The sequence below is a fragment of the Garra rufa genome, chromosome 25 (assembly GCF_049309525.1).
Source record: "Garra rufa chromosome 25, GarRuf1.0, whole genome shotgun sequence".
Taxonomy (NCBI): domain Eukaryota; kingdom Metazoa; phylum Chordata; class Actinopteri; order Cypriniformes; family Cyprinidae; genus Garra; species Garra rufa.
Window position 1 is genome coordinate 144,372 of NC_133385.1, and position 144,179 is coordinate 288,550.

At 40.0% G+C, this 144,179-nt stretch overlaps 5 protein-coding genes, 1 long non-coding RNA gene and 3 other non-coding genes across 12 annotated transcripts in view; 3 read left to right on the top strand and 6 right to left on the bottom strand.

The window, feature by feature from the left end:
• Positions 1 to 17,944: 17,944 nt before the first annotated feature.
• On the bottom strand, positions 17,945 to 43,100 carry pus7 (pseudouridine synthase 7). 2 transcript variants are annotated; one of them, XM_073832106.1, is made up of 18 exons: positions 42,957 to 43,100; positions 42,756 to 42,873; positions 42,320 to 42,629; positions 42,102 to 42,186; positions 41,793 to 41,906; positions 32,790 to 32,934; positions 31,448 to 31,465; positions 28,752 to 28,863; positions 28,603 to 28,680; positions 28,391 to 28,519; positions 24,888 to 25,013; positions 24,673 to 24,734; positions 22,179 to 22,339; positions 21,977 to 22,103; positions 21,804 to 21,905; positions 20,861 to 20,990; positions 20,698 to 20,789; positions 17,945 to 18,461 (listed from the first exon to the last, which is right to left on the bottom strand). In XM_073832106.1, exons 1-18 carry the CDS (start codon positions 42,999 to 43,001, stop codon positions 18,325 to 18,327), a joined length of 2,091 nt encoding a protein of 696 aa, XP_073688207.1. In that variant the 5' UTR covers positions 43,002 to 43,100; the 3' UTR covers positions 17,945 to 18,324. The 2 variants fall into 2 exon arrangements, with proteins under 2 accessions (XP_073688207.1, XP_073688208.1); XM_073832107.1 differs by lacking the exon at positions 31,448 to 31,465.
• A 483-nt stretch (positions 43,101 to 43,583) lies between these two features.
• Positions 43,584 to 87,925, top strand: srpk2 (SRSF protein kinase 2). 3 transcript variants are annotated; one of them, XM_073831458.1, is made up of 16 exons: positions 43,584 to 43,662; positions 43,835 to 43,901; positions 70,208 to 70,362; positions 71,590 to 71,698; positions 71,771 to 71,858; positions 74,742 to 74,829; positions 74,903 to 75,009; positions 77,458 to 77,623; positions 77,716 to 77,741; positions 78,096 to 78,357; positions 78,478 to 79,269; positions 82,786 to 82,886; positions 82,978 to 83,085; positions 83,165 to 83,234; positions 84,061 to 84,153; positions 85,966 to 87,925. In XM_073831458.1, exons 1-16 carry the CDS (start codon positions 43,647 to 43,649, stop codon positions 86,148 to 86,150), a joined length of 2,433 nt encoding a protein of 810 aa, XP_073687559.1. In that variant the 5' UTR covers positions 43,584 to 43,646; the 3' UTR covers positions 86,151 to 87,925. The 3 variants fall into 3 exon arrangements, with proteins under 3 accessions (XP_073687559.1, XP_073687560.1, XP_073687561.1); XM_073831459.1 differs by lacking the exon at positions 84,061 to 84,153 and adding an exon at positions 84,749 to 84,841; XM_073831460.1 differs by lacking the exons at positions 43,584 to 43,662; positions 43,835 to 43,901 and adding an exon at positions 56,744 to 57,202.
• Positions 87,926 to 102,493: 14,568 nt separating this feature from the next.
• On the bottom strand, positions 102,494 to 109,737 carry LOC141301927 (uncharacterized). Its single transcript, XR_012342260.1, has 5 exons — positions 109,686 to 109,737; positions 109,320 to 109,433; positions 106,326 to 106,521; positions 104,513 to 104,578; positions 102,494 to 102,605 (listed from the first exon to the last, which is right to left on the bottom strand). It is a non-coding gene; the product is annotated as an uncharacterized lncRNA (long non-coding RNA).
• LOC141302212 (small nucleolar RNA SNORA71) lies at positions 104,357 to 104,483 on the bottom strand. Its single transcript, XR_012342321.1, has one exon. It is a non-coding gene; the product is annotated as a small nucleolar RNA SNORA71 (small nucleolar RNA).
• LOC141302213 (small nucleolar RNA SNORA71) lies at positions 106,166 to 106,292 on the bottom strand. Its single transcript, XR_012342322.1, has one exon. It is a non-coding gene; the product is annotated as a small nucleolar RNA SNORA71 (small nucleolar RNA).
• Positions 107,847 to 107,973, bottom strand: LOC141302214 (small nucleolar RNA SNORA71). The gene has a single exon (XR_012342323.1). It is a non-coding gene; the product is annotated as a small nucleolar RNA SNORA71 (small nucleolar RNA).
• A 3,003-nt stretch (positions 109,738 to 112,740) lies between the features above and the next one.
• pclaf (PCNA clamp associated factor) lies at positions 112,741 to 114,477 on the bottom strand. Its single transcript, XM_073832276.1, has 4 exons — positions 114,361 to 114,477; positions 113,599 to 113,685; positions 113,022 to 113,196; positions 112,741 to 112,900 (listed from the first exon to the last, which is right to left on the bottom strand). Exons 1-4 carry the CDS (start codon positions 114,404 to 114,406, stop codon positions 112,858 to 112,860), a joined length of 351 nt encoding a protein of 116 aa, XP_073688377.1. The 5' UTR covers positions 114,407 to 114,477; the 3' UTR covers positions 112,741 to 112,857.
• Positions 114,478 to 122,056: 7,579 nt separating this feature from the next.
• Positions 122,057 to 143,771, top strand: LOC141302197 (cingulin-like protein 1). Its single transcript, XM_073832381.1, has 18 exons — positions 122,057 to 122,767; positions 123,482 to 123,576; positions 124,120 to 124,207; positions 124,483 to 124,590; positions 124,660 to 124,799; positions 125,728 to 125,863; positions 125,936 to 126,148; positions 126,242 to 126,448; positions 126,530 to 126,634; positions 129,614 to 129,766; positions 129,849 to 130,019; positions 134,385 to 134,528; positions 134,606 to 134,695; positions 136,848 to 136,931; positions 138,556 to 138,680; positions 138,765 to 138,873; positions 141,290 to 141,453; positions 141,525 to 143,771. Exons 1-18 carry the CDS (start codon positions 122,057 to 122,059, stop codon positions 141,616 to 141,618), a joined length of 2,937 nt encoding a protein of 978 aa, XP_073688482.1. The 3' UTR covers positions 141,619 to 143,771.
• A 195-nt stretch (positions 143,772 to 143,966) lies between these two features.
• aqp9a (aquaporin 9a) overlaps positions 143,967 to 144,179 on the top strand; it is a 35,402-nt gene continuing 35,189 nt past the window's right edge. Inside the window, exon 1 of the mRNA XM_073831435.1 lies at positions 143,967 to 144,059. Within this exon, the coding sequence (XP_073687536.1) occupies positions 143,982 to 144,059 (78 nt within the window). The 5' untranslated portion in view covers positions 143,967 to 143,981. The remainder of the gene's footprint in view (positions 144,060 to 144,179) is intronic.

A 144,179-nucleotide genomic window follows, 5' to 3' on the forward strand; every position in this document is an offset into this window, starting at 1 on the left:
TCCAGCAGCACCTCTGTTTTTTCAAATGCATTGCAGTAAATTGGTATATTTTGATTATATTGTGCTGTTTTCTCTTAACTAGAAATGGGCAGATAAAGCCTTATGAAGGTTTTGGGGCATTTACTAGTGATGGGAAACGAATTTATGTTGTACTTTTTGTACAAAATGAACACATTTTAACTTGCAACATACTAAAGAAACATCACATTAAGATATGTATATTTGAAAGGTAACTCTTTTTCTAACCATATACCTATATAAAATACCTTTGGGTAGGCTACAATCTAATAATAAGAATATGATTTAATACGCTTTTGAACTACAGAAAAAAAAAACGGTGCTTTAAAGTGAACAACATCACAAACACAGACGCTGCCTATTGACTAATTCTGTCATGTGAACCCACCTTTTTTTGCGTTAAAGTCCCTTTTCTCACAAAGTTTTTCCACACAAATTTTTGCGCCATTAAAACTATCGATATAGAATTTATGCACTAAAGTTAAACGGAAAAAGATTTTGTTGACACTGTTCGGGAGGCAGACACACTCTGTCAGTTTAAATCTAGATTAAAGACACATCTCTTTAACCTGGCTTACACATAAAATCATTAACACATTTCTATAATTCAAATCCGTTAAAGGATTGTTAGGCTGCATTAATTAGGTCAACCGGAACCGAAAACACCTCCCATAACACCTGATGCACTCGTTGCATCGTAAAAAGAATGGCATCTACGCTAATATTAGTCTGTTTCATTCTTATTCCGAGGTCACCGTAGCCACCAGACCCAGCCTGTATCCGGATCAGATGGTCACTCCAGTCCCCCGGATCCAGTCCGTACCCAGCTTTGATCATGGATCACCACCTGGAGATGACTTCAATAGCCGTGGATGTCAACCAGATGAGCTCCGAGGCGGATCATCAATGAAGACCTCGCCAACCTTGACGGCCATCGGTGCTACATCACAGGAACCTGATGAGTTCTCTACAATCAGACATTGGTACAAACTGTTGTTTGGTCTGGCCAGAGGAGAACTGGTCCCCCGACTGAGCCTGGTTTCTCCCAAGGTTTTTTTCTCCATCTCTGTCACCTGTGGAGTTTTGGTTCCTTGCCGCTGTCGCCTCTGGCTTGCTTAGTTGGGGACACTTTCCAGCGATATTGTATACTATTTGAACTGAACTGACGATATCACTGAATTCATTGATGAACTGCCTTTAACTGAAAATTGATTGTTACAATAATGCGTTACTTACACACTATTGTGCTGTTTAAATACTGTGCAGTTGCTTTGACACAATCTGTATTGTAAAAGGCGCTATATAAATAAAGGTGACTTGACTTGACACTTGAGAAATTTGATCGTTAAATGGCATTTCCATCAACTAAATTTTGAAGTGCTAAATATTTTTTCACAAAAAAAAAAAAAACACAAAAAAAACACAACACCCTTGGATCGAAAACCGGCTAGTGTTACATATACTCGCCAACGCAGATTTTTCTCACATTTGGCGCTTGGCGAGTGTTCATTTTAGGCCCAAGGTTTCATTTTTACGTGTTGTCAAAACCTCAGTATTGTACTTTTAAATGCTAAAAATAGCTAAGTAGGCACATTTCTACATTTAGATGCTAAAAATACGCCAGTATTGTACAATTTAGTGCCTGGAAAAACGTAAATGTAAATTTTGTATAACCACATTTTACGTACGAATTATCATGAGATTATGCTGCAAACAGAAGAATTTTGGACCACCCACATCATGACAGACATCAGTGTTTTAATCAGTGTTTTAAACTTTGTCTCCCCTCTTGGCTCCTGGTCACCAAAGTCAACATGATGTCTGTGATGAAGACGAGCTCACCAGCCTGCCTTCGGGGAAAAATGTGAATCCGTGAAGGATGTAAAAAACTAAATTCGCTGAAGCACTTTCGTGCAAGGTGAAATTTACTTACAGTGCCAGAAAGTTCGTCCACAGTGAAGAATATATACAAATGCTGAAAAAAATCCAAAGTACCAACGAAACAACAAAAAGAAGACAGAAGACAATCCAACAATGATATAGACAGGTAATAAACAGGAATCTACAATATACTAAGGGGTTTGGGGTTTGCTCGAGGTACAGCAGTAGCACTCTTGCAACGACTTGGTACACAAGTGATGACTTTGGGTTTGGCCTGGCTTATATAGGCCAAACCCCGCCCCTTTCTAGACCATACCCTTCAAAGGGAAGTATAACTTTTAACATACACACAAGTACCACATTTACTTAACATCTGTTATAATTATTTAAAAACAATCTATTTTCGTTTTTTTTATATAAAAAAACACACACAATCCATTAACACATTATACTTTTAACACATAATGACAGAAGCACCTATTCAAAATACACAATGGTTTCGCCAGCTTCAGGTTCCGGTTATGCTGCGCCGGCGACCAAGCCCGTGATGTCATAATCGGCCGCCGCTTGTTCGTTCGTTTTGGGGTGCGCGGTTTCTGCTGGAAGACTGACTACGCCCCACACAGACAAACATCACAGAGACAAAACGACCAGACAAGTGCAGTGTATGTCGAGTCAAGTCAAGTCACCTTTATTTATATAGCACTTTTAACAATACAGATTGTGTCAAAGCAACTGCACAGTATTTAAACAGCACAATAGTGTGTAAGTAACGCATTATTGTAACAATCAATTTTCAGTTAAAGGCAGTTCATCAATGAATTCAGTGATATCATCGTCAGTTCAGTTCAAATAGTATACGATATCGCTGGAAAGTGTCCCCAACTAAGCAAGCCAGAGGCGACAGCGGCAAGGAACCAAAACTCCACAGGTGACAGAGATGGAGAAAAAACCTTGGGAGAAACCAGGCTCAGTCGGGGGACCAGTTCTCCTCTGGCCAGACCAAACAACAGTTTGTACCAATGTCTGATTGTAGAGAACTCATCAGGATCCTGTGGTGTAGCGCCGATGGCCGTCTAGGTTGGCGAGGTCTTTATTGATGGTCCGCCTTGGAGCTCATCTGGTTGACATCCACGGCTATTGAAGTCATCTCCAGGTGGTGATCCATGATCTAAGCTGGGTACGGACTGGATCCGGGGGACTGGAGTGACCATCTGATCTGGATACAGGCTGGGTCTGGTGGCTACGGTGACCTCGGAATAAGAATGAAACAGACTAATATTAGCGTAGATGCCATTCTTTTTACGATGCAACGAGTGCATCAGATGTTATGGGAGGTGTTTTCGGTTCCGGTTGACCTAATTAATGCAGCCTAAAGGACACATACTGTTAGTCATACTTTTTGGCATGGTCATGATTGCATGTCATGATTTGTAAAACGTATTATTATTGCAAAGATAACACTAAAGTTTTCAGTGAGGAAACACCCGTATCACTCTTGTGATTATTTCTCCCCTTTTTCAGGGGTGTAACATTTACAGCCACATTTATGATGGCATGGTAAAGTAAGTTTTAGTTTCGATATTTGCTGGATTACTTTCGCTTGCCACTGTTCAAAGATATCACTATCAGGATTAGTTTTAATAATATGAAACCAATTTATATAAACATGAAAAAATTATTTCAAAACTGCCCATGTGTATTGTAGTAAATTTAAACCGGAGACAGCTTTGACGCGCTTTCGCAGGGCTTGATGTGTAAGGGACCGTCTGACAATTCCTTCACCTGGGTTAAAACTTATTTTAAAAATGACTTTTAACATTGAAAAAGCACATTTTTAAACTGTAAAGCTTGTAAGAAAGAAGTACAAACAGCAAACAGTTTTTATGTTCCAATGGTTGTAGGATGTTCCAAGTGGCCAGAAGATTTTGCCAATAGCTCATTTACTGTGTGAACGGTACACAAATAATTTTTAGAAAGCAAATGTAGTTTACCAAAGAGTTTTTTTTTTCATGCTCCAAGGTAGTATATTCCTTCTTACATGACTGACCTACTACAGGTGAGATTTTGTCAATATCTCTCTTATACTGTATGTACAGAAGACAATTTATGAAAAACTTACAGTAAATTACCAGTGGGTTGTTTTATGTTCCAAATGTTGTAGTATGTTTATAGTGACTAGACAGACTTAGTATAGGTGGTATTTTGCCAATAGCTCCCTTACTGTATGTACAGTGTTCAAACATTGTCATAAAAACCGACTATACACTCCCAAAATATTTTTTTCAAGTTCTAGGTTGTAGTATGTTCCTAGTGACAAGATTAACTTACTACATGTGAGATTTTGCCAATATCTTCCTTCATATATACAGTTTTCTTTCATGTTGCAAAGGTTGTAATATTTTGCAGTTACAAGACTGACTTATGAAAGGTGAAATTTTGCTGAAACCTCCATTACTGTAGGTACAGCGAATAAAAATACATTTAGAAAAAAATAGTTGTAGTATATATGTTCCAAGATACACGACATACAACAGGTGAGATTTTATACCTCCCTTCAAATGTGTGAAGTACACAATTACCTTAAATTACAGTAATTATTTCTTGAAAATATTTGTATACTGTAAGGGAGATATTGACAAAGTCTCACCTGTAGCCCAAACGTGCTTTTTCAGCATTGTGATCCTCTTTTATCACAGTACATTAATACAATAATTAATATACATATTCATGTTTAAACTCAATAAATATAAACAATGTTTTATTCAATGCACTTGACTAGATTTGTATATTAAGTTGCTCAAGCAAGTTGCAACACATTTAAACACAGCATAGGTATAGTCAAGTCAAGTCAAGTCACCTTTATTTATATAGCGCCTTTTACAATACAGATTGTGTCAAAGCAACTGCACAGTATTTAAACAGCACAATAGTGTGTAAGTAACGCATTATTGTAACAATCAATTTTCAGTTAAAGGCAGTTCATCAATGAATTCAGTGATATCGTCAGTTCAGTTCAAATAGTATACGATATCGCTGGAAAGTGTCCCCAACTAAGCAAGCCAGAGGCGACAGCGGCAAGGAACCAAAACTCCACAGGTGACAGAGATGGAGAAAAAAACCTTGGGAGAAACCAGGCTCAGTCGGGGGACCAGTTCTCCTCTGGCCAGACCAAACAACAGTTTGTACCAATGTCTGATTATAGCTTCATGTTCTTAATGAAATTGGGCTATCACAAATGTTTTAAATTAAAACTTACCACAGACAGAAACAGTCGGCTCTTGTGCCTTTCTTTCACACTAAATCTTTATTAAAAACAATCCTTTGAAGAACTTTTGTACCCAGGCAAGTGCATCTATTATGTTGCCTTGTTTATTTAAAACTGTACTTTTCCTTGTTTTAAACCTAACCAAAAAGCAACACGTTGACTGTGAAACACAGTAGACTTTATTTATATGCATTTATGGTGTTATCTACGGTGGCCGAGAGAGGCCAACGCGCTGCAAACAAGAAAACACATGCAAACAGAAAAAACGACAACAAATTAAGAAAACATCTTTATCAGTTTGACAACACAGGCGCTGCAAATCCTCGCAACGCAACCAAACTCAGAAACGCGCTGCGAACACACGAACGCGCTGCATATAACACGGTCCACAACGGAAATGTTTCAGGGGGACCTCAAAAAGTGACGAACCCATCTGGGACCTGATTATTTTTTCAGTGGCTGTTGGTCAGAGCAGAGGTGCTATCGGTGAACTATCGCCTTTTAGTGATAGTATAGTATCACTTAAAGGTGATAGTGATATAAATAATCAGGTAATATAGTGATATAAATAATCAGGTCCCAGATGAGTTCGTCACTTTTTGAGGTCCCCCTGAAACATTTCCGTTGTGGACCGTGCTATAAGCAGCGCGTTTGTTAGTTTGCAGCGCCCTCGTGTGTTCGCAGCACGTTTCTGAGTTTGGTTGTGTTGTGAGAATTTGCAGCGCGTTTCCGTATTTGTGTTTGCGTTGCGAGGATTTGCAGCGCCTGTGTTGTCAAACTGATGAAGATGTTTTCTTAATTTGTTGTCGTTTTTTTCTGTTTGCATGTGTTTTCTTGTTTGCAGCGCGTTGGCCTCTGTCGGCCACCGTAGTTATCACTACATTTCCGTCACGGAAATTCCGTGTCAATTCATGTTCATTTTTACAGCGAACAATGCGCTGTCACTTTAATTCAGCGCATGCAGCACAGCAAAAAATAGACTCTGTGCGGAAATGATCGCTACACTGCTGCAAACGCTCCACTTCTGGAACGCACTGCCGGACAGCAAACGCGTGCAGTGTGAACGCTCCGATCCGTTAACATGGGTGCAGAAAAAAATACGCAGCACATACGCACTGAATACGGAGTATGTGTGAAACAGGCGTTACGCTGTGGACGAGTGCGTGGTAAAATGATTGAGCCTCTGGCGCCATCTTCTGGTGAGACGTGGGAATTTAATCGGCGCGCAATTCTCACAGTGCTTTATATGTTATCTCTAGATGTTGAGTCTACATCGGTTGTACACATTTTTGCGGTGCATTGTGGGGTTGAATTAGTTCACTCGAGAATGTCCACTATGGTTTCGAACGTCACTCAAAAGTGCCCTATTTGAGGGTAGGGGGCGATTTATTTTATCAATATATAAAATTTTATTGCGAAATGACAGCGTTCCCATTAACGCTTATGCGATTAAAACATCTTTCCCCCTTTTTGTTATGGCAATGGTTTAAAAAAGCACAAAAAAGCCTACTGAAATATAATGCAACATGAGCAGATATACATTTGATGCTGCAATTTACTTTATTTTATTTGTCACTTTATTCACAACAGCTGAAATAGATTTGGGCTAGTTTATTTGCCCAGGGGCATTTGTCCAATTTAGTAGCATTTTTGCTCTAAACTTCTGGCCCGTGGACAAAGGCAATAAACTGTTTTCTGGTATACAAAACAAATATGATTCTTTAGGGTCGCAACGAAAAGTCTATAACAGTGTTTCTCAACTCCAGTCCTCGGGACCCACTGCTCTGCACATTTTGTATGTTTCTGAGTCTGACACACTCAGTTCAGTTCATGAATCTTTCTACTAATGAGCTGATGATCAAAATCAGGTGCCTTAAATGAGGAAGACATACAAAATGTGCAGAGCAGTGGGTCCCGAGGACTGGAGTTGAGAAACACTGGTCTATAATATACTTTGGTAAAAAAAAAATTCTCAATAGTAGTGTAAAAAAACACATTTACCTTGTCAAAATCAGCTCTGCAAAAACTCAACTCATTTTAAGACATGGCCCCTTTAAATGCTAATGAGCTCTGCTGGCCCCGCCCCTCTCTGGGATTATGAGACTTTTGCTGCGTCCCAATTCGCATACTATCCATCCTAAATAGTATTCGAAAATAGAATTAGTATGTCCCAAATCGTAGTATGTTTAAAAAAGTATTCCAAAGATTCCCGGATGGTGTACTACTTAACTTCGGAATTCGAAGTGCGGATCAGTGCACACTCTAACGGCTAATATTCCCCACAACACATTGCGCGGTGAATGAGGATTCGATTAGAACTACAAACACGCATAAAAAGTGTTAAAAAACTACAAACATGGAGGATATGCGCGACCAACGGACAGGTAACGAAATGGGTTTGAGTGATAAATAATCAGTGTGTAACCTGATAAATTTTTTTATTAATGTTATCCGTGTTATTTTTCATGTGCAGCAACATTATGAACTTTTATTATGATAGGTTTGGTCATTAACGTTTAAAGGCATAATTATGCAAACACAAGAGCAGAGTTCTCGGCATGAAAGACTCGTGAAAGAAAGTGCCTCTTCATTTCTCTCTAATGCAGGAGGAAATCAAATTAAACGAAATGTAGATAATGTTAACTGTGATGATTGACAGGGCAGTTTAAACAGTGACAGCATTCAGGTAACTAAGCAACAGAGCATCCTTTAAACAGAGCCATATAAAAAGAGAGTTGCGACACTCCCATAGGCTTCCATAGGAACTGAGGAATGCGGAAGTAAAGCGTGTCATGGAGCAGCCAATAGTTCCAAACAACCAATAGGCCTATTTCACAACGTGACGTCAACAAGCCGGAAGTAGGGAAAACTATTTTCCGGTAAAAGCGCGTCAAGAACAATGGCGGAGACTAAAAGTAGTCAATCTTGTTGCGTACCGTTGTGTTTCAATTCGAAAAAGAAACAACCGTACTTATCGTTTCATAGCTTTCCAACTGAGGAAAATATGAAAAAACGTTGGATCTGGGCCATACGAAGGGATGAAGGGGTGGCATTTACAGTGAAGAAGGGCAGCACTTTTGTGTGTGCTATGCACTTTACGGAGGATGAAGTCCGCGTCCATACACAGTCCGGTCGAAAATATCTTACACCGCAGGCTGTGCCTTCCAGGTTTTCGTGGAACAACTGGGGAGACGTTAAATCACGCCAGACACGGACGGCAAAACGAGGTATCTGTGGTGAGCAGGAGGAAGCAAATGTTGAAATGGAGAGCGTTGATACGGCGCTGCCGGTGCAGGAACACGATTATAACAGCCGGCCTCCTCCAGGTGAGTGTAGCATGTTAGCTAATACAATAACTAACGTACAAATTGTCCAGAGTCAACAAAGATAAATACTTGAACACTAGGTAATTATTAATGAAATAGAGATTACATAATTTTCTAAATATATACAATGCTATAAATATAAAATTATGCTCACAGTTATGCTAACAATGGAATATGTTAGTGAGGTGAGAGTGCGAACCAATAACACGATTTAAACCCAGTTATAACTTAATTTTTACTAATGTCATCAGCAATTATACTGCTCTCTGTGGATTACTCAGTGGTTTTTAATCATGTGGCTGAAGCATTAATGTCCAATGATATAGACATTGCAAAAAACAAATGAAATAAAGCAAATTCAGATTTGTTATAATAATGGTATGTGAGACTATTGGGGTGAATAAAGAATTTACAGTGATGTTAAAAATATTGTATAATTGCACAAATCTGTAATAGTTATTTTAAAAAATTGAGTTTTTTTTTTCCGTCAGAAATGTACTCTAATAATGAATTGCCATGTTTAACATTATACTTTTAAAAAAGTTTTATTTTGTTTATGTTTATTTAGGTGCTCTGGATGAGGCATTAGAGAAAATAAAGGAGCTGGAGGAACTGGTTTCAAGCCTAACCATCTCACGATCTTTGCTGGATAGATGGTGTGTGTCTGATGAAGACTTCAGATATTTCACGAGGTTCTCAAACAAAAACATCTTTTTCGTTTTCTGGAGATCTATTGAGCCCTCTGCTTCCAAAATTGTGTACTGGTCCAAAGCCAAGAGGATTGGAATTTCAGCTGTAGAGAAGGAGGTTGTGAAGCCAAGCCCCCAGCGCAAAATGCAGCTTATTGATGAGTTTTTCATGTTTTGTTTGCGAGTCGCTGTTGGTCTTAGAGAGAGAGTTTTGGCCGAGGTATTCCAAGTAAGCACTTCTACAGTGAGCCGAGTTATAATAACGTGGGCAAACTACTTATATCTTGTGTTGGGATCAGTTCAAATCTGGATGTCCCGGGAACAGGTGAGACGGACGATGCCTGTGAAATTTCAGCAGTACTGCCCAAATGTGAGGGTCATCATTGATTGCACAGAGTTCAGATGTGAGTGTCCAGAGGCAATTACCCTCCACTCTGAAACATTCTCAGCCTACAAGAGCCATACCACCTTTAAAGCTTTGATTGGAGTGGCACCTTGTGGTGCAATCACATTTGCGTCAAAGTTATTCACTGGTTCTATCTCTGACAAGGAGTTGACAAGGCAGTCTGGAATCTTGGACTTACTAGAGCCAGGTGATGAGGTCATGGCAGATAAGGGCTTCCTCATTGGAAAGATGCTGGAGGATGTTAGGGCAAAATTAATCATCCCCCCTTTCAAGCACAGAGACCAGTTTAGCAGAGAGGAAACTGAGAGAACCCAGGCCATTGCCAGACTCCGCATACTTGTTGAACGTGCAATAAGACGAGTAAAAGAGTACCACATTTGGGATTCCCCTGTTCCCCTCACTTTAGCAGGCACAGTCAATCAGATGTGGTCATGCTGTTGCATGATGGCAAATTACCAGGGTCCTTTAGATCTTGAAGGTGAGATAAAATATTGGATGGAGTGAACATTCTGTGAGGCAGTAACATCGGCCTCCACCTCCTCCTGCTCACCGGCCAGTAACATCGGCCAGGCCAGTAACATCGGCCTCCTCCTGCTCACCGGCCAGTAACATCGGCCAGGCCAGTAACATCGGCCTCCACTTCCTCCTGCTCACCGGCCAGTAACATCGGCCTCCACTTCCTCCTGCTCACCGGCCAGTAACATCGGCCTCCACCTCCTCCTGCTCACCGGCCAGTAACATCGGCCAGGCCAGTAACATCGGCCTCCTCCTGCTCACCGGCCAGTAACATCGGCCAGGCCAGTAACATCGGCCTCCACTTCCTCCTGCTCACCGGCCAGTAACATCGGCCAGGCCAGTAACATCGGCCTCCTCCTGCTCACCGGCCAGTAACATCGGCCTCCACTTCCTCCTGCTCACCAGCCAGTAACATCGGCCAGGACAGTAACATCGGCCTCCTCCTGCTCACCGGCCAGTAACATCGGCCTCCACTTCCTCCTGCTCACCAGCCAGTAACATCGGCCAGGCCAGTAACATCGGCCTCCTCCTGCTCACCGGCCAGTAACATCGGCCAGGCCAGTAACATCGGCCTCCACTTCCTCCTGCTCACCGGCCAGTAACATCGGCCAGGCCAGTAACATCGGCCTCCACCTCCTCCTGCTCACCGGCCAGTAACATCGGCCAGGCCAGTAACATCGGCCTCCTCCTGCTCACCGGCCAGTAACATCGGCCAGGCCAGTAACATCGGCCTCCACTTCCTCCTGCTCACCGGCCAGTAACATCGGCCAGGCCAGTAACATCGGCCTCCACCTCCTCCTGCTCACCGGCCAGTAACATCGGCCAGGCCAGTAACATCGGCCTCCACTTCCTCCTGCTCACCGGCCAGTAACATCGGCCAGGCCAGTAACATCGGCCTCCACCTCCTCCTGCTCACCAGCCAGTAACATCGGCCAGGCCAGTAACATCGGCCTCCACCTCCTCCTGCTCACCAGCCAGTAACATCGGCCAGGCCAGTAACATCGGCCTCCACTTCCTCCTGCTCACCGGCCAGTAACATCGGCCAGGCCAGTAACATCGGCCTCCTCCTGCTCACCGGCCAGTAACATCGGCCAGGCCAGTAACATCGGCCTCCACCTCCTCCTGCTCACCAGCCAGTAACATCGGCCAGGCCAGTAACATCGGCCTCCTCCTGCTCACCGGCCAGTAACATCGGCCAGGCCAGTAACATCGGCCTCCTCCTGCTCACCGGCCAGTAACATCGGCCAGGCCAGTAACATCGGCCTCCTCCTGCTCACCGGCCAGTAACATCGGCCAGGCCAGTAACATCGGCCTCCTCCTGCTCACCGGCCAGTAACATCGGCCAGGCCAGTAACATCGGCCTCCTCCTGCTCACCGGCCAGTAACATCGGCCAGGCCAGTAACATCGGCCTCCACTTCCTCCTGCTCACCGGCCAGTAACATCGGCCAGGCCAGTAACATCGGCCTCCACCTCCTCCTGCTCACCGGCCAGTAACATCGGCCAGGCCAGTAACATCGGCCACTTCTTAGCCTTGCCACTGAACAAGAGCAGGTACAGCATCTTAAAGTTTAATTACCCTGTTTAATAAGCGAAGCCCACTACATAAATTTTATCAATTAAGTACCTTAAATTATTTGTGTACTAAAATCTCTGTCTGTCTCTCTCTCTGTCAAGATCCAGGGGGCAAGCATGGATCCAGATCCAACTCCTCCCACCTTACGTATACCTAAACCTTCCTGTCTCCACCCGATCCCTAATCCCACCCATCTTCACCCCTAAACCTACCATAATCTCCACCTCCTAGATGTGGAACCAACCCAGCCCATGGATCTTGTGCTCTGCAGTAAAGGGCTACTCAAGTAATTTCTCTAATTTTCATTTTCTATTTTACATACCTGCAAACTTGTCACTTTAATATGGAATGACCCATATAACCAATAGATGGCAGCAGAGGATTATTTATTATGCAGCTGCCTTTTAAACTCCCTATATTTTTCAAGACAGTTTTCTTTTTGATTTATTATACAATATCTAGTATAATAAATTGTAGTACTTTTACCGCCCTTAAGTGTGTGTGTGTGTGTGTGTGTATATATATATATATATATATATATATATAGTTTGTGAATGTTTTTCAGTTTCCCTCCATGGCGTTTGCGTGCGTGTGTTTGTGAAACCCTTGTCCAAGCTAAGAAGGAAAAAATAATGTTTTTCAGTATAATATAATTTATACTAAACCCCCCCCCCCCAAGTTTTTGTTACCCTTTTCAGACAGGATTTTAAGTTCCATTATTTTGTATGTCATTTTCTGGATCAAATGTTAGAAGTGAAGATTGTTTTATTTTGATTTGGGAAAGAAAATCATCAAACTTTTATTTAATAAATTTTAAACACAAACTAACTCTCTTTTCTTTTCTTTTACCTGCAACAGCATCTGTTAGATTTTGAACACACTGACTTGACGGTCATTGACTCATCTTTCCATCTTGGGAAAAGTAAGTTTAAACAATCTCATAAATCTTCTAACCATAAAATTATTAATCTTGGTTGAATAAGTTATAGAAGATCCTAAAGTCTATTGCAGTAAACTAATCCTCAGATTTTTTTTCTTGCAAACTAAATAACTATAAAACATAGAAATATAATATAACAACATACAATAGAAAAATCATTTGTTTGGCAACAATTTTGTCTATTTTCTCCCTAGCAAAACGTGAATGTATGTGCCAAAGTAGAATTCATCAGCTTTGGCCTTGATTTCTTGGATCAGCTCATCATCTCTCCATACTCTCTCCACAGTGAAGTCACCCCTAGTATGTGTCACCAGATCACACCAAGCTAAGCCAGTGACCATCAGCTGACCCTGGACTTGCCAGTGGTAGGTGTGTGATTTTCTAAGTTTTGCTTGGCCCCCAACAAATTCAGTGTGTGATGCCTCTCCTATGTCTTTTACATCAGGGCACTTAACTTCTACAAGGCCATAGGGAGGGTCTTCATTTGGGTCTTCCACCTTGCCATCTGGACTAGCACCAAGGTGTGGCGCTTCAGGGTGGATGATGAGACCGCATGGACGAACATTCACACTGAAGGTCTCAGCATAGCGGCGAAGAACCACTGGCTCAAGTTCCACTCCTCGACGCATTGCTTTTGTCTGGGGGGCACCTTTGATGATCCGGCCAGCAAGTGTTTTTGCCGTGGATTCTGACCTCACATGAGCCGCTTCATAGAACTTGCTTGCTGTAAGCCGGAAACGACGCATGCTGAACCAGAGTGGGCTTTTGGATTGATCCCGTGTTCCCTCCTCAATAATTACTGACATTTCAGGTGTCACCTCCAGGCTCTGCATATGCATGAGTTCAGCCCAGCTGCCAGGGACAAAATGATACTGTGGAAGTGTGTATTGTGGGACAGGTAATGAGGGGAATTCTGGTACATTTGGATGGGTAGACACATGCGTTGGCTGCACAGCAGGGCACTGGTACGAAAGCAGTGAACCTTTTGGGACCTCTCCAAATTTTGATGACACCATGGTTACTGCAGACATCCCATCAACAATCTTTGCAATAAGTGGTTGAGGTCGAAGGGGAATGAGGGAAGCTGCTCCAGCAACCACATCATTATCAGGCAAAGGTCCTAAAGAAAATGTTTATGTCTCACTGCACTGTTAATTGTTAATTATTTTGAAAATGTATTTTATTAGTATCTGGAGATTACCTCCATATGCTTTGTACAGAGTTGACTGCACACTGCTCCTACCAGAAGCTTTTGGCTTACGCACCACAAGCTCATCCACTGGTTCTGGAGTAATGCCCTGGATGAAACAATTATTTATTTTATTTATTTATTTATTTATTTATTCATTCATGTATGTATTTATAATATTGTACGGGATTGTGATCTGATTTGCACATTATGCACTTTAATGTATTTATTTATGCTAACTTTTTAATATTTAATACTGCCTTATTGTTATCTGTTGTCAAATTAAAACAGTTTGAAGGATCAGCAGTTCTCTTCTTCATTTTACCTGGGTGCGGGGCCTATGCCAGGCTTGCTGCTTGCTTGTGCATGCAAGGGCAGTAGGAACGTTCTTGGTGCCTAGTGTACTAAAATGTGCTGTCTGGTAAAGTAATGCAACCAGATGGTTGCATAAACTTCTTCCAGCAGCACACGAGCATGTATGTGCGGTCAGTTGAGGTGGGGTACTGGTTTCAAGTGTGATCTAAAGAAAGTGATACAAAGACTATGTATTTCACATATTTAACACTTTAGGGTGTACACTGAGCTGTTTACCCCATATATATATACTCATACGTGTGTATATATATATATTTTATATATATATTATATTACATAATTACATACACATAATATATACACACGTATGTATATCTACTATATGGTATGTAGTATCAAATGCTGTGTTATCTTAATCCTAACTGCAGATGGTGCTGTTATCGCTAAGTTTGATATTAAGACAAGTACTGCATTATAAACAATCATTAGCTAAATACTGAACGTATTTACCTCAAGCTGATGTGGTTCCTCACGCTTTCGTAATGACCTATAGCACCTGGCCCTAATTACCACTTTCCCTGAAATAATGTTTGAGACTGAAGTGTCCAAACAAACACACACACACACACAAAAGTTGTTAACAGGACGTTTTTATTATTAATAGACCACTTTTAAATTAATCCATAAAAACAACATTGCGCAAATTATCTATTATGACAGCTGTCTAATAAATTACACATACCTTGATAATCAAAAATGAATTGCTCAAAAAAGAATTTGTAACCCTTGTCTAATTTTGATCGCCTCACATCTCCCTGAAAACTATCAACAAAACGGACAACATCTGCTATTCTAGTTGTTGGTACATTTATTAATGACTGGGAGAAAACGAGTTCGCGCTCCATTTTTGTGAATGAATCACGATCGTAACGGGCGGCAGCGCGACCGGAAGTATCGCTTCCCTACTTCCGTTCTTGGACGCCATATTGTGAGATAGGCCTATAGCTCCTCCATTGAAGCCCATTCATTTCGGCGCTTCTCAAGCACAGTCGCAAGTATATTGAAGAAATTACTGCATTTCTTTACATTTTAACGCATCAGTTGACCTCTCGAAAAATTGGCCAATAGTGGTGTTTTATGAAGCGTGTTATAGTTAATGTTTATCGTTAAAAAATAAACAGTTAAACTGTAAATGCAGCTGGATAACGTGAGAAACACCGTAATAGCGACCATAACCAGATACTAGTAGTCATATTTTTATGTTTTTAGCATTTCTGCAATCTTTCTCTCACTGTAGGAGGTTGAATAAGTTTCAGTAAAGACTGCATTCAAGAAACACGATAAAAATGTATGCTGAATGCAATTCGTTGCCTTGTGTTTTTTTTAAACATTATTTTCATCTTTTCTGTTATGTTAAATGCCATTTTTGCTTGCCTTTTATAATATTCACTTATGTTGTTTATTTGAATATCATAAAACAAGAGTAAATTACTTTTTTTTTAATTTAACATTAAATCGTTAAATCGAAACATACTGTATAAAAAAAGAGTGTTTGATCATGTCCAAATACACATGCAGATGTATTTAACCTTAAATATGACACTAACTGTAATATAAATACTATATTAGAAAATGTTATCTTTTAAATGGTCAGGATCATTATTGCACATATTAAGTACAAAAAAACCTCCTCAAAATATTTACTAAATAGAACTTAACTATATATATTACAGTTATTTAATTGAATAAAAGTTACACTTAAGGTGTTTGGTCACATTTGACTGCCAAAGAGTATGAGAACATATTATGTCTCTTTATCACTGCCCAGAATAAAATGCGATTGTAAAGCGTATTCAGAGAAGTTATCAATACACAATCAATGCACATTATGTGTTAATAATTACTCGAAATTGCTGCAAATATAGTAAAACTGCTGTCTATCCTATTTAACTCCATTCAAACACATTGACAGCGCGGAGCTGTTTGGAACTATTGAGAGCTCCATGAACCACGTGACCGTGCGGCGGCGAGATCAGAGCGTGTCGCAACTCTCTTTTTATATGGCTCTGCCTTTAAAGAAGCAGTTATGACGAAGTAGTATGTCCCAAAGCCTGCCTACTATTCTGCTACATACGTAAAAGTATGTACTTTTTCTTTACAAAAAGAGTACATACTTTTAGGGCATAGTATAAGTAGGCGAATTGAGATGCAGCACTAATGTTTACTTTAGATACATTTAGCCGCATTTAGTGGTGAAACTTGCCCTCAAACACATTATGAAAGGCCATTCACAAAGATGCATAAAAAACCTTTATACACACTTCTGCTGTGGGTGAAGCTGCATCAGGAACGAGTCGCATGAACGTAGACACATATGTAGATCGGGATCAGTGCTTTCCTTTTAAAAATGAAAGTAGCGTTATCCTCTGCGTCTTCAGCGGCTCAGATGTCCGGAGTAAATGACGACTGCTGTGTCCATTATTACATCCTCAACAGAACACCTCAATCAGAGACATTCTTGTCTTTCCCTGCACCTGAGTAACACAATGGTGGTCGGAGTCGGACCGTTTCAGCTCGGTTTCTTTTAAAGGGGTTATCGGATGCCCATTTTCCACAAGACAATATGATGCTTTAGGGTCCCAATGAAAAGATTGTAATATATTTTAATTCAAAATTCTGCATTAGCCAAAAATCATGACTGTCCACCACATAAATTGCTGATTCAACTACATGTAAATATATGCAAATATTCCCTGAAAACACCCAGTAAACAGAGTGCTGCAGTGAGGACTGTGGTCCTGGCTTCTTTTGAAATATATTTGATGACGAGAGCGTGTCAGTGGAGTGGTAAAATAATAAAAAATATTGAGTACTAACTTGAAACAGTACATTATAACAACAACTGTATCTTAAAATGAAAAGAAGCAGGTTTTTACGATCTGAAATTTCTTAAACCGGTGAATCCCTGCAAACTTTTCAGTCCATAGATCCAGTATTTGTTCAAACGAGCTGTAATACAGTCAGAACCAAACCAATTTCATTAGTAGAGAATCTATGGGGTACTGTCAGGAGGAAAATGAAGAACAACAAGAGAGGCTTCCATATCACCTCCATGCCACGGCCAACTGAGGCAGTCATTAAAGCAAAAGGAGCCCCTTCCAAGGATTGAGCACATATACAGTACATGAACATACTTTCCAGAAGCCCAATAATTCACTAAAAAAACCTTCTCAAAATATTCGAATTTGTTGAGTTGGTGAATTGGTGGGTTTTTCTTAAATCTGAGCCAAATCATCACAATTAAAAGAACCCAACACTTAAACTACATCAGACTGTGTGCTTTGAATTTATTGAATACACAAGTTTCACAATTTAAGTTGAATTACCGACATGAATTAACTTTTCCACAACATTCTGATTTATTGAGATGCACCTGTATTTTTGAGAAAATGCGGTTTTGCAAATGTTAGAAATGTGGATTTCGAAGAAAAGATTGCTATCGAGGAACTGACAGAGCAGCCATTGAGTATTAGTGTTGTAGATTATTACATGCAGAGGTTTTAGGCCCAATAACTAACACCCGTTTTTAATTCTTTTCTATATGATGGGGTACGTTCATGCCAGGCCAAGCTAAAAAAGATGGCATCTGAAAGTTGCGTTTGGTGGTCAGTTTGTGCAAATATACATTTCTGACTACATTTTTGCACTTTCAATGTCTTTTCTAGCTAGAAATCAGGATTGTATTAATTAAATATTAGTTTAGTTATCACCAAACTGTTGCCCTGTGCATCATCAGCCTTAGGAGACATTGTGCAACAGACGTTAGAAATCAGGCAGATTCATTTATTCAGATTAAAATATTTACAGTGACCAATTGAATATTCAGCAGGAATCAAACATTACAATAATAAATCATCAAATAGCTAACTTAATTTGTCAAGGACCAGAGTACATTCATTTCCTCCAACCCTACCGCTCCATGTGCGGTTTACGGTGATGTTCTGGAAATGTGTGTAAGAACAGTCTTTATACTCTGGCAGAGCTTTAAAAAAAAACACTCATTAAAAAAAAACACTCACTAAAATGAAGTAAACTGAAACCTGTGCTGTAGCTTCTGTGTGTCCAAATGACAGTCAAAGCTTCATCAGGATTTGATGTGAGCAGAATAAAGCTGCTGGAAAACCCAGAGCGTGTTGTTCGGCTCAGTTGAGCCAGACGGTGTTGAGCTGAGTCTGATTCTTGATGCTGGTGTCCATCTTCAGCACTTCTCTGACGGCCATCGTGGCGTATGTGGAGGACGGCAGAGAAAACTCCATCTTCAGGGCCCGATACTTCCCTTCTGCACACACACACACACACACACACACACACACACACACACACACACACACACACACGGGACATTGAAGGATAAGGATTTTTAACAGCTTAATTTTAGAATACAAAAAATTATAATATCTGTTGGAACTGTTCAAACATTAAAGGATGAGTTCACTTTGATAACATCAATGCACAGATAATGTACTCACCTCCTTGTCATCCAAGATGTTCATGTCTTTCTTTCTTCAGTCGTAAAGAAATTGTTTTTTTGAGGAAAACATTTCAGGATTTCTCTCTTTATAATGGATATGGATGGAGCCCCGAAGTTTGAACTTCCCAAATGCAGTTTAAATGCAGCTTCAAAAGACTCTAAACGATCCCAGTCGAGGAGGAAGGGTCTTACCTAACGAAACCATCCGTTATTTATGAAACCAATTGACAATTTATCTACTTTTTAACCTCAAATGCTGGTCTTGTCTGGTCTGTGCGCAGTGAATGTGTAGTCAGTATAATCCGGGTCAATACAGCTGGGGTACGTCTAAAAACTCCCATCTCGTTTATGTCTTCAATGTCAAAATCATTCTACAATGCTGTTTTTACTTTTTTTGTGAAGGGCGTTTGAGTTTCTTTGTATGTTCACTTTGTAAACACTGTGTCAGTACTTTTGCAGCGATCTAAGGTGATTTTTGAAGTTAGGGAAGAAAACGAGATGGGAGTTTTTAGACGTACCCTAACTGTATTTACCCCAATCACACAGACTTCACATGAGCTGCGCAGAGATGAGACAAGACCAGCATTTGAGGTTAAAAAGTAGATAAATTGTCAATTTGTTTAGAAAATAACGGATGGTTTGGCTAGATAAGACCCTTCCTCATCGACTGGGATCGTTTAGAGTCTTTTGAAGCTGCATTTAAACTGCATTTGGGAAGCTCAAACTTCAGGGCTCCATCCATATCCATTATAAAGAGAGAAATCCTCAAATGTTTTCCTCAAAAAACACACTTTCTTTACGACTGAGGAAAGAAAGGCATGAACATCTTGGATGACAAGGGGGTGACCCATTTTTGTTATCAAAGTGAACTACTCCTTTAAGAATGTTGTGCACGCATAAATTAATATTAAAATGTAAAATAAAGTGAGTTTAGTGTTTTTTGTTTTTTTTATCTGGATGAATTGGCCATAGTCTTAAAACAATGCCATGTGGTGCAAACATGGTTTATATAGAAATTAATTTATTTGCTTAACATTTTTTTTTTGATGTTCTCAGTAATTAAAGTGTTTAGAAACCAAGTGTTTGCATTTATTTCGCGTTTTTGTAAATAATGATCTGGACCTGTATTCACGAAACATTTCATCTTAGCACTGAGAGTTCTCCTAAATAGCAGTAAATGTTTTTAGCTAAGAGTTTTGTCTTAAAACATATTCCCAAAGCTGCTGAGACAAACTTTTGAGGGAAAGAGAGAAGTCTTCAGCTGAGAGTGAGGGGCGGGGTTTGAGCTCATTACTATGGATGATGTCAGCATGCTCATTAACTATGCACACAGTGATTGGCTGATAGGGGTGTCTGTCAGAAATTTGTTCATAAAATATTATAGAGGGCGATATTATGTTGCCATATTCAAATAAAGGTTTAAAAATAAAGATGTTGCCACTAATGTCAATTAGTGTCAATAATTAAACAAGTATATATGTTCAGCTAATTGTCAAGCTCTTACATGTGTGCTTCTCATAAACAATTAGCAGATATGCATATAAACAAGATTTTAATTGAGCGACTAGAATAATCATGGCTGATAGTAAGACATGCAAATGGCAAAGAAAACCGAACTGGACTCAAGAACAGCTTCTAAACCAAACCTGTTCATGAAACAAGGATATAATCAAAAGAAAATTTGGATTATGGATAACCTCCAAAACCAAAGATTTCTTTTTATATTTTTACTGGTTATAATAGAAAGTGTACTGGTTTTAATGGTAACTAGCATGATTTTAGCACGATTAGCATATTGTTAGCATGATTTAGGAGGAGAAACAGTCAGAAAATTTTGGCTTAAGTTTAAATAGAATATCAGTAAGTTGGCTTTCTCAGGCCAACTTCATAATATTAATAATAATGATCATGGACATAAACACAGTGGTCAGAGCTATAGGAGGCCCAAGGAAAGCGACTGTCTGCTGTGTTTTGTCCAGGCAGTGAATAAACCGATAGATGTGTGAGAAATATTCCTATCTAGAGAGGAGTAAAGGTCTCGGACCTTTGAGGTAGACCGGAGCCGGAGCGTTTTCCAGCTTCTCCACATCGGTGTGAACCAGAGGAACTCGAGGATCATCGTACTGGATCAGCTCCCTTTGGAGGACAAACATCAGATGAGTCCATCAGAACTATAGCTGCATCTCTAAACACTGGATCTCACTCACCAGCTGACGTCTCTGGGGCGCGTGAGGATCCGTCTGTACGCTCCGGCCAGAGAGTAATCCCGAACCTTGTGCCTCATGTTATCGATGTCCAGCTCATCAGCGCTCAGCATGTCTCTGTAGCCTCCACCCACTGCAGGACACACACAAACGTCCAGAACACCAGTCACGAATTAAACACCAGCCGAACAAACCTCTGTGTCACCAGTTAACCACAACTATATCCAACCCTCCACCTGCTCTCACAACATCTACCTGCTCAAATACTTTTAGACAACTTATTAAAGGAGAAGTTCACTTTCACAACAAAAATTTACAGATCATGCATAAAGATACTCACCCACTTGTCATCCAAGATGTTCATGTCTTTCTTTCTTCAGTCGTAAAGAAATTGTTTTTTGAGTAAAACATTTCAGGAGTGTTCTCCATATAGTGGACTTCTATGGTGCCCTGAGTTTGAACTTCCAAAATGCAGTTTAAATGCAGCTTCAAAGGACTCTAAACGACCCCAGCCGAGGAAGAAGGGTCTTATCTAGCAAAGTATATAAATTTGTCAATTTGTTTAGAAAATAACCAATAGTTTCGCTAGTTAAGACTCTTCTTCCTCGGCTGGGATCGTTTAGAGTCCTTTGAAGCTGCATTTAATCTGCATTTTGGAAGTTCAAACTCAGGGCACCATAGAAGTCCACTATATGGAGAACAATCCTGAAATGTTTTACTCAAAAAAGTATTTCTTTACGACTGAAGAAAGACAGACGTGAACATTGGATGACAAGGGGGTGAGTACATTATCTGTTTATTTTTGTTCTGGAAGTGAACTTCCATCTGAAGCTAGAAAAACATACGTTCATTGAGGGTAGTTTTCTATTTGATCAATTTCTCCCAGGTCTAAAAATCAGACTTTTTTAAAACGAGTCTTCCTCATCTACTCCACATATATATCTACCGCTGTGAGTGGGATAAATGACGTCGAAGCCCGGCAGCGGCATCACCACATCGTGAGCGGAGTGTTTCTCTGCCTCATCAGCGGACAGAACATGAGCAGAGCCTGGAAAACACAGGAGATTCAGTCAGCTTCTTTATCATCCTCATCATCCTCATCATCTCACACACACAAACCTCCTCTGAGAACCAGATCTCCCTCCACAGCTCTGAGCCCAAAGGCCTCCATGCGTCTGCTGACCATAGAGTTCCAGACGTAGCTCTGATAGCTGTGGATGTACATCAGCCTGTTGTTACGAGGAATCTGAAGCAGGATAGAGACGGTCAGAGCACTGTTGAGGTCAACATATGTGTGTTTTTGAGCACTGGCTTCTCTCACCAGTCCGAACGCCGTGATGATGTTGTTTTTGCCGTATTTGGCCAGGCCTCGCAGTAACTGTCCCTCCACGCAGCGTTTGACCGGCAGTTTCTTGAGGGCCGCCTCTGGGTCCTGAGAGCGTGCCCACTCCTCTCTGCACTTCACCAGATAGCCCTTCTCCGCTGCACACACACACACACACAATAACACACACAAACACACACACACACACACACACACACACACAGACACACACAGACACACACAGACACACAAACTCTCCGTTACACTCAGAACACAACAGCACACGCGTGAAGCGTTGTCTTCTCTCTAGCACCACTACACTGCCCTCCAAAGGCAAAGTGCAGTAACTACACAAATTGAGTTAAGGTTTAAAATGGACTTTGTGACAACAGTTTTGTCTTGTGGCAAAGTCTCCTGGTTCAATTTTGTCCCATTTCAGAGAAACGAGAGTCTTAACATGTTTGACTAGCTGGCGTAAAAACTGGCGTAAAAAGGCATTGTTCTCAGTTTCAGTATCGGTGTAGTTACTGCACTTTGCCTTTGGAGGGCAGTACAGTGGCATTACTAACGCTGGCACACCGACTGAGACAGACTGAGTTTGCAGTGATATAGAGATGATATAAACAGCAGTACGGTGTTGTTGCACAGCTCAACCGTTTCCCATCATGTAATGAGTGTTGGTGACAGTAGGAGCAGTGATCTTGATGATTTGATTCCCGTCACCTTTTGACTCAATCAGAGAGCTCACGGACAATTACAATTCAGTAAAATACATCTATTCAGCTGTGCTTAAAACGATCCAGTGAAGTAACTGAATAATGCCATAATGCTATTGTAAAGCTGATCTGTATTGTACAAGGCAACACATAAATAAACTTGACTTATGTGTTTTGCATTCAAACTCATTTATGTCAGATATCTCAAAGAAATACAGTTTTTGCATGTTTGTCACACTTTAATGTTTCAGATCATCAAACAAATTTAAACATTAATCAAAGACAACACAAGTAAACACAACATGCAGTTTTTAAATGAAGGTTTTTTTTATGAAGGGAAAACAAAATCCAAACCCACATGGCCCTGTGTGAAAAAGTGTTTGTTAAAACATAACTGTGGTTTATCACACCTGAGTTCAGTTTCTCTAGCCACAGTCAGGCCTGATTACTGCCACACCTGTTCACAGTCAAGACATCACTTAAATAGGAGCTGCCTGACGCTACACATCATGTTGAGGTCCAAAGAAATTCAGGAACAAATGAGAAAGAAAGTAACTAAGATCTATAAAGCCCTTTCTAAAGCGTTGGGACTCCAGCGAACCACAGTGAGAGCCATTATCCACAAATGGAGAAAACATGGAACAGTGGTGAACCTTCCCAGGAGCGGCCAGCTGACCAAAATCACCCCAAGAGCGCAGTGTCGACTCATCCAAGAGCTCACAAAAGACCCCACAACAACATCTGAAGAAAAGCAGACCTCTTTTGCCTCAGTTAAGGTCAGTGTTCATGACTCCACCATAAGAAAGAGACTGGGCAAACATTCCAAGACCAAAACCGCTGCTGAGCCAAAAGAACATAACATCTCAGTTTTGCCAGAAAACATCTTGATGATCCCCAAGACTTTTGGGAGAATACTCTGTGGACTGACAAGACAAAACTTGAACTATGTCTCATTACATCTGGTGTAAAAGTAACACAGCATTTCAGAAAAAGAAGATCATACCAACAGAAATATGGTGAAGGTAGTGTGATGATGGTCTGGGGCTGTTTTGCTGCTTCTGGACCTGGAGCCATGAAATCTGCTGTCTACCAAAAAATCCTGAAGGACAATGTCCGGCCATCTGTTGGTGACCTCAAGCTGAAGCAAACTTGGGTTCTGCAGCAGGACAATGATCCAAAACACAGCAGCAAATCCACCTCTGAATGGCTGAAGAAAAACTAAATGAAGACTTTGGAGTGTCCTAGTCAAAGTCCTGAGCTGAATCCTATTGAGATGCTGTGGCATGACCTTAAAAAGGCAGTTCATGCTGGAAACCCCTCCAACAACTGTCAAGATGAGTGGCCAAATCTCCTGCACAGCGCTGTATCAGACTCATTGCAAGTTATGGCAAACGCTTGATTGCAGTTGTTGCTGTTAAGGGTGGCCCAACCAGTTGTTAAGTTTAGGGGGCAAACTCTTTTTCACACAGGGCCATGTGGGTTTGGATTTTGTTTTCCCTTCATAATAAAAAAACTTCATTCAAAAACTGCATGTTGTGTTTACTTGTGTTATCTTTGACTAATATTTAAATTTGTTCGATGATCTAAAACATTTAAGTGTGACAAACATGCAAAAAAATTTAAAATCAGGAAGGGGGCCAATACTTTTTCACAACACTATAACTGTACTTTACTGAAATGCAAGACATTAATCTGATTTTGCTGGCATGCGGTTCAACTGCACTCGATCGATAAACAGAAATGACAGCAGGAAAAGGCTCTAGAGAGAATCAGACCTCCAGGACGAGGTTTCAGGATGAGATCCACCACTTCCTTCCAGTTGCTCTGCAATATAGCCCTGAGAATAAGAGCAGACCATCAGTTCCCTCATAGCAGCTCCAGAAACACAGGTGTGAGTGTGAGCACATACGTGTGCATTAGCGTGTATGACGGCGTGTGTATGTATTAGAGTTGCGTGTGTGTGCGTGCGTGCGTGCGTGTGCGTGTTCACCTGCCGACGCGGTGCGTGGGAACGGCTGTGGTGCCGAAGCGCTGCATGCCATAATAGTTGATGAAGCCGCTGTCTCTGAGTGAAGTCATGGCTTGCTCCACCTGCTCCAGAGAGCCAGAGATATTCCTGTGGGGAAGAGTCATTTCACACACTCAAACTATACTTCATACTTATTTCCACATGCAGTTTAGTTTTTCTTGCCATTCATGCTCAGTGAATGTTTTTTTTAGCAACCAGTCTGACGAATATTCTCAGTTTCACAAAGCAAAAACACAACCATCCAATAAGATGTGAGCATTACATCACGTGCCCAGAGCAGCTGCTGTTGCACAAAAGGACAAGAGTGGTGGAAAACCAGTGTAAACAAACACAGAAGAGGAGCATAGAGTTGGGGAACTATGACTTTGTAGGCAAAAACCTGGAAGCAAGTTAGCATTTTAGCACTTCCGGTTCCATCATCCCAAAGTCAATGGGTTTTTGGGATTGGATTTTGATTAAAACCCTTAAAGTGCCCCTATTATGCCATTTTAAAGGTAGTTAATATTGTTGTATTAGTCTCTTAAAACAGGTTTACATGTATGCAAGTTCAAAAAACACTTTAGTTTTCTCCAAAATTAGATTTAATTTTACCCCGTTTCTAAATGATTCATAAACGACTCGTTTGAAGCAGTTCGAAGAATCAGTCTCTCTAAACCCCTCCTTTCCGTCAGCCCTCACTGCTGTGATTGGTCAGATGGTGCAGTCCTTTTGGATTGGTCTACCGCTACAGCGCAAAACGAAACGCCCATTGGCATAACTGAATGACAGCTGCGGAGACCTGTTAATGCATAGAAAAGATAGCCTCGATTTTACCCTATCAATTCGAGCCGGAGTCTGACGATGAAACGGTTGAAGTGGCACATCGACAAGAAACTGTTTTGCAAGCACGACTGGAGCAGGACGTCTCTCAGTGGGTGTCATATGCTAACTGTGAAAAGTGCTTGCAATTTGCTATTGTAAGCGAACCGGGCACACCTCTACGTTGTGAACTTCAACACTGTACAATCCAAAACACTGCGTTAAGCCATCGTTTATCATTATCATTACTTAAACTAATAAGGCAGACAGACAGTCAAGCTGCATCAATCACAATTTTTAGACTACATTGCACTCACAGCTGAACAACAGAACTACAGAAACGCAAGTTAGCCGGTTACCAAGACATGTGCGGGGTTGTTACACAACATAACGTACACAAAGACGTATTTTGAACGATCGCTAGAAAATACAATCATCAATTATTAATCATACTTACAGGTAGAAGTTCAGAGGAGCAAGCCGGTCCAAATAAACTGGGCACTGATCCATTTTTTAAAACGTTTGGTGAATCTCGCGTTGTAACGTTACTCCCCAAGATTGGAAAAGCAGTCATCAGTAAAATGACGCGAACACAACACAAGATTGGAATTGTACTGCTGAGGTGTTGAAAAAATTAATGTTAACCACTCATTCTTGGTAGTTTCATCTTTCGGAAGGGCATATAAAACAAATTCACTCTCACAGCGCAGGACGCCTTCTTGACATGACGTAATGCACGTGAAAATGGTAGGCAGGCCTACTGTTTGTGGGCGGACAAGTTGTTCGCGAATGTGGGCGGACATTACGCAAATGTGTAGCTCGTGACGTGTGGCCGTTACAGAAAAAGATTCGAATTGCTGACGACTCGTTTAGGCAAATGTGAGCCGACTCTTTTTTTTGATAGACAAAAACTTCATTTATAGTGCACTGTCGGCGTCACAACTTTGCAGATAGTTTATGTTCACATACAGCTACATGACACACTACATGAAATATCATATTTGAAAAGGCATAATAGGGGCACTTTAAATAAGGTCTGTGGTTAACACAAGCTCAAGATACTTTCAGGTTTTATTGTACGACATAAAACACACCAGTTACACCCCACTCCTGATTTTTTTAACTATTACGTTTCTTAAAAAAGACGGTTGCTAACAAGTTGCTAAATGTGGCTACAGGCGCCATCGGAGACATTAAACGTCATCACGCACAACAGTTGATCAATTTACAGAGTTTTCTAAATGTAGTATAATTTGCAGTACAATTAATTGTAAAATAACCAAACTGAGTTAGTTCCCTATGTTTTAGTATATATTACAGTATATATTATATCATATTATATTATTAGACAGTTTTTTTGCTTGTTTTGCTTTGCCCCGAAATGCCACTAATAGTTTTGTATGGAAGATTCTCGTTTAATTACTGATGCAATCTGGGTTCATACCATGAGGTAAATTAATTTTGACTATTATTCTATGTAAACACCACGATTACAGGCTTTTTGTGGTCGCGGTCAAACTTTACTGATGCATAGTGCTTGAAGCCACGTTAAAGTTAAATCTTTACGGCCACATGAAGCTGTTAGAAAGAAGATTGTAATTTTATCCGTGCTTCTAGAAAATCCTAGCCTGGAAAACATCCAGACCCTACTCTATTAAGATTAAGGATCTGACATTGAGCAATGAAAAGGGCCTAACTCGAGGGGCGGCACCAAGAGTGCATTTGAAACTCTCACTGCATGCAATTGGATAACGCCACAACCAATCACAACAATCCACCGTGTGAAATGATGGATTAAACTCTTGCCGTATCCAGTCGGCAAAACTGCAAAAACGTCCTTCTTGCAAAGGAACGATTCGAGCGGTTTTCTGTTCCTCTTTTATATGGAAAGCAAAGTCTAAGTCGTTCATTGTAGCGGCCAAAGCCGTTTCAAACAACTGGTGTTCATCTGTAGCCATCTTTCAATGTTTACTAAATGATTCCGGACGTCTTCATCAGTTTAGCTCGCCTCTGTCCCGCCTACATCAGATACACCGATTTGATTGGTTCCCAGAACTGCTTACATAATGCAGTAATGTGGATCATTGCTCGATGCCAGAGTGTCTTGCAGAGACAATTCAAGTTGTGTTCTCGCCAGACCTCTGGATTTCCAGGGTAAGAAAATCCTCATTTTGTGTAACAAATCTAACAAAACAATAGCTGGAACGTGGTACTTTATTCACTAAAATAAATGTAATCTTACCATAATTAAACACCTGTTCACTCTGCTGTTATTTAATCATTTCATGCACTAGCTTTTTATTTGTATACTTCACAGAGACTTAAAATATTCGTATTAATCAAGGATTTATTGACTTTTAATGGACCTTATTTTGAAAAGTACAGAAATACGTGCTTTCACATGTGCTTTAGTTATGATTTCATTTATTCAGTCCTTACTGTCGTTTATTATCGCTTCATTTCAGTTTTATTTTGGCTCTAGTTCTGAATTTATTCCAGTTTTATATGAAAAGGTTAATGTAACATAGAATAAAACTCATCCAGAGTAAATCCTTTATACTCAACATGTTTCTAAAAATAAGTTTGAAAAAGGTTGAAAAGACAGAGAGAGAACAGAGAGTGCCGTCAAACAGCAGCTCAGGTGAAGCGGAGCGTCCTGGTCTAACCTGAGGACCACCGTGAAGTGGTTTCCCTGCAGTTCTCCAAGTTTCAATGGATGTTTCTTGTAGCTGAAGTTTCCCAGCTTCAGGTTCATGAGGCATTTGTTGAGGTGAGACAGTCTTTCAGCGCTGATCCTGCCGAGACACAGATTGAGAGAAACACAGGTGAGGCTGAGGACGGCAGACGTTAGTCTGGATCTGATCTGATCTGCACTCACTTCAGCACTGCGATCTCCTGCACTGTGATGGCCCTCTTGTCTTTGGTGCCCATGTAGGAGAACATGTTGGGTCTGACCCTACAGAAACACAAGAGCAAGTCAGAGTCGAGCGTCAGGTAGCGTTAGGTCAGACGGAGCGTTCGACAGACCTGAGGAACTTGGACAGGAGGTTGATGGCGTCCATGGTGTCCTTGTTCTCCTTGTAGAGCACGAAATGGCAGAAACTTCCACGGTTCTTTGGCCAAGAATGCTTTCGAGGGGCTTCGGTGGGACACGAGAGGAAAGAGATGAAAGACACAATATGAATTTATAGCTTTTCCGTTAGACAGCGTCTCTATCGGGTCAGCAGGACAACTCAACCACTGTTTTCTGTTGTTTGTTGGTTTTCCCCTGATGTTTTACTATCTTTAGTTACAGTCAACAGATGGAGGTCAGGAGACTAGTTTTCACAGCTGGCTTCAGCAGAAAAGATCTTCATGGAATAAATATATTTACTAGGGATGCACCAGAATGAAAATTCTTGGCCGAAGCCGAACAAATATAAACACTGGGCCGAATGCCAATTACCGAACACCCATGTATTTCTCCCATGTATTTCGCCTGTTTTTTCACCATTGCATAAATTAAATAGCCAATATTTGCTTTTTATAGTTTTATCTTGCTTTTCAAATAAAGTACTTACAAAACAACAACTTAAAAATATTTACTTAACACTTAACATTTGTAACATTTTAGTAGACATTATAGCCTTCCAACAAACCACAATTTAACTTCAAATTATTAAGTCAGTAAAATAATATTCTTTGTAAGAGCCCCTTCTTGAATCAGGCATGTGTTTTAATGTACAAATAAATGCAGCCTTGCTGAGCAAAGGAGAATGTTAGAATAAATGTATTAATAGAGCTTTGTTTTATTTTATTTGACAGAACAACAGTTAAATGACAATCCTAACATTTCTGAATGTTGTCTTTTATTTAGTGGTAAACCCGCAAGAAGAGCTCAGTCCTAGTGTTTGCTGGCAGCAGCAGATTTGTGAATGACTGTCATCTTTGGTCTTTGAACCCTGGCTAAGGAGCTGCTGTCAGAATAAACACAATTGGTGTCTGGTGTATTAGACAACAGAACGTTCTGGAGTTGATTGACTAATGGATGATTTCAGTCCTTTCTCTTCTCATGAAGACATGCGATGCGCTTCTAAACAGTAAGGATGCACCGAAATGAAAATTCTTGGCCGAAAACCGAAACACTGAAAGAATTATGGCAATTATTAGTACCATTGCATTTATGGCTATGACTGTGTACTAATCTTACTAAAATCAAGGCATTGCAATTGCATAAATTAATATTAAAGTTTCAAAGAATACATCAATTATATTAATTTAACCAATTGTTATCAATCAAATATTATATTAATTAAATGACATATACATATATATATTTTAAATTGTTTACATTTTTATAACACATTATCTTGTGGATCCATCGGTTCACATTTACAACTCTTTCTCTTCCAGCAGGAGGCGCTGTCAGAATGGAACACAAAGCAGCGCAGCAAATGATTTTGAAACGTGCAGCGCTCATATTTATTCAATGGATAGCCTTTTGAAGTTTCATCGCAATTCTTGTCTTTCAGTCCCACATTTAACACCTGAAATCATGATTAAGACTTTCTTAACCTAATAACACTGCAGTCATCAATGAAAATTAAGAGCTTTATTTAAGTCTTTCAAAAAACAACCCTTACACAAAATACGTTTCTTTTTATTTTTTTCCCGCCATGTTCAGGGCACAAGAAAAATAGGCGACTAAATTAATATCAGCATATAAAATATAATCGCCTCTTATTGTCTCTGAGAGAATGCACATCAGATGCTGAAAGCACTGTCAGTTTTCACTTTCACTTTTAGCGCAGTTTTCACGTTGCTTGTGTGATATCCATTGGCTCACCTCCATGGTTTAAAACATAAATATTTATAAAAATACAGTATATAGAAAGGACAAAGCTTTAAAATATTGTGACGTAACACCAACGTAAAGCCATTGTTTTTCCCTCACTGAAAGCTCCATCTGTCTGTCTCTGTCTCATCACTGGCCGCACCACGACTGCAGACACACACCCTCTGGAAACTTCGGCATTACATGTTTAGCAAATCGCTATCTGTGGGTCTTTCTCGGATATACTGATATATGTCCACACCGCAGATGTGTTGCTTCAGACAAACACGTGCAGGCTGCGCTTTCTGTTTGCGTAAACGTACTGTTTCGGCCGTGTTGTTTCGGTGATAAAAGTCTTTCAGCCGAACACCGAAAATGCCCTTTTGGGCCATTTTCGGCCGAATATTTTCGGTGGCCGAATATTCTGTGCATCCCTACTAAACAGTCTCTCGCTGTCGCTGCTTGGAATGATTTTAACGTCTTTCTCAGACACTTATAAATGCTTTCACACTGACCACATGTTTGCTGCATTTGATCACATCACACTATAAAAGAGCTTTTTTGCTATTTTTGGCCAAATAATTTCAGCTGCCGTATATTCGGTGCATCCCTAATATTAACTACATTTCTACATTCCTTCAGTCACTTGGTTTGTATTTTTGTGCACATCATGGGACAAACAGAATAATATCTCTAGAACAAACCAAACCAAACATAAACACGCTTTTGTCAATCATCTCAGCTCGTATCTGCCGTTTCGGGATCATGATTTAGTCCTACAGATTCATACAGTTGTAACTGTAATAAAAGATGGTTTGTCAGCATTTTAAAGAATTATCTTTTTGAATGAAACGCCACAACTCCAACAGAAGGACAGACCCGTCCCGGACTGATGTGGGCCTGATCTTACCTGCGGAGGGCCGGAGCTCTGTCCAGAGAGCCAAAGAAGCGTTAGGAGAACAAGAGAGCGTTACTCAGGACAGAGACGAGACACACGACCGCGCTCGCATGCGTTCACCAGCGCGCCGACAGCTCTGGGAACCGCTCTGTTTCCATTTCACTCGTTTGGAACTACTAAATGACGTCATTCAGACAATCCAATTGGGTTGATTCCTTACGTACTGAACAGGAACAGAACGGATCTCATCGAATGAAAGTGTCACATTTTCTCATTCTTGATCAGAGAAATGGAAAAGCGAATCCTGATTCTGTGCTGCTGACATGCACAGGCTCATGCAGACTGAAGCACAGCGGTCCGCTCATGCGAGAGAGGATCATGCAGAGCGCCATCTAGTGATCACACACCTTCATTAGTCATCAGAACCCGTCTCAAACTAAAAGCACATCTTAAAGGAGGAGTTCACTTTCAGAACAACAATTGACCGATATTGTACTCACCCACTTGTCATCCAAGATGTTCGTCTTTTTTCCTTCAGTCGTCAAGAAATTATGTTTTTTGAGGAAAACATTTCTGGAAATTTCTCCATATAATGGACTTTGAAATGTGATCCTCCAAACTGAGGTTTAAATGAGTCTTCAAAGAGCTGTAAACGATCTCAGGCGACGAAGAAGGGTCTTGTCTACTGAAACGATCAGCTATTTTCTCAGAAAAATATTTTTAATATACCTTTTAAGCACTGAAACTGCATAATCTATGTAATCACGTCTGTGTATTGCTGCTCAAAAAGGTAGTGAACGGTGGAAAAACTCCATCTCATGTTCTCCTCAAGCTTCAAAATCATCCGACATTGTTGTCCTTTACGTTGTACCTTGTTGGTAAAGAGCGTTTGTCTCTGCAGGTTCGCTTTGTGAACACTGGGTCTGTAGATCCGCATACAGCGTTTCGATGTGATTGAGTAGTACGTAACACAGCCCTGGTGCTAGACCAGTTTCAGTGCTTAAAAGGTATATTAAAAATATATTTTTCTGAGAAAATGACCGATCGTTTCGGTAGACAAGACCCTTCTTCCTCGGCTGGGATCACTTACAGCTCTTTGAAGCTGCATTTAAACTGCATTTTGGAGGATCACATTTCAGAGCACCATTTAAGGTCCATTATATGGAGAAATGTCCAAAAATGTTTACCTTAAAAAACATAATTTTTTGACAACTGAAGAAAAAAAGACATCTTGGATGACAAGTGGGTGAGTAAATTATCTGTGAATTGTTCTGAAAGTGAACTAATCCTATAAATACGGTCTTTCAGGCGTTGGGACAGACGGGGAGCGCGTGGCTCTTCACCGCAGCAGTACCTGCCAGAGCTTTCTTCCCAGCAGCATGATACGCCACGATGAACTTCTTCCCTTCTCTGTCCTCGGTCTTGGTCTCCAGTCCGGGATACAGAGTCTTCACAGCTTTGTGCAGAAGAGTGCGTTTCTCCTTCGAATCCTCCTGCACCTGAAAGATTCCGTATGTTAGTCTGCGATGGAAGAATTGGTCGACGGTTTCCGACAATGAAGCTCGATTCTCGACTAAACACACCACGGACCCACCCACCGCTTAACACAGAAACAACATACATTTGGACAGTTACAGTGCCTTGCAAAAGTATTCATACCCCTTTCATTTGTTTTTCACATTTTGTTTTGTTGCAGCATTATGTTAAACTGAATTAAATTAGTTTTTCCCCACATTAGTTTACACTCCATACACCATAATAATGACAAAGCAAAAAACAGATTTGCAAATTTTGACAAATGTATTAAAAATCAAACACTGACATAAGTAGATTGCATAAGTATTCATCCCCTTAACTCAGTCCATAGTTGAAGCAGCTTTACAGCCTCAAGTGTTTTTGGGTCTGATGTGAGCATCTTTGCACATCTGCATTTGGCAATTATCTGCCATTCTTTGCCTCACCTTTTCACCTCTCCATCTCTGTCAGCTTGGACATTTTCTAGAGTCCTAGTTGTTCCAATCGTCTTCCATTATGGAGAATGCTTCTGTCAACCTTCAATGCAGCAGATTTGTTTCTGAACTCTTCTCTAGATCATCGCCTTAACGCAAGTCTGTCACTGAGCTCTACAGGCAGTTATCTTGGTTTTTGCTCTGATCTGCATTTTCAGCTGTTAGACCTTTTCTGAGAGGTGTGTGTCTTTCTAAATCAGACTCATTCAAGTCAATTTGCCACAGTTTAACTCCACTCTAAGTGTAGGAACATCTAGAAGCAATATGAATGCTCCTGAGATACATTCCCAGTGTCCCAGAAAAGGGTATGAATACTTATGCAACGGGACCTTTTCAGTTTTTTATTTCTAATAAATTTGCAAAGTTGTTACAAACCTGTTTTTGTGCTTTGTCATTATGGAGTATGGAATGTAAATTGATGTGAAAAAAAAAACTGATTTAAAGCAGTTTAACAATGCTGCAACAAAACAAAATGTGAGAAAAATGAAGGGGTATGAATACTTTTGCAAGGCACTGTAGAACACAGGTGCATGGGCTGCTACTTTTTGCAGGTTTTTCTGTGCTGTCTTCATCACCGTATGAGCGATCAAAGGTGTTTAATTTAGTCACTAAAGGCAGAAGCACTGATACGCTGTCTTTGATTCAAACAAGAGCTGCAGCTCTATGGGATTATTTTTGTGCCAATAAGACTGAACCTATCTTTATAAGACTGAACGTAACTTTCCAAGAAATGATCAAAAATATGCCACTGCAAAAGAAGAAAAACACAATGAAAATGAAAAAATGAACTCAGTCGCACCAATTTAACATGCTCTTCAAATATGATTCATTCTTTGTTAATGATTTTCAAAGAATCGTTTTCGCGAATCATGGATTCTGAATGCGTTGCCACAGCTTTCGCTTACGCTTTGCAAATTTTCGTTTGCTGTTTTGGCACAAACCTCTCGTGGGGGCGGGATTAACAGCGATCTACTCTGATTGGCTAATGAGCTTTTGATGGACAGTTGCTCTCTGACCTGGAAGCACAGGATATGTCTCTGTTAGATTTGTTGAATTTGTAATACATTGTCAGCACAGCTGTAGTTTCCCCAGTTTCATACAATACAAATCACAGATGAACATGTTTATTTAAAATCAAGTAACATAAGTAATAAAAACAATATCTTAAATATATAGCCTTGTGTTTTATTTTATTTAAAGGACTGCATTTGCATTTTACTTAAAGGGATAGTTAACGAAAATCAAGAACTTCAAACCAAGTAATCACTCTAGGCTAATCATTTTAATTTCATTTCAGTCCTATTGTTATTTTCTTTCCTCTGTGAAACAATAAAGTTGTTGTTTTTGTTTTTAAAATCTCATCACCTGAAGGCACTGTTCGTACTCTCTTTGCACATGGAATAAAGCTAAGAATGAAATCATAAGTTTTGGATTGTCAGAATACTAGATCAATAGAAAAAAAATCTTAAGAATAAAAATCAAAGTACACTTTCATATTATTATCCAATTATTTTGATGACTAAAAAATACAAAATAGACAATGTTTTTTTAAATAATACATTTTCCAGCATGAATAAAAATCACAAGAACAATACGTAATGTTTCAGATAAATATATAACCATTTAATAACAAATTGTAAAATGCAATACAAATCAGGAATCTGTAAATTTGATCATTCTCTTTAACTTTTATTTAATTGACAAAAGTACAAAGAAAAGATTTTCAAAGTTTCACTGACCAACTTAAATATATTTTGTAAATATAAACAAATTTTGATTTTGATGGCTACACCACACTAAAAAAAAGTTGTGACAGAGGCAAAATAAAAAAGGGTTATAGAATATCCAAATAAGCTGTTTTGGAACCGTTTGTGAGCAGGGTGAATTAGCAATAGGTAAGGTTATCAGGTTTGGCTCATCTGACAGCTATATATGAAGTGATGCTGCTGGTTCACTGGGCCAGAGCTCATCTCATCTCATCTCAGTGTGCTGTGGCCAGATGAGTTCACTGGGAAAAACTGATGTGGAGCTGTCAGTCCACTGATCGAAGGGAACTCGAAACTATTAGGTCTAGAAGATTCCTTATCATGTGGCTCCGTCTAGTGGACAACATCAATATCACCGCCTTCATCTTTCAGTTATAATGGCTGATTAGCGTCCCAAACATGATAAACTCGTGAAACTAAAGCCGACACGCTACAGGACTGTCATGAATGGAATTTGGTCTTGAGGACGGATAGTGGCCAGTAGGTCTGGGTCTGTTCATGGCAAAAAAAGTGTCAGACTGTGTCTAAAGATAATAATCTTAGAATCCAATAAGCAGTCATTGCCATTCGTTTTCACAAAGATTTTTTAAATATTTAATATTTGTCACTGACACCAAGTGCAGCTCTAGCGGAGAAGTGTTCCCTGTCATATATCATTCAGCATTCATTTTGTAATTTTATCAAACGTTTTTCTTGATAGGAAAAATCTCTATTGTTGTGATTTATTTCTTGTAGGGCTGCAACAACGAATCGATTAAATCGATAAAAATCGATTACTAAAAGAGTTGGCAACGAATTTCATAATCGATTCGTTGTGTCGCGCGACGCAGAGACATTTGATTATTTTTATATATAACAAAAAAAAACTTTATTTGAGCGCGAAGCAGAGTGACCGCACTCTCGCGCATTGATGCTAGCAGAATTCAGCGCCTGACAGGGCGGAGCAACAAACAAAAACAAAAAAAAAACAGAGGTACTGAGGTAGAGGAAAGATACATGACGGACGCAGAGGAACTGAGTGAACTTTGCTACTTTTCGGACGCTTTTGCTTACTGCTCCGCGCTTTGCTCCCTGTTTATGAACTTTTCTCATATTTTTCTAAGATTTTAACTTCAGCATATCAGCACAGTTTGATACAAACATTACGAGAAAGGAGACTTTTTGCCTCCCAGTGCGAGCAGTTTACATTCCGGAGACGGGAAACACAGCTGCCTACTTTCAACAGACAAGAAAGAAAATGCCTCTTCTGGAATCTACTTGCTGCACAAACTGCCACAGACTTTTACAAAGGATCGTGGTTTTAGAAACAAAGTTACTCGCTGGACTTCCAAAACAGGCGGAACACACAGAAGATCATCATCACGGACCCCCTCAGCATACAGCCGGTGAGTCCTGTGAATCTAGTCAATATCGACAGTTTATAGGTGTAGAGGAACAAGCCAAAACTGATCGACACACAAATCGATGGCAAAAACAGGGAGCGAGACCCAAAGGCACTCGAGACATTAGACTGTCAAGAGTATCTCGTATTGCTGCGGTATCATCCTCTACCCCAGATATAGCTATGACAAGGCTTGCAAAAACTGGTGTTTTACCACCCCCTATACAGCTCGAAAACAGATTTGAAGCATTAATGAATGTGGGTGAGGAATCCCCAAATGTGACTGAACATATATCATGTCAGCCAACTCCTAACATCGCTATAAACAGGCGCGCAAGGTCGAGCAGACAGCGGCACTCAGAGCGCAGCCGAGCCCAGGACTCTGATAGTGGGTGACTCCATTATCAGAAATATCAGTAGCAGAACTACAACTACATGCTGCTGTCCTCAAGCAACCGTCTCTGATGTGAACAAAGAACTTCGGAACATTCTAATGAAGCACAAGACTGCAAATCGAATCATCATCCATGTGGGAAAGAACGATATTCGGAAAGAGCAGTCAGAACTCCTAAAGAAGGATTTTGGTGAACTCATTGAAACACTTCGAAGACTTGAAGTTCAGTCGTTCATCAGTGGACCACTCCCAGCAAGGGGAACTAACATGTTTTCACGGTTGCTTGGACTGAATACCTGGCTACAAAGAACCTGCAGTCTAAAAGGAGTCAACTTCATTGACAACTTCAACCTTTTCTGGGGCCATAGACAACTGTTCAAACTGGACGGCCTTCACCCAAACAAACTTGGTGCGAGAGTGCTTAAGGACAATATCTATTTTTCACTCCGGCATCCCTCAGTAGAATGTGTGAGTCTACCCAACATGAATGGCACACACACACTTGGACAAAGTGACGACAGGACATCTTATCAGCTTCAGAGTCATCACGTGGCCAACACAACCAACAAGGACACTGACAACGCCACACAGCCACAACAAGCACTGCTTATGGACACTTTCCTGGCTGAGCCCTGCGCACAGAGCTTATCACAGACAGACTGTGACGTACTGCAACAGCTCCAAGACTCAACACCGAAGGACGACTTTCTGGTAAACAGTCAGAGAAGCCAGGACAACATTTTCCAGCCACCGGAAACTCCAGAGCCAGAGCTCCATTCACCAGACACATTATCCCTCTCTCCAGCATCTCCACTTCTAAGCTTCTCACAGAAAATGGAGGAACTGGTATATGCTGGAACCAGACTCTCCCACTCTTTTGCTGCAAGCCCCCAGTTAACAACTAAAAAACGGCAGGCACCACAACCACCAAAGCCTGTGGGCCCAGCTCGCCTTCCTCCTCCAGTGAGAGCTCTCCGGCCGCTGCCACAACGCCAGGGCTCAAACCCTCCTGCATCTGCTGTGAGTGAACCAAAAACAACTGATAACAGCTCTCAGTGATATGAGTCGGGTCCCCGCTACGGTAGCAGCAACACTCAGGAATGTTTACATAAGCGGGAACCCAGTGTGCCTGTAGTTTTCCCTATTTCTGTTTTAATATGTGATAAAGTCTAAGGCCATCTCAAGCCGTACGGTTCAAACTAAGATTGCTCTAGAGACAAAAAGTAATGCCATCAAGCTAGCATTTTTAAACATTCGCTCACTAAAAAAATAAATCACTTCTGATCAATGATCAACAACCTGGATTTTATGTTTCTAAATGAAACATGGCTAGAAGACAGCTGCAGTGCAACAGTCCTCAATGAAACAGCCCCTCCTAACTTTACTTTCATGAGAGTCTGCAGAGCTGTTAAGAGAGGAGGTGGTGTAGCTGCTCTATTTAAAGATGTTTATCAATGCAAGCAAGTGTCATTTGGTCACAGCACAGCACATTCTATATGATCAGTCGACTGCTTGAGCAAAGGTGGCCTGTAACAGCCACACTGTCCCACAGCTCTGTCACACAGATAGGCAAAAGGTACCTGGATCTGAAACCAGACCAGTGGAGCTTGCTGGAAGAGCTTTCAACAGTCCTCAAGCCTTTTGAATGTGTCACTGTGTTCATGAGTGGACAGAAATATGCAACAATATCTGCAATACCTCCACTTGTGAAGGGGCTGTTGAAGTCCACCCAGAGTACCGTCTACGAGTTCCATCTCACTGCGGTGCAGCGGTTGCAGGAGAGATGGAAAAGGGAGACTGCTTTCTCAGATGGAGCACCAAACACAGTGATTTTAGCGATGGCCCTTGACCCAAGGTTTAGGAAACTGAGCAAGTTTCTTTCACCTGATGAAATCCTACCTGTTCAAACTAAACTGCAATCAATGTGACTTGAAGAGAGAATGAAGATGGATGTGCAGCAGCATGGCAGGTGCAGTGTTGTTACCTCCACCAATACTACAGCTACTGAATCAACACCTCTACATCAGATATAGATTATTGCTCAAATTAATGTTTTTAAAAACGTGCTAGAAATGTTATAATTAAGAGAATTTAACATAGACCTACGCATTTTAAAAGACATGATAAAATGTGTCTACTCATGATTACAAAAAGAAAAAGAAGCATCGGACTTAATGCAAAACCTAATATAACAGAACAGAACATGAAATATCATTATCACATCATCATCCAACATGAAATAGACTTTATTACACGGACTGACAGCGACGGAAAGGTAAAAGGCATTAAAAACTCGCCATACTTTAATACTTAATATAAACAAAGCACGACGTATTGCACACCGCAACAACTTTCCAATATGCGTCACCGTCTGTGCTTCCAGGTCAGAGAGCAACTGTCCATCAAAAGCTCATTAGCCAATCAGAGTAGATCGCTGTTAAGCCCGCCCCCACGAGAGGTTTGTGCCAAAACAGCAAACGAAAATTTGCAAAGCGAAAGCTGTGGCAACGCATTCAGAATCCATGATTCACGAAAACGATTCTTTGAAAATCATTAACAAAGAATGAATCATATTTGAAGAGCATGTTAAATTCGTGCGACTGAGTTCATTTTCTCATTTTCATTGTGTTTGTCTTCTTTTGCAGTGGCATATTTTTGATCGTTTCTTGGAAAGTTAGTTACGTTCAGTCTTATTGGCACAAAAATAATCCCATACAGCTCAATCATCGCCCGCTCCAGTGCTTATATAAAACTCTTCAAGTATTTACTTCACAAATACAAGTTCAGCTTTTCAAGATGCTCAAAGGACCAAAGTCAAACGACTCATCGACTACATGAATATGGCTCTCTGATTACGATATCAGTACGTGATTACAATAACAGGATTTCTGTTTTTATATGAAGGTGAGTTTAAGACTTTAAGATCAAGTGAAGACAATTTAAGGAATACATTTGATTAAAACACTATACATAGAGTTAGGGTTACACTTTACAGTTTGGAAATACAACTTCCAATCAATTCTCTATTACTTTTCCTCCATTTTATCAAAACCAGCTGAAGTCTTGAATAAGTTTGCACATAAATACTAGAATATGGAAATGACTTTTACACTGCTAAAAAGTGCTGTTCTTCCTCAGCAGTTCATTAGTTCCTTCAGTAGTTTATTAAAAAAAGATAAATATTAACTGTGTTTATGTTTAAAGACAACAAATCGGCCTCAATGGGCTCAGAAAAAACAACTTAATTCAAAGGGAAACAAGTTTACATTCCCCATCTTCAGCAAACATTAACGAGTTCAAGACTTTCTGCTCTCATTAAGACTTTAAGATGTGCAGAAACCCTGAATAAAGGGGAATGTATGTTATTCCATTAAAAAAACAGCACCTGAAACACAGATGAGACGTGTAACCGATGGAAGATTTTAGGGCTGTCACTATCGATTTTTTTTTTTGTAATGTAATCGGATAATTATATTTTTTTTTTCTTTGTGATAATAAAATAAAACTTAGCCTTCGAAATGGCTTATATGTGACCCTGGAGCACAAAACCAGTCATAAGGTTAAATTTGACAAAACTGAGATTTATACATCATATGGAAGCTCAATAAATAAGATTTCTATTGATGTATGGTTTGTTAGGATAGGACAATATTTGGCCGAGATACATCTATTTGAAATCAGAAATCTGAGGGTGCAAAAAAATCTAAATACTGAGAAAATCACCTTTAAAGTTGTCCAAATTAGGTTCTTAACAATGCATATTACTAATCAAAAATTACATTTTGATATGTTTACAGTAGGAATTTTACAAAAAAACTTCATGGAACATGAACTTTACTTAATTTCTTAATGATTTTTGGCATAAAAGAAAAATCAAAAATTTTGACGCATACAATGTATTTTTGGCTATTGCTACAAATATACCCCAGCGACTTAAGACTGGTTTTGTGGTGCAGGGTCACATATAAATACATATATAATAGCAATGAGGCAATAATAATTAGTTTAAATAAAGTATCAAAAGCAAGTAGTCATATGGTTTTATGGAACAAAACTGTTCAAATACATATTCATATATGTATTATAAACAGTAAAGCTAATGTACATTATGCATTATAACAAATCCCGCAGAGGGACACCAACGGCCTGACCATTGTTTTTTTTTTTTTACTTTAATATTTGTTTAATCCTTGTTTAATATTGACTCAACAAACATTTAATTCAAATGTCCACCTAATCTTTAATAATTGGCCATTTCTTTACGACAGAAATGCTGCAGGCGCTGTAATTTGTTGAATATGTGGACATCAAAACAAGGGTTTAAACTTTTATTTTGAAATCACGATGAACAGTTCAGTTCGCATATAGAGATGCACTGATGTATTCTCCTGTGTTTGCATAGGGTTATAAAAGATATAGCTTACAAATCTGATGAAACGGCACATGTTGGGTTCCCAGATAAACATTATTATCAACCAAAACTCACAATCACATGCAGAGATAGAGTTTGACACGCTCCACACATGGAAATGATAGCAGTTCTTGTTTATAATAACGTTTACTGTGAACGGAGCCGATCTGAGACGCACGTAAATAACCTACACGCATGTAAATAATTAAAGCGCATATTTTAAACCTGCCTCGCATATATATATTTAATTGAATCGTAGTGTTTGCAAATTATTAGCATTAATTAATAGCATTATGCTTTATTATCATTCAATCGGGGATCCTTTTTTAAATCAAATACTTGAATAGAATCGAGGAATCGTTAAATCCCCTGAAGGTTTGCTGACGTGTCTCTCACCTCGATGGAGACGCTCCCCTCTTTGTTCTTGAATTGCTGCAGTTCATCCAGCTGCTGCTTCTGCTCCTCTGTCAGAGTCTGAGCCTCCACCGAAACACAGTCTGAAGAGTTTTCCTGCGGCACACGGACAAATGCTCATCTACACGGGTTTAGTCGAACCTACGAGTCCTGAAGCTGAAGAACTACAACATTAATCTAAAGTGCACTGCTGCACACACATACATGCTTTAGTAAGAAAAAATGCAATTAAACATAAACTGTTAATAAAATCAGTGAATGATCATAAGTGTGAGTAATGCAGGCCCTCACCTCAGCATCAGCAGGAACAGACAGATCATCCAGGCCAACAATCTTCCCGTCTTTATTGATCTCATGGACCACAAAGTCAGAGTACCTGAATAAAAAAAGAATACATGTCACTAAAAAACTCCTGTCACTCTCACTCTCTCTCACTCACTCACTCTCTCTCTCTCTCACACACACACACACACACACACACACACACACACACACACACACACACACACCTCTCCTTGAGGATGCCTGAGAAGCCTTTGTGTTCGCTGATGAAGTTGAGAATGCCCACATCTGCCTCACTGAGTCCGTGCTTCATCATGTCAGCGAAGCTCTCCTCTTCCTCCTGCTCCTCCTCACACAGCTCCTCTTCCTCGTCCAGCTGCTCTCCCTCATCTCCTCCTCCTCCTCCTCGGTTCTCCTCCTCGACTCTGGGTCTCTTGGCGGCATGATCCGGATCCTCATCCGGGAAGGAGCGCTTCTCGCCGATCAGAACCGACACCGGATTCGCCTCAGTGTCCTCCATCGGGCCTGAGCTGTTTGCTGAGGAACCGAGAAACACTCTGTATTCACACAATATGCTTGTTCTGGGTTATTCTAGTGCACATACCGTATCTCTGTGTTCACTATCTGAAATTCCATCAGGATTTCTAATATACATTTACTCACGTGTTAGACGACAGCTGCAGGAAGTGTAGAGTGTGAGTGAAAGCCGCCTCTTCCTAAGCTTCTTTCTGGGCAGTAAAACATGCGCTTGAACACGGAATGAGAATAAAACAGCACGGATCTGAAAGCACACCGAGAGCACAGTAAATCTAGTTAAGACTCTCAGGACTGCAGTAGAACATAATCGTAATGTAATGATCTTACTGTGTGCACACGAGACAAACCGCTCCTCAAAACATCCATACACATGTGTTTCGTCTGGCGATGACTCTCACATACCCCGGAAACGACTCCTCCACTCAGGCCCGCCCCCTGACGTCTGTCATTGGCTTACACCGTTGTCAATCATAGCACGACAATTCAGATTGCGCAATCAGGTGTACACATATACAGCGTTGGTAACTATTAAAAACAGCATTAAAACTATTAAAAATACTACGTTACATTGTCATTTTCTTTATAAAATACGCACACTTGTGTAATAAGTTTAAAAATGAAAACACACTCTATTATAGTTGATTTTGAGTTTACACTCAGCTGTGCAAATCTAATGGCTGAGTGGATCTGACCAATCCAACGATGGCATTATCGTAAATATTAATTTGATTATCCGACGTTGCTTGGTAACCTTCCTGAAGCGTCCTTGCGCGTTATCTCATGAATATTCATTGGCCAACTCTTCGCGGGAGTAAAATCCGTGTAAAATCCGTTGTCGATCACGCCCACTCTCTAACGTCTTTTCCTCTCAACCAATCAGCTAGAACGCCTCGACGATGCGTCATTAATAATCATGAGCGCGATTGCCCGTGCGCGGCCACGTAGATGCCTGAACGCGCGTCGGCAGAGGTAACGCGCAGGAAAGAGGAGAGAGATCCCGGCTAGAGGATCAACATCATGAGCTCTAGAAAGGGTGAGAGACATTAGTCCCTATCTAGTGTACACTACATAGCCATGAGCGCTGATTTCACTCATATGTAGGCTGAATGATCTTGTGTATGTGTGAGCGATGCTTCTGTCACTGATGATGCGTGTCTTCTGTTCGGCGGGATTCGATCCGTATCTCTCCCGGTTCCCCGCTCCAGTGCTGGCCATTCAAGCGCGGAAGAGAAGGCCGAAAGGAAAGAAAGATAAGACGGGTCATCACCGCAGGTAAGGAGGGCGGTATGATGTGTGTGTGTGTGTGTGTGTGTGTGTGTGTGTGTGTGTGTGTGTGTGTGTGTGTGTGTGTGTGTGTGTGTGTGTGCGCGCGCGCGCGCGCTCATGGACGCTCGGGGCGTGCGCGACCCCTGGCGCTCAGCTCTTGAAGCAGGTCAGTTACTAATGGCAACGACTGTGCGGGTCCCGCCGCTTCCTTGTGTTCACGCGTGACAGCGCCGTTACGTAACAGTGTTGACAATCATCACCAGGAGACACGCGTTAATGACACCCTTCAACATTTTCAAAAATATCCTCACCTTTACAGGAGCAGCTCAGTGTGTGTGTGTGTGTGTGTGTGTGTGTGTGTGTGCCCCCCTGTATTCTAGTGTTCTTACCTTTTAATTACATGCCCCCATGTTCATGTTTTTATTTCTTCAGTTGTAAAGAAATTATGTTTTTTGAGGAAAAGATTTCAGGATTGTTCTCCATAAGGTGGACTTCTATGGTGCCCTGAGTTTGAGAACTGAGAACTTCCAAAATGCAGTTTAAATGCAGCTTCAAAGGACTCTAAACGATCCCAGCTGAGGAAGAAGAGTCTTATCTAGCGAAACGATCAGCCATTTTCTAAAAAAATAAATAAATAAATGCATATATTTTTTTTACCTCAAATGCTGGTCTTGTGTTCACAGCTTATATGTGATGCAGAGGCCAGCACTGAGCTGTGTCTTGTTTACACTCCACTCAAACACAGCTACTGTCACATGACCGTTGTTTCTGGGGTCATATATTGCACACATTGTCATGACAGGCCTAGAGCCTAGAAACTGCGGTCATACGGTCGGTGTCTCTCGCGCTGCAGGAATAATGCAGGAATGTTTTATACCAGAGCAACCACCGTAGATATATAATAATAATTAAGAATATAAGAATAATTGAGCTTGCCAATCAAATCGAAGTAGGCAGGGTTTACTGTTCACAGAAGCAGAGCACGAATTCCAGCATGAAGCGTCCGCTCAGCGTTGAAAGAGAGTGAGGTAAGATCAGGGCTTGACATTAAGCTTTGACATGTGTTTGTCCTTCGGACAAGTAAATTAGACATTCATAAAAAATGTACTTGTCCGGGGCAAAAAAAAGCCTTTTTTTGTTGTTGTTGTTGTAAATTAATCCATTCTGAAGCAATAGTCTCATCTCTACTCTATGAGGTCTTACTTTAATCTGAATATTTGTGATATTTGAGTTAAATTGATTTCTAGGACACTTTTTAACTTTATTTTCCTAACCTTACTAAATGTATGTCATCATTCACATCAAATCTTACATTTTATCAATACATTCAGTTAGAATAATTAGACTCTTTATGGTTGCCATTCAGATTAAAGCAGTATCAACAAACTCCATCTTTCCGCTGCACACGAAAAACTCAGCCTGCAACGAAAATGCCATTTCAATGTATTTACTTGTGTTTAATGAAGATAAGAGGTTCCAGAAAATGCATTTACACAGTAAAATTGTAAATACATAAATAATATAAGATTAATGGTTTACTTTTTTTTTTAAATATAAATCTAAAATGTTGGAAAAATGCAATACTTTAAATATGAAACCGAACCACCAGTAGGTGGCAGTAAGTCACTGTCTTAATAAGCGAGTCACGAATCCCACCAGTTCATTCACTGACTTGCCCGACTCATAAAAATCTTTCAGTACTGAAACGCTGCTGTGTTGCTTGGAGATTCGCGACTGCTGTAGCTTTGCTTCTATTTTCGTTAGCAAAAACAGTCAGTGATGTGTCTAAAATGTAAGTCAGTTTATATTAACTACTAGTTTATTGAACTACTGTTATTATGAGAGAGAGATGGACTGAGCGAGTGATTAACGTACCTGCATCTGATTCCTTATTCATATTCACCATGATATGACATTAGTTTGAAGGTTTGTTGAAGAAAGCGTTAATATCGTTTCATGTGTTAAAGGTGATTTTGCTCTTCAGTGCATTTATTCGCTGTGGCAAGCTGTTGTTGAAGCTAAAAATAACTTCCGCTTAATAACTTCAGTTTTAAATTCATAGTCTCTTGTCTCACAGTGTAACTAAAATCCCCATCACGAATACACGCACGTTTCTCTATACTAAGCACTATTATTAAATACATGGTTTAAAATATTGTTTATATACATTTTTATTTATTGAGTAATAATATTTAATAAACAACAACATAGACAGGCATCAAAAAGTTGCTGGTAAGAGCAGGGGAGTCAAACTCCGGAGTTTAGATGCAACTTTAATTAAACACACCTGATCCAACTAAAGTCTTTCAGGCTTAATTGAAAACTGCATAGTATGTGTGTTGGAACAAAACTCTGCAGAGCTGCGGCCCTCCAGGAACTGAGTTTGATGCCCCTGATCAAGAGTAAAGGCAGCGTTCTGATATACAGCATTGAATTTACAGAAACATGCGATTTTGCCAAAACTATCATTTCAGGACATACTGTGCGATTCCCGAATCATTTGATTCAGTTCGTGAATCATTTGAATCAATTCGGGACATACTGTGCCATTTGCGAATCATTTGATTCAGTTCGTGAATCATTTGAATCATTTCGGGACATACTGTGCGATTCGCGAATCATTTGATTCAGTTCGTGAATCATTTGAATCATTTTGGTACATACTGTGCGATTCGCGAATCATTTGATTCAGTTCGTGAATCATTTTGGGACATACTGTGTGATTTGCGAATCATTTGATTCAGTTCGCGAATCATTTGAATCAATTTGGGACATACTGTGTGATTCGCGAATCATTTGATACAGTTCGTGAATCATTTGAATCAATTTGGGACATACTGTGTGATTCGCGAATCATTTGATTCAGTTCGTGAATCATTTTGGGACATACTGTGCGATTTGCGAATCATTTGATTCAGTTCGTGAATCATTTGAATCAATTTGGGACATACTGTGTGATTCGCGAATCATTTGATACAGTTCGTGAATCATTTGAATCATTTCGGGACATACTGTGCGATTCGCGAATCATTTGATTCAGTTCGCAAATCATTTGAATCAATTTGGGACATACTGTGCGATTCGCGAATCATTTGAATCATTTCGGGACATACTGTGCTTTTTTTTTTTTTTTTTTTTTTTTTTTTTTATTAGCCAGTACAACAATCAAACAATTAAGTACAAATGTACAAAAAGACATAAAACACACACAAAAAAAAGAAAAGAAAAAAAAAAGACAGACTTCTTGCCAGGATAACAAACTAAATACAATTACATCTCAAGGAGACACAAAGGAAGAATATAAAGATACAGTTTTCAATGCTTTCAAATTAATAGAACTTTGGATAGTTTCCATGTATTTTTCCAAGTCCACTCTGAACAAGAAGAAAAGAGGTTTAGAACCAGTAAATTTTTGTTTGTGAATGTGAAATTTAGCCAACAGCAAACATAAATTAATGATGTAATATTTCCCTATATTCTCTTTTGAGTACCCAAACAATCCAAAGAAAGCATCTTTAAAGCAAAAAGAAAAAAGTCACTTACAAAATAAGTTTGAATGAATATAACAAAATCTGACCAAAATGTTTCTGTATACTGTAGGTGCATTGCCAAAACAAATGAATGAAGTCTTCTTCAGAGGAATGACAGAAGCAGCAGTTCACTTCAATATCTGACTTATATTTTCTAAGAAAGGCTTTAGTGGGGTAACATTTGTGAATCAATTTAAATGTTATTTCTCTTACTTTATTGGTAAACAGATACTTATGAGGCAAGGACCATACTTTCTCCCAAGGTATATTCTCCACAATGTTATTCCAATATGGTATTACATAAGGGATTGTTGTTACCTCTCTCTGGAAGAGAGTCCTGATTTTAGAGTTATTTTTCTGTTGGTCAACAGAAAAGCACACATTTCCAATCGTTGTGTCAGTCAAGTTCAGAGAGTAAATACATGGCCATGGAAATGAGGCACCTTGCAACAGAAAGGACACACCAGAGGGAATGGCATTGAAAACAACAGCATATTCATCAGCAGATACAGGAATATTATATTTCAGTAAAAAATCTGAATAGTTATAAAGCCTTCCTTGTGAGTTAAAGAGTTGTCCAACTAAAAGGAGGTTATTTTCAAACCAGTCCTTGAAGAAAAGTGATTTATTTTTGTAAAGAATATCCTTATTGTTCCATAAGTAATATTTGTGTGGAGAAAAGTTGTGTTTGTATATGAGGGACCAGGCTAAGAGCATCTGCTTATGAAAATTAGAAAGTTTGACGGGGATCTTAACATTATAATTACAGAGTAAAAGAAAATTCAGGACACCAACTTTAGAGAAAATATAATTGGGGATAATATTCCAAAGTGAAAATGGATTTTTAAGAAAATTCTTTAGCCAATTAATTTTAAAAGTGTTGTTCAAGGTCGTAAAATCTAAGAAATCCATTCCCCCCTGTTTTGTTGGATTCATTATTACGGATTTTCTGATATAGTGAGTTTTATTTTTCCAAACAAAATTGTTTAACATGCTATCAACCTTTTTTAATGTTCTTTTATCAACCTCCAAGGAAAGAGTTAGTCTAGACAATCCTTCGGCTTTAGAGAGCAGAATTCTTCCTCTTATTGATAAGTCTCTCTGTAGCCACATATTGAGTTTCCTTTGCGTTTTTACTATCAAAGGGTCAAAATTTAGTACACATCTTGTTTTTTGGTCTTTATTAATTACAATACCCAAGTATGTAACTTGATTTTTCACAGGGATGTTGCATATAGAGGGAAGTTCACAGCGTTTAATTGGCATTAACTCACATTTGTTGATATTTAGACAGAGACCTGAAGCTCTGGAAAAGGAGTCAATCAGTCTTAAAGCTAAAGGAATCTGAGAGGCGTCATTCAGAAATAAAGTAGTGTCGTCAGCCAGCTGGCTAATTAGAATTTGTCTATCGTCAATTGTGATACCTTGTAAATTATTAGCGGAAATATGCAGAGCTAAAAATTGAGAGGCAAGTAAGAATAAATATGGAGATATAGGACAGCCTTGTCTTACTCCACGAGACAAACTAAATCTTGGTGAGGTTCCAAATTTTAATTTAATAGCACTATTATTATTTCTGTATAATGTCCTGATGGCTCTACAAAATTTATCTCCCCATTTCGGGACATACTGTGCGATTTGCGAATCATTTGATTCAGTTCGCGAATCATTTCGGGACATACTATGCGATTCGCGAATCATTTGATTCTGTTGGTGAATCATTTGAGTCATTTTGGGACATACTGTGCGATTTGCGAATCATTTGATTCAGTTCGCGAATCATTTGAATCATTTCGGGACATACTGTGCGATTCCCGAATCATTTGATTCAGTTCGCGAATCATTTGAATCATTTCGGGACATACTGTGCGATTCGCGAGTCGTTTGATTCAGTTCGCGAATCATTTGAATCATTTCGGGACATACTGTGCGATTCGCGAATCGTTTGATTCAGTTCGCGAATCATTTGAATCATTTCGGGACATACTGTGCGATTCCCGAATCGTTTGATTCAGTTCGCGAATCATTTGAATCATTTCGGGACATACTGTGCTATTCGCGAGTCATTTGATTCAGTTCGCGAATCATTTGAATCATTTCGGGACATACTGTGCGATTCCCGAATCGTTTGATTCAGTTCGCGAATCATTTGAATCATTTCGGGACATACTGTGCGATTCGCGAGTCGTTTGATTCAGTTCGCGAATCATTTGAATCATTTCGGGACATACTGTGCGATTCGCGAATCGTTTGATTCAGTTCGCGAATCATTTGAATCATTTCGGGACATACTGTGCGATTCCCGAATCATTTGATTCAGTTCGCGAATCATTTGAATCATTTCGGGACATACTGTGCGATTCGCGAGTCATTTGATTCAGTTCGCGAATCATTTGAATCATTTCGGGACATACTGTGCGATTCGCGAATCGTTTGATTCAGTTCGCGAATCATTTGAATCATTTCGGGACATACTGTGCGATTCCCGAATCGTTTGATTCAGTTCGCGAATCATTTGAATCATTTCGGGACATACTGTGCGATTCGCGAGTCGTTTGATTCAGTTCGCGAATCATTTGAATCATTTCGGGACATACTGTGCGATTCGCGAGTCGTTTGATTCAGTTCGCGAATCATTTGAATCATTTCGGGACATACTGTGCGATTCGCGAATCGTTTGATTCAGTTCGCGAATCATTTGAATCATTTCGGGACATACTGTGCGATTCCCGAATCGTTTGATTCAGTTCGCGAATCATTTGAATCATTTCGGGACATACTGTGCTATTCGCGAGTCGTTTGATTCAGTTCGCGAATCATTTGAATCATTTCGGGACATACTGTGCGATTCCCGAATCGTTTGATTCAGTTCGCGAATCATTTGAATCATTTCGGGACATACTGTGCGATTCGCGAGTCGTTTGATTCAGTTCGCGAATCATTTGAATCATTTTGGGACATACTGTGCGATTCGCGAATCGTTTGATTCAGTTCGCGAATCATTTGAATCATTTCGGGACATACTGTGCGATTCCCGAATCATTTGATTCAGTTCGCGAATCATTTGAATCATTTCGGGACATACTGTGCGATTCCCGAATCATTTGATTCAGTTCGCGAATCATTTGAATCATTTCGGGACATACTGTGCGATTCGCGAGTCATTTGATTCAGTTCGCGAATCATTTGAATCATTTCGGCACATACTGTGCGATTCCCGAATCATTTGATTCAGTTCGCGAATCATTTGAATCATTTCGGGACATACTGTGCGATTCCCGAATCATGGGTAACCACTACAGAGAGTAGAACCAGCGGTAATTTCCAGAAGATCTGGCCGTGGAGAGAGCGCTCTGGAGCGGATTGATGAGTGCAGAACACATATGGGTCTCACACGTCCGAAAACAACAAAGCAAATTTTCAAATGACACTCAGAAAAAACGGTCCCGGCTAGAACACGCGGAGTGACACAAAATTGTGAAAGAGCGTTGCTGTAGCGATACCAGTAGAATATCTCACGCTTCTCAACCAATCAGATTAGAGAACCAGAACGAACTGTTGTATAACTAGTTCATTACTCAAAGCTTTTCAACTCGTTGCACGTCAAAGGTGGAAAAGATGTCCCAGATGTTAAAAAATAAGAACAAAGATAGGCTACATGTTACAAATAAACAAACAGTGCTTTAATTTTCAGGTACATTAGATGTTTATCAGTAGCAAGAACCTGAATTAACAAATTTAGAAATAAAACACTGTATACACTATATACATAAATCATACATTGACTCTTACTAAAGCAACTGTATTAAAGTTCTTCAGTCAAGAGCAGTGAGTGATTTTTCTTTCTGTTTTGATTTATTAGCGTACCATCACAAATGACAATTCTATTATTTACTCACTAGTGATTTTTCTTTAAAGGGGTCATCGGATGCAAAACTAACTTTTACATGTTTTACATATTGTTTGCACTTTTACATGTTGTTTATGATAAAAATCCAACCAGTAGTATTTTATCTTTAATAGTAATATCCCCTTTTTAAAATCAGTTCATTCTCAGTTTCTTGTGGGTGTGACGACACACAGACAGAGGCCCCTCCCACAATAGTTGATTGACATGAGCGTCTCACTTTAGCCCCGCCCTCACCGAGCTCAAACAGTCTGACTCTGATCTCCATTGTGTGACTCAGGTGCAGAGGAAGACTCTAATTGAGCGATTGAGGTGTTCTGTTGTTGGATGTAATAATGAACACAGCAGTCGTCATTTACTCCCAGAACCTGCTTGAACTATTCGAGCCATTTGTGCCAGCCTGGGAATAAATCCTCTGTAATAATGTAAATTATGTGAAAAATTATGTATTTTTCAAGCCACCAAGCATGAGAGCATCTTCTAGTGCACCACCAAAACAAAATAAAGACTTTGTAAAAGAGCATAGGACCCCTTTAATAATGTGCTTGTTGACAAGTTTCATGGCTAAACGCAGCTAAAAGCAGCTAAAGTAAACATTACATCTCATAATCCCAGAGAGGGGCGGGGTAAGCAGAGCTCATTTGCATTTAAAGGGGCCATGTCTTAAAATGAGTTGAGTTTTTGCAGAGCTGATTTTGACAAGGTAAAAGGCTGTTTTTTACACTACTATTGAGAATTTTTAACCAAAGTATATTAGAGACTTTTCATTAAGACCCTAAAGAATCATATGAACTTGTGGAAAATGGACATCTGATGACTCCTTTAAACATAAAACATGTTGAACATAAAACTTATTTTGAAGAATGTGGGTAACTAAATAATTGCTGATCTCCAGTTACTTCCATAGTATGTGATTCATTTTTTTCCCCCAGTATCAAAGTCAGTAGGGAGCAGCTACTGTACTGTTATCCACATTCTGTTCAGCACAAGAAATAAATGAAGAGAGGTTTGGGAAAACATGTGAGTAATTTCTTGGTGACCTATCCCTTTAATGACAATGGGCAGCATGTTTAGCTCTGTCGCTTTAAGAGCTGCACGCATCTAATATACATGCACGTATCTGTTTTTCTCTTAACTGTTTACTCTTACTTTAGACATAACCAACTCTGTTTATATGTCATCCTTGTGTGTTTTTGACAGTATTAGAGAATCAGACACCAAAGATGGCTTAGTCCAGTAATCAGACACTGTATCACACTCTTCAGGTGAACACGCTTATGAAGCACATGACACAACAGCGCACGGATGAAATGATGTTATTCAACCGGCAAGGCTTTAAAGCACATGCACGTAATGTATTTAGTGATTGAATAAGTGCCGTGTCCCGTCAGTGAATGTGTGTGTGCTGTTGTACAGTATATAGAGACGGAGACACGCTGTAGCACCATACTACCATATTTATTCAAAAGCAGATCGCGGAGACATTTTAATCTTCCACGAGCAAAAATCATCATATCAATATATTTTATTGTTTGACAGTGAAGCTGGTGAATCTCTGTGTTCTTGTTTTCTGGTTGTGGGATTTGTATGAAGTTTTCCAGAGTCTTCCTCAGCTATATGAAGAGTTGTTTCTCAGGTGTATTGACGCGTGAGCAGACAGTCGTTCTCTGGTTAGGGTTCATGCTGAGCTGGTTTTCCATTCGTCTGAACTGTGTGCTGATGTTGAGATACACAGTCATTTGTCTGTGATCGACTGACGCTCTGAGAGATGAAGGATATACGTATGTCGTATCCTATCCTGACCTGGCCTTCTGCATGAGATCTTTGTGTTTGTGTTGTTTTGTGTTTGTTCCTGTGAAGGTGTGAAATGTGGATGTACTGTATTTCTGGCTTCTGTTTACTTCTTTCTCTCTCTCTCTCTCTCTCTCTCTCTCCCTCTCTCTCTCTCTCTCTCTCTCCCTCTCTCTCTCTCTCTCTCTCTCTCTGCTGATGATGAAATGCAGATCTTAAAGGCACGCTCTGTAGATGAACATCTGTCCAGGACGTTCTTGTGCTCTTCATGAGTCGGTCAGTGTGTGTTCAGCTGCTTCAGTCCAGCAGGTGGCGCTGGTCACACATGATGATGATGACTCTGAAACACAAATGAGCATAGAGCCTCTCTATCTTTTGGGTGAACAACTCGTTTAGGTCAAGAGTAATGTATGATTGCGGTCATGATCCACCAGCGTTACTCCAAACACTAACTGGATCAATCACATGCCACTTCACTGCAGCTGGGACTAGATTAATGTGCTTTACTTGTTTCTAAAGTCCTAGTTTGATGTACAGCTGAAGCGAGTCCAGACACGTGTCCACCGCAGACACAGAGTAGGACGTGTCTCCCAATGATTGGATATGGACAAATTATTTGATATTAGTCCGTAATGCTTGTCTGCCTCAGTCTTGTAGGAGTGCTCACCAATGTCAGAATGTCAAATTGAGGTGGTTGATCAAACCAAAGAGGCCTGGGCTTTACCGTTCACAGAAACCGAGTGCAAAATCCAGTGCAGTATTCTGAGGAAGGTTATAAGTAGCTAAATGTTTAATATTTCCGTTTTATGGCAGAAATCACCAAAAGTAGTATCCAGTGATGTGAACTGGCACATTTTGCCATTTTGATTCAAAAACATAGGCTCTAATTGACTTGATTCCTGTCATTCATAACTGGATGAGTGGTGTTCTGCATATTAGGTTATGAGTAAGAGCTTTAAGCCGTATTCACAAAACATCTTAAGGCTAAAAGTAGCTCATAACTTGCCGATTTAGGAGAAAATCTTAAAAATAATGGGTGTGTCAGTCCTAAATTTAGGACTCCTAAATGTTTGCTCTAAGAGTATTTCATTTCATTTTAGCACTAAAACTAGCTCCTAAATCTGGGAAACAGTAGTAGTAGTGAAGAGGACTCCTAAGTCACTAAGACCAAATCACAAACTAGGCCTATCCTCTCTGTTGAAAAAAAAACTATCATCACAGAAATTCTAATTGTTTCCACTACAAATACCATTACAAATATTACAAACCATCCACTTTTAACCATTAAAATCATTAATTAATGGTTTCCTGTACTGTTTTTTGGGACATATTCCATCAGAATTGAGTGGTTTTACCAAGTCACCATTAGAAGGTGACCAATTATCGGTAGAGATTAACACAGGCACCATTACAGTTACCATTAAAACCAATGGAATTTCTATTTTAACCAGTAAAAACTTTACAAAATTTTGTAACGCTTTCCCTTTTTTATGGCTGTTGCCGGCTATCTGCCTTGGATGTAAACATTTTAGGCACATGTTGCATTTATTGGCACACCTTTGTTTTTCCACGTGTCTTTTTTTTTGGTTTTGGAGGTTATTCATACTCTAAATTTTCCATTGATTTCAACCTTGTTTTCATTAATATGTTGGGTTAGATGTTCTTGAGTCCAGTTCGGTTTTCTTTTATGTTCGCATGTCTTACTATCAGCCATGATTATTCTAGTCGCTCAATTAAAATGTGGTTTATATGCATATCTGCTAATTGTTTATGAGAAGCACACATGTAAGAGCTTGACAATTAGCTGAACATATATACTTGTTTAATTATTGACACTAATTGACATTAGTGGCAACATCTTTATTTTTAAACCTTTATTTGAATATGGCAACATAATATCGTCCTCTACAATATTTCTATGAACAAATCTCTGACAGAGACCATTCCCCTGTCAGCCAATCACTGTGTGCATAGTTAATGAGCATGCTGACATCATCCATAGTAACGAGCTCAACCCCGCCCCTTACTCTCAGCTGAAGACTTCTCCGTATTCCTGAGTAAAAGTTTGTCTCAGCAGCTTTGGGAATATGTTTTAAAAGAAAACTCTTAGCTAAAAACATTTACTGCTATTTAGGAGAACTCTTAGTGCTAAGATAAAATGTTTTGTAAAGACAGGCCCTAGTTTGTTATGGCCTTGGCTGTCGCTTATTTATTATACTTCATTTTTTAACACAAAAAATTAGGGATGAGACGATAAATGGCTGCAACGCAAATTGAGAAATTAATTCTGAGTTTTTCCGAACACGTTGCGATTCTTTCTCAAATCGATTCTGAGCTCAGTTTTGAACAACAGAAGGCCTCTGCCTGTTTCCAAATCCATACACTTGAACCTAAAATAACTGTTCATACAATTGGAAAAGCTCGAAGCGAATTACAAGGGTTTATGTCATGAAATCATTCTGAGCCGAAGCCAAATTACACCGACTCTATTCTAAAGAGAAACACAAATTGATTTATCATCCCATCACTACAAAAAATACTAAATATTGTCCTGAAAATAGAGAATGAGACAAAAAATGAGCTGCAGAGAGATACGAGTCTTCACATAATGACAAAACACGGTGCAGTTTTTGCCTTTGTTTGTGTGTGAAAGTGCCGTTCCTCAGGAGCTGAGCCCAATACAGGACAACAGTCATAAACCTAACCATGACTCCTGATGAGAGACTGATGTGGACTCAGACAAACACAAACACACACTCAGTGTTTCTGGAGAAAAATCAAGCTCAGCTCATGCGTCTCTCTCTCTCTCGCGCTCTCTCTCTCTCTCTCTCTCTCTCTCTCGCTCTCTCTCTCTCTCTCAGTGGAAGTAGGCCATGTAAAGATAGCTGCTTCAAGCAGCCTAAATTCTGACCCCTAAAATATCAGCGAGATGGAGTGGCGTCCTCGCAGCGCTATTGCACGTCTGTGTGACGCTTCGTCATTTCTGCTTTAGCTAATCACAGATCTGACGGTTGCCGTGGCGACGGGGCCGGTTTCTTCCAGCCTGTTGTGTTGCGCGTCACAGGAAGTGCAGCGGATCCTCAGACATCATAACGCTTCAGAGCTGTCAATACTCCAGATACCTTCATGTATGCTTGAGACTGATGTGCAAAACCATTTCAGTATGCATTCAGAGCCACATGTAAACTGCACCACACATCTGCTGGAACGCTAGTGTGTGAGTTTGTTTTTCTCTTTAGTGATTCTTTTAAAGACACTGGAGAAAGAGAATGACACTCAGGTCACTGGAGCCTCTCCATTAGTATGTCTGTCTGTCTCTCTGTGCTCACTTATGGAGACCCATAACCCATCTGCTGTAAAACACTGACTGACAGACAGACAGATGGAGGACGAGAGCAGAGAATGTTGAAAGGAAACCAGCAGCAGCTTGAGAAAGAGAGCAGCTGTAAAATGGGGGAGAGAGAGAGAGAGAGAGAGCAGCGTTGCCCTGAGATACAGGATGTCGTAAGAGACGGAGGGAGCGCTGAAGTGCGGAGGGGAGCAGAGACACACACACAGAGAGAGACGGCTCATGTTTCCACCCGCCGGAGCTCAGATCCCCCCGTCCGCCTCCAGCAGTGGTGCGGCCCGCTGCGCGCTCAGATCTGTTATTGTGCAGCGCTGCAGAAGGCAGAGAGACAGACAGAGTGTGGGAGCCTCGAGCGTGTTCGGCCTCATTCAGGAAACGACGGCGGCGGAGGACGAGCGCGAGCCCACGGCTACAGCCGCAGAGAGGAACAGGAAGGCGGCGGGGCGGCGGTGCTGAGTCCTTCCTCGTGTCCGCCGCTCTCCGCATCCTCCGTCTCCCAGTGTCCTCCATCCTTTATTTTTCTGTAAGGAAGAGGAGAACAGAGGAGGAGGAGGAGGAAGAGCGCCCCCTCCCCTCGCGGCCAGCAGAACGCTCCGGAAAAACAGAGAGAGAGAGAGAGAGAGAGAGAGAGAGAGTGTTTTATTCATCTCTGGTTCGGCTCCGTTGTTCTCTCGGGAGCGAGCGGCTTGCTCATGTCCGTCAACTCAGAAAAATCCTCTTCCCCAGAAAGGTAACATCACCATCATCATCATCACACTCTCGCCTCTTCATCTACCTGTCTGTCCGTCCCACTGTCCTCCATTTCATCCTCATCTGTCTCTCTCTCTCTCTCTGTCTGTCTGTCTGTGTTGTGTGTTTGGGCCTGATATGAGCACTAACACAGAGAAGCGCTGTAACATGTCTCATACTCTACACACATGAGCTCATAGACACAGTGCTGTGCGTCAGATGCCCAAACACACAGAGCTGTCTGATGTACGCCAGCCCGCCGCTATTGATTTGACGTGCTTCGTGCTGTTTTCTTTTGTGCAGCATCAACGGTACATATATATATTGCGGCGTGTGTCATCACACCGCTGTTATTCGGGGCATCAGAACACAGAAAGGGTTAATGGTGATTCTGCAGGAAGAAATTCCTTCCTCCGGCGTTTCTTTATGAAGAAGTCAAATGAACATGCGTCTCTGGTGATGTGAAAGAGCATAAACACCGTCACGTGAGGAGCACACGCTGAGGCCTGAATGAGTGCAAACGTGAATTTGCCAGAGGATGTTTGTCTCGCCTTAAATTAGGTTGGACACATTTTTCTAAAGATGTTCGGATGAGAGTCTTGAACTTGTGAAGGTCTCCAGAGGCAGGTCACCTGAGCCTCTACAAAACTATCGGCAAACCCTCGGTCCAGCTCTGATCATGTGACCCAGATGGGAAATGAAGACATAATCCAGGACAAAATGCTTCTTCAAAACTACCTAAAAAAAACAGGTTATGGAAACTAACTGATCTGACCCATCAGACAGTGAGTCACATGCGGTGCTGGTCAGGACAGGTATAGAGAGGCTGTGTGTGTTGACGGCAGATTTCTGTCTTAACGGGCCGGATTGGGTGAAGTGATCATGACGATCTGCCACAGACAGTTAGTCACAATCAGAGGATGTGGGCCATAAATAATGCTGGCTCCATACCACTGTTTCAGATCCGATACCAGTGTGTGTTGACCTGATCGTCGCTCATTTGTGTGTTACACACAATCTACTAAAAACAGACGACTTCATTATAAAGAAAAATAACAAATGACAAAATATACATACTAATATGACAAAATATGACAAAAACACTCATATAAACTAGGTTCATGGATAATTCAGTAGTAGAAAAATCATGAGTGCGCTGTAATTTGATAAAATCTAAACTTTTAGTGAAAAAAACACTTTTAGTGAAGAATTCATAGCTCTGTTCTCCAGTGTTGTGATCTAACAGATACCCGCTAGAAAATAACACTATTTAGAAACAGCATGAAACTCCAGCAAGAATAAGTCCTTTTATGCAAAGCCATTGATCTTTATTTACAGATCAAGCATAACAGTAGGAACAGTGAGTCATCTGGGAGAGAGTTTCATCGTTTTGACCGTCGTAACTGAACGCGACACGCAGTTTGAATGCTGAATGGAGGATGACAGAAACTAGACTTCAATATTCATCTGTACCTCACATGCGTCTATGGAACGGCTTTAGAACACTCGAATATAGTGCACGGAAACTTCATTGTGCTTTAGAATGTTTTAGTGGCTTTTGTGGGGCTTAACAATAACATAGAGTAATATACGCAGAATGTCAGATTTGGATGGGCCTCGTCTGAGAATGCCAATATTAGAGCGATTAAGATACTGAATATCGGATCGACTCAGTCCTAGTCCTAAACGACAACAAACACAGGGCAGAGAGGAGCTGGGACGTTTGCGTTAATTTGTGAACTGCTCAGACCTTCTGACTAGCAGACTAAAACCAGCTCTGAGACAGGAAGAGACCATCTGAGAGACATCTTAAAGCTTCTGTGTGCCAGATCTGATAAGTGGGATCTCCGGTTTAGTTTCTAGTAGGGCTGCAACTAATGATTGTTTTGATCATCGATTAGTTGGTCGATTATTTTTCGATTAATCGATTAATTGGCTTAAATCCCTTTTTTTTTTTTTTTGACAAAAAATCACAATATTCCACATTCTTCCCAAAGTCCTTCAAACAAACGTACCAACTGAATGTTATGAAAACAGTGCTTAATAAAAAGAAAAGACAAATATCTGAAGAAAAACAAGGTGAAAAAAGGTGACTTGACTTCACTTGTTTTTCTGAACGTATTTTACACTACTGAGAGCGATGAGTAACATTTGACCAGATTTAGTCCTACACTTCTTTACTTTTATTCCCATCTAAATAATGTTTTTTTTTCACTAAAAGTTTAGATTTTATAAAATTACTGCACACTCATGATTTTTCTATAGTGACTTTTGCTACTGAATTATCCATTAACCTAGTTCATATTAGGATTTTTGTCAAAACACTGTATATAGTGAACAAAGTTTAAATATCTACATTAAAAATGAAAAGAATAGGCTAATACAGATAATAAAGACGAATAAAATCAAACTCAGTGTTAACCAACAGGTGACAGGAATGTTCTGCAGGAACACGCGTTCACTTTGATCAAAGTCACGTTTACTGTCATTTCTTTATATAAAAGGCGACTATGAATCGTCTGATATTTATACGTCAGATAATTACACGCTGTTATCCCTTTACAGTTCCTACTCTCCATAAATATGTGCACTACAAACCTAAAAACCTAAATTTAACATTCAATGATATTTCAGCACAATGAATGTTTTTGCTCTGAGTATTAATGTCTCCCTCTCTGTGTTCCGGCTGTCTGACGCTCATTCACTAAAGATTTAAAATGGAAATGCTCTTGTGAATTTGTGACATTTCAGATAAGGATATGACCGTAAACTGAAAGTTTTCATGCTGAGGATGCAAATGAATCTGTCAAAGCGCCTCACAGGGCAAGCCATTACGCTTTTAGCATAAAGTTTCAAAATAAAGAATTCTGATGTTTTGGGCAGCTTGAATCACTTCACTCTCCAGCAGCATCTCTTTCTGTTTCCTCCACTATTTTTAGATGCATTTTGTCCAAAGAAATGCTTCATTCAGTGCAGTAATTTGACACGACCCTCTGAAGTTGTATGTGTACTGTGGGCGGACCCCATTAATCCATAATGAGAATCATTGTCCATGATTTTCATTATCAATAATAATTGATTTTATCGATTAGTTGTTGCAGCCCTAGTTTCTAGCAAGGGTCTCTACAAAATCAGTCCAGTATCTTTCAAAGAATAATCTCCTGAAGCTGTCAAACCTATGACTAGATCTTCCTCAGATTCACTTGTTCGGTGAACAAACTGTGACAGACCGAGTTTATGCCAAGCGAACTGTTAAGGTAACACTAGCAGTGTAATGAGATCAGGTTAGTGTTGGAAAACGGCATTGAGTCTGAACATTAGTGTAGCATTAGGATGGCCCAGTGCAGCCTAGCGTCCATGCTACATGTTCCCAACTAAATCTGAGATGATTTCAGAATGCACTCCTTCAAGAATGTTTGTGTTTGTGTAGACCATAAATCTCCAGTGATCACCAGATCAGCTAAGATCACTAGTGCGACTGTGAGGTTTAGTAAACCAGTGTGAAGCCTGACAATATGAGGGTCATCCGTCTTCTGAATCAACCCTCGGCTGTCATGTGATCCTGTTAGTGGAAATGACACCAGCTCATGAAGGCTGTCCTGACGTGTGTGTATACTTGTGTTCACTAAGTCTTGAGTATAGTAATACCAGCAAATTGTGTCCTTGTGGAGACATTTTTTTAGTCCCCATGAGGAAAACAGCTTATAAATCACAAGTGTTTTGAAAATGAAAAATGTGTGTAGATTTGTGTGAGGGGTAGGTTTAGGTCAGGGGTGTCCGAAGTCCGGCCTGTGGGTGAATTTCAAACGGCCCGCAGCTCGTCGTCTGAAATGCATGATATGTGTCCTGCCAAACATAATTCACAAATCATGCAGTTTCACAGTTTCATCAAGTCAAGTCACCTTTATTTATATAGCGCTTTTAATGAGACAGATTGTGTCAAAGCAGCTTTACAGCATCAAATACGAAAATAGTGTGTCAATAATGCAAAAAAAAAAACAATAGTAAACAAAATGTTCAGTTAAAATCAGTTCATCATTGAATTCAGTGACGTCTTCATCCAGCTCAGTTCAGTTCACATAGTAGACGATATCGCTGTGATTAAGTGTCCCCGACTAAGCAAGCCAGAGGTGACAGCGGCAAGGAACCAAAACTCGATCGGTGACAGAAATGGAGGAAAAACCTTAATTCCAGGCTGCAGCAAAGTCAGATTGTGCAGAGGACTGATCAGGTTCCAGTGGTCTTGTGCCGATGGACGTGACTTGGTCTTCGCTGGGGATCCGTCTCCGGGGCTCATCCAGTTGATGTGGTCTCCGCTGACATTCAGGGCTGTAGAGGTCGTCTCTAGGTCCTGATCCACCATCTGGGTTGGAAACAGACTGGATCCGGATGGCAACGATGACCTCGGAATAAGAACGAAAAATTTTAAGCCAGATGTATCAGTAAGATGCAATTTATAACAATCTGACAACTCGTATGCGCTGCCATTTCTTTAGCGCACAAGAATTCCTAAACACACCAAAGGCTGAGCAGCACTGTTCATTTGAACCGCACCAACCATTATTAGAGACTCATAAAAGATGCGTTCACTCGCTGAGTAATGATCTCAATCACGTGACCACTGAACAGCGGCGTGAGATTCTGTGAGAAGCGCTTGAGTTTGGAGCAGAGGTCTCCAATATATATCACTGATATTGTAGTGATAGATTAAAGCCAGATGAAACAGTGCTGACCTGAAAAACAGGAGGAACATTGTGACAACAATCACCAACCTTTATTATGGATTTACTGTAGTAACGGAATGTAGTTTTAAGAGCTTTTTAGCCAAGAAAGTACTTGTTTGGACTTTGGATCAGTGGTGTGTTAATAAAGATAACATTTATTTAAAAATTTGTGCCAATGTTTTCGGACGTGTGAGCTCCAGAGCATCTGCAGCCGTTAAAGGAGTAGTTCACTTTCAGAACAACAATTCACAGATAATGTACTCACCCCCTTGTCATCCGAAAGTGAACTACTCCTTTAAGCACTTAAGTACCTGAGAGCGCTTCACCTCAGACAGATCTTCTGGATTTTACCGCTGGCTCTGATGTCTCTGTAGTGGTTAAACATGAGATGTAATTTGTTTTGGGCAAATCTAACACACAGTCTTTGGTCTCATTAATCTATTATTTGTTCCGGAGCAAATCATTTTGGCAAGATCTCATCATATTTATGTAAATTCAATGCTGTATATCAGAGCACTGCCTGTGTACTTTTGACTGAATTGCCTCACAACTTTTATGATGGCTGTTGTTGTTTGTGAAATATTATTATTCTATAAATTATATTATATATAAACAATAGTAGTATTAAGAAACTGGTGATTTTAGTTACATTGTTCTGCCATTAGATAGGGACAAGAGTCAGTTTTATGAGTCAGCAATAAAGACTTTTATTTAAAAAAATACGCAGTTTGAGCAAGGAAGTTATTTTTTCTGTCAAAACCAGCTTGTACGCAGCCAACAAATGCACCGATCAGCGCTGTCATCAGGAATCCTTAACAGATGAAAGGATAGTACGAGCCGATCGGATATTGATTAATTGTGATCAGATGCAGGTCGTCACGATCGCTCATCGATCTCTCTCTCAATCCTCTACTAAACACAATACACTGAGGCTTGTGCTCAGCTGTCAAACTTTGATTTGAATCCGTTGCAGAAGGAAGTAGTTCTGCACAAAAGAAGGTTTTTAAAGACACTCCGTTGTTATTCTATTTCTGTATTTACACACTCCTGCCATCAAACTGTTCTATAAACGCAATATCACATGAGTAGACGTGAGATACGGCTGTATTTCAGCACGCTGTGATTACCTACGGCTAAATCACGTCTACGAGTGTGATATTGCTCATTTATAGACTGCATACCATACCATATTAGAACTAGTTAAATTTGATCCTCAAAGGATAAGTTCACTTTCAGAACAACAATTTACAGATAATTTACTCACCCCCTTGTCATCCAAGATGTTTATGTCTTTTTTTCTTCAGTCGTCAAGAAATTTTTTTGATTGAAACATTTCTGGAAATTTCTCCATGTAATGGACTTAAATGGTGCCGACGAAGAAGGGTCTTGTCTAACAAAACGAATAAAATATTTTTTTATATACCTTTTAAGCACTGAAACTCGTCTAGCACTAGGGCTGTGATGTGCGTTAGCGACTCTACGTAATGACGTCGAAAGGTCACGCGTGATGCGGTCCGGTCGTGACAGCACCGAGATTCCTGCTCCGTTGGCAATGGCTGGCATTTTCCACATTTGCACCACCATGTCTCGATTGGAAGTTCAAATTTCGGAGCACCATTTAAGTCCATTACATGGAGAAATTTCCAGAAATGTTTATCTCAAAAAACAAAATTTCTCGACGACTGAAAAAAAAAAAGACAAAAACATCTTGGATGACAATGGTGTGAGTAAATGATCTGTGAATTGTTGCTCTGAAAGTGAACTAATCCTTTAATATATATAACTCTTCCGGCCCCAGGTTTGTCCACATCATCAGATTTGGCCCCCAAAAACTATTTGGACACCCTTGGTTTAGGTCTAGGGTTAGGAGACACAGTCAGAAAATACAGTGTGTACAGTAGAAAAACCATTCCGCTTTTGGGATGAATGCCAGTGTGTGTGTTGATTCTCATGAAGGACCCACGTCCAGAGATCAGTCTGTCCGCTGACTATCAATGAGCTCCAGACACTCAAACACAGTTCAGCTGCACATTCTCCAGTATCAAAGGGGCTTTTGTGTTTTCATGTGAGTAGGTGCTGTGGAATTTGATTTATTGATTTTATATATTTTTTAAAGAAATCCTCAATGATGAAATATATAGGGGGAAATAGTATTTTATTCAACAAAAAACACAAAATGCAAAAAAAAATGTAGGTGCATTTTGATATGAACTTGTACTTTATGAAAGTAAACTTCTATTTTGATGAATTATATGCAGTAATAAACATGTAAACTAATGCTGCATGATTCTGGATAAACTGAAAAACAATTTTCTTTTATAAACTGGAGATCACGATTCTGAAGAAAAAGGATTAGAAATCTAAACAAAATTACATAATTGACTAGTGGTTCTGACAGAATGTTCATTGCTTAAGTCTATATTTGAACAAAATTCAGTGTCTTGTTTCATTATTGGAATCTCTTGAATGTATAATTCAATGACAAATACTTTTTTAAACGTTCAGTTGTCGCCACCTCCTGGCAGAAGAGGACACTACACACGTGTTAGAAGATACTTTAGTTCTGATCGCTGCTGTAGACAGTAAGTGTTTATACCCAAACTATAAGCTATGATCACAGTACTTATGTTATTTAAATGTCTGTAACAAAGAAATAATGATGTTTATGTGGTTAAAAAGACTGTGTTGCTTTCTGAAACAGCAGCAGTAAGAATGCAGATTTGAATGTCTTCAATAAGTTTCACATGGTAAGCGTCAGTGGAGCGTGAAACAGTTGTAATAGACACCGCTGAATCGTCATTCATGAATAAGATCGCGTGGGCGTTTGAATAGAGATCTTGATATTTTAACTATTAGTCATGCAGCTCGAATGCAAACACTGCAAAATGTTTTGCCATGATACCGTCACGTACTCATGAGACCAGTCAGATCTCGCGGGACACATCGGAATATCGCCAGATCTCCTGCCACCCCTTATATTGTGTATTATTATTTTGTGGATCTCTACCAGTGTGCAGATGCTCAAGTCAAGTCGAGATTATTTATACAGCGCTTTTTACAATACAAGTTGTGTCAAAGCAACCTTACAGTATTAAAATAATAAAGTAAAATGTCAATAATAATGAAAGAGTTCCATATTGCAGCAAAGTCAAATTGGGGAGGACTCATCTGGTTCCCATGGCCTTGTGCCGGTGGTCGTTTAGGGTAGGAGTTCTTTCTTGATGATCTGTCTCTGGGGCTCATCTAGTTGACTCGGTATCCGCTGACATTCGGCTGTAGGTGTTGATCCACCATCTGCTCTAGGTTTGGACTGGATCCGGGGGACTGCAGTGACCATCTGATCTGGATACGGACTGGATCTGGTGGCTGTGGTGACCTGGGAATAAGAAACAAACAGACTGATATTAATGTAGATGCAAGAGTTCCAAGTTGCCACAAAATCAGATTGGAGAGGACTCAGTGTTGACAGAACCGGGCTAATATGCTCATACTTTCTGGTTCTAGTAAGAACTCTAGCTGCTGCATTTTGGACCAGCTGGAGTTTGTTTATTAAGCGTGCAGAACAGCCACCCAATAAAGCATTACAATAATCTATCCTTGAGGTCATGAACGCATGAATTAACGTTTCTGCATTTGACATCGAGAGCATAGGTCGTAATTTCGATATATTTTTTAGATGAAAAATGCGGTATTGCAAATACTAGAAATGTGGCTTTCGAAGGAAAGATTGCTATCGAATAGCACACCTAGGTTCCTGACTGATGATGACGAATTGACAGAGCAGTCATTGAGTATTAGACTGTGTTTTAGGTTATTACTTGTGGAGGTTTTAGGTCCAATAATTAACACCTCTGTTTTTTCAGAATTTAGCAGCAAAAAAATTCTGCTCAAAGGGTTTGCACACTAAAAAGTGTTCATTCTGTCATCATTCACTCGTGTCTCTGACCTGTAGAACTTTCTTTACTCTGCCAAACACAGAATGTACAATGTTTGACGTTTCTGTAAAGACCTCTTTAACACAAATGTGTTGTGTGCCATGACTCAAAGATGGCTTCTTTTTTGCATTACCAATGCTAAATATACTACAAATACATTTACATATTATGTACTTAACAAAAATTGTAATTGCACTTTTAGCATGCTGAACTGGTATATTTAAAGTCTGCTGAACTGAAACAACTAATTTTGTACTTGATGCACTTTAATTGTGCGGAAGTAGAGCTGAAGTCCAACTAAAGATATGCTTAAGTATATTTGATTGTGCCAAAGTGAAACTATTGCAAATATACTTTAGGCACACTTTAAATACTTGGCATTTAAAGACATTTTACTGGGGGAGGTGCTCATTCATATTAAACACAGTCTAGTAACTAGCAGTTTTTGGACCACTTGAGATGGACTGACCCAATAATCCAGTAAATTACCTGTCAGATGTTCTCATTTCAGCTGTCGAGTACTAGTCACTGAACTGTTTTTAGTGGTCATGAATAATAATGAACCAGTGGTAGTAATAGTACCGATCTAAATTATCCCGATAGAAATTTGTTACCCATTCTCAATGGGAAAATGGCCAAGCAACATTGCTCAAAAAGTAAGAAGGGTCTGCCTGCAGACATCTTACAACAGTAGCCAGGTGGTGAAGACAAGAAAAAATACTTTTTTTGGTTTTGTGCTGGTAACCCTATTGGTATGTTTTGCACACAATCTCTACGCTCATTTTTTTTTTCCCTTGAGACAGCAGGTAAAATATTCCAGATTAACCTGGCAGCCTTCTCACTTTGCAGAACAGTTAATGATGGGCTAACAATAGGAATATATCCCTTGACTTGATGGGTTATTGAATTTTGTAAGTTTTTGAGTTTTTGGGAAACTACGGAGAAATTACTCAGCAATGCTGTTGATGAATGGATTGGCAAATGGTTTGTACAAAAGCATACAAAAACACCACATAGATTTTTTCAGTACAGCGGGGCTCAGATTGCTTTGGTGACATTTATATCCACATTCTATTGTCATCTGTAGACATCAGTGTCTGCCACAGAAAAACATCTACTGACACACGTGGAGCTGCTGAAATGAGAAGAAGATTTGTTGTGTGTGAGTGTGAGTTCTGGGCCGCGTGTGAATTGGTCATGAGATTCCTGGCGTCGCTCTCGTTCCCTGAACGCCGCTCAGAGACAGACAGACAGAGACGGCTGATCAGGAGGCAGAAGAGTTTAAGCAAACATCTCTTCATCGTTATGGATCGCAGTGACTCTCATTCCAGCAGGACGTTTGGTTTAGCGCTCAGTGCACTGCGATTACGCCATCGAGCCAAGCGCAGGTAAAGAGTGTGTGTGTGTGTGTGTGTGTGTGTGTGTGTGTGTGTGTGTGTGTGTGTGTGTGTGTGTGTGTGTGTGTGTGTGTGTGTGTGTGTGTGTGTGTGTGTGTGTGTGTGTGTGTGTGTGTGTGTGTGTGTGTGTGTGTGTGTGTGATCGGTTCTTATACAAGGCATCTGAGCCAATCAAAGCAGCTCAGATACATGTGACAGACACAGCTCAGCGTACTGAGGTCTATAAGGTAGAGTCATTAAAGGGGAGCCAGTTGAGGTTGATGTATTCTAAAGGTCTCTAACGGACACAATCTCACAGCGTCTCCATGTTTGTGGACTCGGCACACGTCGGTCAGAATGTCACGCCAGTCTGTTAGGAGATACTGAACTAGATTTGTTCACAGGAACCAGTTCAATCTTCCATTTGTGGACAACTGGGATGTCCTGGTTTGGAAAATGTATTTGTGTGTGTGCAGGGATTGAAATGATCTTTTTCATTCACCAACCAATTTGGCTACTAAATTTTTAAGTTACCAACCATTCATAACGTCTACTAACCAGAAACATACCTAGTACATAAACCACTACTAGGCTGTCTACAGCGGACGTGACAAAGCGACCGTTCCAAATCATTTGGTGTCAGTAATAGGGGTGTGTGATATTGACAAATAATAATATCTCAATATTTTCTGTGATTTTATCGATAACGGTATTGATAAAGATAATTAGACAATGAAGTGTGTTCTTGTGCGTTCTTTAATATTCTTCATATTCTGTGGCCAGTTCACTGCAGTGATAGAAATTCATCTTTTCCAATAAGTTTAAATTGATTTTTACCTTCATAAAGCCTTTTTTTCTAAAAGTGTGCATCATCTTTTGAGTGAAATTCTTACATTTAATCAATCAATTATAATATTAATACATTACGGCTGTTACCAAACTAATGAGATCAGTATCAACAAAATTCATCTTTGCAGAAGTTGCATCTAAGATGGCATTTAGATGTATTTCCACACTGTTTGATGAAGCCTGAGAGGGACACAGAATGCTTTAACCTGCCGTTACAAATGCAGATATAATGTTTGAGGTTTTTTTTTTTTTTTTTTTAAATGACACAGACGTCTCCCAGAAGATAATAAGACGATGTACAAGAGGCATCATTGTGGAAAAAAATATTACTCGGCTTTTATTTACATTTGAAAAAAAACCCTTCTCAATAATCAATAGAAAAGCCTTTATTGGCTATTACAGCAATCAAACACTTCCTATAATTGCTCAGCAGTGTTTTGCATGTCTCCACTGGTGTTTTTGCCCATTCATCTTTAGCCATGAGCTCCAACTCTTTCAGGTGCCATCACCCTGATCTTTAGCTCCTCCACAGATTCTCAATTGGATTTAAGTCAGGACTCTGGCTGGACCACTGCAAAACGTTCATGTTTTTGTCTGCTAACCATTTCTTCACCTCTTTTGCTGTGTGTTTTGGGTCGTTGTCGTGCTGAAATGTCCACTGGTGCCCAAGGCCAAGTTTCTCTGCAGACTGCCTGATGTTGTAGTTGAGAATTTTGATGTATTGCTCCTTTCTCATGGTGCCGTTTACTGTGATTAGGTTCCCTGCTCCACCGGCTGAAAAACACCCCCAAAACATTAGGTTCCCAGCACTATGTTTGACAGTGTTTGACATGTTTGACAGTGTTTGACATGTTTGACAGTGTTTGACATGTTTGACAGTGGGGATGGTGTTCTTAGGGTTGAAGGCTTCTCCTTTTTCACGCCATATGAAGGCTACATCATTGTGACCAAACAATTCAATTTTTGTTTGATCTGACCATAAAACTGAAGACCAGAAGTCGTCTTCTTTGTCTTGATGAGGATTTGTAAAGGTCTTATCTGGAGAAGTGGTGTCCTCTTGGTCGTTGTCTGTGGATCTCAGTGGTGTTCAGTGTCTGTTGGACTGTCTGTCTTGAGATGTTCCACCATCAGAGCCCAGATTCATCAGGATGGCCTTGGTGCTGATCCTTGGATTCTTTTATAACTCTCTCACTATCCTCCTGACCAGCACAGGTCTCACTTTTGGCTTCCGATCACATCCTCTGAGATTTTTCACAGTATTTTTTAATAATACTTTGCACTGTAGCCACTGGAACTTCAAATCATTTCGATATGGTCTTATAGCCCTTTCCTGACTTCAGTCCTCAGTGAGCTCCTTTGTCTCAGCCATGACTGTCCACAAACCAACAGCAGAGAGCTTCTATGTTTCAGCTGTTGAGGTGATTAAAACAGCTGTTCCCAGTCAATCAGGGTCATCAGGATGCTGTAGAACAGTGTGGACTATTTGGAATGGTATAGAACTTTGGATTTTCCCATAGTCTGTGACAGTTTGCAAAGGGTATGAATAATTTTGGACATGCCACTTTTTGTTCAAATGTAAATAAAAGCTGAGTAATATTTTTTTTCCACAATGATGCCTCTTGTACATCGTCTTATTATCCTCTGGGAGAAACCTGTGTCATTTCCGGTCCAAAAAAACATTGAATATAAAACTTGAATAAAAGAAACTTTAAGTCAGAATTTGCCAAGGGTATGAATAATTTCGGGCTTGACTGTATATATTATTCCTTTTTATTTTTTTTGTAAAAATGCAGTCAACATTTGGTATGAGTTAGCGTTAGTTTGTAGTATTTATAATTTGCTGTATATGAAAACACTAGACGCTTGTGGAATGTCCTTATTTATCATTTGTGTGTGTCTGCATGTGTGTTTCTTCTTATAAAATGAATCTGATGTCAAGCTGGATTCTAGATTCGTGTCTCTAGTTTCTATGGCAACAGGATGAAGGTGTTCTCTGCGCTTCCAAGACGGTGGCTGACCGCTGTGTGTTTCATAAACTCAGTCCTTCACACACAGTAAATGAAAATGTTTATGTGTGTGTGTGTGTGTGTGTGTGTGTGTGTGTGTGTGTGTGTGTTTGTAGGCCTGACGCACAGAAGGTTCCATCCACTCCTCCTCCTCCTCCTCCTCCTCCCCCTCCGCCCCCCCCTCCTGAACCTGTGGCCCCGCCGGAGCCGGAGGAGGAGATCCTGGGCTCTGATGACGAAGAGCAGGAGGATCCGGCTGACTACTGCAAAGGTACCGCGTCTGTCTGTCTTTCTGTCTGTCTGTCTGTCTGTCTGTCTGTCTGTCTGTCTGTCTGTCTGTCTGTCTGTCTGTCTGTCTGTCTGTCTGTCTGTTAGGAGAGCCTCCGGGTTTCTGTTGATGTTGAGTAAAAGCTAGACTGACACTGGTCTGATTTATGCCTCTTCTTCACAGGTGTGTGAGTTTCCAGCCTCAAGTCATTTTTCTGTCATCACTGAAAGTGAAATGTTAAATGTTGTTGTTTTAGTAGCAGAAATAGTTCTCAGTAGTATAGTGCACATTGATATTCTGGTCATATTTTTTTTCCAAGCACATTTGACCAATTTCAAACCACATCAATCCTCATAACTACTATTCATTTTGTATTTAATCATTTTAAAAGTGATATATAATTGTCCATGAAAGCGTGAAGTGAAAAACTCCTTATATTCAGGTGTGCAGAATTATTAGGCACATTTTGTTTTACAGACAACATGAGCCAAAAAAGAGATTTAACTCAGACTGAAAGGCATAAATTATTAAATGCCCATGAGAAGGATGCAATACTAATGCAATGCTAGAATTCACAAAGTTGAGACATGACCATTGGACAGCGGATGCTCATTGAGTCAGCACAGTCAGGAAAAACAGGTGGAGAAGAAAAGACTTAAGAATTAAGCTGAAGAATTAGATGTGAATTTTAAGAATTTTAACTCACCTGGAGTCTCCAGAAGGTGTCAGATTCTCAGAGAGTTTGCTTGGGTAAAAAAATTCTAAAAAATCAATTTTATCCGTATAGGAAAATAACTCTGCACACCTGAATATAAGGAGTTTTTCACTTCCAGCCTTCATGGACAATTATATATCACTTATTAATGATTAAGTACAAAATGAATAGTAGTTATTAAGATTGATGTGATTTGGAATTGGTCAAATGTGCTTGGAAAAAAAATATGACCAGAATATCAACATGACTAATAATGATGCACACACTGTAGTTAGTGCCAGAAGTACTCTTGGCCATAGTCACATCAATAATACACCACAGTAAAATATAGAAGAAAAACATACAATGGTAAAGAAAGCTGTGCTGGAAGAGGTGGAATCAAACCAATGCAATCTAGTGTCCAAACTGACTATTTTAATAAACACAAGTGCTGGAGCTGAAGGAAACGTTAGCCGGATTATCCGGTTTCTCCATGTGCCATCAGCCGACCGTATCGTGTTTCTCTCGTGCCGCAGGAGGTTACCATCCGGTGAAGATCGGCGACCTGTTTAACGGCAGATACCATGTCATCCGCAAACTGGGCTGGGGTCACTTCTCCACCGTCTGGCTGTGCTGGGATATACAGTGAGTGCACTTAGTGTCTGTCTGTGAGAGTTACTCAGTGTGAGTATAACCTGTGTTTGTGTTTGTTAACAGAGCAAAGCGTTTCGTTGCGATGAAGGTGGTGAAGAGCGCGCAGCACTACACAGAGACGGCACTGGATGAAATTAAATTACTCAGATGTGTGAGTATCTCCACACACACGTTGTTCATCAGGGGTTCTTGTTCAGTTAGTTATTGGTACACCATGTCTGTGACACATAGAATTGCGGATTATTTCTGCTCTTGTGCCTTTAAAGGAACACTCCAGTTTTTTTGGAAATAGGCTCATTCTCCAACTCCCCTCGAGTTAATATGTTGATTTTTACCGTTTTGAAATCCATTCAGCCGTTCTCCTGTTCTGGCGATATCACTTTTAGCATAGCTTAGCATAGATCATTGAATCCTATTAGACCAATAGCGTCGCGTTCAAAAATGACCAACGAGTTTCCATATTTGTCCTATTTTAAACTTGACTCTTCTGTAGTTATATCGCGTAGGGGGTGAGCGGGGCACAACCTAACGCGGGGTTAACTGTAACACACGTGGTTTACATATTTCCACACATACTAGCATAACCAAATTTAGGGTATTTAATAGCTGCCATAGCAACACTATGCAGAGAAAAAAAGAGCGCCAAAATTCAAAAGCCTTTTGAAGATATCTCATATCTTTTCATTTCAGTTTTTAGTATTCATTTAAAATTAGACAAAACTGCTATTATTTTAATCTCCAATTTGTTATTTATCAGTTTAGATAGTTTATTAATGCTTCGCAAACCAGCAGAAGACACTAACCTGTTTTAAACTCCAGTGGCGCAGATGGGGAATGCTGTAACACTGTGTGACAATATGCCCCGCTGTTATTAAACTATGCTATTCCATGACATTAGCGATGCAGTTCACACTATTGACTTCTAAGGATTTTGATAAGAAACCACAAGAAACAGGTGAATAAAGGCTGACAATCAATGTTTAATGTTCAGAAGTTATTATTTCAAGTAATGTAAAGTATTTTGGCTGGTTTATGTGTGTGGTGTTCTATGAGAGCTGTGTTTTTCTGAATGTCTAAATGTGTTTCATCTATCTGTCCACATTGTTTTGAACTACTGTACAGCTGTGTGTTGCAATCCAAGCATTGTTGCGATGTGTTCATTGTCAAACTCCAAAAGTAGATTATTTTTATTTTTCTAAAAAACGTCATTACTTCATTTGAAAAAGTTAACATGTGTTTTACTGACAAAATATTTTAGTTAGCTGTGTATATTTTTTTCATTAGGTCAGATAACATTTTAAGCTGTCATATGGTCGTGTTACAACGTGTCCCTCAGATGTTACAATGTAGCCCACCTACGGGGCATGTTGTCACGTTTCACTTCCTTTCTTTTGAGGTAAATAACGAAAAATGTATACACTGTAAATATGAAACAAAGCGCTATATTTGTACTAGACAAGTGTGAAAATAATGTGGATAAATATTGTACTCTGAACCCCAAGTGGATTTACATAAACTGCGAAATTCAAAAAGTGTTAGGTTGTGCCCCGCTCTCCCCTACTTAGACCGGCGGAAAATGTAAAGCTGTGATTTTCTAGTCCGATAAGATTAGGAACTACACTCTTATTCCGGCGTAATAGTCAAGGAAGTTTGCTGCAGTAATATGGACACAGCAGGCGCAGTAATATCACGCAGCACATGAAATTAGTTCCCAGCTGGGTAACTTCCAACGAGGAGTGCTCCCTGTGCATTCAGATGGTCACGATGTGCTGCGATGTGCTGCGTGATATTACTGCGCCTGCTTCGGCCATATTACAGCAGCAAACTTCCTTGACTATTACGCCGGAATGGGAGTGTAGTTCCTAATCTTATCGGCCTAGAAAATCACATCTTTACATTTTCCGCTGGTCTTAGTACACGATATAACTACAGAAGAGTCAAGTTTTAAATAGGACAAATATGGAAACTCGTTGGTCATTTTTGAACGCGACGCTATTGGTCTAATAGGATTCAATGATCTATGGTGAGCTATGCTAAAAGTGATATCGCCAGAACAGGAGAACGGCTGAATGGATTTCAAAACGGTAAAACTCAACTTAAGTTGGAGAATGAGCCTATTTCCAAAAAAAGTGGAGTGTTCCTTTAATGCCGGTTCACCTCCACACAAACACAGACAGACAGTGACTTTGCAAGCAGGATGAAGGTGCTTCACGAAACGGTCTATAACAAAACAGAGCTTTGGTTATACCTGAGCCAATACTAAATTCTCGCCTAGCGAAATAAAATGAATAGTGGAAACATTTGGTCAAAATCATACATTTACACACAAAGACAAAACTTTCAGATGCCATTTTTAGCTCAGCTGTCTTGAATTGTGGGATATCACAGTCAGTGAAGGACACATTAATGCCATCTTTAAAATGGTGAAGGAATCTGGATTCAGACAGGTCTTGTTGCCTTCCTATCGTTTTTCCTATTTCCTGCAGAATAGACAGCATTTTAATCATGGTCCTAATTATTGCTTCTTTTGATTAAGCTTTTTTGTCTGTAATATTTTCCCACTGGTTATTTATTCTGAATTAGACATAACAAGCGCAAGTGTTGATGCTTGCAGTTGCCAAATATCAAGAGTATTAATCCCCCAGTCAGAGCTTTATTTTAAAAGGCCCAGGGTTATGGTTAATCTCCCCAATCTGGCAACCGTGTTTGCAGTTGTGGTTGCTAAATAGATGCACTTCTGTGGCCTCTGTGTTGTTGTTTTTTGTCTTTAGGAAAACAATTTAGAAATTGAGACAATCTTTTACCAGATTTTAGCTTATATGATAAGCTTAATCATAATAATAATACATAAAAAGTAATAAATCAGAAAATAAGGTCAGGCATATGAGTTGATGTTGTCTTGATCTGTTCTTAAATGAAAAAGTCCTCAGATGTCAAATGTAATAGTGATTATTATACATGTTGAGCCAAATAGTGATTCTCAGCTTTCAGACACAGTTGAACACACACCTGTCTCTCTCTGTCTGTCTCTCAGGTGCGTGAGACTGATCCTGAAGATCCTAATAAGGACATGGTTGTTCAACTTATAGACGACTTCAAGATCTCAGGGGTGAATGGGATTCGTATCCTCACAGATGTGCGTGCGTGTGTGCGTGTGTGTGTAAGTCAGTGGTTTTCTTTAACTCTGGTTCTCAGACGTGTGTATGGTGTTTGAAGTTCTCGGTCATCATTTGCTCAAGTGGATCATCAAGTCAAATTATCAGGGTTTGCCGTTACCCTGCGTCAAGAGCATCATCAGACAGGTAATCGCACACACTTCCCCAATCCTACCTGAGCCACACACATAAACGCAGGTGTCCAGCATCCAGACGGCATCAGCATGTATTTGATTATTTGATATTCAGCTGCCTGAAGATGATTTGAGCCAATGAGATTTCACTGTGGGCGGAGCTACAATAAACGGAACACAAGTCCCGTTAGCTGCGTCCCACTCCAGAGGCTGCACCCGGCGAAGGTCACAGAGGTCGAGCGGAGCGTCCTTAAACGGGATGGTCTAGTCTACACAGGATTGCTCTTGTCGCCTAGCAACTGTGACAGCTGTTTGTACTGGACTGTGATATTCAACGGTCTGAAAACAAAACCGGTATCACAGCCTGTCTGAATATGTTCACTTTGGTCCATTTATTTAGTCAATCAATCAATCACCTTTATTTATACAGTGCTTTTAACAATACAGGTTTGTTTAAAACAACTTTACAGTATTAAATAGGACAATAGTGTCAATAGTGCAAAAGTTCCATGTTGCAGCAAAGTTAGATTTGCAAAGGACTCTAGTTGATGTGGTCTCCGCTGACATTCAGGGCTCTAGGTGTTGATCCACCATCTGATCCGGATACAGACAGGATCTTGTGGCTACAGGGACCTCGGAATAAGAATGAAACAGACTAATATTAGCATAGATGCCATTCTTCTTCTGATGCAATGAGTACATCAGATGTTATAGGAAGTGTCCCTGGTTCCGGTTGACCTAATTAATGCAGCCTAACAATCCTTTAACAGATTTGGATTATAGAAATGTGTAGGCCAGGTTAAAGAGATGGGTCTTTAATCTAGATTTAAACTGACAGAGTGTGTCTGCCTCCCGAACAGTGTTAGGAAAGGAAAGGAAAGGAAGTGAAGTGAGGCCAAGTATGGTGGCCCATACAAGGAATTTGTGCTCTGCATTTAACCCATCCAAGTGCACACACACAGTAGTGAACACACACACACCGTGAACACACACCCAGAGCAGTGGGCAGCCATTGCTGCGGCGCCCGGGGAGCAGTTGGGGGATCGGTGCCTTGCTCAAGGGACTCACCTCAGTCGTGGTATTGAGGGTGGAGAGAGTGCTGTACATTCACTCCCCCCACCTACAATCCCTGCTGGACCTGAGACTCGAACCTGCAACCTTTGGGTTACAAGTCCGACTCTCTAACCATTAGGCCACGGCTGCCCCCAGATACAATCTTAGGTAGATTGTTCCAGAGTTTAGGCGCTAGATAAGAAAATGATCTGCCGCCCCAGTTGATTTTTCTAGGTATTATCAAATTGCCAGAATTTTGAGAACGCAGCGGACGTGAAGGACTATAATACGATAGAAGCTCACTCAAGTACTGAGGAGCTAAACCATTGAGGGCTTTATAAGTAATTAGCAAGATTTTAAAATCTATACGATGTTTAATAGGGAGCCAATGCAGTGCTGACAGAACCGGGCTAATATGCTCATACTTTCTGGTTCTAGTAAGAACTCTAGCTGCTGCATTTTGGACCAGCTGGAGTTTGTTTATTAAGCGTGCAGAACAACCACCCAATAAAGCATTACAATAATCTATCCTTGAGGTCATGAACGCATGAATTAATGTTTCAGCATTTGACACTGATTGCATTGGTCGTAATTTCGATATATTTTTAAGATGGAAAAATGGGTTTTTGCAAATGCTAGAAATGTGGCTTTCGAAATAGAGATTGCTAATGAATAGCACACCTAGGTTCCTGACTGATGACGAAGAGTCCAAGAATTAACACCTCTGTTTTTTCAGAATTTAACAGTAAGAAATTACTCGCCATCCAGTTTTTAATATCAGCTATGCATTCTGTTAGTTTGTCAAATTGGTATGTTTTCGCCGGGCCGTGAAGAAATATAGAGCTGAGTATCATCAGCGTAACAATGAAAGCTAACACCATGTTTCCTGATGATATCTCCCAAGGGTAACATGTAAAGCGTAAAAAGTAATGGCCCTAGCACTGAGCCTTGAGGTACTCCCTACTGCACTCAAGTCATCTTTGTTTCTGTTGCGCTTTATAAAGAGCAGGTTATTTCAGCTTCAGAACAACAGCTTCAGAAAACAGTGTCTTGTTCAGTTCTCATTTAGTAGTGTCCATGCAGGATTTTTTTTTAACTATGTATAAAATCGAAAGATATGTTAAAGTATTTATTTATTTTTCGGTAATGTTAAGTATCTGATTAAGTTGAAACCCAGTACTACTAATTATAAGTGTAATCCAGCATTTTCTCTGGAGTTTTCTCTTGGGATTCATCACCATCTGTTCCGGAAAGAAAAGGTTGCATCACAAGGCCATATTTGAAGCCGCCGTGACGCTTTCGGTTCTCAAGTGCAGCCACTGAATTGAAACGCAGTAACTTCTAACCACAGAAACCATCATTTTATGAAGCGGTAGTTCTAGATTCACACATGTGTTTGTGGCCGCAGGTTCTGCAGGGCCTGGATTATCTTCACAGTAAGTGTAAGATCATCCACACGGACATCAAACCGGAGAACATCCTCATGTGTGTGGACGACTCTTTCGTGCGCAGGATGGCGGTCGAGGCCACCGAGTGGCAGAAAGCCGGAGCGCCGCCGCCGTCCGGATCCGCTGGTATTTTCTCTCTGCTTTCTGTCTTTCTGATTTGTAAATGACGACGAATGCGATCGTTGATGATCTGACTGTGTTTCTCTGTTTGTTCTCAGTCAGCACAGCTCCTCAACTCAAACAGGTCAGTGAAGCCGAAACACCGTTCTCTCAGAGACACGCAGCTGTTGTACTCAAGAAAGCAGACAAATGTCTAGTTGTACATTTCATACAAGAACAAACTATTCTGATCAGTCGATATCTGTGATGGCTATAGGTTGAACTGTAAGAGACACTTTTAATCTCATTTTTACAAAACTGAACCAAGTCGCATTAGAACATGAATTCTGATGGTTAAGAGTGCGTGTCATGTGAACTGTTGTAGCTGGGCTGGATCGTGACTCCACCAGCCGAGCAAACGACCAGAACTCGTTCGCTGAAGTTAGAGAGACCAAGTTGTTTGTCTGAGTTGTCTCCTGTGGTTTGGCACCTCCTGCAGGTGGGGAAGATCTCCAAAAATAAAAAGAAAAAGCTGAAGAAGAAGCAGAAGCGGCAGGCGGAGCTGCTGGAGAGACGCATGCTGGAGATCGAAGCTCTGGAGCGAGAGGCGGAGAAAGAGAGAGCCGGCGGAGTGTCAGACGCCGCACACGGCCCCAGCCTGGCGCTGGCAGACAGCGAGGAGGACGAAGAGGATGAAGAGGATGAGGACGAGGAGGCAGAGGGAGAGAAGGAGCGTCCCGTCAGACTCACCAACCACACTTGTGAGTTCAGTCCAGGTGTCACCTTTTGTAAAAAATGCGGAGTATTTTAGGATGGTGATTGGTTTTTGAGTTGATGGCTGTCTAAAATTGATTCCTCATAGAAGTGTCTCTGTCTTTCAGGTGCGGAGCCGGATCCGGATCAGCAGGAAATAGAGGAGAACGAGGACGGTTGTGACGTCCCTCCCACCGCCGACCGTCCCGCCGGAGACGAGTCGCACACGCAGACGCACACTTCGCCCGAGCGACAGGACGCTCCTGAGAACAAGGAGGAGTGTGAAAACTCAAAAGAACAGCAAGAGCAGGATGGAAACGAAGATGTGAGAGAGGAAGAGGCGGATAAAGAGGAGGAAGAGGAAACGGAAGCCACAACCTCACAGAGCGCCGAGGACGAGCAGAAAACAAGCGAACGTCCGAACGAGGAAGAAGCAGATGCTCCGAAAGAGACGATAGAAAAACAAGAAGATGATGAGGAGGAGGAGGAAGAGGAGGAGGATGATGAAGACGACGATGATGAGGAGGAGGAGGAGGAAGAGGAGGAGGCAGACGATGAAGGCCAGGAACATTCCAGAAAGGAGCACAATGAAGTCTCTAAAACAAACGGTCACGTGATCATGCGTGTGCAGGAGCGTCTGACGCCCAGTGTGCCGCTGTCCTCGCCTCTCCTCTGCCCTCTGGTGGAGTCTGAGATCAGCACGACCGACCGCGACGCTTCCGACGCCTCGTACGAGCTTTACAACGGAGAAACCGCCCTGACCAACGGAGCGCGGCACCGCGGCACCACGCCACGCTTCCCCGAGCTTCCTCTAGATCCCGAACCGTCCGACTGCGAACACGACGAGGCCCAGGCGCTCAGCGGCAACACCGACCGCAGCCGAACGGTCTCATCGTCCAGCACCGGAGACACGCCGAAAGGTCAAACACCCGTGCGCTTCACACATACATACACAACTGGGTCATTCAGTGTTAAATCAACCACATTTCAAAACTTCCCGGGCTCAAATTTTAATATGATTCCAGGAGTTAATACGTTAAATTGTACACATGGTGAAAAACCAAATGTGGGTCATTTTGCAAAAGTATGATACTTCTTTTCTTTTAAAGAGGAAAGTCTGATAAGCAAATCATGTTAAAACTAGAGATCTTCTGTAAAACAACTGCATTGAACATACCTGAGTGCTATAAACACTCTTTTTCCAAAGTTTGTGTACCTATAACTCAAGAAGTTTTAAAGATATCGCAATATGATTTTAGAATATAGTTGTTAATGAACATTTCTTCCAGAATCTCAATCTTCAAGGCCCTACATTGTTCAGTCCCAGAGATATAGGGATCTCAATGAGGCTTCATGTCTAGATTGATGAATATTACCCATTTTCAGTGGTTGAAAACCAAATGTTGGTCACTTTGTATACAGCTGATACTGATTTTATTTAAAGAACAATATGAGAAGAAGAAATAATGTTAAAATTAGAATTGTACATTGTTTCCCTCTAACAAAACAATTGCATAGAACCTACTTGACTGAGTGTCATAAATATCCTTTTTCCAAAATTTGTGTGGCTGTAACTCAAGAAGTATTAAAGTTATCTAAATATGAATTTAGATTCTGATTCTTAAGAAACGTTTCTTTTAGAATCTTCATTTTTAAGGCCCTTTATGGTTTAATCCCAGAGATATCGAAATCTCAGTGCAGCTCCAAATGTAGTATCTTACCCATTTTCAATGGTCAAATCCAAATGTAGATTTGTGTTGTTCTTGTCATTACTGTTGACAATGCAAATATGTAAATAATAACAGTAACCCAGGGATTAGGAATGTACAGTGTGACATGTCAGATTATAAATGACCAGGATTAATTGTTAACTCTGGGTAAAGTATGAACAGTGTGAAATGTAAAATAAGATTAAAAATAAAGATGCCAAAAGGAAAGTTTAAGACCCAATATCTAAAAAGGAATTAAAATATCTTTAATACTTCTTGAGTCACAGGCATGCAAACTTGAAGAGTGCTGTTTCTCCATTTTTGAATGATCTGAAGTCATTTTTACCCCCCTGTAACTTGACTCTGAATCTCAGGTGAAAAATGCCATTTAGGCCCCCCTCTACAAAGTGGAGGATTACTCAGTAAAAGGAAAAGAATTTTCTCACTATATACTGTATGTCTAAGCCTTTCTTTAGGAAAAAAACAATTAAATAAAAAAAATTGAGCCAGGGATCTCAAGTTGAGTTTGACATGGGATGACCCAACTGCTGTTTCCTGTGAGCAGGACAATAAGCTCTTTGTCTCTCTGTCTGTCCATCAATCTGTCTCTCTCTGTCTATCGTCTATCCATCTGTCTCTCTCTGTCTATCCATCCATCTCTCTGTCTGTCCATCCGTCTGTCTATCTGTCCATCCAACTGTCTCTGTCTATCGTCCATCCGTATGTCTCTCTCTGTCCATCCGTCTGTCTCTCTCTGTCTATCGTCAATCTGTCTGTCTCTCTCTGTCCATCCAACTGTCTCTGTCTATCGTCCATCCGTATGTCTCTCTCTGTCCATCCATCTGTGTCTCTCTCTCTATCGTCAATCCGCCTGTCTCTCTCTGTCTGTCCATCCGTCTGTCTATCTGTCCATCCAACTGTCTCTGTCTATCGTCCATCCGTATGTCTCTCTCTGTCCATCCATCTGTCTCTCTCTCTATCGTCAATCCGCCTGTCTCTCTCTGTCTGTCCATCCGTCTGTCTCTCTGTCTATCGTCCATCCGTCCATCCATCTGTCTCTGTCTATCGTCCATCCGTCCATCCATCTGTCTCTCTCTCTGTCTGTCCATCTGTCTATCTATCTATCTGTCCATCCATCTGTCTCTGTCTATTGTCCATCTGTCTGTCTCTCTCTGTCTGTCCATACGTCTGTCTCTCTGTCTGTCGTCTATCAGTCTGTCTCTCTCCGTCTGTCTATCCGTCTCTGTCTATCGTCCATCCGTCTGTCTCTCTCCGTCTGTCCATCCTTCTGTCTCTCTCTCTGTCTGTCCATCTGTCTATCTATCTATCTGTCCATCCATCTGTCTCTGTCTATTGTCCATCCATCTGTCTTTCTCTGTCTATCGTCTATCCGTCTGTCTCTCTCTGCCTGTCTGTCCATCAGTGTCTCTCTCCGTCTGTCCAACCATCTGTCTGTCTATCGTCCAGCCGTCTGTCTCTCTCTGTCTATCGTCTATCCGTCTGTCTCTCTGTCTGTCTATCGTCCATCCGTCTGTCTCTCTGTCTATCGTCCATCCGTCTGTCTCTTTCTGTCTGTCATCCATCTGTCTGTCTATCGTCCAGCCGTCTGTCTCTCTCTGTCTATCGTCTATCCATCTGTCTGTCTGTCTGTCTGTCTGTCTGTCTGTCTGTCTGTCTGTCTGTCTGTCTCTCTGTCTCTCTGTCTGTCTATCGTCCATCAGTCTGTCTCTCTCTGTCTGTCCATCCGTCTGTCTCTCTCCGTCTGTCTATCCGTCTCTCTGTCTATCGTCCATCCATCTGTCTCTGTCTATCGTCAATCCGCCTGTCTCTCTCTGTCTGTCCATCCGTCTGTCTCTCTGTCTATCGTCCATCCGTCCATCCATCTGTCTCTGTCTATCGTCCATCCATCTGTCTCTCTGTCTATCGTCCATCCGTCTGTCTTTCTCTGTCTATCGTCTATCCGTCTGTCTCTCTCTGCCTGTCTGTCCATCAGTGTCTCTCTCCGTCTGTCCAACCATCTGTCTGTCTATCATCCAGCCGTCTGTCTCTTTCTGTCTGTCCATCTATCTGTCTGTCTATCGTCCAGCCGTCTGTCTCTCTCTGTCTATCGTCTATCCGTCTGTCTGTCTCTCTGTCTGTCTATTTTCCATCCGTCTGTCTCTCTCCGTCTGTCCATCCATCTGTCTCTCTCTGTCTGTCCATCCGTCTGTCTCTCTCTGTCTATCGTCCACCCGTCTGTCTCTCTCTGTCTGTCCATCCATCTGTCTCTGTCTATCGTCCATCCGTCTGTCTATCGTCCATCCATCTGTCTCTCTGTCTATCGTCCATCCGTCTGTCTCTCTGTCTATCGTCTATCTGTCTGTCTCTCTCTGTCTGTCCATCCGTCTGTCTCTCTCCGTCTGTCTATCCGTCTCTCTGTCTATCGTCCATCCGTCTGTCTCTCTCCGTCTGTCCATCCATCTGTCTCTCTGTCTTGTCCATCCGTCTGTCTATCCATCTGTTTCTCAGTTTAATTCAATATGTGCTTTATTGGCAAACTGTTACAATGTATTGCTAAAGCATAGTGTTTACATTGAATGTAGAACAGATATATATGCAACAAACACATGCATGTATATACATTTAAAAAGCAGAAGGAATTATTAACATTTTAGAATTCTATGAACAATTCAAAATTCTAAAATTAGAATTCACTCTCTCTCTCTCTGTCTGATGGTCCATTTGCAGCGAGGGTCAGAGCGGCCGATCTGCTGGTGAATCCTCTGGATCCGAGGAACTCAGACATCCTGAGAGTCAAAATCGCTGATCTGGGCAATGCATGCTGGGTGGTAAGACACAAACACAACACTTCGACCGTCCATATGACTGTAAATACCTGTGTGAGGCTGGCCGTGATCTGTGTAATCCATGCTTTTTTAGCACAAACACTTCACGGAGGACATCCAGACGCGGCAGTACCGCTCCATCGAGGTGCTGATCGGAGCGGGATACAGCACACCTGCTGATATATGGAGCACGGCCTGCATGGTGAGCATCTGACCGGCCGGTCCGGGTCTGCCGCTGCCGCTGTGTCTGTCATTGAGTTTGATCTGTCTGTCATCCGCAGGCGTTTGAGCTGGCCACCGGTGACTATCTGTTTGAGCCTCACTCTGGCGAAGACTACTCTCGTGATGAAGGTACCGCTCAGCCTGCCAGCTTTACGCTTCCTGTCGGATGCTCAGAATGGCATTGTGCTCATGCTGCACACCGCAAAACAATTCCCATGACACTTGTTTTTCTACAAGCAAACTTTTTCCATGGCTAGGATTAGCACAATATCATGATTGATTTAGCATCGCTACACGTTCACTGCTGTGGAATCCGTGAGCGAGACCAACTGACTTAAAACTTGGATTCTGCGCATCAGAGGTCTCTAAATCTGTGACCAGTCTGATTTTTAACATTATCATGACTCATTTCACTCAAATGGCAAAATATTTAGCGGACAGTCACACATGATCCCACTAATCAGACGACCGCTCAACGAATGACCCATGGACATGAGATATTGATCTAAGAGTGAATGATTTTATTATGTGGAGGAAGAAAAAGTAGCCCTGACAACAATCAATTACACACTTCGGAGTCATTTGAGCACCGCGTGACGTGAGTGACCAATCAGACTCAACCGCTAGTTCATCGTTTTTCAAGCGCTTTCTGAACTATGAAGAGGTTATGATTAAACACGAGGTGTGCGGTGCCCTAATATGCCATTCTGGACACATCCGCTTCTGTCATTCACTCTGAACTCTGTTAATCTTGATTCTGTCTTCTCTGTCACTTAGGAAGAGGTTGAAAGCTTAGTGTAACTCTGATGTTTCCTGCTGCATTCAGATGTCAGAATGTGTTTAGTTGGTTTATAGCCGATACTAAACTTCCGCTTTCTCCCTTTTGATCCCTTCCTCTGTGTTTTCCCGTCACGCTTCCCTCTTCCCCTCCTCTTCCTGTCTCTCTCTCCTGTAGATCATATAGCTCACATCATAGAGCTTCTTGGCTGCATTCCTCGACACTTTGCTCTTTCTGGAAAATATTCCCGGGAATTCTTCAATCGGAGAGGTAGCGTTAGAGACAAAGGGAGGACGGACGCGAGCGCCGCCGCACGCAAACACACGCGACACCACTGCAGCTTTATGGCCTGATGTTAGAGGGGTCATGAAAGGCATTTTCACTTCTTTATTTCATGATTCGCAAGATTTTTTCACCAATTTTCTAAATATATGACAATCACTTCACATAATATCTATCAGAAAAGGCAGCAAACATCAAAAAACTGGGCACTGCTGTCGCTGTAACTATAAACCACTGAGAAAACCTGGCAACTTAAATTATGAAGAGAGACATTTCTAGTAGATCTGTTAGGTCAGTTCTAAGAGGTGTCACGTGTGTTGAGGCATGAAACTCAGCGTGTTTTTATTGTAGAATAAACTCTTCTCAATATCACAGGCATTTTGATTTTCCATATCATGACCCCTTTAATAACAGTCGGTCCTGCAGGTGTCTGATCTGAATCGTGCTGGTTTCATCCAGACATCAGACCTGTGTGTTTGTGTGTGTGTGAGTGCGACCGTCCGTCCTCCTGCGCCGCTGCATGAATAACTCATGTTGTGTGTGTGTGTGTGTGTGTGTGTGTGTGTGTGTGTGTGTGGGTCAGACCACATCGCTCTGATTATGGAGTTACTAGGAAAAATCCCCCGCAAGATCATCGCAGCCGGAAAATACAGCCGTGAGTTCTTCTCAAAGAAAGGTAATGCTGACAGTCTGACGTCCGGCTCTGCCGTTCAGGAGCCTTTCATTCTCTTTCATTCTGCTCCGAGCTCTGTTTACCTTCCTTTCTGTCGTCAGATACAATATAATAAATTATATTCCAACATTGGGATTGGCCGATGCGGATCACTCAGTAATCGCTCAAGAGCCATATCTACCGCAAACATTTTTTGTCACAATCACAGACAAACGGCTGATATCATCCAGTCACCAAACCCTGTGATTCATTCTCTCTCTTTAGTTGGTTCTTCAGGTCTGTAACATGATTGACTAATGAGTGTCTTTGAGAATCTCCCAGCATTACTGGAGAGTAAACTCTACTCGCTGATATCTAACTGACCGGTTAGGGTTTTCAGAGTCAATATTTATGATGGCCCAATTTCCATAACTCAGCTTAACTGACCTAGTGATCACAATTCTTATTCTCAGTGTTTGATGTACACAAGTAAACAATCATCAATGCAATGTAAATTACACGCTGTAGGACACATTGACACAACTGAACAACAACAAATCAAACAGTGTTTATAGTGTTTCAGGTAGGGTTAGTCAAGTGTATATAAAAAAAAAACTCTCATTCCGCTCTTTATGTTCTCCTTGGTCTTAGGCTGATGATATATTAGGCAACTTTTTGGGCAACGTTGCGTCAACCAGCAACCAGGTGAGACACCGGGACACAACCAATGGGAAAGTGCCCAAGCAACATTGTTCAAAAAATAATAATTGTCTGGCAAAATTGCTCAAAAAGTTGCCCAGTGTATCTATCATCAACCTTACAGTAATAATGTCTTACAGCACTGGTCTCAAACTCAGTTCCTGGAGGGCCACAGCTCTGCAGTTTAGCTCCAACCCTAATCAAACACACCTGATCCAGCTCATCACGCTCTTCAGGATCTCTAGAAACTTCTAAGCAGGAGTTGGAGCTAAACTCTGCAGAGCTGCGGCCCTCCAGGAATGAAGACCTCTTCCAGTAATCTTTTCTTGCAGTAGTAATGCGTGTATGTTTTACATTAATAGTGTGGGCAGGTCTTGAATTCATAATGTGAGCAGGTTTTGCATCAGTGTTCGTCTCTGCTACAGCTAGTCCTGTGCGTCTCTCTGCAGGTGAGCTGCGACACATCACCAAACTCAAGCCCTGGTCTCTGTTTGACGTGCTGGTGGAGAAATACGGCTGGTCGGCTGAGGACGCCGGTCACTTCACGCACTTCCTGCTGCCCATGCTGGAGATGGTGCCGGAGAAACGAGCCTCCGCTTCAGAATGCCTCAACCACCCCTGGCTGAACTCGTAGCACTTTGGTCCCTCAGACTCATCGACGCCCCCCTCCGGCCCCGTCCTGAACTGCAGCCCGCCGCATTAGAGAGGAAGAACCAGAGAGAGGGGGCCGTCAGAGGGGCGAGGGTGGGCTTCAGCTCACTCACTCACTCACACACACACACACACACACACACACACACACACACACACACACACACACACACACACACACACACACTCACACTCACTCACACACTCACTCACACACACACACACACTCACACACACACTCACACACACTCACACACACTCACACACACACACACACACACACACACACACACACACACACTCACACACACACACACACACACACACACACACACACACACACACACACACACACGGTAGAAATGTCTTTATATCTGAGAGATGAAGCTTCATTCACCGTCTTCCTCAATGTCATTGAACAGAACGGACACATTTTACACACTGAAAACAGATCATTTCACTTTATCTGACGGATAAAAGAGCATTTATACCTTTATTTGATTCATTCTCATGATATTTTAATTTGGGAGGGTGGATCGGTAAGATTTATAACTCGTGGAGGCATGTACTCGTGCCTTCAGCAGTTCCTAGTAAAACAAATATTTAGAAATTCACACACATTAAAATATTATGTGAGAGATCATTCATCTGAATGACTGTGAATATGAGAGTCACAGCCGTGAGTGAGTGTGTGTGTGTGTGTGTGTGTGTGTGTGTGTGTGTGTGTGTGTGTGAGCAACACAAACTGCCCGTTGATGATTCTGACAGGAAGCCCACCTGAGTCCCTCTGCACGAAGCCCCGCCTCTTTCGCCCCACCATCCAATCAGGTTCTGCAACGGAGGTGTTTACAAACCTCATATCTCTCTCTCACACACACACACACACACACACACACACACTGCCCTGGGAAATATGAATCCAGAAGACAAAGAGGCGCTTTGGTTTGTGGAGAGCAAACGGATGGACGTCGACTGTTCCCCGACTGGTTTTATGTTTTTATTTGAAGTTTGGATTCTCGATTCTGACGACAACATTCCTGATTCTCCAGCGGTGCGACACTCGCTCACACCTTCTCTGCACTTTCTCCGGCAGGACGGACGTCTCGCTCCGGGGCTTTCGTTTAAAGAGGCTGCACTTGTGTTCGTACTTTTTGTTCAGGGAAACGTACCGATGTACAGAGATCCAGCAAACTGTCCAAAAACTCGCAACTGCTTGAGCGCAAGATAAACACTCGCCTCTGTTCGGAGACGGTCGTCACGGAGACGCGCCGCAGCCGTTTCCGTGGCATCACGCTGCTCGAAATGCATCATCTTCATCATCGTCGTCATCGTCACAGTTAGTCCAGTTGCCTATTTTCGCAATAAAAGTAGATGGTAAAATATTTTTAAAAATATTTAAATTAATTTAAAAGAAAAGCAGTTCTCTGATGTTGTGACAGTGACAGAGTTTAGTCGTAATTAAGGTGATTGTGTTTCGTCTATTTCCAGGTGTTTTATTTCCTTTGTTTTTTTTTTGTGTTTTTTTTTAATCGGTTGTCACTTCCTTCATGACATGGACTCGTGCTGCTCTGTGAGGAACTCATGTGACAGTCATGAATTTTATTGAACATTTTTGCAATAATAGTGATTACGATGATGAATTTTTGCACCGGAAGCTCCCGATGTGTCTCACGCAGCCGCGCTGACTGTTCTTCCCAACGTCGACAACTGCGTCTTTGTTTTTCATCGACAGATTTAATAAAATTGTAAATTAATGGATCACGTTGCCTGGACATATCCACTCTTCTTGTTCTGCGTCTGACTTTGACTTGTTATGAGCAGTGCTCCAACTCTCTGCAGGTTAGTTAGTTAGTTAGTTAGTTAGTAGTTGGTATCTGGCAGGATGAATTGAACCCCTGTTACTGTGCTGCTTTGCACTAAAGGTACGCACTGAGCTGATGATGAAGAATATCATGTAGTGAAGTCTGCTGCTTTGAGACTCCGCCTGAAGTTCAGCATCATCCGCACAAGCTGACAGTGTTCATAAAAGATTTGAAGATATATTTTAAATTTAAGTTGTCTAATGGTGTCAGAAGTCACCTTGTAAAACAGCAAAGAGTTGTTGAAAGTGTTTTAAAGCGGTCATCGGATGCCCATTTTCCACAAGTTCATATGATTTTTGTAGGGTCTTAATGAAAGGTCTCTAATATACTTTAATTAAAAATTCTCAATAGTAGTGTAAAAAACACCCTTTTACCATGTCAAAATCAGCTCTGCAAAATATCAGCTCATTTTATCGCATGGGCCCTTTAAATGTAAATGAGCTCTGCTCGCCCCGCCCCTCTCTGATGCAGGATTATGAGCTGTAATGTTTACTTTAGCCACGTTTATCAGCGAAACTTGTCAACAAGCACATTATTAAGAAAGGCCGTTTGCAAAGATGCATAAAAACCCTTCTACTCTCTTCTGCTGTGGGTGAAGCTGCATCAGGAACGATTCACACGAACATGACGCATATGTAGATCGGGATCGGCGCTTTCCTTTTAAAAACGAAAGAAATGTTGTCCTCTGCCTTTTAAATGGCTCAGATGTCGGGAGTAAATGACTTCTGCTGTGTTCATTATTACATCCAACAACAGAACACCTCAATCGCTCAATTAGAGTCTTCCTTTTTTATTCGGACTGTTTCAGCTCGGTGAGGGCGGGGCTAAGGTAAGATGCTCCTGTCAATCAAATGTGTTTCGTCACAACCACAAGGAGGTGAGAATGAGCTGATTTTAAAAAGGGGATATTATTTTTAAAGATTAAACAAATACCATTAATGTTCAAACAACATGGAAAAGTTAGTTTTGCATCCGATGACCCCTTTAACTACTGTCCAACCTAAAACCATGTTGAAAATAAAGATAAGCTGCAGGGTTTGTCCAGCTCCAGGTGTCTGGTCCTGATCAAACACACCTGCAGCAGGTCATCAGCTGGAGAGAGTCTGGTGAAGCCTGGAGCTGATCTCTGCTGGATCTACAGCCGCTGAAAGCAAACCTGGTAAGAGATTTACATGCTGTTTCACCGCATTGATACATTTTAGCATATCGACAAAATGACTCCAAAGGTTTTGCTTTTTCCAATATTCTAATCCTGTTAATTTGACCGGTTGAGTTTTTATTGTACAGAAATGCATTGTTTTCTATAAGATTGTTTGTAGCATCACTGTGACAATTCATTTTCAAGATGATCCAAGGTTTTGTTTGTTTAGTTTTAGAAGTTTAGCTTTCTCAGCCCATAAAAGAACACTTCAGACTACAGTTTATCTGAAACTTTATTTCAAATGTGGAGATGGTTTTCATTGGACGTGTGGGATGTGAAAAATTCTGAAAAGTAGCACCTAAAGCTGTCAGATAACGGAGTAAAGAGTAACATATTTGCCTCTGAGATGTAGCGCAGTAGAAGTATGAAGCTTGAAATGGAAATACTCAAGTACAAGTATCTTGAATTTGTACTTAAGTACAGGACTTGAGTAAATGCACTCAGTTACATCTCACTGGTTAGAAAGTAGGCTACCAGAAATCACAGATGAAACTAATTTCATGGTAATATTTATCTTTACTCTGTAATGGTAGAATATATAAAAACAACAAACCATGAGGAAAAGCCCTTCTCCCAATTGTGTATTACACACCCCTTTACTTGCTTCAGTTCTATAAAGGTGAATCAAGGTTACTTGATATCCGTGACAGGAGACTAGCTGAGCCAGATGATTCTCCTTGTTGTGTGAAGGCTGTTTGTGATCAACTGCTGGAAACACTGGTGTCCACTTGGAGAACACTGTCATCAAGCTCATGGATGAAGCTCTTGGAAAAAATAGTCTGCTTCTGAAAGTCGAGGGTGAATATCTCTCTGCAACAGAGTGTGCTGCCCTGGCCACCGCTGCAGATGAACTACTGTACACCAGCAAACAGATAACCTGTTACCTGAGGATCTTGACTGCTTCCTCATCCTTGTCTTGTCATCTGTGGTACGTCTGTGCACTTGTGATGCATAGATGTCAGTTAAGCCCGAAATTATTCATACCCCTGGCAAATTCTGACTTAAAGTTACTTTTATTTTGCCCATTCATCTTTAGCCATGAGCTCCAACTCTTTCAGGTGTCATCAGCCTGATCTTTAGCTCCTCCACAGATTCTCAATTGGATTTAAGTCAGGACTCTGGCTGGGCCACTGCAAAACGTTAATGTTTTTGTCTGCTAACCATTTCTTCACCACTTTTGCTGTGTGTTTTGGGTCGTTGTCGTGCTGAAATGTCCACTGGTGCCCAAGGCCAGGTTTCTCTGCAGACTGCCTGATGTTGTAGTTGAGAATTTTGATGTATTGCTCCTTTTTCATGGTGCTGTTTACTGTGATTAGGTTCCCTGCTCCACCGGCTGAAAATCACCCCCAAAACATTAGGTTCCACCACCATGTTCGACAGTGTTTGACATGTTTGACAGTGTTTGACATGTTTGACATGTTTGACAGTGTTTGACAGTGTTTGACAGTGGGGATGGTGTTCTTAGGGTTGAAGGCTTCTCCTTTTTTACGCCATATGAAGGCTACATCATTGTGACCAAACAATTCAATTTTTGTTTGATCTGCCCATAAAACAGAAGACCAGAAGTCGTCTTCTTTGTCTTGATGAGGATTTGTAAAGGTCTTATCTGGAGAAGTGGTGTCCTCTTGGTCGGTGTCTGTGGATCTCAGTGGTGTTCAGTGTCTGTTGGACTGTCTGTCTTGAGATGTTCCACCATCAGAGCCCAGATTCATCAGGATGGCTTTGGTGCTGATCCTTGGATTCTTTTATAACTCTCTCACTATCCTCCTGACCAGCACAGGTCTCACTTTTGGCTTCCGATCACGTCCTCTGAGATTTTTCACAGTATTTTTTAATAATACTTTGCACTGTAGCCACTGGAACTTCAAATCATTTAGATATGGTCTTATAGCCCTTTCCTGACTTCAGTCCTCAGTGAACTCCTTTGTCTTAGACATCAGGGTAATTAGGATACTTTAGAACAGTGTGGACTATTTGGAATGGTATAGAACTTTGGATTTTCCCATAGACTGTAACAGTTTGCAAAGGGTATGAATAATTTTGGACATGCCACTTTTTGTTAAAATGTAAATAAAAGATGAGAAATATTTTTTCCACAATGATGCCTCTTGTACTTCGTCTTATTATTTTTTGGAAGAAGCCTGTGTCATTTCTGGTAAAAAAAAAATAACTTGCTGGTTGAATAAAGGTCTTTAAGTCAGAATTTGCCAGGGGTGTGAATAATTTGGGGCTTGACTGTATGTGATTAGGAAGTTTCCACTTGACATCCGTCACTGCTCTGCAGAGGTCCTGTCCTACGGAAAGTACAAGTCAGCAGGTCTTCTCACACTTAGAATCACGTGCACCGGACAAGACGAGATGAAGAAGCAGTCAAGCTCCTTAGGCAACAGGTGGGTGGCCAGGGCAGCACAGTAGGCTCCAGAAAGGCCTTCTTGAAGATATTATGCAGGGAGAGGGCCACATCCTCCATTTGATCGGCTGTTCCAAGCTGATAAGCACATGCCATGGCGTCCTCCAAAGTGATAGGAGAATTAGAAACCAAGTCAAATGAAAAGGATACTTTGTTTTTCAATAAAAAAAGCTTGAGCTCCTCATCATTCTCTAAATAGCTCAGAAGTTTCTTAGCTCAGTACTCAGGGCTTGGTGCACTTTGCTCCTCAAGATCAAGGACATATAGGCAACACAGAAAGCTGAGCTGTTGGACCTGATTGCCGTCCATGGTTTGTTCCCCTCGTTGTAAGCTGCAGTCTTCTTAGCCTGGTCTGTGTCTTCCTTCTCCATCTTATGGATATGGTGGAGTTATTTGAGCTAGAGGTTGTCAGGACAGGTCTCATGCCGGTGAACATCTCTGCTAAGAGATCTTCTCCCTTGAATTTGTGAAGCAGACTTTTTATCCAAGAGCTTCATTCAATTCAATTCAATTCAAGTTTATTTGTATAGCGCTTTATACAATACAGATTGTTGCAGAGCAGCTGCACAAAAGTTTTAGGCTACTACAATATATTTAGTAGCTTATTAGTGGTGAATGCTGTATGTTGAGTCGATGTACATATGATATAAATATTAAATCAGTAACTGTGTAATCAAACAGATGATGAACACTAATTGCAATGGTTATGTGCTGTAATCGACTTGTAGGAAAATTATGTAGTGCTGTATGTTGTTTCAAGGCTGGCATCATCTGCGGTCCTCTGAGGGGTTGGCATCATCTCTTCTTCTGAATCCGGGCTGAATCTTGTGTAAACCCTAGTTACCACGGGATGGAAATCCCGTGGCAAAGACAGAGAAACAGAGAAATAATTAGCGTAGCTGCTGTTCCAACTTCCGACCAAACAAAAATGATGTGTTTAGCCCAAGCTGAGGAATATTAATGTGCATTTGATCAGATGTAACTGAAATTACAACGTTATGAGATACATTATGTGAATGCTTGGCTAAAGAGATGAGTCTTTAATCTAGATTTAAACATAGAGAGTGTGTCTGAACCCCGAACGTTATCAGGAAGGCTATTCCAGAGTTTGGGAGCCAAATGAGAAAAGGCTCTCCCTCCTTTAATGGACTTTGCTATCCTAGGTACTACCAAAAGTCCAGAGTTTTGCGACCTTAGGGAGCGTGAGGGATTGTAGCGTAGTAGGAGACTAGTTAGGGAGCGTGAGGGATTGTAGCGTAGTAGGAGACTAGTTAGGGAGCGTGAGGGATTGTAGCGTAGTAGGAGACTAGTTAGGTATGCAGGAGCTAAACAATTTAGGGCCTTATAGGTAAGAAGTAATATTTTGTAAGTGATACGGAACCTAATAGGTAGCCAGTGTAGAGACTGTAAAATTGGGGTAATATGATCATATTTTCTTGACCTGGTAAGGACTGTAGCAGCTGCATTTTGGACTATCTGTAGCTTATTTATTGAAGAAGCAGGACAACCACCTAGTAGTGCATTACAATAGTCCAGTCTAGACGTCATGAATGCATTAACTAACTTTTCTGCATCAGAAACGGGTAACATGTTCCGTAGCTTAGCAATGTTTCTAAGATGGAAGAATGCTGTTTTTGTAACATAGGAAATATGATTTTCAAAAGGTTGCTGTCTAATAAAACACCTAGATTTTTGACTGTAGAGGAAATAACAGTACATCCGTCTAGTTGCAGGTTGCAGTTTAAGAGATTCTGTGTACTGTTTTTTGGTCCAATAAGTAATATCTCAGTCTTATCTGAATTTAACAGTAGAAAATTATTGGTCATCCAGTCTTTCACATTTTTAACACACTCTGTTAACTTTGCTAAGTTAGAAGTTTCATCTGGTCTTGTTGAAATATATAGTTGAGTGTCATCAGCATAACAATGGAAACTAATCCCATATTTCCTAATAATATTACCGAGGGGTAACATGTAAATTGAAAATAGTAGAGGACCTAGGACAGATCCTTGTGGCACTCCATACTTTACTGGTGATAACTGCGATGACTCCCCGTTTAAATAAACAAAGTGGTAGCGATCGGACAGGTATGATCTGAACCATCTTGAAGCCTGCCCTTGAATACCTGTATAGTTTTGTAATCGATCTATGAGTATGTCATGATCTATAGTGTCGAACGCAGCACTAAGATCAAGTAAAACTAGCAATGAGACGCAGCCTTGATCTGACGCAAGTAGCAAGTCGTTTGTGATTTTTACAAGTGCAGTTTCTGTGCTATGATGGGGCCTGAAACCTGACTGAAATTCTTCAAAGATATTATTATTTTGCAAGAAGGAGCACAATTGAGCGGACACAACTTTTTCTAGAATTTTAGACATAAATGGAAGATTAGAAATGGGTCTGTAATTTGCCAATTCACTAGGGTCTAGCTGTGGTTTCTTAATTAGAGGTTTAATAACCGCTAGTTTGAATGGTTTTGGGACATGACCTGAAGATAACGATGAGTTAACAATATTAAGAAGCGGTACTTCTGCTACAGCTTCATGTGCTTCCACACTGGCTCCTTGTTGGAAACCTGATAGTCCTCTTGGTTTTCCTGTGCACTTCTACATCAAACGGGTCACAGAAAATGCATTCTTTATCAAAGAGAGAGCATGCTGACGCTTGTGCAGTTTTCGACTTCTGTGTTGCAGAGGGCTGGTCTGACATAGCTGAAGTAGAACTCTTCAATTGATCCATCTTGAATGTAAAGTTCAGGTATCAGTTCCTATGGTGCGCATGGTTCTCCAAGTGGACACCATCTAGTGTTTCCGGCAGTCGATCACAAACAGCCTGAATCAACTCGCTCAGCTAGTCTTCCGTCACGGATATCATGTAAATGAGACCATCACTCTTTGAAACACCTTTCATTGAATTGAAGCTAGCGATGCGGTCGTCAGATTCATTTGGGGCGGTAATACACAAGTGGGAGCAAGATGTCACAAGGTCCACATAACTGGCCCAGGTATCTAATGGTGGCTGAAGGTGTCCTGTGCGCTCAGTCTTTTGGGACTGTGATTGCCATTGACCATGATATGACCATGGCCACTACCTATTCTGAGTGAGAGGAGATGGGTGAGGGGAAGTAAGTGGATGAGAAGTAAAGGTGAGAGAAGAGTTTTTCCTGGATCTCTTTTAGTGAGATTTCAAAGCAGATGTCTGCATATTAATACAATGTTTATTGTCCGTATCTCAGAAGATCAAAGTGTCTGGGGTTCTTCAAGTCTTACAGGGTTCGGTCTGATCAATTTCCTGTTTTCCTCAACCAAATTACAGAGGAAAGATACATACAAGCATAAAATTAGTTTCATGGAACTGTGATTTCTGGTAACCCACTTACTAACCAGTGGTGAAATGTAACTAAGTCCTGTACTTAAGTACATATTCAAGGTACTTGTACTTGAGTTTTTCCATTTCATGCTACATACTTCCACTGCGCTACATCTCAGAGGCAAATATGTTACTCTTTACTCCGTTATCTGACATCTTTAGCAGAATATCACAAACAAACTGAATCCACTGTTAATGCAGGCAGCAGGACTGAAGCATGAAACAAGACACTTAATCAGTGAATTTGAGTTTGGGTGTATTATCAGTAAATTAATCACTATATATATATATATATATATGTTAGCCATTTATATTAATGTGATTCAGAGATGAAGGCCATAATACTAATGTTGTCCACACGGGGGAGCCACAGGATAGATCTCATTTCACCTGCCTTATTTAGTTCCGTTGAATCTCTTTCTCTTTCCTCCAAACTGCTCTGTAGCCTGCGCTCCAGTGGCGTCTGCCGTTGCTAAGCAACCATGACCTGCGCTCTCCATAAATATGCGAAAGTTTCAGCAAAGGATAAATGGATTTTCAGCATTAAAAATCGCTTGCAGTAGCTCTGCTATTATATTTATTCAAAATTATTATTCCTGTACAGCTATGATAAGCTGTTTCTCCAACTTGCCAGTGCTTTCAATGTTATAAAGGATAAGGATGAAGCTGATTGGTTGGTTGATGTCACATGACCTGCGGTGCGCTTGCAGCATTCTGAAAAGTTCATATGTTTTTATCTCGTTGCGGCGCGTTCGCGAATGGAAAAAACGAGTGCGTCGCACCACCTGCGCGTCTCCATTCTGAGCGTGCATACCGCACGTCAACAATCAGTGTGGTGTGAAAAGGACCCAAAAAATGCTACAATGTTTCATTTGTTGCCCTTGATCCGGACCAAATGAACAACAGATGTGAAAGCACCCTGAAAGACTGAAAATACAATGGACTTGTAGTAAAAAAAGCATATAAATTATTTTCATAAAGTTTAATAAAGCCCAATATAATAAGTAACTGTTATGCAAAAATACGACATATGTATTTGAATTTTTTTTTTTTACCTAAGTATAATGGTATTGACAATATATTTATAAAGTTGTCAGACATAACCAAAGACTATAGAATACCAAAGACATGTCACTCGTGTAGTTTTGAATGGGGAAAAATGCAACGGTCATCATGGCCGCGAAGCCCCGCCTTCTTAGTGAAAGAGCCAATCGTTGATGAGTAAGGTCAGCGCGTCACTCCAGCTGCAGTTAGAATTCCCGGTTGCTATAGAAACAGTCGGCGCTCTAACAGTGTGTTCACACCGCACACTTCAGGCAACGCTCCTAACGCATCTAGTTTGCACACTTCCCCTCAATAAACAGTGGCAAACTAGTAGGGAGTGGACATCTTCTCATGACCATGTTTCACTAGCTAACGAAATGGGAAATAATTACGTTGAGAAAAGATTTGATAACTTACCCGACATCTCTTCAACGATCTTCATCCAAGCAAGTTTCTTTACATTCCTGTCTTTATACAACAACGAGGACGGATCATACAATTCTCTGCGATTGCAGACGGCTACAATGAGCAATATATATATATATATATATATATATATATATATATATATATATATATATATATATAATAAAATTGAAAATAATTTTTCTCTGCTCCCGCTTCATTCAAGATACGTGTGGTGACGTCGCTACAGTGAGACGCTCTGATTGGTTGACGCACTATTCAGCTAGCTGAACTTCTGCGTTGCTTGCGTTTGCTGCGTTGACGCTTGAAACGCAGGTAACGCTTGAAAAGTTGACGGATCCAACGGACACACCGCACCGCAGAGCCTCTGACGGTCCTCTGACGGACTCAACCATAGACTTTACATGTAATCTTGCCGGGACTGACGCTGATGTTTGGGGCGGTGTGATGCACCATTACGGTGCGTTCACACTACAGCGTTAAATATGCGCTCAGTGCCGCTGGCAACGCTACAACGCCACTGCTTTGGGGTGTGTCAAATTTAGGGCAGAGCACGCCTCTGAAAAACAATGTTCACACCCTATTTATGTTCCATTGTCTTCTTTTAACGGCGGTTCGAAAACTAAACTGTAGCATATAATTAAAACATGCAAAGTACATTTACTTTTGCTTGACTTTTTCAATAATATGTGATTTCAGCTCAGTAATCCACCAGTTTCAGAAACACGCGTCATAATCTTGCCTTGCCTACTCTTCACAGCGATTGGTTGTCGCCGGCGTTTTGCGCTCGAAATTTGCATAAAGTTGAGGAATGCCCAACCTTTTGACGCTCTCAACGCTTTCTCCGCAACGCTTCCAATCCCAAAATGCACCACGCGACCGTTTACGCTCAACTTCCACATGAATGAATTGAAAACGCTCGCTTCGCCCCGCTCGCTTCGTGCCAGTGTGAACGCACCGTTAGACGTGTGTTCAGTCCTGCGCATGCGCACTGGCTCATCTAGCCGGAAAAATAAGCATTTTTATAACGCTATTAAAGCACAAGGAACTATATTTATGAGGCAGTTCTTGTTGGATTTCTTTGGAGATTTCAAATATGAAATTTAATCGTAAGTTTGGCAAACAGTTTTGGAGAATTTGATGTTTCCCCATTCAAAGAGATAGGAGCTGCTCTTGGATGCCTGAGAGGCGTTTCAAAGATGGCCGCCGAGTCACATGACTTGTCTTAAAAGGACTTTGACATAAGTGAATCTATGTCCAATTAAAGAGGTAACACTATATTATTTATCTATTTTAATATTGTGCACCCAATAATACTTACATAAAGACTCATGATGTGTTCATTGTGGAACTCAATCATCTACACAAACCATTGGACCCCGATGATCGCCTCGAGTTAAACCGCATTGTTTCAGTTACTTTCTGTGCAGTTGCCCACAACCCTTTGGTGACAGGACTTTAAAATAACAAAGAGGGAAAATGATAAAAGGCATGACTTAAATCGCACTTGTGAGCAAACTACATCCAAGCTCCAGGATCCGTATTTTTATTTTATTTATTTTTTTCTTCATTTGAACGGCTTTTCAAAGATTTCTTTAAAAGATAGAAACGAATTTACTATAATCTTGGAAAAGATATTGCTCCTATTTGAAAGTCGAGAAAGGTCCAATCACATGAGGCCAAAATATATAAAATCAATATTGATTGGCTGAGATCTAATGTGGGAGGATCTGGGCACAGCGCCCCGAGGAAAACCTGAAACCGAGGAAAAACTGAAAAGAGCCAATCAGAGCTCAGCCTCAAGTCACGTGCGTCTCCGCACATACAAACAAACAAACAAAAAACATATTTTTTTTTATAGGTGCTAACATGACTCCCAGTCGAATAGTATACTGAATGACTGAATAATGCAGTTTCGTGATTGTTTTGTAATGTATATTGAACATATTTTTGAGTAGTCTTCTTCCTTGATGGAGCGGCACCTCAGCGCCCTCTACTGACCAGCCCCCACTGGTACATTCATCTTTTCAGACAGTTTCTTGTTACATTCAAGTTGTCTGCCATAACAACACTAATTTGTGGAGATTCAGCACATTGTGAGTTCCACATATCTGAGCATAAATTAATTTTATTACATTTGAATTTGGATACATGTTTAGATATTATCAATGGCTACGTTTTGTATTTATCTGTTTTTTTTGTTTTTTGTTTTTTTTTAATTGTGGTTGTTGTTTGAAACTTTGATTTAAAGTGTCAGTTATTGTATTATTATTAAAAGTCACATTTATAAAACACTTTGTTACCCCAAACTACAGATAAAAGCCTGATCAGTGGCATTCAAGTAATCAGAATGCAGCTACCTTTTCCATACACTTCCCCTTTAAATAACGCGACGCTCTGCGATCTCTCTGTGTGTACGTCCGTAAGGATGCGTTACATTCGACAAAGCGCTTTATAGGACGCATTGATCTGGTGAAATAGCGAATTGTACTATACCAATATTTTGTAACATGCAAAACATCTTTTAACAATTCATTCGTGCAAAAATGCACACCTTGTAGACCAAGTTCGCAACATGATTTCTTGACTTTAATTTGTGTACTTCTTCATTTTATTCATTTGTGCTATTTACATAGTGTTATTTTAAGTTTGTAGTCTCCAGGTACAGAAACCGAATAATCAACTGTAAAATAGCACTGCATAGTCTTCACTGTATGAATTAAATATAGATAAATTCTTGTTAAAACTACAAAGTAAGTTAGTTGGGTTAACATTAAGAACATCATCAGCAGTAGAGAGTAAATCAGGCGAACATCCAATTCATTTCTCAACTGTTTACTTTCACTTAAAACATAACCGACAGTTCTTTCGAGGATACTCTCCAAGACAAAATAATTCGACATAATTTAGTATGTATTTGTCAGTTCAAGAGCTATAGAGAGGCAAATTCGATTCTCAAGCGCTTTGAGATGCGTCTCTCTGCGAGCGTCCTTTCACATCTTTTTGTGTTTGCGTGTTTTAAACTGGCCATTTGTGTTAGTTGTGGCCATCCAGGACCAGTGTTTGACACCCCTGGGTTACAGGAATAAGAATAAACCTAAGGCGTTTGCAAAGGTATGCTTTATCTGTGTGATTCCACTAGATGGCGCTATTAGCACAGAAACTGAACACTGCCTGACAAAACTATTTTGAAAGATTTAGGGAATAGTTCCACCAAAAATGAAAATGTGCTCACAACCAGGCTATCCGAGATGTAGATGAGTTTGTTTGTTCATCACATTTGTATAAATGTGTCATTCCATCACTGTCTCACCTATGGATGTGAATGGGTGCCGTCAGAATGAGAGTCCAAACAGCTGATAAAAACATCACAGTAATCCACACCAGTCCAGTCCATCAGTTCACATCTGGAGAAGACAAAAACTCAAACAAATCTATCATTAAGACGTTTTTAACTCAAAGTTCATAATCCATAATAACACTTCCTCTGAAAAAGTGGTCTGGTCTGAATCAGGAGAGAAATCTGCGCAGATCAAGCACCGTTTACAAGCCAAAACAGCTCTGAACAAATATGTGGCTGGATTTTGATGAAGTTTCATTATCAGTTATGGACTCAATTGGAGTTAAAAATGTCTTGATGGGTTTGTTTCAGGTTTTGTCTTCTCAAGATGTGAACTGATGGACTGGAGTGCTGTGGATTATTGTGATGTTTTTACAATACAATACAAGTTTATTCATATAGCACATTTAAAAACAACCAGCGTTGGCCATGTTGTGCTTTACAAAAGCAAAAATAAAAAGGCAATACAAATACAAAGCCATTTAAATCATAAATGGACCATATAAATATTCTAAAAATGAATCTTAAAAAAAAAGCAAAATAAAATTGAGAAGAAAAATCAAGAGAAATTAGTGTTGGGTAATGTTGAACGCCTTAGAGAAAAGGTAAGTTTTCAGAGCAGATTTAAAGACTGACAGGGTTTGGGCAGATCTGATATAAATCGGAAGGCTATTCCATAACCTAGGACCGATCACCTCTATTTGGACTCTCATTCTGACGGCACCCATTCACTCCAGAGGATCTGTTGCTGAGACAGTGATGGAATCACACATTTATACAAATCTGGGCCCGTATTCATAAAACATCTTGGTGCAAAGAGTTCCTTCTAGTGACAGAATTCTTAGAAAAGTGGATGTTTCACATTCCACATCAAATTAAAGAAAGGATCCGAGTAAAGAAAAAAGTATTTCAGAAAGCATCTTAACCCTTAAAAGAGGTCTTAAGGTCTAAAATTGTTAGGAGTATGAATGAGGACTATTAAGAGTTTCTTTAGCAGTGGAGAACATTGACAAAACATGAGGAGGACAGAAATATTCTGCACACAATGCATGACAGTGAGTTAATAAGATGAGACACGTTAGATAATGTTTGTGAATGATTTTATTAGAGACATGCTAACATCTCTGACAGAAATAGAAGTAATCACTAGATTTATTACATGAACATATTTGTCAACTGGAAACAATGCAACTGTGCAGCAGAGATGATTTGGGTTTGTTTACATCCTTCTATAAGCAAAGAGATCACACCAACAATTACAGCACTTTCACAACCGCAATGTGCTGCTGTTCTGATTAAATACAACATTAACAGCCTGATTAAAAAAAAAATCACTTTCCACACTAAGATAAATGTGTTTGTCTTTTCTGTTGATTGGTCCTGAATCACTCCTAAGCTAAGACTCCTCATAGGAATGGTTTATCTAAATTAGGAGCTTTCTGAGAGGATTCTTAGAATGTTTAAGAATACGGGTCCTGACCGACAAACAAACTCATCTACATCTCGGATAACCTGGCTGTGAACACATTTTCATTTTGGGGGAAACTCTTGTAGTCTCTTCACACCTCTTTAAAAAAACAAAAAAAAATTAAAAAATAAAAAAAAAGTTTCAAAAGGTCACACTAGTGGGAAGAAACACTTCTCCAGGGCCTGTGTTCACAAAACATCTTAAGGCTAAAGAAGCTCAGAACTCACAGATTTAGGAGAAAATCTTAGAAATAATGGACGTGTCCTAAATTGAGGTGCTCTAAAACCAGCTCCTAAATCTGTGAGACCTACGTCACTGAGACCAAGCCACAAACTGTCCTAAAATGTCTGTTGCCGACTGTCTGCCTCAGGACGTAAACATTTTAGAAATATTTGACAATGATCAGCTTTTAAAAAGGTATTATCCTCACTCCACATTTCCTTTAATTATCCCCTTTGTCTTACTATTAATGATTATTCTACTGTTAATTAAAAGGCTGTTTATGCATGTTCACTAATCGTTTACGTGAAGCACACAGTAGTCAACATTTGAAGAGGATCAAAAAAGTTAAAGTTGTTCCAAGACAAGAACGGGTATTGTTTTGGTTTTAGGACAACTTTGATGAAAGGTTTTGATTCACTTCAAATTTAATTAGTGACACTTAGCCTGCATTTAAAATCTTTATTTAATGTGGCAACATTTGCTTTTAACCTTTATTTGAATATAGCAACATATCACACTCTACAATATTTCTATGAATAAATGTCTGACAGAGACCCCTATCAGCCAATCACAGTGTGCATAGTTAATGAGCATGCTGACATCATCCATAGTAACGAGCTCAACCCCGCCCCTTACTCTCAGCTCAAGACTCCTCTATTCCTGAGTAAGTTTGTCTCAGCAGCTTTGGGAATATGTTTTAAAAGAAGACTCTTAGCTAAAAACATTTACTGCTATTTAGGAGAACTCTTAGTGCTAAGATCAAATGTTTTGTGAATACAGGCCCAGATGTTTATATTAAGGAGTCCAAAAGATTTTAAAGGGTTAAAAAGACATGAGGCATTAATATCTGGGTTTGATTTGCTTTAACCCATCATTAAACCTGATTAACACAGACCTAAATGACGACACGTTTGAACTCGTGTGAAAGAAATGAAACCTCTGTGAACGTTAATATTGAGAAATGAAGACCTCACAACATCAGTGTTGGTTTTTCCACAGTTTTATTAAAAGATATTACAAATGTCTAGACGTGGGGTCTAGAAGTTGATGCCGACAGGAAGCCGAGTGACCTGAAGATTAGACGGCTGCGGAAATCCTGATGGAGAAAGAAACAATTAGTAAAGACAGAAGAGTCCCTCACTAACGGTCAAACATGTGGAAGACCATCCAAATACAGTAAAGCAAACCAACAGCTGCTACAGTTGACCGGCGTTTAGCTGGAGTTCAGTTTATAAAGCAGGAGACTCTCTAAATAAACCCAAAATCACCTGATCAACACTAGTCTACTGATTCAGCTGAATCTCAAAGTTGTGCACTTGACTGAAGTCATTAATTCACTCCCGTTTTCATTGTTATCTCACGTCTAACAGCCTCTGAACTGTGAACCATCATATCAGCCCTTCAATAAGAACAGGAAGTTAATGTAGAATCAACATCAAGGTTCAAATAGGGCTGTCACGATTATGAAATCTAGCTGATCATCAATTGTCTAAGAAATAATTGCGATTGTCTGTTTTATGCTTTGACATACATTTTTATGCACATTTTTAATTAAATTGTCAATTGAAGAGATCGCGTTCTAACGCACGCAATAGACTGAAACTTGCCACAAAGCAGCGGCAGAAGAATGTGTCTGGGGAAATAGAGATATTTGACTTAATAAACAAGTGTATTCGGAGTCAGTGTCGCAAAGATCAAACTCACAATCCCTTTTTCGGATGCGCCTTTAGAGAGAAATGCATATTTACATAATGAAAGAGTTTTAATAATTTGTTTTATTTAAGCAATAATTTAAAGCTTTCTATAGATATAGATCAGATCTGTGAGTCTTGGTTCATTTTTGTGAAGCGCTCCTGTTCAAGAATGAGACGCCGAAAGCGCGTCATTGTGGTTTTCTTTATTTTATAAAAGCTCTGTCTGTAGGGTTTTGTTGATATTGTGAGTGCTCACACAAATACAAGATCCAAATGATGGATTACTCTTACATTTGAGAGCAAAACTGTAAAAATGCAAGTGTTTGCACTGGCGCCTGCGTGTAAAGCGCTTCAGTTTCCTCTCTCTCCGCAAAACATGCACGTGTTAAACCATCAGAGAAGCACCTAATAGCACACATTTATCTAGGTTTAACGTATAACTTTGATTCATACTTGAACTGTGTTTATATCTATATTTTTTTATTTTAGGCTTGTCGTGAGGATTTTAAAAAAAGCTGTTTGTTAGTTTAAAAAAACCTAAATCTTTTTAATGAACAAATGACTTTGCCATTACATACAAAACTGAAGTATTTTAGTCATTTGAAACCGTAAGCTGTTTGCAGTGTGTGTGAAACCAAACGGAACAAATATTTGTATTAAGAACAAAATCCAAATGCTTTATGTTCAAGACACAAATATAGTGATTCGAGTCGGCTCACTTTCAATAACTCCATAAACCTGATCGCTTTTTGATCCAAGATCAAGTCCAAAAAGCGCTTGTAAAGAGCGATTATGGAAACACAGACTGTGAAGCAGCCTGAACAAGCAGAAAACACACAATGCCACATCCACTGTCCTTTGGATAAATGTTGAAAATAATGAGCGTTTTGTCACAATAACAGACACTAAATGTGCAAAATGGCAAAACGTTGCTATGGTTTCCAAACTGTCAATCATCACAGTTTCCAGACCTTTAGGGGACTTCACTCCTGCGTTTAAATGCTGTTGTCACTCCTGGAACTCAGTGTTTGTGGCCTGTGTGAATGCACTGCCTTTTAGTGGATGCTAAAGGAGCGCAATAATCTCGTTGTCTGAACTGACCACGATCAGACAGTTATTTAATAATCGTGACAGGCCTACGTTCAAAAACAAGTGTGTGAAAGACTCAGGGTTTGTCAGGAACAGAATCCAGCAAACACGGGAAACTCTTTCAGTTGTTCTTCCTGTACTATCGATGACCTGGAGACCAGAGTCACTCCACAGTCACTTTCGATACAGGACCCACCAGCGACCCAATGATGACTCTCACCAGAAGCTTGAGCATTTCCCTGATGTCCGTATCGACCTCGATGACCTCCTGATCCAGACCAGACACCTGCGGAAACACAATCACAAACCAGATCAAACCACATCTAAACTTCACTTTTAAACGTCAGAAGTAGGGATGCTCATAATGATCCGACAGTAAGAATTTTAACTGATTATTACTATCAGATAAACTATCAGTTGATAATGAAGTCATCAGATATGTCTGTGATTGGCTATTGCTCCACACATGTGACAGCGGATGGCAGTCCCGAACCGCAAAATTGAAAGGGTTTTTGTGATGGTGTTTTTGTCGTGGATCTAACAGTTAGCAGGCAGCGTTCCAGTCTATCGTACAGCATGTGGACATGTTAAAAACTAGGCACACTGAGGTATTGGCTGGTCTGCTATATATTTTATGTCCAACGGGAAGAACAAGAAGACCGGTAACGTTCTGCAAAACGTATAGAAGGATACAGTGTGGTTTAGTTGTCATCTTAAAGCTACAGTATGGGATTTTTGGCCACCAGGGGTCACTCAATCAAAATAATAACAAAAGACGTACTTTAGGCTCATGGGAGTTCAATGCCAACCAGCCATATAGCATCTCCAGCAGAAAACATGTTCACTGACGAGGTGTTAGACTAATGGATTGGTATTTCTATTCTTGTTACGTTTAGTTACGGCTGTTCACTTTCTGTAACGTTAATGCCATTCTAATGAAATTGCCGCGAGGTAATAAAACGTTAACTTGCTAAGTTATCAGTAACGCTAGCTAATGTAAGATGAGTCTACTAACGTTAATGTATTCAGGCGTCTCCTACCCTGGTCCTGGAGAAATACTGTCCCGACTTTTTGCACTCCAACCCTGTTTTATCACACCTAATTCTAATAATTATCTGTTTGATAGTCTGAATCAGGTGACGTTATGTGCGCTTGGAGTGAGAATGTATAATGTTCATCTGTTAAAGAGCACATCATTTTGACATTTGTTCACAGAATGTGAACAAATATAAACAATATAAATATAAAGACTAGCTACTACTTTTTCTTCATCTCCTCTTTGCTTCTGTTCCCCTTTGTATTTGACGGTTCCGCAGGAAGTTAGAGAAACTAGAAGGGTCAAAGGTTATATGACACCATAGACGGGCGACAAAACAGAAATAAAGAAACGCCCCATGTCTTCGAATTAAACTATAAATTTCTCCAGATTTGAAAGTTCATGGAAACTGTCAGGATAATGAATTTTTGCTATTTTTAAAGCTGAAAAATGACATATTGTGCCTTTAATTAGATAGTTATTAAATGTATATATATTTAGTGTAGGCCTATTTATTTTCCTGTTTTTATATAATTTATTCTGATCTTCTGTGTTCTCAGAAGCGCTGCTGGTGCGTTATAATTTGAGTATATGTCAATACAGTTTTTGTTGTTGCTCTGTTGCTGCTGTTTGCACGATAAAATGAAACATTTGCTTGTATTTTTTATGTATCATCACAGATACTCGTGCATTCTATTTTTATTTTAAACTAATTCATTATTCAAGTTGTATCATTTAACGGTTAATGTTGGGATAAGGAGCAGCGGTTGTCGGTCAGGGAAATGAACTGAATGAGCATCTCTAGTCAGAAGAAGAGAATTCATTTCAGTAAGAGACTGTGTGAAAGACTCAGGGTTTGTCAGGAACAGAATCCAGCAAACACGGGAAACTCTTTCAGTTGTTCTTCCTGTACTATCGATGACCTGGAGACCAGAGTCACTCCACAGTCACTTTCGATACAGGACCATCAGACACAGACACAGACACAGGGACGCACCTCAGGCTCGTAGTCTCCGTGTTCTGGCTCTTCCTCCTGCAGTTTGATGAAGACTCCTCTGACTGGACATCTCTGGATGTGCTTCGTCCGGTGTGTGACGTTCCTGCAGAGACACACGGACGGCTCGTTCACATCAGTGCAGATGCTGGTCTTCAGCGAGCCGTACGCCGCTAGCCATGCCTTCACAACGCAATCACTATCGGACACAGAGAAGATCATTAGTGTTTCTGCGTGAACACACATCAGCTAGCACTTCCTTACAGCGGCAACACATGATATTCCTTCTGCCGTCTCTGTGCTTAATATTAATAAAACGTAAAAATATAAAGAGAAATCACTCACTGCTCTTGAATGACGCATAAGAAACAAAGCATGTTTAACTATTACAGTGAAGACAGCGTTTTAATTTACATTCAATTTCTGTAGTATTGTTAGACTACTTTATAAAAATAAAAAAAAATACTGAATTAGTTTTATCTCAAGCACTGCTTTTTTTTTTGTATCCCTTTTTCCTGCTGTATTGCCATCTTTAAATGAATCACTAATATAAAGTTTTGGACCCTATCATAATCGTGTTAAATAATCGTGATTACAATATTGACCAAAATAATTGTGATTATGATTTTTGCCAAAATCGAGCAGCCCTAATCAATAAACATCATTTTGCTGCTCCATAACGTCAAATTAACCTCAAAGACATTCTGTGGTCAGAATCTCAATCAAGTAGAAAATAATTAACTCTAGAAACTAGAATTTTGTTAATATATTAATGTATTACTGCATCTTTACGTAAACCATTCTTCAATATTTAATGTGTGCATAAATCGGTCTTGAAAGCAAGTTATTACAGCCACTGTTTAAATGTTTATGTAAACAAGTTGAGTTCATATAAAAACTGCCTTGAATGTGCAATTCAACCGTTTACATGCAGTTTAGTTAGGAGTGTGTGATATGACGATTTTTGCTCATGGAAGATTAAAATGTCTCCGCGATCTGCTTTTGAATAAATATATATAATATATTGAATAATATATACTGTACAACAGCACACACACATTCACTGACGGGACGCTGCACTTATTCAATCACTAAATACATTACGTGCATGTGCTTTAAAGCCTTGCCGGTTGAATAACATCATTTCATCCGTGTGCTGTTGTGTCATGTGCTTCATAAGCGTGTTCACCTGAAGCGTGCGCTAAACGCTTGTCAAACAGCACCTGACTACTGGACTCAGCTATCTTTGCCGTCTGATTGGCTAATACTGTCAAAAACACACAAGGGTTACATGTAAACAGTTTAGTTCATATGTGAACCTGTCATTCTTTGTATCCATTGTGTTACCTTGTAAGGTTTTGGTTTTAAAATAGGGAAATAAGTTTGGCTGTGCTGCTCTACAACTTGTAAAACAGTAAGACCAACACGACAAAGAATTGTGTTAAAATCGTGATCTATGTTTGCCATATCGCCCGCCCCTAAGCTCAGCTTTTATTTGCGTATTAGATCAGTGTCAACTAAGTCTGTGTGAAAGACTCAGGGTTTGTCAGGAACAGAATCCAGCAAACACGGGAAACTCTTTCAGTTGTTCTTCCTGTACTATCGATGACCTGGAGACCAGAGTCACTCCACAGTCACTTTCGATACAGGACCCAGCAGAGACACCTCTTTACATCGACGCGCTTTGATTTCAGCTGAATGAAAACCTTCTGTTTAAGTATTTTGTTACAAAATGAATCACTAGCCCACAAACACAGGAGTCAAGTCCGACCGTTTCACTCGAGGACGCTTCACGGAGATCAGAGAAAGACAATCGGAGCTGTGCTGGTTATAATGGAGCTGTGTGAGATTGCGATGAACTAAGACGAGTGACAGCTTTTAATGATTATTAGGGGAGTTTGTAAATGAGATACTCATTTAATACAACAGTTAACTAAACAAGAAGTTAATATTAAATGACTTACGTTGTCTGACTATAACACTATTGCCTGATTTTGCCGTTTCTTCGTCAAAAATAGTCAGAAGCGAGTCACAACTGAGCCGCTGCGCATCTCCATTCAAACACAGTGGTGTTAGGTTTATGAATGAACTCTTAAACGAATCTAGTGAGTCAATGATTCCATTTCCCATTCATAAAGACAGTCACTTGCTTTATTCCTGAATGAATCAGCTGTTCGAACGAATCATATGAATGAATGATTCAGTATTAAAATCAGTGTTTTGCCGCAGATTTACTTTAATTTTTAAAGTATATTCTCAGTTTTTTAAATTTAATATTTCTGTATTCAAAGTGTTATATTTAAAACATTCTTAATACTCTTGTTGGAATGTTTCGCCAATAAACGCAGCTAAACTCAGCTAAAGTAAACATTACAGCTCATAATCCCTCAGCAGAGAGGGGCGGGGCAAGCAGAGCTCATTTGGATTTAAAGGGGCCATGTCTTAAAATGAGTTGATATTTTGCAGAGCTGATTTTGACAAGGTAAAAGGCTGTTTTTATACACTATTGAGAATTTTTAACCAAAGTATATTAGACTTTTCATTAAGACCCTACAGAATCATATGAACTTGTGGAAAATGGGCATCCGACTACCCCTTTAATTAAGTTAGAAAAATGCCATTACAAAGGTAAAAACAAAATTCCCCTGTAAATCACTTTGAGCTAAATATCACCTCGTATTAATAGGAAGGCTAATATTTTCTCAGATTTTATGGATTAGAATGAGTTCCTGAAAGTTTGACAAGTGCTCCTAACAACAAAAGTAAGAGAGCCCTGAGGGATGCGCTCTTTTTTTCCAAAAAACTATGTTTTCCAGTTGAGTCGTGATCAATAGAGTTCAATGGACCTGACGATGCTTTAGGAAACGCAGTCTTGAATTATAGAGTGATTATATGAGTTTGGACCGGAACCAGAGTGAAAACAACAGCTGTGATAGTCACCTGAACGCATTCTCAGCTACTAAACATCTACCAGATCGTTATAGTGCTGCTTCCTACCAAACGCTGTCTGATGGCGGTCTCCTCGCCGGTGTTAGTCGTTGTTCAGGCGGCTGCAGTCCTTCTCCATAAGACCCGAGCCGCCTTCTTCACGGTTCTGGTTCTGACGCGTCCCTGCGGAGACAGATACAGATCCGTTACCACACCGCAGTGGTCAGTCAGATCAGCTGCTGCCCCAGAAACACACTGATGAAGAACCAGAAACGGCAGTAAATGTTGGCGCGCGCTCTAATCTGCCTCGTCATACTCACGCACGCGCGCGCCACTCAAACTCTGCGTCAGAGTCCGCTCTCTGTGTTCATGAACCGAGCAGCGAAACACACGGATTACAGCAGATTATAAAGAGACAAACACTCGGATACCCACCATGACGATCCGGACAGCGGAAGAGAAGAGAGAGGGCAGTACTTGGGCAGGGAAAGAAATAGAGCCCGACCGGAAGTCGAGCAGACAGAGACGCGGCAAACGCCACTCACTGACCTCTAGCGGCGGAGGACACACACTGCAGCTGCGCTCCTCACGCACTGGTGCGTAACTCCCATCAAAAATACCGTAGTAAATCATGGTAAATACAGCTCTCCTTCTAGAAGCTTCTGAATCAATTGTATTTCAGCATTTGCTGATAGCACATGACATTGGTATTAAAGCAGAAACACGTACAATACCGTTCAAAAGTTTGGGGTCAGTACATTTTTATTGTTTCTTTTTTTTTTTTTTTTAAGAAATTAATACTTTTATTCACCAAGGATGTATTAAGTTAAACTTGTTATTCATGAAAGAATCCTGAAAAAAAAATCACAGGTTCCAAATAAATTTGTTGATATTCTCCAACATTGATGTTTCTAATAATAAATCAGTATATTAGAATGATTTCTGAAGGATCATGTGACGCTGAAGACTGGAGTAACAAATGATGAAAATTCAGCTTTTCATCACAGGAATAAATTCTATGTTAAAGTATGTTATGATAAAAAACAAGAACATACAATTCGGTACAAAATATCAGCAATACTGATACTTGAAAGGTTACAAACATTCAAACAATAAAAAAACAAAACAAGTAATAATACAAAATAAAATAAACAAAGCAAAAAAGGGCCACTGTACATAAAATTCCTTGTGCAGAGCAAATTTTAACAGTTTTCATAGCTTTCTCATTTTTATATATTGAAATCAAATGAATATAATTTTCCATGTCTCTTAAAAAGACCACAAAGACAGGTTTAGAATTTGAGAATTTACATTTGTAAATATAAAATTTGCTTAAGAAAAGAATTAAATTTATAATAAAACAAGTATTTGTTGTACATCTGTAGATGGATTGCGTAATCTGATTTCAATAATGAAGTGCTTGTGATTAGATTAAATTACATTTGAATTTTTAAATACTACAATTAGACTACAGTTAAGCTTACTTTTGATGGTTTACATGATATTTACATAAAAGCAATAAATTATTCACAATTTATTGATTCTCCCTAATTCCTTTTTTTTGTCATATGTAAAATTTTCCTTTTCTAAAATAGAAATTGACACACATTACATCAACTACTGATGAACACATTTATTTTTATTAGATTTATCACTCTGTATTTCTATTGGATGGCTTTTGTCTTTCAAACAAAATGCACAAATTCACAAACTTTTTTGTCATCTTTCATCTAATATATTTACTTGACGTACCCTTAAGATTTTAAAATACATTTTTAATAATTAAGTATCACTTTTTTTATTAATTCAATGCCACAAGAACAAGAGGTATTACATATTCATATCAAATTAACATTAGCTGCCAGAGGAAAAGAAGAAACAAAAATAGAAAAAAGAAAGGAATTAAATTACATAAATTTCAATGTTTTAGAGCTTTTTTTGTTTGTTTGTTTGTTCCAAGAGGTTTACATACAATTTGAACTCATTAATAAAACGAGAAAAATTAGGTTTACACTTAGCCCGCTTAATTTTCTAATAAACAAATGTATAATATGTTGTTCTTTACAATTCAATCTGTATAAAAAAGCACATCAAATATACACATTTCTATCATACATTCCATTTTTCTGTTAATATAGAATTCCATATCTTTCCAAAATAATCTTGAGTAAATACAAAGAATTTTCTTGAGCACACAATTCACAGGAATATGACATATTGAGCTTAAATCTTCCCAAAACATGCTTGGCAGGATAAATTCTATGAAGTATTTTGTAAGACACTTCCTTCATTTTGTTTTTGACAGATTCCACGCTTTAACCCAAATAAAGAAGACCTTGCTGCAAGTCAAGACACAGAACCAAGAGCATTCCTTATAATCTTATTACTGCACTGTTCTTCTAAAACATCAACATTTTCAATGTAAATCATGCGGATTCCTTCTGAAATATAGCTCTTTAAAACACTGTCACACTGGCCAATTTAACAGGAATTTTGTCAACAGAAAAATTACATTTTAACAAAAAATCTATGGCTCCCAGAGTGTTAAATATATGAGGAAATGCATTACAATGACGTATACATCGATCTAGATATACCTTCCACCTCGGACAATAATGCCCTTCCAGATATTGAGAGGTCTCACATTAACCACAAATTAATTGGCTCAAAATTGAACTGACTTCTTTGATTTTAATTTTTACAAATGATTACACCCAGATATGTTAGTTTATGTTTAACTGGAATCTTCTCTATTTCTGTAAAGGAGCAATCTTTAAGGGGAAACAATACAGAAGTTCATTTTAAGGCCTAAAACAGCAGTGAATTCCTCAGTATATCTAATTATTTTTGGTATTTAGAGTTTGTTTTTCAAAAACGCTGTAGTGTCATCCACAAACTAAGTTTAAATCGTGCACCTAAAGCAACTATTTTGTTAACAAAAATAAAAAGGGAGAGAGAGGGCATCCTTAATGCCACGATGAATATTAAATCTTTGTGAAGTACCATGAGCAAATTTGACAACTATTACAGCCATTAACTGCTTTCAAAAACAGATCTCCAAAACCAAACTATTTAAAAAGGGTCTAGATTTTTCCAGACTAGGAGAAAAAGGTCTTGGTCTTTAAAAATCTGTATTGTAATTGAAATCTATTGACAAATAGATAAAGTGCTATAAAAGAAACACTACAGTGAGTTTTAGGTGTTTTCTTTCCACTAGTCTGAAAAAACTCAACCCAAAATCTCAAACTTGACAGCTGCATGAAAAAACTACTGTGTTCCTTCTTTGAAAGTGACCTTATGGTTTAAAGAAAAACAAAGTCACTCTTTATTCGATCACAATTAACTGCAAGTCACCTGTTCTGAACTCCTCAAAGTCAAGAGATGACTGGGTTCCCAGCAAAAACTAACACTGGGATGTAATGCGTCTGTAGTCAAATATTCTCAGTGCTGCAGATTCACGGCATTCAGAGACATCAGATAAACACAGAACTCTGGAAAACATTTTATTAAACTTCTGTACAAAATGAATGACATCCTATTAAAAGTATTTACAAAGATATACACTAAAATTGTTGCAAGTCAGTGAAACGTATACTGAATATCACAATTAATCCTCCTCTTCCTCATCGTCATCGATGATGGGTCTGGACCTGAAACACAGAGAACAGCTTTAGCGACGGCTCCTCAAACCAACAAGACTGAACCCTGAAACACATTCCCAACTGAACCCCAACAGCCCTCCAGATTAGAGGAAGTCATCTCAGCACTCACTTCCTGGGCGCTTTAGTGACGCCGCTGCCGCCCGCCTCCTCTTCATCAGACACAGGATGAAGATTCTCCTTCTCAGGCTTTCTTCCAGGGCCACCGAAGAAGTCCCCGATGCCCTTCTGCCACGTGGGTGTGGGCCGCGGACACACAGGGTTCCCTCCGGCGTACTTACTCTTAGCTGAGTGAAGAAAACACACGCATTAATACCAAAACACCTCGCTTTACTGAAGAACACACATGACGTTATTGACAGCAACACTGCTGCAATAGAGGATCAATATTACATTCACTTCTACACACAGCTTACTATTGATCCCTTTCAGAGCTGCTTCACAGCAGACTTGCATTGAGTTTGCATTACAGACACACTATTCTCCTGTTTAACACTGACTCGATCTGAATTGCGTAAAGCGTATAGAAATAACGCTGCTATAGTCAAGTGTTCTCAAACGACGCACTATTTTGACTTCACCAGTAGGAAAACCTTCATAAATGGCATGATTTAATCTCTAAAAGTGCCAGAACGCATCTCGGAGCGTTTCGCTTATATTAAAGGGCAAATGTTAGTGCGCGTACTTACCAGGCGTGCCCGCCTGCGCGCCGCTGCTGTGCGCGTTCACGGATCCGGACGCGCCGAGTGATTTCCGGGGAGCAGAAGCGGCAACAGCTGAAACAAAAAGCACAACAAATTATAAATCACATTTAATAAACACTGCACAACACAAGGCGCGCCGTCAGAAACAAGGGAATTCCGCTTCCGGAGCGTTTCATTGTGACGCGACGCGGATGAATGTGAAAGTGGCGCCATTTCTTTTGATCTGAATTAAAGTCCATTAAAAACAATCCTCACTGGCATTCCCTAGTTTTTAAATGTTTAAACAACAACAAAGAGACGATTTTATTATAACAATACGCACTGTGTTCGATTAACAGCGGCATCTGGAGAAACAGCGTTTAACGTTAATAACTGCTGGACAACAAAAACAACTGCGGTATAAATGTTTACAGATTCACATCGTTCATAGAGATATAAAAGCGTTTCCCCTCAATAAAACAGCATATTATTGTACGTGAATTAATCAGAGTGTGTTTATGTTTGCGAGTCTAGTCAGTTTGGCGGGAGATGATGCTGATTGAGAAAGACATGTCCTCCTGTTCATCTGTGTCCACATCAACAACAGCAGAAAATCTAACCCTACTATTAAACCAATACAATAACGACAGTAAGAACGATGCACACGGCATTTTATCGCGTAATGAAGACACCAAGTTAGTTTTCCCGCGGTGGGGTTTCTCCATCAGTCTGAGCTGCTGTTTACTCGGGGTTTTTAATTTTCCTTACCTTTCCTGTAGGTGCCAGGAACACTATCAGCTTTAGTTCGCACCATCGCGCTCGTTTTTGCGAATGATCGCCGGACGTCAAAACTCCTTTCAGCGGACCTGAAGAAATAAAGATAGCGATTCCCGCCGTCTTTTTAAAAGAGAAGTCAGATCAGGTGACGTCACGGGCCGACAGCCAATGGCTGGCCAAGAATCTGGGACACGTGACTGTGGGTTACGCCGCTCCCATTTTAAAGGACTGAAACAGCCCTCAGAAAAAAAAGCTTTTATAGTAACTAGTTTCTCAGGGTTAGTGAACGAGTGATCGAGGGCGCGATTCCGGACACAGCGTACGCGTCACCGATGACGTCACGCACGGAAGTGGAGGTAGAGCAACATTCAGTCGAAAACGGCGCCAAACACAAACTGTGATCACAGCGACCGAATATTCCCTCCAAGAAAACAAAACAAAACAAAACAAAACATGTCCTCCACGTTAGCGAACTATTAGAAACACAGCCTCATGTATTTCTGAGTAACAGTCCTGTCTTATGTGTAAACTGAAGCCTACTAAATCTGATTTCAACTGACAAACTGTACTGAAGTGAATTAGAACGAGTATAAAAATACAGCTGCATTTATCCAGTCAAAAATGACCAAACAACAGCAGAGAGTTCATATAAGAGTTTATGGGCGTTTCTTCAACTAGGGGCACTTTGTGAAGTTGAAGAAAAAAAATTGTTCAAAAGTCACATAACACAGTCTCATAAGTTTAAATAATTTGTTTAGTTTTAAGGTCTGTAAGAGGACAAACTTAGATTACAAGAGAAATGGTTAATGTGTAACTTTTTTCGACCTGCAATGTACAATGCATCTCAATATACAGCTGTTATTTAAAAATACAATAACTTTAGTTTTTATATTAAGTAGAGCATGATTCATTAATTGTGGATACAGTTTTTAATGTGTGGTGAGAACATTTTTTAAATAACTTTTTAAAAATATGTGTGTGGTGGAAATGACAAGAAATGAAGGTAAATGTAGGGAAGCTTCGTCCCAATTCATGCTGGAACAGGACTGTTTCTGGATTCAAACATTTGCAGTCATGCAAATCTACTCTCACAATCCGTATCAATTGTTCTTTGTAACCATGAATGTCATTTCTACCACAGAGAGCAGTGTGCTGGAAATGACATTTCTGTAGTTTTTTGTGAAAAAATGGAAGATAGCTTCACTGATCGGCTTTGAATTATTACTTAGCATTTCGTGTATGTAAAATACTCTTATTTAAAGATTTTCTCCTAAATCAGCAAGTTATGAGCTACGTCTTCTAGCCTTAAGATGTTTTGTGAACAAGGGCCCTAGACTCCAGATGAACGGAATCATGCGAGACGCGTCTAATGATCCTTTAAAAGAGCCATCATGCATTTGTGTTGTTTTACTTTCCTGTTCTTATTCATTTATAATCATTTATTCATATAATCTTACAATCCACAATTACTTACCATTAGTCATTTAAGTCATTTGTCATTTAATGATTTGTATTTAATGTCATTGATCTCGTCTATCATTTATTTCTTTATTTTCTGTGCTTGTAGTCCCTTTCTGTTATTGTGTGTCATTTAGTTTTCTGACTGTGGTTTCGAGGGCTGTTTGTGTTCATGAATAAGAGATATGAGGGAATGATTATGGAAACTCAGTGTTTATTACACTGTTGGGTTTGTGTTCAGATGAAGTCTGAGCATTGAGACACACAACTAATGCTCTTTTTACCATCATCACTTCGTCTCCTGCTTCTGCTCTTCACTTTCACTGGCGTTTCCTTCTGTCCACTTCTTGGCTGTTAATAGTGTTTTGGGTACAGTCCTCTTGTTAACAGGGTTTGAGTATTAAACTACTCTGCTGTGGAGTTGTTCTGTTACCAGACAAAGCGGATATTTTCTGATGGGGTCTGGATCTTAATCGTCCAGGTGTGGGGTCTTCATCTGACAGCTGGGATCAGGCGATGTGGACCAGCAGACACTGGACTAAAACCACTGGGTTCAGATTTTCTCTTTAATTCAGTGATGCTATGCTTCTGTTCAGCTGCACTGAATATAAAGGGCTCCTCTCATTTATTCATTTTATTATAATGTCGTTGAATAAATGCCATTTTAAAACTCCAGATGGTGTTGAAGTCATTGTTTGGTGCTGAAGAAATGTGAAATCTGGGTGATTGTGGCACAGACAAACAGTAAATACAAGTTCTAGGACATGTTGCATATTAATGGAAAAACTCCTTTATTTAAGCCTATATACAGTAATATAGTTGATGTGGTCTGATTAAGTGCATCAAACAGCAGATCAGAAGAAGGCTGGTTTGTAGCGTAAGAGTTGCACTTACATTTATTTCCACATCAGCCTCAATGGACATTACAGATTAAACAGTCCACAATAAAAACAATTTAAAGACATAAAATTAATGCAATTAAAACTAAAAGTTAGAAAGATTAAAAGCATGTAAAGAGTTAAAAGAAAAAAAAAAATCCATAATTCAAAAGTTACACAAAGATAAAAAGCTAATATTATAAAACTCTTTAAAATGCAATAAAATGTTTTTCATTAAAAAGTAAAACTGATTTAATAAATACTAATAAATTACTTTAATAAATACTTTAATAAATAGTCGTAATTTAAAAAAAAAAAAAAAAAAAAAGGTGAGGTGAAGTGAGGTTGTGCATCACTCCTGCTCCGTCTGAAAATGAAACAGAAACTGGAGTGAATCATTTGCACAGCAGCAGATCTGAATGTGAATCATATCACAGGACAAACTCTGAACTACAGACAGACTCACGGTTTCTACTTTAGCAAACAAGAGTCTGCTGAATGAAAGAACTCATAGAACAACTGGGATACTAATATTCAAGATAATATTCTTACATTATGCTCCGGCTTGTTGCCAACTGAAACTGTTGTTGCCGGCTGTGAACATCAGAGATGGTGTGTGTGTGTGTGTGTGTGTGTGTGTGTGTGTGTGTGTGTGTGTGTGTGTGTGTACACACCAGAGGCCTCTCTCCTCGTCTCTAGTCTTGTTTCTGTTTTTCTGCTGTAAACAGATAAGAGATGACGTGTTAATGGGAAATGGAATGGAGCTTCAGTGTTAAACATGTTTCTGACAGCAGATATAAAGCTTCAGTGTGTGTGTGTGTGTGTGTGTGTGTGTGTGTGTGTGTGTGTGTACCAGAGGCCTCTCCTCATCATCTCCCTTTCCTCTCTCTCCTGTTCACCCAGGAGGATTGCCACTGCCATCTCTGTGGAGTCATCCTTCGCCTCCTTGATGTTGGAGGCAGTAGCTGCGGTGAAGGTCCGCTCCCCCATCAGCACCTGGAAGGTAAACCTGAGAGACAGGGACACATGAGATGAGAGCCCAGATCTTCATGACAGATGATACTGATGTTCTTAATCATAATCTTACCTCATTACACCGCAGTGGTGGATCAGGGTTGTGTGTGAGAGGCCTCTCCTCTTCTCTTTCCTCCTCTCTCAGCTAGTTGATGGCTGAGGATAGAGATGTTAATGGAGAAAGGAATGGCACTTCAGTGTTAAACATGTTTCTGACAGCAGATTCAGAGCTTCAGGATCAGGGAGGCTGTTTTCTGCTGGTTCCCTAGCCTAGAAGACAGAGAAAGTGTCCAAAGATCATGGGACTAGATGGGAATATTCAGTTTTTAAAAATAAAAGATTACAGCAAGTACAGGGTTTAATTTCCTAAATATTGTTTTATCAATATTAGTCACAGCTCAAGATGCTCATCAAACTCTCCCAATCCTGACATGAAAACGTTTTTTTAGAATAATAACACACCTACCTGAGGATCCGATTTCCATCTGAAACTTCTAGGAGGATATGAACGCGTTTTACAAGTTTGAATCTCGTAATTATGGAAATTCCGATATGGTGAACGCACGTTTAAGTAGTGATTGTCAGATTGGATCAGCTGTGCATCATAAATTAATCACATTACAGCCTGGACTCACTCAGTTACTTCAAAACAGAGAACAGATCAAACCAAAATCCACGATAAAAGTGGAAATGAGACGTGCGTTTTTGACTCTGGAAATTCCCATATTAGAAAGACAGCTTTATCTTAAGCGATGAGAGAAACAAATCTTTACCAAACTCCGAATCAGTTGAACCGATTCACAAAGTGATTCAGTGAATCGCTCGAAACGCCGCACGCTGGTCAAAGCCGTGTAAATGCAACGAAAACTCAGATTAAATATAGCGTATATAAACAGCTTTTACAAACCAATCAAAATGTTTCACTGAAATTGTAATTTAGTCTGGCTGAATGCACAAGACTGAGTGCAAATAAAATCAGTAAAGATGAATAATATTTTGACGGCGTTGTAGGCTACTTATTAAATGATTTCATTCAATGTTACAGATCTCCAAAAACCGTTTAAATGAACTTGAAGAAACATGAGATTGTGTGTCTCATTTAATGCCACGTTTAATGTTACATTTAGCCATTTCAGATTTCACTTTGGATCCTCAGTGATGTGCAGCTCTTGAACAGTGTTTGTGTTGCTGTAACGCTCTAAAATGACAATCTGCAACATTCTATAATATAACATTCTAAAATGTAACATGTAACATTTTAGATTTTAGATTGTTAAATTTTTCAGGTTTCATTTAGGATCCTCAATGATGTGCAGCTCTTCTCATACAGTGAACATCAGTGTGAAATTTCTCAGTATATGTGTGTTTGTGTTACTGTTCGCATTGTAGCATGGAGAATGTGTTACTGTAACACTCTAAAATGACAAACTGACATTCTATAATGCAGAAACATTTTAAATAATGTGAGGACCCTGAGTTTTCTCAAGAACCTAATGGGCGGAGTGTGGCAGTTTCCGATTGGCCTATGTTAATTGTTAAAAAGCATATATAAGTGTGTGTGTGTTAATTAGGGGAAGGTTCTCTGTGGGAGAGAGTGGCTGATTTTGTTAATTCTCTAACATTTGTTTTCTTCCCCTTGCATTTCTTATAACATGTAGTTTTGTTGTGGTTATTTAATTATTTTCTTTATCCCTAGACCTATGTTTATTATTATTATGCACTGTTGTATTAGTTTAAAACAATAAATCAATATTGATTATATTTTGTTGTTTGATCCCTCTTTTATGTTTCGACTTCAAACGATCGGGTCATAACAATGGCCAAATGTAACATTCTAGAATGCAACATGTAACATTTTAGATTTTAGAATGTTACATTTCGACATTTAAAATGTTAGTGTGACATTTTAGAATGTTACATTTTTCAGGTTTCATTTAGGATCCTCAATGATGTGCAGCTCTTCTCATACAGTGAACATCAGTGAGCTAAACATCCCTGTGTGTGTGTGTGTGTGTGTGTGTGTGTTTCTGCTGAACTGACTGTGTTTATTTGCACACAAACAGCCTGACTAACCCGTTGATCGCAGTCTGTCAGCATCTGCTGATCTTCAGGAGAGCAATCACATGTCATCTGCGTCCACAAGACTAATGTTTGCTTTGTCTCACTCTCTTCATCTTCTGCTGTCATTTAGCTCAATAATAATCGAAACACACCCTTAGAGCTCTGTCCGACTCTAAGACTGTTTTCTTTTTAATCTTGCTTTATTATCAATGACATTTAATGCATTTATCAGATGTGTTCTTTTCACAGAGTTGTCAAATCAAATTTATTACACAGTTGATCTAAAGTGTGCTTTCTGTTTTAGAAAGAAAAGAATCCTAGTTATTGGCAAAGTATCATATTCATATTTTAAAGTGTTTCTGGGCTGGAAAGAAAACTGTCCTTGATTAAAGTCATCTGGAGTGTGTGTGTGTGTGTGTGTGTGTGTGTGTGTGTGTGTGTGTGTGTGTTCAGGGTGTGGGCGGGTCCCCAGAGAGTCGGGGGCGGGGTTTCAGAGGCGGACTCGTCCAATAGGGTCTGTCTCTTGTCCAATCAGAACCGAGGGGGCGTGTCCTCATCGGCTCTGCTCGCTGAGTTTCAGCTGAAGTTCTGTGTTTGTGACTGAAGACTGCAGCGGTAAGATCTCTTTAATCCACAATAACACAATAACTAACTCTCACCATTACAAGAGCTGGTCTATTAACAGTTAAACTGAACATTTCAACCAGCGTTTATTACCGCTGTGTCCAGTATCTGAAACATCTGAGGAATGTTTTCTCTCTATAGCTAAAACAACAGTTCCTGTCATCCTGAGTCTCTGTCAGAGAGAAATAGATGTCATGAATTCAGAAATTGCTTACTCAATATGAAGGTTCTGAATATCATTTTAGTCCTACACAAGTTTGTTTATAAGATAAGAAGTCTAGTTTGATGTGTGTGTGTGTGTGTGTGTGTGTGTGTGTTTGTACCTGCATCATCATATTTCAAGGACAAATGTGTGCTCAGAAGTGAGCTAAACCTGAAATTGGTATTAAAATGAGGTCAATAAAACTCTTTTTTTCTGTTGTAAAAATGCAGGTTTTTACTAGTTTTTGTAACTATCTGTATATAATGGCTAATCTTACTTAGTATTGTCTTATTTCTAGTCAAAATGTCAAAATATTCATAAATTAAGATGCATTTATGATATTAGCAAAATGAAATAAGATATGTAGTCTTGTTTTAATCAAAATGCACCTCATTTAGTTTTTTTTTTTCTCCCTGGAAACCATTGCAATTATCTGCTAATGGAGAGTATTTTACTAACCCCACTGGCAAACTGCATCTCATTTAGTTTTTTTGTTCCCGGAAACAAGACTGAATATCTTATGTCATTTTGCTTATCTCATAATGCATATTAAAACGAGACACTGCAGGTGAATAGGGTAAAAAATTAGCTAATAGTTATGACCGTATTTACCCAGTTGATTGATTACATTATTAATTTCAAACATTTTTTTTATTACAAGTTTTCTGAAATGTTAGGTGTGAATATGCAAATGACGCACTATTTAATGACATATGCACTAATTAGCATACATCCCTAGTACAAAAATCTAAACACTGGATGAAGTCAGTTTCAAAATTCTTGTTTAGTTTTTAGACATATTATAGTCAAACTTACAGAGGGAATATGTAATTTTTGTCACTCCATAATTCAGAAATAACAGGAAACACTATATTGTTTACAATTTTTGGGGGGAAATACAATGTTTTATATAATCAAGCAAATTATATCTGAACAAATCCCTCTGTAAAAGCCTTCAGGATATAGACAGGAACACAAATGTAAAGTGTGGTGTGTGTAAGAGCTGCTGAAGTGGAGATTTATAGCTCAGTGTAGGAAAAAAACTCATTGTCTTTAAAAATATAGATTGTATTTAAATCTATTGACACAAATAGATAAAGTGCTATAAAAGAAACACTTAAAATGTCTTTCTTGGATGTTTTCTTTCTACTAGTCTGAAAAAACACAAGCCCAAAATCTCAAATTTGACAGCTGCATGAAAAGCAGTGTTTTTGCCTGCAGTCTCAGAAATGTTTTGATTAGAAGCAAGACAGAAATACTAAGTAAGATATGTTTTTTTTCTGCAGTGTAAGAACAGTAGCAGTCTATGCCAGGGCTCCATTCAGAGAGCAGAGTGAGTCATTATTCTGTGTTTGTGCTGTAAACACTCATTGTTTCTCTCGCTGATGTCAGTGTGAGTGTGTCAGGATTCTCCATCAGTCTGGACTCAGAGTCAGTCATTGTTTTCTAGATGGAGTCGTTCGGCGCTCAGGATGGACGATCTCAGTCTGACCCTGTTCAGGCGTCTCAGGATGATCCGGGATCGTTTGGGGTCAAAGTCCAGGTCCAGGGCGTCTCCGGTCGGCCGTACGTGGTTCTGAACGCTCAGGGGAGACGTTCTCCCGAGTATCCCGACGTCTTCCTCGCGGAGCATCAGCGGCAGGAGTTTGTGTCCAATATGAGCAGTGCTTCCAGCGCTCAAACCCCTCGAGCGGATCATCACAGAGCCTTCAAGAACCCCACACTCCAGCTGCTGAACTACCAGAGGAACCCTGAGATCCTGAGACCCTACGACCCCAGAGACCCCCGCAGTTGGAGCAGCAGCCCTTCCTCGCCCGTCACGGTCAAGAGAGCCAGGATCCCGGTGCCGGCAGCGGGTCGAGAGGGAGTCCGGGAGCCGTCGGTGGAGAGCGTTCCCTGCCGGCCGTCTCAGATCATCTGCAGGACGTTCGTACCCGTCTCTGAGACGCAGGACGCCCGAGCCGACCGCACCGGATCCATTAGAACCGGCCGAGCCGGTCGCCGCGCCAGAATCGGACCCGAGGAGAAGAGGCGCTCCAGAAGTCTGGAGTCCAGGTCGGACCTGAGCGAGATCGGAACGGAAGACAGCGGCTTCACGCAGGTCACATCTGCAGGGCAGCGGGAGAGGTCAGAGGTCAAAGAGGAGAACGACAGCGGACAGGTAGAGGCTCATGAGTCACTTGAATGTGTTTGGTTCGTATGAAATGATTCATGAGTCGCTTGAATGTGTTTGGTTCATATGAAATGATTCATGAGTCGCTTGAATGTGTTTGATTCGTATGAAATGATTCAAGAGTCACTTGAATGTGTTTGGTTCGTATGAAATGATTCAAGAGTCGCTTGAATGTGTTTGGTTCGTATGAAATGATTCAAGAGTCGCTTGAATGTGTTTGGTTCGTATGAAATGATTCAAGAGTCACTTGAATGTGTTTGGTTCGTATGAAATGATTCAAGAGTCGCTTGAATGTGTTTGATTCGTATGAAATGATTCATGAGTCAGTTGAATGTGTTTGATTCGTATGAAATGATTCAAGAGTCGCTTGAATGTGTTTGATTCGTATGAAATGATTCATGAGTCGCTTGAATGTGTTTGATTCATATGAAATGATTCATGAGTCGCTTGAATGTGTTTGATTCGTATGAAATGATTCAAGAGTCACTTGAATGTGTTTGATTTGTATGAAATGATTCATGAGTCAGTTGAATGTGTTTGATTCGTATGAAATGATTCAAGAGTCGCTTGAATGTGTTTGATTCGTATGAAATGATTCATGAGTCGCTTGAATGTGTTTGGTTCGTATGAAAGGATTCATGAGTCGCTTGAATGTGTTTGGTTCGTATGAAAGGATTCATGAGTCATTATGTCTTGTGTCAGGCCACACCTGATCTTCTGAAAGGACGGCGAGAACTTCCAGATCCGCCCGATGAGGAAACAGCGAAAATAGTGATGGTCAACTACCTGAAAGACGGGTGAGAATGAACTGCTTTATGTTTCATCTCCTCTGCTTCACTTACAGAATGTGTGTCTGTGTTATGTACGTGAGAAACACATGGGATTGATTGAAATGAAATACTGTAGTGTATATGAGTACGGTAATCATGTCATATAAAGCATATTATCATAAAAATGTCTCTTTCCTGGAATCTCCTGATGAATGTCCCAGAATGCACCGCTCCTCCTCATTCCTCTCACAGGGACGTGTTTGTACAGCTGGATGAATGTAGATTCGCTTCAGACTCTGGTTTGTGTTGCGTCTCTGTGCATCAGATGAACCTGAAGGAGATCTGAGTTATTCCTGATTAACCAGAGAGAGGGTTCGATGTTAAAGCGGTAGTTCTGCTAGCTGCTCATTATTTACTGGCCCTCATGTCGCTCCAATCCTGCATGCGTTTGTTTGTTCTGCCTCAGGAGAAATAAACACAGATGTGTAGAAGCTCCAGAAAAACTGCTTCCAAGTCATGTGAGCTGTCTGATGCGGATCAGACTTTAGCTGTGTGTCTGCTCTCCCTCAGGTCCTGTGAGGGTGAAGCGGTGATCAGGCAGAGGGTGGAGCTGATGTTTGATGAGATCCACATGTTGAAGTTCAGAGCGCTGGAGGAGGTGAGTGGACATTACTACAGTAAACCTGAGCTTACATCAGAGTACCGTAGTGACTGCTGGTAGTTGGACACAACTAGAATGAAGGCATTAAATATATAAATATAAGATGAAATTATTAAAAGCATAATAGCATATTGCAACTAGATAAAAAAGTTTGTCAAGACAAACTTTAAGTCATAAATGTACTTAATGTAGCATGTTAAATCTGTCCGTACATTAGTCCTGAGGTTACTGTTTTGTGAGTGGTTCCAGTCTGATTTGCGTGTGTTGAATAGTTTGCGTTTGCAGCTCCTCTGGAGGAGGTGAAGGGTCTGAAAGACAGAAGGGCGGCGCTAGAGAGACACGTCACTTACTTACAGCAGCAGCTGCAGGAACTCAAGCAGGTGAATGAAGGAAATATGAGCACAGTCAGTCCGTTTGTGTCCCGCCTGACGTCCTCCGTGTCTCTGCAGAACAACCAGAGTTTGTCAGAGGAGAGAAACGCAGAGGAGAAGAGACTGCAGGAGGCGCTAGAGAGGAGCGAACAGGAGCAGATCACCCTCCGCCACAAACTCACGGACATGGAGAAAGAGCTGCAGACATCCCTGGACCAGTGAGTACAGATCACACACACACACACACACACACACACACACACACACACACACACACACACACACACACACACACACACACACACACACACACATTATAGTCACTTATACACTGCTGCTCAAAAGTTTGGGGTCAGTAAGACTTGTAATGTTTTTAAAGAAGTCTCTTCGACTCATCAAGCCTGCATTTATTTGATTAAAAATACAGAAAAAACTGTAATATTGCAAAATGTTATTACAATATAAAACAATGGCTTTTATTTTAATATAGTTTAAAATATAATTTATTCCTGTGATGAAAAGCTGCATTTTGATCAGCTGTTACTCCAGTCTTCAGTGTCACATGATTCTTCAGAAATCATTCTATTATGCTGATTTATTATTAGAATGATCAATGCTGGAAACTGTTGTGCTGCCAAATATTCTTTTGGAGCCTGTGATTCTTTTTTCAGGATTCTTTGATGAATAACAAGTTAAAAAGTTGTAATCAAAATGTAAATCTTTGCTATCACTTTTTATTAATTTAACTCATCCTTTCAAAAGAAGAAAGAAAACAAACTTTACTGACCATAAACTTTTGAACAGCACTGTATATTATTAGAAAACCTAATGCTGTTCTTTTTAACCTTCTATTGATCAAAGAATAGCACAGGTTCCAAAAAATTATTATTAATCAGAACAACTGCTAATAAATTGATAATAAATCAGTATATTAGACTGATTTCTGAAGATCATGTGACACTAAAGACTGCAGTAATGATACTGAAAATGTAGCTTTGTATCACAGGAATAAATTAGATTTTAATATATATTCACATAGAAAACACTTATTTTAAATTGTAATAATATTTCACAATTTGACAGTTTTTTGATCAAATAAATGTGGACTTGATGTGCGTAAGAAATTTAAAATGTGTGTGTGTTCAGACTCCTGCAGGCCAGAAGGGCTCGTGATCAGTGCCGCTGTGATATGAGGGATCTGCAGCAGCAGCTGTCTGACATTCATGATGAGTTAGACAGCACTAAGAGCTGCGAGGCTGGAGAGAGAGACAGACTGCTGCAGGTACGACCTTTGACCCCTCTGACCCCCTCTGACCCCTTCATCTTCACGGAATGATCTCCGTCTGTCTCTCAGGATCTGTCTGAGTTGCGTGGGGAGTTCGAGGCGCTGCAGCGGGTGCAGGAGGAGCAGGAGGAGGCGCTGCACCGGCGGGACAGGGAGCTGACGGCCCTGCGGGGGGCGCTGGAGGAGGAGATCTCCGCTCACGCCAGAGACGTGGAGGCGCTGCAGGAGGAGCACCAGCAGGAGATCAACAGACTCCTGGAAGCCACGCAGGAGGCCAAAGAGGCACGTTACTGTATCGTATTTAATTTCAGATAACATTCATATCACGTAGAGTCTAGTGCTATAGAACTAAAGCTGACTCCTCCTCTTCTCCAGAGCGTGGCTCTGCTGGGTCAGAAGGTTCTGGAGGTAGCGGCAGAGAAAGGAGCCGGTCAGTTGCTGATCTCGGAGCTAAAGCAGACTAAAGCAGAGCTCCAGCTGAAGATCAGCGCTCTGGAGGAGCAGATGTCCTCCCTCGACCTCCTCATCCAGCAGAAGCGGGAGCAGGAGGAGCTCCTCACGGATCGCGTGCAGCAGCGGACGGTGAGCATCAGTATGATCCTCTGCTGGAGCTGCAGTGTGAACAGAAGCGGTTTCAGTGCCCGTGTTTTTCTTGGTCATCAGATGGAGAAACAGAATCTGGAGGAGGAGCTGCAGGAGGTCAGACAGCAGGAGGAGGACATGTGTGGAGCCAACCGAGCCCTGATGAGACACCTGGAGGACACGCAGGTAACCTGTCCATCTGTCTGTCTGTTCATCTATTTGTCTGTCTTTCCATATGTCCATCTGTCTCTGTCTGTCTTTCCATCTGTCGCTGTCTGTCCATCTATGTCTATCCGTCTGTCCATCTGTCCATCTATTTGTCTGTCCATCTGTCTCTCTCTGTCCATCTGTTCATCTATTTGTCTGTCCGTCTGTCCATCTGTCTCTGTCTGTCCATCTCTCCATCTATTTGTCTGTCCGTCTGTCTCTCTCTGTCCATCTGTCCATCTATTTTTCTGTCCATCTGTCTCTCTCTGTCTGTCCATCTGTCCATCTATTTGTCTGTCTTTCCATCTGTCGCTATCTGTCCATCTATTTGTCTGTCCATCTGTCTCTCTCTGTCCATCTGTCCATCTATTTGTCTGTCTCTCTGTCCATCTATTTTTCTGTCCATCTGTCTCTCTCTGTCCATCTATTTGTCTGTCTTTCCATCTGTCGCTATCTGTCCATCTATTTGTCTGTCCATCTGTCTCTCTCTGTCCATCTATTTTTCTGTCCATCTGTCTCTCTCTGTCCATCTATTTTTCTGTCCATCTGTCTCTCTCTGTCCATCTATTTGTCTGTCTTTCCATCTGTCGCTATCTGTCCATCTATTTGTCTGTCCATCTGTCTCTCTCTGTCCATCTGTCCATCTATTTTTCTGTCCATCTGTCTCTCTCTGTCCATCTGTCCATCTATTTGTCTGTCTTTCCATCTGTCGCTATCTGTCCATCTATTTGTCTGTCCATCTGTCTCTCTCTGTCCATCTGTCCATCTATTTGTCTGTCCATCTGTCTCTCTCTGTCCATCTGTCCATCTATTTGTCTGTCCATCTGTCTCTCTCGGTCCATCTGTCCATCTATTTGTCTGTCTTTCCATCTGTCGCTATCTGTCCATCTATTTGTCTGTCGGTCTGTCTCTCTCTGTCAATCTGTCCATCTATTTGTCTGTCTTTCCATCTGTCACTGTCTGTCCATCTATTTGTCTGTCCATCTGTCGCTGTCTGTCCATCTGTCTCTCTCTGTCCATCTGTCCATCTATTTGTCTGTCCATCTGTCTCTCTCTGTCCATCTGTCCATCTATTTGTCTGTCGGTCTGTCTCTCTCTGTCAATCTGTCCATCTATTTGACTGTCTGTCCATCTGTCGCTGTCTGTCCGTCTGTCCATCTGTCTCTGTCCATCTGTCCATCTATTTGTCTGTCTCTCTGTCCATCTATTTGTCTGTCTGTCTGTCCATCTATTTGTCTGTCTGTCTGTCTGTCTGTCCGTCCATCTGTCCATTTATTTGTCTGTCTTTCCATCTGTCCGTCTGTGTCTGTCCATCTATTTGTCTGTCTGTCTGTCTGTCTGTCTGTCTGTCTGTCTATCTATTTGTCTGTCCATCTATTTGTCTGTCCATCTGTCTCTCTCTGTCCATCTGTCCATCTATTTGTCTGTCTTTCCATCTGTCGCTGTCTGTCCATCTATTTGTCTGTCCATCTGTCTCTGTCTGTCCATCTGTCCATCTATTTGTCTGTCCGTCTGTCCATCTGGCGCTGTCTGTCCATCTGTCGCTGTCCATCTGTCTCTGTCCATCTGTCCATCTATTTGTCTGTCTGTCCATCTGTCTCTGTCTGTCCATCTATTTGTCTGTCCATCTGTCCATCTATTTGACTGTCTGTCCATCTGTCTCTGTCTGTCCATCTATTTGTCTGTCCATCTGTCCATCTATTTGACTGTCTGTCCATCTGTCGCTGTCTGTCCATCTGTCTATCTATTTGTCTGTCCATCTATTTGTCTGTCTGTCCGTCTGTCCATCTGTCTCTGTCTGTCCATCTGTCCATCTATTTGTCTGTCTCTCTGTCCATCTATTTGTCTGTCTGTCTGTCTGTCTGTCTGTCTGTCTGTCTGTCTGTCCGTCCATCTGTCCATTTATTTGTCTGTCTTTCCATCTGTCCGTCTGTGTCTGTCCATCTATTTGTCTGGCTGTCCATCTATTTGTCTGTCCATCTATTTGTCTGTCTGGCTGTCCATCTATTTGTCTGTCCATCTATTTGTCTGTCTGTCTGTCCATCTATTTGTCTGTCCATCTATTTGTCTGTCTGTCCATCACACAGAATGTGCTTTTGTGTTGACAAAGATGAAAAACATGCTAGAAGATAAGGATGAGCTTCTTTTAACTTGAGCGCTACGTTTTATAATGCCGCTTCATGCATGAGATACTTTTTACAAAAAAAACAATGGAAAAGCAGCGCAATCGAATAAAAAACCTGTGTAGAACTACTACTGTATGTCTGATATTTCATGTTTTCATCATGGTGACAGGCTGAAAGCTGCAATTCATGGTTTTTACAGAACATTTATAGTTAATAATAGTTTACTGATATTATACTGTATCTTATGTCTTTTTAAATTTGAATGACCTTGACTTTTGAGATTTTTTAAAAAGCATTTCCCTCGTATTATTTCTGAACATATAATATGTATAAGACAACTTTGTACAAGATGTAGTTGTAGTTCATGCATCTCTTTTTGCAAAAATATTTAACACGTGATTTGTTTAACATTTACATCATGTTGACAACTTCATGTGTGGTGCACTTGGAATTTAATTTTCTCTATAGGTTTAATAAAGAAAAAGTAACTTGAATCATTTCAAGTTGACTGGTTCAAAATCGTAAATTGAGAATCGGTTAAACCTTCTGAAAAAAACCTTTTTAGAGCTGCTTTGAATTTAGTTTGCACAATTGACTAGGGTTGCAAAAAAGGTGAAAATTTTCCAGTAAATCTTGAAAACACTCCAGGACTTTTTGGAATCTTCCAGGGATTTTTGGAAAGTTTCTGGAAATGTACCATAAGTTTTCCACCCCTTTGCACCCAATTATTGAGACTCTATTTTCCTCCTTAACACTGAAGCTGCTCTGACTCAATCTGTGTTGTATAAAGCGCTATAGATATCAAGCTGACCTGTGGTCTCCTGTGTCTCAGAGTGAGCTGAGCCAGTTGACCAGAGCTCATCGTGAGCTGAAGGAGCGCTTTGAGGAGGAGCGGCGTCAGACGGAGGAGCTGCAGAGGAGACGCAGTGAGTTAGAGGAGGAGAGGAGGAGCCAGGACCGAGAGTTAGAGCAGCTGCACCAGGAGGTGAGAGGAGGTGCACCACTCCCCATCTGATGGAGGAGACGCTCTGATCGCACTCATTCTGTGTGTGTGTGTGTGTGTGTAGATGAGTGCAGTGGTGATGGGATCAGAGCAGGAGACACAGAGGCTGCAGGAGGAGGTGGACATGCTCAGAGATCAGAGCCAGAGAGATCTGGACACGCTACACACACAGCTACACAACACTCACACACAACTACAGACACACACACACGCCGCACAGGAACACCAGAGAGAGGTACACACTAACACACACACACACACACAGTGCCTTGCAAAAGCAAGCACAATGCCTTTGCATTTTTTTTTTTCACGTTTTGTTGCAGCATTATGTTAAACTGCTTTAAATGAGTTCCCCCCCATTAATGTACACTCCATACACCATAATAATGACAAAGCACAAACCAGATTAGCAAATTTGACAAATGTAATAAAAATCAAACACTGAAATAAGTAGATTGCATAAGTATTCATCCCCTTAACTCAGTCCATAGTTGAAGCAGCTTTACAGCCTCAAGTGTTTTTGGGTCTGATGTGAGCATCTTTGCACATCTGCGTTTGGCAATTATCTGCCATTCTTTGCCTCACCTTTTCACCTCTCCATCTCTGTCAGCTTGGACATTTTCTAGAGTCCTAGTTGTTCCAGTCGTCTTCCATTATGGAGAATGCTTCTGTCAACCTTCAATGCAGCAGATTTGTTTCTGAACTCTTCTCTAGATCATCGCCTTAACGCAAGTCTGTCACTGAGCTCTACAGGCAGTTATCTTGGTTTTTGCTCTGATCTGCATTTTCAGCTGTTAGACCTTTTCTGAGAGGTGTGTGTCTTTCTAAATCAGACTCATTCAAATGAATTTGCCACAGTTTAACTCCACTCCAAGTGTAGGAACATCTAGAAGCAATATGAATGCTCCTGAGCTGAATTTCCAGTGTCCCAGAAAAGGGTATGAATACTTATGCAACGGGATCTTTTCAGTTTTTTATTTCTAATAAATTTGCAAAGTTGTTACAAACCTGTTTTGTGCTGTCATTATGGAGTATGAGATGTAGATTGCTGTGTAAAAAAAAAAAGTAATTTATAGCAGTTTAACATAATGCTGCATCAAAACGTGAAAAAAATGAAGGGGTATGAATACTTTTGCAAGGCACTGTATACAGTTTCAAGTGAAATTATTCAACCCCCCAGAGACTGCAGTACTTTACAAATACAAGCTTTTCTGAGGATCTACAACAGTTTACTGGCATATGGGTCATTCTGTCTGATTCTGTAGATTTTGTGTTCAAAATAATAGCAGTCCATCATCACTAACCAGATCAATCACTGTGTTTGGTAGAAATTATATTTCTACATGGCAAAAACTTTACTAGTAGGTGTACTAGAGTAATAGAAAACTAACCGACCCAACAGTCATGATATGCATGCTGCTGATTCTGTGTAATTCAATCATTAATTGAAAAGGGCATCAATTAGAGAGGAGAATCATTCTGGGAAAAAACTGCTGTCAAACAAGCTGCCCTTATTTAAGGATGAAGACAGCAAATGTTGTGGTGCTGGGTCTATTTCTCACATTCCAGCGAACGTGGATCAGTTTGAGTACATCAAAATACTCAAAAAGGTCATGTTGGCTTATGCTGAAGAGGAAATGCCCTTGAAATGGGTGTTTCAACAAGACAACGACCCAAACACACCAGTAATGAGCAGCATCTTGGTTCCAGACCAACAAGATTAATGTTATGGGGTGTCTAGACCAATCCCTGGACCTTAATACCATAGAAAACCTGTGGGGTCACATCGAAAATGCTGTTTAAGAGGCAAAACCAAGAAATGCAGGGGAATTGTGGTGTGGAGTACAACTGAAGATGTTGATCTGGTCTTGTTGAGATATAGTTGAGATATGCTGATTGACAGCGGATCAAATACTTACTCATTAAAATGCAAATACATTTTTTACTCTTTAAAAAAATTCTCTTACTGTTCAGATAAACCTGACATTAAAATTATAGACTGATCATTTCTTTGTCAGTGGCCAAATGTACAAAATCAGCAGAGGATCATGTGATTTTTTTTTTTTGTTCCCTCACCAAAATCCACTTCTGCTTGGTTCAGGAATGTTCTTGAGTGGCCTCCAGATTAAATTCTCATTGAAAATATTTGGTTGAATGTGAAGAAAGCAGTGGCAATGTTGTCAAGATTGCAGTAGAGAGCGGACAGAAGCTTCTAAGCAGCGTTTATTGGTGGTTTTAAAGGATAAAAGACTCTGCGCCCAATTTGACTTTTGGGGGTTGAATAATTTTGACTTTAGAGCCAATAAGATTTTTTAAATTATTCATCAGTTTACATTCTCAGAATGACTCAGATGTGTGTTAACAAACTTTCTCTAATAGTGTACTGAAGCCTTTGTTGAATCCCTGCTGAAAAAAACTGCTAAAACCAGCCTAGGCTGGTTGGCTGGTCTTAGCTGGTTTAAGCTGGAAGTAGCTGGTTTTAGCTGGTTTTAGCTGGTCAGGCTGGAAAAGTGGCCAAAACCCTCTAAAAACCAGCCTGCTGACCAGCTAAGACCAGCTAAGACCAGCCTAGGCTGGTTTTAGCAGTTTTTTTCACCAGGGTTGTTTCCATTAAATGTTCTCCGCAGCTGAAGGGGATTGAGGAATTAGTTTGGCTTGAGAAAGATGATCTGCTACTTCAGCTCTGTATTAGTATTATTCTTAGACTACATTTCTGAACGCTACTCCTCCTAGAGCTTTCATTCACATGCTCATAATGCTACTAACATGTTAATCATGTTAGAAACATGCTAACTTGTAACTTGTCATTCATGTTAATGACGTAAATAATGTGCTAATCATGCTGGAAACGTGCTAACAACTTGCTAAGTAGCCTAGAAACACGCTAACACGCTAGAAACTTGCTATTCATGATTGAAATATGCTAGCAAATTACTAATGGTAGATACATGTTAGAAATGTGCTAGCAACTTGTTAATCATGCTAGAAACATGCTAATAACTTGTTAAGCATGGAAGAAAAACGCTAGCAACCTGCTAATCATGCTAAAACATGCTAATAACTTGTTAAGTATGGAAGAAACACGCTAGCAACTTGCTAATCATGCTAGAAACATGCTAATAACTTGTTAAGCATGGAGGAAAAACACTAGCAACTTGCTAATCATGCTAAAAACATGCTAATAACTTGTTAAGCATGGAAGAAAAACGCTAGCAAACCTGCTAATCATGCTAAAACATGCTAATAACTTGTTAAGCATGGAAGAAAAACGCTAGCAACCTGCTAATCATGCTAAAACATGCTAATAACTTGTTAAGCATGGAAGAAAAACGCTAGCAACCTGCTAATCATGCTAAAACATGCTAATAACTTGTTAAGCATGGAAGAAACACGTTAGCAACTTGCTAATCATGTTAAAAACATGCTAATAACTTGTTAAGCATGGAAGAAAAACACTAGCAACCTGTTAATCATGCTAAAAACATGCTAATAACTTGTTAAGCATGGAAGAAAAACGCTAGCAACTTGCTAATCATGCTAAAACATGCTAATAACTTAAGCATGGAAGAAAAACGCTAGCAACCCGCTAATCATGCTAAAAACATGCTAATAACTTGTTAAGCATGGAAGAAAAACACTAGCAACCTGCTAATCATGCTAAAAACATGCTAATAACTTGTTAAGCATGGAAGAAAAACGCTAGCAACTTGCTAATCATGCTAAAACATGCTAATAACTTAAGCATGGAAGAAAAACGCTAGCAACCCGCTAATCATGCTAAAAACATGCTAATAACTTGTTAAGCATGGAAGAAAAACACTAGCAACCTGCTAATCATGCTAAAAACATGCTAATAACTTGTTAAGCATGGAAGAAAAACGCTAGCAACCTGCTAATCATGCTAAAACATGCTAATAACTTGTTAAGCATGGAAGAAAAACGCTAGCAACCTGCTAATCATGCTAAAACATGCTAATAACTTAAGCATGGAAGAAAAACGCTAGCAACCCGCTAATCATGCTAAAAACATGCTAATAACTTGTTAAGCATGGAAGAAAAACGCTAGCAACCCGCTAATCATGCTAAAAACATGCTAATAACTTAAGCATGGAAGAAAAACGTTAGCAACCCGCTAATCATGTTAAAACATGCTAATAACTTGTTAAGTATGGAAGAAACACGCTAGCAACTTGCTAATCATGCTAAAAACATCCTAATAACTTGTTAAGCATGGAAGAAAAACGCTAGCAACCTGCTAATCATGCTAGAAACATGCTAATAACCTGTTAAGTATGGAAGAAACACGCTAGCAACTTGCTAATCATGCTGGAAATATGCTAGCAACTTACCAATGGTAGAAACATGTTAGAAATGTGCTAGCAACTTGCTAATCATGCTAGCAACATGCTAAATCATCTAATATATCTATATAAAGTTCAAAACTTTAGGCTTTTACAGCTGCTTTAAACTTTCAAGCTAGGCTTTCTCAAGCCAACCTAAAGTCTTGACAAACTGTTTAATCTAGTTGTGATTGCAGCTGTGTATATAACACACACTCACTGGTGATGTGGAGTGTTCCTGTCATCATGTGTGTGTTTAGCGGTGTGTGTTGGAGGAGAAGCTCTGTCGCTGTGAGTCGGATCTGAACGAGGCTGAACTGAAATCTCAGCAGCTGCAGAAGAGAATAAAAGAGCTGGAGGAGAAGCAGCACACACACGAGGACAAACACAGCAAACTCATGGAGGTACTCATGTATCTGAGTCAAACACACAACATTGAGAGCTTTAATCTGATCACAGAGGATGGTGTGTTTGTGTGTAGGTGCGAGTGTGTGAGCTGGAGCGCTGTGTGTCGGAGGAGCGCAGCAGTTCAGACGCACTCATCAAGAGACTGGAACGAGGACGAGAGCAGGTCACACACACATACTGTTGTTTTTGGCGGACGCTTTTTATTTGAGTTTTAGTCTAGTCTTTGTGTGAAGCTGTCATTTTAGTTTTTATTAGTTTTAGTCACGTTCAAACTCTTTTTAGTCTAGTCAAGTTTTAGTCGACTCAAAGTCTGAGCATTTTAGTCTCATTTTACTCAGAATTACCCGTGACAATTTTCGGCAATAAAAATCATATTTTATTCTAATTTTTTTAGTTTATTTTAGTTTGTTTATTTATTTACAGACTAATTCATTTATACCTTATAAGTAATTTTTTAATTTATTGATTATGGTTTTCGTAGCACAAGTTCAAAAATCGCTTGGACATCTGAGACGCAAAAGCAACTTTTTCCACCTTTGACCACAAGATGTCATCAGTGTGCAACGTGTTGAAAAGCTTCGAGGAACGCTTCGCTGCTTTGAAAAAAAAGCTTCATTTTTCCCATCACTACTACTGCTGCGAGTGTCGATTGAGAAAGTGACGTCTCCTGCGGTTTCCTCTGACGTTATAACATTTCGTTTCGTCTTGTTTTCGTCAACGAAAATTAAGAGACATTTTATCATAAATTTTATTTTGTAAACCACATTTAGTCTCGTTTTTATTCGTCAACGATATTGCATTATGCATTTAATTATAGTCATCATCACATGACCAGCTTTTTATGTCTCGTCTCGTTTTCGTCATTCGTAAATGACGATATTTACTCATCATTTTTGTTGATGAAAGCAACACTACATCAGAGACTTGTTTTTATGCTGACCAAACAATATTTTCTATCCATCTACCCAACCCTATCCCTACTTCTTACAAAAAAAACCTTGCATTGTTACACTTTATAAACATCATTTAGTATTTTGTATTAATTAGTTTTTCTGATGGGGACCGCAGGTTGGTCAAGTCAAGTCAGCTTTATTTCTACAGTATTAAATGGGAAAACAGTGTGTTGATAATAGTAAAAGTAGGACAATAACAAAGATTCAGTTCGTTGATGATTCAGTTCTGATCTCTGCAATATCAAACATTCAGGTTTTACCATCTTTGTGGGGACATTTGACAAAAACACCAACAGCGGACAGATCTTGTGCTCTAGTTGTCTATTTCTGGGCTTCATTCAGCCGTGTCTCACTAATTAGAGTCGCTCAGTTTTGTTCCAGTCAAACACAAAGAAGCACAAACACCCTTAGAATAGCACACACACACAATAGCTGCTTCTTAAAGAGGTCATCGGGTGCAAAACTCACATTTCTATGTTGTTTGAACATTAACGTGTTGTCAGTTTGTGAACACAAACATCCTACAATGATAAATATCCACCCAGTGGTAATGTTTTATCTTTAAAAGTAATATCCCCTTTTTAAAATCAGGTCATTCTCAGCTTCTTGTGGGTGTGGCGACACATAGACAGAGGCCCCTCCCACAATAGCTGATTGACATGAGCATCTTACCTTAGCCCCGCCCTCACCGAGCTCAAACAGTCCGACTCTGATCTCCATTGTGTGACTCAGGTGCAGAGAAGACAAGATTGTCTCAGATTGAGGATGTAATGATGAACAGCAGTCATTTACTCTCGACATTTGAGCCGCTGAAGACGCAGAGGATAACGTTTCTTTAGTTTTTAAATGGAAAGTGCTGATCCTGATCTACATATGCGTCTATGTTTGTGTGAATCGTTCCTGATGCAGCTTCACCCACAGCAGAAGTTAGTATACGGGTTTTTTATGCATCTTTGCGAACAACCTTTCTTAATAATGTGCTTGTTGGCAAGTTTGTAAACGCGGCTAAAGTCAACATAATCCCAGAGAGGGGCGGGGCAAGCAGAGCTCATTTGCATTTAAAGGGGCATGTCGTAAAATGAGCTGATATTTTGCAGAGCTGATTTTGACAAGGTAAAAGGGTGTTTTTTTTACACTACTATTGATAATTTTTAATCAAAGTATATTAGAGACTTTTCATTAAGACCCTGAAGAATCATATGAACTTGTGGAAAATGGGCATCCGATGACCGCTTTAAGGCCACAGATTAATGCATGAATAATGAGAAGAACAGTCATGATACTTGAATACTGCTGAATGTGATGAATGCTCAATGTGAGTGTGTTATATATGTGAGTGTGTGTTGTATATGTGTGTGTCAGATGGAGCAGGTGAGAGCTGAACTGCTGCAGGAACGAGCCGCTCGACACGAGCTGGAATGTGACAAGATCCGTCTGGAGAGACAGGTCAGTGTGAGCTCAGAAGTTAATATTATTATACTGATTTATTATTAGAATTATCAATGTTGGAAACAGTTGTGCTGACAAATATTTATGCGGAACCTGTGATTGTTTTTTTTACAGGATTCTTTGATGAATAACACGTTAAAAACAACAGCATTTATTCAAAATATACATATTTTCATAATAAGTCATAAGTCTTTTTTTTATCAATTTTACACCTTGGTGAACAAACATGTTCATTTCTTTCAGAAAAAGAAAGAATAAATATTTAATAACAAACTTAGTGTATATTGTTAGAAAACCTTTGTATTTTAAATAAATGCGTTTTTTTTATTGTAAAAGTATCCTAAAAAATATATATATATCACAGGTTCACTGCAAAAAAATGCTTTTCTCACTTAGATTTTTTGTCTTGTTTCCAGCCAAAGTATCTACAAATTCTTAAATCAAGAAGGATTTTCTAGACAAGTAAAAATTATTTTCTTGTTTTCAGTAAAACAAGCCAAAATTAAGTGGGTTTTTGCTTGAAACAAGCTAAATAATCTGCCAATGGGGTAAGACAAATAATCTAGTTTTCTGTTTGAAATAATATTTTTTTGCTTACCCCTTTGGCAGATTATTTTGCTTGTTTCAAGCAAAAACCCACTTAATTTTGGCTTGTTTTACTGAAAACAAGAAAATAATTTTTACTCGTCTGGAAAATCCTTCTTGATTTAAGAATTTTTAGATATTTTGGCTGGAAACAAGACAAAATAAAACTAAGTAAGAAAAGCGTTTTTTGCAGTGTTAAAAAAAAAACTATTAAGCAGCACAACTGTTTCCAACATTGATAATAAATCAGTATATTAGAATGATTTCTGGATCATGTGACACTGAAGACTGGAGCAATGATGCTGAAAATTCAGCTTTGCATCACAGAAATAAATTTGATTTTTAATGTATATTACAATATAATAACGTTGTTTTATATCGTAATAATATTTCACAATATTACATTTTTTTCAGTATTTTTGATCGAGTAGAAACTTATTTAAAATACATTACAAATCTTACTGATTCAAAACCTTTTATTAATATAAATGTAATTTAGTAGAGAATCCGATATTTCACTGAAATATATAATGTGTCTCTCAGTTTTCCAAATTGAATGTAAAATTAAAAGTAAAATAAAAAACACAAAGGTGTGCTAAATTCACTTTATTTACACATTTACATCATATTCAGCTTCTTTCTGAACACAAGTTTACAGCATTTCACCAATATTCTGCCAAAAGAATTAAGAATTTAAACTGAAATTCAAAATTCAAAACAAAAGTTATAAAGTTATTATAATTACCATCAAATATAATTTTTTCATTTAGCAAAAAATTGTAATGCACAACAGTGTAGTCATTTTTAAAATAATCAATAATAATAATAATAATTAACCCCAATAATAATGCATCCCTATAAATGAATGATTTTAAAATAAAAGCAGTCGAAATAAAACACTGATCTGTTTAGTTGCATGTCGTGTGACGATCAACAGAAAGCCATGAACGCGAATGTGAAATAGTTGAGAAGTTGATGTAAAGCTCAGGGGGTGATTACAGGTTTGTCTTGAGCTCCTGACTCCTCTGTCCTGTAGAATAAGGATCTGCGGGGCCGTGTGTCTCAGCTGGAGGGGTGTCAGCGCGTGGGTCAGGACGCCGTCGTCTCCAAACTGCAGCTCCACGCACAGGATCTGGAGGAGAGGCTGCTGGAGGAGGAGAAGTGAGGAGACGCACCACACGCTGCTCTTCTCTCTTCTGCTCGTCTCCTGCTGCTCTGACGTTCTGTTCTTCTGTCTGCGTTCAGGGAGAAGAGCGATCTGCAGCAGCTGAACCGCAGACTGGAGCGCCGCATGAAGGAGCTGACGCTGCATCTGGAGGAGGAGAAGCTCTCGCTGCAGGACCAGAGAGATCAGGTGACCAGCAGAGACGCTCTTTTCTCTCCCAGACACAAGAAACTGCAAACCGTGAGCGGCTGCTTCAGGATCTCAGTCTGGGTTTCCACATTGGTTCAGTTTCCTCCAAACTCCTCACACAGTGAAGCGCAGCGGTATCTGTGGATGAACTGGATCATTTATCACTGATAGCACACAATGAAATAAAAACATCTTTCAAATAACAAATAACACCAAAACCCCGTTATAAACCTACAGACCAGTTTACATGCTCTTCACAAAACTGATCAACTTAAAGTTCACTTCCAGAACAAAAAACTTACAGATAATGTACTCACCCCCCGTCATCCAACATGTTCATGTCTTTCTTTTTTGAGGAAGCTTCGATCAATGATTCGCGAATTGCACAGAACGTCCCGAAATGAATCAAATGATTCCCAAACTGAATCAAATGATTCGCGAAATGAATCGCGAACTGAATCAAATGATTTGCGAATTGCACAGAATGTCCCGAAATGAATCAAATGATTCGCGAACTGAATCAAATGATTCGCGAATTGCACAGAACATCCCGAAATGAACCAAATGATTCGCGAACTGAATCAAATGATTTGCGAACTGATTTGCGAACTGAATCAAATGATTTGCGAATTGCACAGAATGTCCCGAAATGAATCAAATGATTCGCGAACTGAATCAAATGATTCGCGAATTGCACAGAACGTCCCGAAATGAACCAAATGATTCGCGAACTGAATCAAATGATTCGCGAACTGAATCAAATGATTCGCGAATTGCACAGAACGTCCCGAAATGAACCAAATGATTCGCGAATTGCACAGAATTTCCTGAAATGAATCAAATGATTCGCAAATTGCACAGATTGTCCCGAAATGAATCAAATGATTCGCGAACTGAAACAAATGGTTCGCGAATTGCACAGAACGTCCCGAAATGGATCAAATGATTTGCGAACTGAATCAAATGATTCGCGAGCTGAATCAAATGATTCGCGAGCTGAATCAAATGATTCGCAAATTGCACAGAACGTCCCGAAATGAATCAAATGATTTGCGAAACTGAATCAAATGATTCGCGAAATGAATCGCGAACTGAATCAAATGATTCGCGAATTGCACAGAACGTCCCGAAATGAATCAAATGATTTGCGAACTGAATCAAATGATTCGCGAAATGATTCGCGAACTGAATCAAATGATTCGCGAATTGCACAGAACGTCCCGAAATGAATCAAATGATTCGCTAACTGAATCAAATGATTCGCGAACTGAATCAAATGATTCGCGAATTGCACAGAATTTCCCGAAATGAATCAAATGATTCGCAAATTGCACAGATTGTCCCGAACTGAATCAAATGATTCGCAAATTGCACAGAATGTCCCGAAATGAATCAAATGATTCGCGAACTGAATCAAATGATTTGCGAAATGATTCGCAAACGGAATCAAATGATTCGCGAACTGCACAGAACGTCCCGAAATCAATCAAATGATTCGCGAACTGAATCAAATGATTCACGAACTGAATCAAATGATTCGCGAATTGCACAGAATTTCCCGAAATGAATCAAATGATTCGCAAATCGCACAGATTGTCCCGAAATGAATCAAATGATTCGCGAACTGAATCAAATGATTCGCGAATTGCACAGAACGTCCCGAAATAAATCAAATTATTTGCAAACTGAATCAAATGATTCCCGAACTGAATCAAATGATTCGCGAAATGAATCGCGAACTGAATCAAATGATTTGCGAACTGATTCGCTAACTGAATCAAATGATTTGCGAATTGCACAGAACGTCCCGAAATGAATCAAATGATTCGCGAACTGAATCAAATGATTCACGAACTGAATCAAATGATTCGCGAATTGCACAGAACATCCCGAAATGAACCAAATGATTCGCGAACTGAATCAAATGATTCGCGAATTGCACAATGTCCCGAAACCAGAAATAACAGAGTTCAGACAGAGACAAGACAAGCAATTGAGGTTAAAACGTATATATAAATTGTATTTTATCAAAATAACCAATTGTTTCACTAGATAAGACCCTTCTTCCTCGGCTGGGATCGTTTAGAGTCTTTTGAAGCTGCATCTAAACTGCATTTTGGAAGTTCAAACTCAGGGCTCCATTGAAGTCCACTATATGGAGAACAATCCTGAAATGTTAAAACATAATTTCTTTACAACGAAAGAAAGACATGAACATCTTGGATGACAAGGGGGTGAGTACATTATCTGTACTGGAAGTGAACTTTTTTAAGTTTAAATGTAATAAAAATGGACAAGGTACAAATGTGCTACATTTCTACATCTCTGAATCACTCTGACTGTAAGTAAGTGAGTGTTGTGTGCGTAAATGATCGTGAGAGTCACATTTAGTGTGTGTGTGTGTGTGTGTCCACAGCTGGCTCTGAGACTGAAGACCCTGAAGCGTCAGCTGGACGAGGCGGAGGAGGAGATCGAGAGGCTGGAGAACAGCCGGAAGAAGCTGCAGAGAGACGTGGAGGAGCAGCAGGAGATCAGCGATCAGCTCAAGACTGAGATCTGCGGCCTCCGCAACCACATCAGGTGAGACGTCTGCACATAACACACACACTGACCTCTGACCTCTGACCCCTGACCCATCTGAACCACTGCAGGCGCAACACCAGACCCAATAAAGCACAGAGTCCATCTGATGAAGATGATGAGGAGGAGGACGAAGATGAGACGCAACACTCAAAAAACTGCTGAACTCATGTCTCATCTTTCACAGTTACATTTACTAATGTTACTACGGTAAAACGAGCTGTCACTGTAAACCAGGTTCATTAAAGGAGCAGTAATGATCCTGATTGGACATCAGGGAAGCTGCTGGTCACATGACTGAACACACGCTCTCAAATAAACACGTCTGTCACCACACTGAAAAAAATGCTTTTCTTACTTGATTTTTGTCTTGTTTCCAGCCAAAATATCTAAAAAATTTTACATTTTTAAAAACCAGTAAAAACTATTGTCTCGTTTTCAGAAAAAGCAAGTCAAAATGAAGTGAGTTTTGCTTAAAACAAGCAAAATAATCTGCCAATGGGGTAAGAAAAAAAAAAAATCTTATTTCAAACACAAAACAAGATTAGTTTTCTTACCCCATTGGCGGATTATTTAGCTTGTTTCAAGCAAAAACGCACTTAGTTTTGACTTGTTTTTTCTCAAAACAAGAAAATAATTTTTACTCGTCTAGAAAATCCTTCTTGATTTAAGAATTTGTAGATATTTTGGCTGGAAACAAGACTAAAAATCTAAGTAAGAAAAGCATTTTTTGCAGTGTACTTTTTCCTCTTGTCCATTTAATCAAGAGTTTCAGTGAACAAAAATTAATACAGTTTGTATGTTTTAATGAAAGTGACTTTGCTGTAATATTTTGAGCATATATGTGTGTGTGTGTGTGTGTGTGTGTGTGTATTAATATGACATGCACACCGCAGTACTATGTGATTACCATGGTATACACCACCAGTCAAAAGTTTTTGAACTGTAAGGTTTTTAACCCAACATCACCAAGCCTGCATTTATTTGATCCAAAGTATAGCAAAAAAAAGTTTTTTATTGTGAAATATTTTTACTATTTACTATGTGAATATCTGTAAATGTAGTTTATTTCTGTGATGCGAATTGAATTTTCAGCATCATTCTTCGGCTTCAGTGTCACATGATCCTTCAGAAATCATTCTGATATTCTGATTTACTGCTCAACAAACATTTCTGATTACTATCAATGTTGAAAACAGTTGAGTACATTTTTTTCAGGATTCTTTGATGAATAGAAATATCCAGAGATCAGCATTTATCTGAAATAAAAAGAGATAGTAACCCTAACCCTAAAGCTTTTATTTAGCAAGGATGCTTTAAATTGATCAAAAATGATGATAAAGACATTTATAATGTGACAAAAGATTTCTATTTCTGTTCTTCTGAAATTTCTGTTCATCAAGGAAACCTGAAAAAATTATACTCAGCTGTTTTCAACATAATGAATAATAAATGTTTGTTGAGCAGCAAATCAGAATATTAGAATGATTTCTGAAGGATCATGTGAAGACTGCAGTAATGATGCTGAAAATACAGCTTTGATCGCAGGAATATATTACATTTTAAAATAGATTAAACTAGAAAATAGTTATTTAAAACAGTAAATATATTTTACAATTGTACTGTACTTTTGGATCAAATAAATACAGGGTTGGTGAGCAGAAGAGACTTTCTTTAAAAGAAGACAATAAAAAAAAAACTTTTGATTGGTAGTGTACATTCAGAAGATTGGGGCTGATCTCTTCTGTTCACCAAGGCTGACTTTATCTGATCATAAATGCAGTAAAAACTGTGAAATATTGTAATCTAAATCAGCTGTTCAGCTGTAATTTATTTCTGTGATGCGCATTGTATTTTCAGCATCATTACTGCAGTCTCCAGGGTCACATGATCCTTCAGAAATCACTCTAATATTCTGATTTGCTGTTTAAGAAACATTTCTAATTATTACCATCAGTTGTGCTGCACAATATTTTTGTAGAAACTGTGAAGCATTTTATTTTTCAGGATTCACAGACGAATAGAGAGTTCAAAAGAACAGCATTTGTTTGAAATGGAAATCTTTTGTATAACATTAGAAACATCTTCACTGGCACTTTTTAACAATTTAATGTGGCCTTATTGAATACCAGTATTAATTTCTTTAAATCTTACCAAATTTGAAGGTACTTTTTATATTCTTCAAAGAATACTATGGTGTTATTGAGGTGTGTGTTCAGAAAGCACATTTGTTGTGATTTCCTGCCTCTCCTCTCTTCTGTACACCCTAAAAATGATTTTCAAAGTGGTAAATCAAATAAAGATTATTGGAATAAGTACTTTGGTTTTATTAGTAGATGATTTCACTTTATTTCAGAGTGTTTCTTGCCATTCTTTGTGAGATTTTCCAGCCGTTTCTGAGTGAAACTAGTTTAAAGTGTTTGTCTGTGAGTGTGATCTGAGAGGCGGATCGATGGCGTCCCATCAGAGGCTTTAATGCAGCGGAGCGTCCCGTGGGTGTTCAGTCCATCAGACACACTCGCGGCATCATGAAGCACCACTGCGCCATCAAACACGGCATCTTCAGAGAGTTCCTGGCCGAGTTCCTCGGGACGTTTGTGCTGGTGGTGAGTTTCTGCATCCTTCCCTTCACTTTCGGCAGCTCAGAAAAAGTCTTCATTCGCTGTTCCTCAGGTTACGCTTAAAAATGCTTTTCTTACTTTGATTTTTTGTCTTGTTTCCAGCCA

Coding starts and splice junctions, on each gene's coding strand:
- pclaf (XM_073832276.1), bottom strand. CDS start 114,406: ATGGTGCGAACTAAAGCTGATAGTGTTCCTGGCACCTACAGGAAAG. Junction 113,686..114,360: donor TCCTGGCACCTACAGGAAAG/GTAAGGAAAATT, acceptor TTTTTGTTTCAG/CTGTTGCCGCTTCTGCTCCC. Junction 112,901..113,021: donor GTCACTAAAGCGCCCAGGAA/GTGAGTGCTGAG, acceptor TCTGTGTTTCAG/GTCCAGACCCATCATCGATG.
- pus7 (XM_073832106.1), bottom strand. CDS start 43,001: ATGTGTATGGATGTTTTGAGGAGCGGTTTGTCTCGTGTGCACACA. Junction 21,906..21,976: donor AGATCTGGTTCTCAGAGGAG/GTTTGTGTGTGT, acceptor TGTGTTTTCCAG/GCTCTGCTCATGTTCTGTCC. Junction 20,991..21,803: donor CATTTATCCCACTCACAGCG/GTAGATATATAT, acceptor TGTGTCCTGCAG/TGGGTGGAGGCTACAGAGAC.
- srpk2 (XM_073831458.1), top strand. Junction 77,624..77,715: donor GCCGCCGTCCGGATCCGCTG/GTATTTTCTCTC, acceptor GTTTGTTCTCAG/TCAGCACAGCTCCTCAACTC. Junction 83,086..83,164: donor TATGGAGCACGGCCTGCATG/GTGAGCATCTGA, acceptor TGTCATCCGCAG/GCGTTTGAGCTGGCCACCGG.
- LOC141302197 (XM_073832381.1), top strand. CDS start 122,057: ATGGAGTCGTTCGGCGCTCAGGATGGACGATCTCAGTCTGACCCTGTT. Junction 126,635..129,613: donor GACACCTGGAGGACACGCAG/GTAACCTGTCCA, acceptor CCTGTGTCTCAG/AGTGAGCTGAGCCAGTTGAC. Junction 138,874..141,289: donor TGCAGGACCAGAGAGATCAG/GTGACCAGCAGA, acceptor GTGTGTCCACAG/CTGGCTCTGAGACTGAAGAC.